This window comes from Numida meleagris, chromosome 11 (genome assembly GCF_002078875.1).
Source record: "Numida meleagris isolate 19003 breed g44 Domestic line chromosome 11, NumMel1.0, whole genome shotgun sequence".
NCBI lineage: Eukaryota > Metazoa > Chordata > Aves > Galliformes > Numididae > Numida > Numida meleagris.
In genome coordinates, this window is record NC_034419.1 from 3,942,342 (window position 1) to 4,086,520 (window position 144,179).

The window sequence follows — 144,179 nt, forward strand, 5'->3', positions numbered from 1 at the left end:
ACTTTTTCTTCTACCGTCCTTGGTCTCCTATAGAAAATACCAATTCTCACTGCCTGTCTCCAAGTAGTTGTTAGCCAGCAAATACAATGTTCCCATATTAAAAAGTTTTGTTTTGGAATTATATCATACGTTATATCACACATTATATCATACATCCTCTCTCTGGTGACTAGCAATAGAACCCAAGCAAATGGCATGAAGCTGCAACATTGAAGGTTCAGGCTGGATATCAGGAAAAGGTTGTTCACCAAGAAAGGGGCCAGGTGCCGAAACAGCATCCCGAGGGGAGTATTCATGGCACTGAGCTTGCCGGAGTTCAAGAAGTGTTTAGACAGCGCTCTCAAACATATGATCTGATTTCTGGGTGGTCCTGTGTGAAGCCAGGAGTTGGACTTTATGATCCTTATGGGTCCCTTCCAACTCAGGTTATTCTATGGTTCTATGATTAATGTAAAGTAACATTTAGATTTTAATCTGAGTTAAGTAACAGATTTACATTTTTTTTTTTCTTGAGCCAGGTAGGGAATGAAAAAGAGACACTATTTCCTGAAGCCTTTAATGGTTAACAGCTCTGACCAGCCCCAGATGGAGCCTCCACGTACATCCTTTGCCCATGGGACCAGGAGTCCCATTTAAACTCATTGTAGGGGTGGGAGCTGTAGTTTGCAGTAGTACTAGTCTCTGGTTTAGTCACAGCCATGTCTATGCCAGCCAATAGACTGATTGATCTCTACTTGTAAGCCCACGTGTTTCATCACTTTGAACTCACCTGATGATCTGATCTCTTGATTGAGCTTGGCTGCCATCCATAGGTCTGCCTTCTTGAGTACTGTGGGGGTGGGCTCTGGGTGTTGAGGTCCTGTCATGCTGGCTGTAACATCCCCATGGGCTTCTGGCTCTTAGGTACCAGCTGGACTTCTCCATGCTCTGATGCTTTGAGTGTTGTTTCTCTGTAACAGAAGAAAGAGAAAGGTAAGAGCTATACACAAAACTTTCTAGTAGAGGCTTTACTAAAATGAACAGTCTTTCTAGTCAAACCACGTGGAAACTAGGTAGTTTTAGTTAAGTGCGTATATAATTGAAAGCAACGCAATTTGTTAGTTTTGTCTTCCATCTTTTTTGAGATTTTTTTGTGTTCCACAACAGCAAAGGACAGAAACTCCAGAAATTATTGTGAGTAAAGTTGTAGATGCTCATAATGTAAACATTCCGGCTCCCAAATGCTGAGAATAAGCCTCTGATGATCACACTCTATATGCCTGTGTTGGTAGGCTAGATCTAAACGGGGAACCTCAGAAGGTGAATGGTTTTGATCATATGTAAACACATAGACTTACTGCAAGGAGGAATTAAAAAAAAAGAAAATGCTTCAGCAAAATCAAAGGCTCTGATGGATGTATTCACCTGCATTCAGCCAGTTAAAGCTTACTGTCATAGAATCATAGAATGATAGAATGACCTGGGTTGAAAAGGACCTCAAAGATCATCTAGTCTCAACCCCCCTGCTGAGTGCAGGTTCACCAACCACTAGACCAGGCTGCCCAGAGCCACGTCCAGCCTGGCCTTGAATGCCTCCAGAGATGGGGCATCCACAACCTCCCTGGGCAACCTGTTCCAGTGTGTCACCACCCTCTGAGTGAAAAACTTCCTCCTCATATCTAACCTAAATCTCCCCTGTCTCAGTTTAAAACCATTCCCCCTTGTCCTATCGCTATCCACCCTCGTGAACAATCATTCCCCCTCCTGTTTATACGCTCCCTTCAAGTATTGGAAGGCCACAATGAGGTCTCCCTGGAGCCTTCTCTTCTCCAAGCTAAACAAGCCCAGTTCCCTCAACCTTTCCTCATAGGAGAGGTGCTCCAACCCTCTGATCATCTTGGTCACCCTCCTCTGAACTCGTTCCAAGAGCTCCACGTCCTTCTTGTGCTGGGGCCCCAGCCCTGGATGCACAACTCAAGATGGGGCCTCACAAGAGCCGAGTAGAGGGGGACCACCACCTCCCTCTCCCTGCTGGCCACTCCTCTTTTAATGCAGCCCAGAACATAGTTGGCCTTCCGGGCTGCCAGCGCACACTGCTGGCTCATGTCCAGCTTCCTGTCCATCAGGACCCCCCAAGTCCTTCTCCACAGGGCTGCTGTCAAGGAGATCTTCCCTCAGTTTGCATAAATACCTGGGATTGCCCCAGCCCAAATGCAGCACCTTGCATTTGGCCTTGTTGAACCTCATTAGGTTCTCATGGGCCCACTTCTCCAGCCTGTCCAAGTCCCTCTGAATGGTTTCCCTTCCTTCCTATGTATCGACTGCACTGCTCAGCTTGGTGTCATCTGCAAACTTGCTGAGGGTGCACTTGATTCCATCGTCTATGTCATTGATAAAGATGTTGAAGAGCACCGGTCCGAAGACTGAGCCTTGGGGGACACCACTCGTGACCAGCCTCCACCCTGACATAGAACCATTAATCGCAACCCTTTTGCTGCGACCAGCCAACCAGTTCTTAATCCACCGAACAGTCCATCCTTCAAATCCATACCTCTCCAATTTGGATTGATGAACCACTGATTGAGCACATGGAGGAAAGACTCTGGAAAGACCCGCTGCAGGGACAGCATCAGGTAGGGAGTTTGACTGGGGCGGTACACCTGTCAAAGCGTAATGCAGGTGTCCTAAGGCGAGCTCAGGAAGGCCAGAAACCTCCCGTGGAGCAGAAGAGCAAAAGCTCACTTGATCTTGATTTTCAGTACGAATGCAGACTGTGGAAGCGGGACCTTCTGACTTTTTGGGTTTTAAACAGGAGGTGTCAGAGAAGTTACCACAGGGATAACAGGCTTGTGGCAGCCAAGCGTTCATAGCAACGTCGCTTTTTGATCCTTCGAAGTCGGCTCTTCCAATCATTGTGAAGCAGAATTCACCAAGCGTTGGATTGTTCACCCACTAATAGGGAACGTGAGCTGGGTTTAGACCATTGTGAGATAGGTTAGTTTTACCCTACTGATGATGTGTTGTTGTGCTAGTCAGCCCTGGGAGCACAGGTGAAGGCAATTCACCTGTGTGACTAGAAGCCTCATTTAAGGGCTGACTGCCACTGAGAAAGGATCTCTTTCTGGAGATCCCTCCTTGGTGGAAGATTTTCTCTGCGAACCCAGAATCTTCTGATACGGCTGAACAATCTGCTTCACTTCCTTTGTAGCACCTTGATATCGTGCTGGTCCTTCCACCTCTTCTGTAACGCCTTTTCCATCGTGTTGGTCCTTCCGATCGCTACAGACAGCTTGAGTGAGAATTTTTGTTGTGTTTGATAGATGTGAGCTGGTGTGTATCAGTAGTTCACATGTATCTGTCTATTCCTGGAATGCAGTTTGAAGCCACAAGATAATGCAGAACAGCTATCCAGATTCTGTACTGGCAGCAGGCAGCCTTTCAATGCAAAAAATGAGCTTTAAGTAGTGGTGATTAATTCATCAACCCAACAAACTGGAAAGCTGCTTCTCACAGAATGGCTCATTAACCTAAGCCATATTCAGCTGCTAACACTAGTTAAAGTCACATATAATAATGACTGACACTAAAGGAAACACCAACTGGCACATTCACCTCTTATTCACTCCTTAAATACTTGTGCCTGAACCATCCATTGAGGGGTATATTGGTTAGATTGGAGAGGATGCTCAGGAATGTGAAGATACAAAAGTTCAAGCTTTCATCTCTGTAAAGCAGAGCAACATCTGATATGCTATGAATAGTGGTATCAGTTTGACTATAGATGTGCACGTGACTTCCAGGAGATCAAATAAAAAACATGCTAACCAAGCATGCCTTTACTCTTAGAAAACAACTGTGCCTGAAAGATGGTTTGATCCAGAAACCTGTAAGACTTACTCATGGCATTTCTGTGCTTCCCTTAACTGTGGCAGGAAGAGTTATTTGGCTGTGCTAAATAGTGATTATTCCAGTTGCTATCTATGTCTGTGTTCCAGCAAAGATGTAAGCTATCGCTTAGGGCAGAATGCAAGTTCTTTTGCAATTATTTCTTTACTGTTCTTGTTTGCAGCTGAGTTGACACAAGAGTTGACAAGTCGTACATACTTTTAGTACATAATTGAAATGAAATGCAGTTTAAAATATATGCCTTGGAACACAAACTAGATTTATTTTCAATGCTAGACTTTCCAGAGACCTAACTATTCTGGATAATTAACTTTCTTTATTTAAATCCAGAATAATTCACCTTTGTCTTCCTTCCTTTTGGATAATGGAGGCTTCTGAGTCTTGTGGGAGGCTTAACAATATTCTTTTTCTTCCTTTTTTTTTTTAATTGCTACTGGGAAAACCAGTTGCAAATACTATTTCTTTCTTCAACTGTACTGTCTCGGTGTGTGTCGAATTAGACATGAGAATCTCATTAATGTTAATGGAAAACTTACACCATGGTGTAATTTCCCATCAAGGTGCAATTTGTTCTGTCATTTTGAATCTTTCTGTCCATAAACACTCAGCATTCAAAAACCTAGCTTAGTAGCTTTCTAGCTATAGTTAAATTGAATTTGCAACTACATACGCTTGTAGTCAGCTGAACCTGCAGGCTTGCGCACAGATTTCTGCTATCTTCTTTTGACAGAATATGCTGCTTACATTAGCAAAACTCCTGCTGTCATACTACTGGTTATTTTTTCTGATACCTCATATTCCCCCCTTCCTGACCTGCTTTTATCTCCAATACTTTCTTTTGAAAAAAAAAAGACACTTTTGCACACCAGCAGACATCATTTAAATGTGTAGGATATCAGAATTGTTCACATTTTCAGCTACCATTTAAAATAAATACAAACAGCTAGGTCATTACCTGACTGTAAATAATTGCAATTAGTTCTAGACTGTGTTCTAGCTATCGGTACCTTTCCTCATTGCCTTTTAATGGAGTGCAGCAGGCTTTTTACAGGTAGGCTCTTTGGATAACCACTTGTGAGCAGTATTTACCTAAACTCAACTCCATCTCTCTAATTTGCAGCCACTGTTGGAAGTGGTTCAAGGGTATTGTTCTATTCTACAGATTAAGGACTGATCTAGCACCTTCTGATTTACACAGACTGTGGTATTCTTGAAAGTAATTTCAAGGCAGTATAATTTTTCAGTTATCTTGAGAAATGTTTCTCAAGATAAATCTGTGAAGGTTCTCAGATGTTGTTCTCCAAATTGAATTTATTGGCCTTCGAGAAAATGGAAGTGGACAAAGGAACTTTCTGCACATCACACCTCATATTGGGGGTTATGGGAAAATAAGCTACAGGTTCACTTTGAAACTGATGGTAAATGGCTGATAAAATATGAAAATTCCTATGTCAGCTATCAAAATACTTTGAGCAGGACTAAAAGGCAACTGGATAAACACAAACATCATCTGTATCTAATTACTTATGGATTCAAGAAGAGTTTAAAAAAACACTGCACAGGAACAGCAGAGCTATTGGCAGGATGACGCTTTTCTGTCCCTGTTTGCCAAACAAAGAGACAGTTTCCTGACAATTTAAGTCACTGTGGGAATGCTACTGCTTGACAACAGTGAATGGAAAATGAAAACATCACTTTCACTCAAAATCTGTATTTTTGTTTGTTTGTATGAGTGTCTTAGTGCATTTTCCATTTAATAATGTCCCCTTCACCATGAAGAATTTAAGGGTACTTTTGGCAGGGTTGTCTTACAGCAGTGTTTTGTTCTCTGATAACTCCAGATGTATCTCTGCAAGCTTAGTATAAAATGAGGAGAAACAAACTGTGATTCAAAGGTTTTTTTCTCCTCTTTTCCTTCATTACAGAGGACAATGCAAGATGCTATCCTGCATCACAGAACCCCCACACCCTAAATGTATTCCCTGATTAATATAATTTATGAATTGCACTCTGTGCCAGCACACTGAATGCCAAAGTGACAACCCTGGTTAAGCAACCTGGGCTCCTAACTGTGTGATGGCTGGAAAATCAGCCATAGATTGTAGCAAGGTATGTTCAGGCTTAAGAAGGATGATCACTGTGCAAAGATTTGGGAAGGAAATGTCATCAAGAAACATTCACAGGCAAAATACAAAGTAAATAAAAGGACTACTGAGCGATGCTGATGGCAGATGCTAGTTGAGCACGATGCAAATTGCAATCAGTCCTTTACAAAAATAACTGGAACAGACTTTGTCTTCTATTTGGAGAATTATCTTTTTGCATTTTCTGCTATCATTTTTTCCCTTCCTAGGACTTTCTTTTTTTTCTTTTTTAAATTTTCTTAACAGTACTTTAGAATGTTCCATGTTGTCACATATCAATCAATCAGTAAGTTTATCAGAAATGCAAGCAGAGTGAATGTTTTTTTCATCTTTACATTCTTTCCAGAGTGAAAGAACCAAACCCATTTTCCTTCAGTGCCAAATTACTAGCCCAGTATCAATGTGTAGAAGCATTGACCAAGGGTCAACAAGTACTGAACAGAAGGCCATGAAAAGGCATTTGAAACTAATGTCTTATTAATTAAAAAAGGAAAAGAATAAAAAGAGGAATTCTTGACTTTAGATGTTTTAAACCTGTATTAAAAATGTACAAATGTATGCAGTTTGCTGACTTGCTAATTGTGGCTTGTTTCTTTCTCCCAAAGTATTAAGTCAGAGGATTAACAGTCTAGTTAAACTTCTGATTTCAACCATTTAAAAGGTAATGATCTAGCATCAAAGCATTCTCCAAAGTCACCTTGTCAGTAAACCTCTACAGGTCCTAGGGTGTATTCTTCTTATTATTATTTTTTAGTAGAAGGGGAATTATGACTACTTCAGGGTTCTATAAATAAGGACACAAAACAGGGTCCTTAAGCCACAAGCCATAGCAGAGCACATCAGTTCTCAGGCAGCTGATGACCAGGCATCATCATCTAATCTGTAAATATGAAGGTTTTAGACAAGGTAGAGAACTTTCTCTACAGGCGATAGTCCAAAGTAAGTTTGGGAAAGTGTCATGATGTGGCTGTTGCAAAAGGGACCAACTTCAGGTCAGCAGCTGGGATAACTACTAGCAGAACAGTAGGGGGAAGTGCACCACTGATTTCTCCTGGAACAGATTCTACCTCTAGGCAGATGGTATCGTCTGGAACAGATATACTAGCCTCTGCTTGAGTTCCTCGTTACCTCTAGGAGCAGTTCTGCTTAACTGTGACCTTACCACTTCTGGCACAGTAAAATAGCTGGTTAGGGGAAACACATTTTAAACAGATTATCTATCTGTTGGCATTTTGTTCATTCTAGAGCTACTTGCAAAATCTACCTAAAATTTAGTAAATCAGTTGTAGTGGAAATACTAAGTCACAGCTTGAACCAGTGATTGAGCACCTGGTGGGAAGGCAGGGCCAACCCAGGGGAGCTCAGGTGCATGCAGTGCACCTGAGTGACTGGAAGGGCTGGAGCCAGGATCCACCCCTTCCCAGACCTCATTTAAGGGTTGGCATGGGAAGCAAGGGTATCTTGCAGGAGGTCTCTGCCTACCTGAGGCCTTCCAAAGGTAAGCAGCTTCTTTCCTTTATTTCTGTGTTATCAGCTGCTGTCTTTGAGCAAATCCTTACTGCAGCTTAGAATCTTGCTCCTCTGCTATCATTGCTCTGCTTTCCATTGTGTTTCATCAATATTCCCTCTACTCTCAACATTTGAAGGATTGAATTCTGGAGACCTCATTCTGTTCAATTTTCTTTTCAAATTTTTCAAGTAGAACATTCAGTTGGATCCTGTTTGTTAGGTGTGCTTAAAAAAGCCAACAGAATGAGTTGCATGAATCAAATAAAACTAGTGTGACCCAAACCAAACTTCCTTTTCTGAGCAGTGCAGGTATGTGGCCCTGAAATGCTTTGCGAAGTTGGTAAGCAGGTAAGATACTTCCATATCCACAGTACTTCATATAGCACCGTTTTGGAAGAGACTAACTTCTTTTTACTAAAAGAGCTGGTAATGAAAATAAACAGCTACAAATAAAGTTATGCTAAGTAAGTGAAAGCAATTGTTTAGCATGGTGGGGGAAAGGGGCAAAAAAATACCCTCAAAACAAGTGGAAATATCAACCTCCTGCCCCCCCAGCTCCTGTTGCAGTCTCCCTGTCAACTGAAATCTCACAGTTGCTGTGATCTGGCCTGTTTGTGTTATGTTTCTTCTTGCTCTCTTGCACTATGTTGCTTTAAAGTGAAGTTCCTCATTAGATGTTTTTTGTAACTATCCATGAAGCTAAGAGAACAGTTTGCATTTACTGTAAATAGGAACCATACCCTTAAACTTCTTGGGCATTCTTGGAATGGTACTTCCTAAACTGGAACAGAAATGGAAGAAAACAGAAGAGTTTTGTATCATCTACTAATGATACAATGCAACTTGAATATGAACAGCTGGTTATGAATTCACTACAAGTAATGACAAGTTGATGGTTATATAAGGAGTTCTTTCTGATCTTAGTGTCTTCTGCAACATCTCAGCCCTCAGCGTAATCAGATAGGCAGCTGTGTGGATTACTATCTCCACGTTCTGTACAGCCGACCTAGCAAAAAGTCAAGTGACTTGACTAGCAGATTGTGAAAACTAGAAATAGGATAAGGGGCTCCAAAGATTAAATCCTGCAGACTTTATTTATGTGAGTAACTCTAACTGGTCTGGATCCTAATTTCATGCCTTACTGCCTTAATCACAAAATAAGCCCTTCTCTGGGTAACAATGCAGCTCCAGAGAGAAAAGAGGAACATAAAGCCTATCTCACAGAACTCATAACTTGCTTACTGAGCCTTCTGAGGGAGAGCGCTTTTAGGCTTTCTTTCCTAAGCAGCCATTTTGGGACTGCAGTTGGTATTGCACTCAGACAGTTACTTCTGTTTTCAGTAGGGACTGTTTTATCTTTTGGCTGTTGCTTTTGCTGTGATTGTGAACAGTTTGCTTTCAAATCAAGTTCACAATGTGGAATTAAAATACAGTGTGTTCAGAATGTAGGACAGAATAGTAATTTAAAAGGCAAGAAAAGGTCTGGAAAGCCTGTAAGGGATATCAGTGAGCAGAAGTGGTTTCCATGACAACAAATCCTCCAAAATCTTTGCATTCATATTGATTCTAGTGATGGATGAGCCAATCTGGGGGCAGGGAATAAAAAAAAAAAAAAAAGGGAGAAAAAATGTTTAACCCTGATGAAGAAGTCATTTTCTTTAGGAGGAAAAAAATTACATGAGTCTTTCTTCCTAAAGTCCTTAACTTGTAACCCAGCTACAATAGATTTAATGTGAAGCATGGCTATCCTGGCTTATTTCCCTGTAGTCTGGTTCATTTTATAAGGCATTTTGTTAATTGTGATCCCTAGCTGAACTAGGAAGGGGGAAATGCCCCTACAGAAAAAGGGGCTGAAACTGACCAGATAAAATTATAGGGGGCAATGGGGTTGCACCTCCTCTGAGTGCAAAAGATCATAGCACTGTGTGGCTCCTATGAGCAGTGAGTAGTGGCGCAGGAATGAGCTGTTTGTGCCACGGTGGAGTGGCTTTAAAATTTAAGCTGTGTTCTAATGCTCATAGAGTAGCTTCTGCCTTTTTCATCTGTATATTAGCTATTTTTGAAGCCCATTTTTGAAGTGACACTCTAACCCCTATGCCAGTGTGAGCATCTGTGTAGCTTTCATGGCTTTCTGTTTGACAGGTAGTCAGAAGTGCTTTAGGAGCAGACTCAGCTGCTTTAGCAGCTCTTACGTTCCTGAGTCATGTCACTGACAATTAGCTCCTTGTAAACTGTTACATAATTCAGTCCTCTTGAAAATGTATGCAGTGGAGATTTTTAAGTGTGCTGCTGTTGGTCACAGTTTCATATATGAGAATGAAGCAAAGGAAAATCCACCATTGGGTCTCAAGCTTTCAATAAGAAACTTATGAATGGGCAGAAAAGGTATTTTATTTCCTACTGTATCACCTAATTTGGATGCACGCAGTATCTGAAATGTATATGGCTTCTTGCAGTCATTGACACAAAGCAGCCTGGGATTCATCAATCAGCACTGATGTTCCATGGGCTAAAAGCACGCTATAGCTATGTAGTAAATCTGTAAACAACTTCTAAAAGAGTCCTTCAATTATGATCATTTTAGTCTTCAGCATTATACACTCCTAATAGGTCTCAAATACCACTGCTCTTTGAAGAAATGGCCACATCTTTCTTTAATGTATTAAAGGCTGTTGCAACAGGACTGAAACCTCACAGTAGTGAAACTATAGGGAAAACTACCTGGCCTATCATCTCCACCGTATGCAGAAGAGGCAGGAAGAGAAGGTTTGTTGTGCTGCAGTACTGAAAGCAAAAGCAGGAAAGCAGAAGTTGCATGAGGCGTTCAGCAAAAGCCCAGTGCATTTCATGTAAAAATGTATTTGCTAAAACTTTCCAAAAATCAGTGCTCAGGTTGTAATCTTATTCTGCATGTTAGTATCTGTTTCTTATAATTCTCCTGTAACAAAGGAATGTATAGACTAAGGGAACTAACTATTGTGCTGCTGTGTCAGTAAGAAAATATGAAGAGAGAAACAGCAATGCAGATGTACAAAAATTGGGCTGTAAGAAAGAAGGTTTTCTGAATGGAACTTGAAGTGTAAAACATTCACCAGATTTCCAGACAGTGAGAGCAAGGGAGAAGCGAAAGAGCTTCTGCCCTGAAAGATCAGATTACCAGAAGCTGAGCAGCAGAAGAGATGGCTGAGAGGCATAGGGATAGTTTTGGACTGCATAGAGCCTGAAAGATTGGGTGACCCAGGCATAAAAACCTGTTTTGCTTGCAAGGTGATTAATTCATAAATCCTTTATTGAGATTTTAAATTTCTGGGCTGAATTACTTTTGATTCATAAACGGATAATGAGCTGGGATAACATTATGGCTTATTTTAATGTGATTGCTTCCAAACAATGCTGAAAAAATAAGGGGTCATGGAGGTCAGTCAATGTAGCCTTCATAATTCTTGTTGTCATGTGTACTGTCAAGACTGAAACTGTAGAAAGAACAACTTCAGTCCAATAATGACTGTGGAACAGTCTGTGGAAGTGTGCAGTGGAGCTTCCCTGAGATCGCTGTTAACAGCGCTACATTTGTACTCTAGTTCACTCAAACTTGAGATCCATTTTAGTTGGCTTCTAATGGGAAAATGAGGGACACTGCTAGCAAACAGCTCTTCAAGTTCTTACATTCTTGCTCTCACCCTTCGAGGTACTTGGGTGCTGAGGTTTAGTCTGATTATTGCCACATACATCTCTAGCTTTGAGCTATGGACTTCAAGTGAAGATCTCTTGATCATGTAAGTCATAGTGAAACCCATGCCATTTAACGTAATCAACAACAACTAAAAAGATGTGCAACAAGGGTTATGAAAACTACTAGTTGGCTTCTGGAGCAAGCCTTATGGGCTAGGACTTGGAAGCTCTTGGAAAAGGAGACAACTGGGAAGGAGGATGATACACAAATAAAATCACAGATGGTATGGAAATAAGATGAGAGAACAAATGTATCCTGTTCCCTTTGTCCTCCACCCTATTTCAGGCATAGCTGTTTTTGGTGTTTAAAAAAAAAAAAAAGCATTGTACCCTGTTTAGAATCAATGGATGGAAACATCACCCTTTTATGAAAGGGTTAACTTTCCATCTTTGCTTATATATTTGAGGTCACTTTGGCTTGCAGTGCTTCCACTTAACGTATAAATGAAGTTTCAGTTACATATATAAAGAAGCTAACCATTAAGTCTCTGATTTTAAATTCATATAAACATTATTCTATGGTGGCCTTGCTGGATAAATATGCGATTTAAATGAAAATGTGGCTTAACTTTAAAAAGTCCTTCTGAGACCTACTGAAAGAGATGAACAATGCATTACATAATCAGCTAGCATTACATCTACTCTTCATAGTATAGCAACAGCTAATCAACGTTACTTAAATTTTAGTATACAATGTGTTTTAAGTAGCTGTTAACAATATTGTTCTAGTTAAAGGTCTCTAGACATTCTCTATGGATTAACTGAGTTTCAAACCATCTCCTGTTATACTAATGGAAGGAAAACGAAGCAGGTAGGGAGGACTTGTTGAATATCTCAGTTACAAGTGAGGTCATTGTCCTGCTTGCACCATCCAGATCATTTTATTTTTAAGAAGAGAATAGCCCTTCCCTTCAAACCGAAAGAGATGGACAAGCCATTCAGGTCTAAGCAAAAAAGATTTCAATGCTTAGACACCCAGTGTCTAAGTAAGTTGTACACGGGCTTTTTACTCACTTTCTGCTTACAGAGATGTTCACCTTTATGGAACAATTTCTCAGAAAGTTTCTGATTAAATGGGGCATAGAGCTCATCAGCTGTAACTTGACACAGTTTCCTTGAAGTCAGAGGATTTAACTAGGAGAGACTCTAAATCACAGTAGTTAGGACTGCTTTGATATTCACAAATTAGGCTCTTGAAATAGATACAAAAATCACAGTTATCTCATGAGAATAAACAAGGGCTCTCAAAACTCAGCAGGCATTATGCAGTGTGCTAGAGTGGTTTCAAGCGTGCTGTTGAACATAGCAATGAACAGACTCAGAGTCATTCTTCATAGGAACTCTGGAAAAATTTATGGTGGAGGCTTGTCTCAGAGACAACTGGGACAGGATGTTTAGCAGGTTGTTTTGTAGCAGTGTAGTAACTAAGTGGAGTTTAATCTAGAAAGTGATAATTGTATTAATTCCTATCTACAGTAATTAATATTTTGTAGGGTATCTTATATCTTAAAGAACTTTTGGAAACTGAGGAATTCCCTATAATTCCTTGGGAGGAAGGTGATCAGGTATGAAATCTCTATTTCACAGCTCTGAAAACTGAGTCACAGAATCACAGAATGTCAGGGATTGGAAGGTACCTTGAAAGATCATCTAGTCCAATCCCCCTGCCGGAGCAGGAACACCTAGATTAGATCACATAGGAACGTGTCCAGGCGGGTTTTGAACGTCTCCAGAGGAGACCCCCCACAACCTTTCTGGGCGGCCTGTTCCAGTGTGCTGTTACCCTCACTGTGAAGAAGTTTTCTCTTGTATTTATGTGGAACCTCCTATGTTCCAGCTTGCACCCATTGCCCCTTGTCCTATCACTGGATGTCACTGAGAAGAGTCTGGCTCCATCCTCCTGACACTCTCCCTTTACGTATTTATAAACATTTATGATGTCACCCCTCAGTCTCCTTCAATCTAAAGAGACCCAACTCCCTCAGCCTTTCCTCATAAGTGAGATGCTCCACTCTTTTCATCTTTGTGGCTCTGCGCTGAACTCCCTCAAACAGTTCCTTGTCCTTCTTGAACTGAGGGGCCCAGAACCTGACACAATATTCCAGATGTGGTCATATTGATTGGTTTGTCCAAGCCTCTCCATTGTCTAGCCTTGCATGCAACACATGGCCATAATTCTTCATGTTAGAGAGACCAAACATCTGAGGAATATAATTGCATGAAGAAGTCTTCCATTAGTCCCCAAGTATACCATCTCTATTATCCTAATTTTATTTAATCTTTACTAAGATGTTCTTCCACAGACAGAAACAGTATATTCTGTTTATCTACAAATTAGACATAAAATGGGAAACCTAAAGACAAGTATTTGCCTCAATAGTCGATGTGGGAAAGATTTCTCCCTAGGGGATTCTCTGTTGTCATAAAGACAATACAGCTGTGTTCTACACTTTCTGCTGTGTGGGAAACTGCAGCTGAGGGAGAGGAGTTAAGGGGTGGTGGGAGGAGGAAAGGTAAACTAAGATTAAAAAAAAAAAAATAAACAGAATAATTTGAGTCAGCCTTAACCTAGTAAAAAACAGACATCAGAACCGGGAGTGGAGCATCATTCATTAGTCCTGGTGCTAAGAAAGAGTGTGTGTAAATGCTTGTCTCTCTTCAGTGACAATTGTGTATGAGGTTAGAAGTCTGGTCTCAGACTCACATGTATGTTATCTTTCTTTTGTCTATCTTTGAGTACAGTGAAAATATTGTCATGAGTAATGTCACAGAAGCACTAAGGAGAGACTAGAAGCCACAAACATCTTCAAAAATTTCCAACTATGCTGAAAATGTATGCACAAAATACCAAAATGAAGGTACTGCTGTAACAAAAATCTGACTGTTATTTGCATATCTATATAATGCTGGCTGATAACATGACATTCATGGTAAAATGGTTTTTGAAATGCATTTTAAAAATTGGTTTAATATCTAAAAAAAAAATTGTCCCTGAAAAACTTAGTGAGCTTGTAAGTTAATGTAGATACAATGTTCCAAACAGACACGATGCTTAGTAAACTAATTCAGATTTTTCTGTACAAAGCATGACAACAGAAAAAGTGCAGATATGTACTGTAAATCCAAAATGTGCATACAATGACAAATCCAATCTAATTAAAATAAATTAGGTATTAAATCACATTTTTTTTCTAAATTAAATGCTAGTGGGTTTGGTTTTTTTTTGCTGGTAGGTAACAATAAATGAATTTGGGTCCACTATACTGTTTATTTTTCTTAATAAAAAGAAAAAAAAAGAGAAATCAGGCTAAGCCAAGCACGAGTAAGATGCATCCTGGATATTAGTAATGATAGTAAGAAGTTGTCAGATTAATATATTAAATCACATTATTTACAAATAATTTGCATTTCCTTTAAAGAAGTGAAATCTGTTGCTTTTGCATGTTACCATTGGTATAGCCCAGAATAATTCAGCAGTTGTGTTGACTATGTATTTATGATTTCTGTGAAGCCATTTTGAGTAGAGCATATATGGCAATATACATGTTGATTAGATTTAGGAAGATAATGGATTTATTGGAAGAGTAATCATGATTTGTGTTATTATAAACTGTATCTAAATTGCTCACAGTAAAGGAAGAGGGAGTAGTAAGTCATGAAATTTCAGGGAGAGCTGAAATCAGTATATGATAACAATATCAGTGCTGATAGCTTTCAGGAAATGGCTATTAAGCAGTGTACTGTGCAGCTTTCTGCAATAATACTGTCTAAAGCCCCCAGGCATTGAGCACCCCGTGAGAGTATGTAATTGCTACCTTCTGTGGTCCCTAAGGTTTTGGTATCAGTTGAGCAATCGTGTGTGCCTCAGCCTATTGCTAGGGACTTGAAATTGCATTACAGACTCAGAAATATGCAGCACTTCAAGTAAATCCACACCCAAACCCCAGAAGACTATTTGAGTATAGAGGCATTCCAGATGGGAATTTAAATGCTACATTTCATGTCATAATATTTAGCAGGTTAGTTTATCCCTCATTTGTTTGCCATCTGTCATTATTTCAGCAAAAATACTTGTAACTCATCAGCCCAAAAAAAAACCCAGAAAATCCCTGCATCAAACCAAAGATGATTGCTCTAAGGTGCCATTTCATAATACTTAAAAATGATAATGACATAATCAGGGAAAAATTTGCTTTGCAGTTGTTGCTTTTGTTATTCATGACCCCTGTTCCAGCTTGACGTTCTTTGGCTTTTTTTTTGTTGGTTAGATTTTGTTTCTACACATGCAATTGATTAGATGTGAGAGTAGGTATGTTTGGCAGATACGTAGTGTGAACAGATCAGAACCAAGAGACACAAAAATAGGTCAAGATTACAGTATTTTCTTCACTAGAAAAAAGTATTTTCAACTGAATTTATAGTTTAATTTCTGTCAGTACCAATTTGAGAGTGAAATGCTATACATAAAGCCCTGGTAGATCTGAAAAAGGGGCAGCTATTTATGTACGAAAAGATAACAAAGTGCTCTTTGCTCACCTGCATTTCATTCTGGATTAAAAAGATGATGGCATTTACTCTACAGTAAAAGGAAAATGAAAGAAAGGGGAAAAAAAAGAGACAGGAAGAATAATAATATAGTTTTTATAAGTATTCTTCTACAAAAAAAATGAAATGTGTAAACTCCAAAATGTATTACCTGCTTTGAAAAGTTAGGCAAGATAAGCGTTATTTTACTCTTCCTATTTTCCTATGAAATAAGTATTGAAGAACAGTTTCTCAGACTTAGTGGTCAGTGTGTCTTTTTATATCTTTCTTTACATGGATAAAATGTGAGAATCCTGTTGCATTGAGTTATGTTCTTGTCATTGGTCTGAAAATTCAACTAAATTTATTGGACCAAAAGGGCTATTATGATAATCTCCTACATAATTTTACATTTCATTTGTTGATCATGGTGTATTTGAGAAGAGTTTTCTTTAAAATCTCACAAATGAGGACATAATCAAACTGCCAGCATTGCTGTTGTTACTGCGTGATATCACCTGTGCTTCCTGACACAACATGTGAAAAAGCCTTAGTGTAAATCTTTCTTGCAGCAATTTGTGCATATTCACAGGGAGTAAATATCAAAGCTCTCAAGAGTAATATATGATAGTAGTAGAGGAGAAGATGAATTTACCACACAATAAAGCACCTCTAGGAAACTGTGAGAGATTCTGAAACTACAGGTGCAATTAGAGGAACATATTATGAATTTCTAAAATGAATTCAGAACTGTTCACAAAATGTAGCTGGGAGGAAGAATGCAGAAAAAGAAAGAAACAGTAAGATTTTGAGAGGTTTGTTTTTTTGTGGGAAAATGTATGGGAACTGTATGAATGTATGCTGAGTCATGGCCTGAACCACTGATTGAGCACCTGGAGGAAAGACCCAATCAGCCCTGGGAGCGCAGGTGAAGGCAATTCACCTGTGTGACCAGGAGGGGTGGAGCCAGACTCCACCCCTCTTTGGCCTCATTTAAGGGCTGACTGCCACTAAGGAAGAATCTCTTTCTGGAGATCCCTCCTTGGTGGAAACTTTTCCCTGAGAACCCAGAATCTTCTGATATGGGCGGGTGATCTATTTCCCTTCCTTTGTAGCACCTTGCTATTGTGCTAGTCTTTCCATCTCTTTTGCAACATCTTTTCCATCATGTTGGTCCTTCTGATTGCTACCGGAAACATGCACAGTGGTTTATCCTTTTAAAAGACCTCTGTCTTCAGTGTTACTATCTAGTGATGCTGTGCACATTACTTCAAGGTCTATTTGAACTTTGCTCTCATTTACTCAGGTTTACTCTGGCTGTAATTGTGTCACCATTTCCAGTCTGGGAGCATCATATTGTCTGACCTCTGCATTACTTACTTGAATTTAGATTAAATGTGATTTACCTTGGGCTGTAAAACATGTATTCATCAATCCAACAAAGAAAATGTAAAAACTGCTCTCACTGTTAGAATTGAGGGAAATCAAAATGCTTAATTTGTTATTAAAATCTCATTCTAGCTCTGTCTCCAATGGATGAAGATGCTATGCATCAATTTATGCCAATATAAAGGGCACAGGAACTTACAGCTTCCAAAGGAACTAATGGGTAGGAGTAATTCAGTCACTTCGTACTAATGGCTAGGTCTTTCTGGCCACTACACCACCTCAGGAAAGAGGAAAATAATCCAAATAATATGAGCTACACATCTTCTCAATTAACAGAACTGCTTTACTCATTTTCCTCTTAGAATCATTCTGAGGGTTCAGGAGGAAATTGAGGAAGAGTTCTGATTCATGCATGGAAAGCAGTCCTTTCTGGACCTTTGTATCTCAGATCTGCAGGAGTGCATGGAGTTGCATGTTAGATGAGAGCATATATAAAGCCACAGGATCTCACCCTGCTGGGTCAGGAACTCTCTGGTGTATGGACCCAGGGATCTCTGCAATGTACCCAGCAGCTAGCTGTTGCCATTTCCCTCACAGTTTGGCAGCCAGCATAGGTTAATGAAGAGCTGACCCTGTATAGAATATGACACATCACAGGGTTGTATGCTTGGTGACAGTTCCGGCATCCTGGCCTACATCAGAAATGGTATGGACAGCAGGACTAGGGAAGTGATTGTCTCCTTGTACACGGTATGCTTGGATCAAATCTCAAACACTGTGTTCAGGTTTGGGCCTCACACTACAAGAATGTTATTGAGTTTTTCAAGTGAGTGCAGAGACAAGCAATGAAGCCAGTGGAGGTCTAGAAAATGACATACAAGAAGCAACTGAAGGAACTGGGGTTGTTTCTTCTGGAGAAGAGAAGGCTGAAGAGAGACCCCATCACTCTCTACTCTTACTCTTGTAAGAGTGTTTATTCTGTTATGTCTATCAAGGCAAAACTCAAACGTATCCTGACCTGCCTATGAAAAACAAATGGTCATACAAATAAAAATTTGAACAAGAACTAAGAGACAGGGACTCTGCTGTCTTTAACTCCTTGGTGCCTCAGTTTCCCATCTCTACAATGTATAGTTATAAATTGTGGCTGGACTTAGCCTAAGGAACAGCATCTGACCATTATATCGTACCAAAATAGGAATCTGTTATGAAGTTTTCATCTAGCCAGTCAGCATTTGATCTGGTGGAAAGCGTCCCTGCTCATAATGGAGTTTGGAACTAGATGATCTTTAAAGATTCCTTCCAACGCAAATTCTTCTATAATTCTATATACATTGAAGTAATTTCTAAATCAGTCGTTGAAAATACAGAAACTGACTGATAACAGTAAGACATTATCATGAACATCTTGTCAAAGCATTATGCATATGGCAAAATAAATTAAACGACCAGAAAACTGGATAGGACAGAGTGATTGTAGCTTCATGAGACTAAGCTATTGCACAGACGGATGCAGAATTAGGGTGTTGTTTAAATAAAAAGGCAAAGAAGGGGGTCTAAGCTGTAATGGAAACAGTGCTTCAGGGCCAAGGACTGCTGTGACTCCAGATGCCAGCAGTTTGTTAAACATAATACAAAACAACATAAAATGTAAAAAATGCAATGGGAACAAAAGGTTAGACCTTCTCACTCCATGCCTCAGTAAAAAGAATGAGAACAAAAACAAAGTCATTTGGCAGCTGGGGTTTCTTAAATCTTGCCAGCACTCTGCATTCTCTTCCATTGTCAAAACAGTTATATCAGTATACAAGCAGCACCCTACTATTAAGCAAATAGTCTCTCTGTCGTCTCACCATTACATAAACAGTCCCCTACCATGGCAAAAGCATCCTTTCATTACCATGCAGCATCTCATCGTTTCAAACGCAGCATCCCACTACTGCGTTACAAGTCCGTTACACAATAACATGTCAGCAAACTCTCTCATTAAGCGGTAAGTTTAAGGAAGTGTTGCTGAATTAAACAGCCCTTGTAGTTCTTTTTGGTTTTGAGTTGTTTGTTTTTCTTTAAAGCTCCTCCAACATTCTTCCATCTTCATGCTCTTCTTCAAAGGATCTGACTGCGTTGCACTACTGATAGTGGAACAACTATCAGTAACTATGGTTAAAGTTAGGTCACTATGTTCAAAGGTTTTACTGTCCACTTTGCTTTTCCTAGAACTCCTCCAGGGCTACTCTGATCACCGGGAATAAGAACGTTCCCTCTAGATGAGTGAGGGTCATCCCATCTACAAGATGTTGAAGTCAGCACTTTTAACAGAGCTCATGCTGTTAGCTGCAGGCTGGACCCTTAGGATTCTTTACCAGACCCAGTGCCTGTGAAGATTTATCTAAGATGTTATTAGAGATTCTCTTACTAAAACATCAGGTAGTGAGGTGAAGGGAGAAGGACTTGGATTTGAAGTTCTGAAGGACAATGAGACTTCAATGGCTACATTTGTTAGTAGAAGTAAAACTTCAAACTTTGAATTCGGCATTTGAAAAATGTCTATTGTCTTGTAACTTGACTTAAAAAATAGTAAGGATTCAAAGCAGCAAGTCATTGTAAATTGCAAAATAAAAATCTCGGCAAGGTTTAGAGGAAAAGGGAGTAAATTTTATTATACCAGATGCTGTTACTAGTAAACAAGTCAGGTTTTGGGCCATGCAGCTTCTGCTTCAGGTCTGAATCAGAAGTAATCTTTGACTCCTTTCCAGATGCATCATCTGGTCTAATAAAAGATACTGTCTCCCAGCATGCTTTGCCTTATTCACGTGTTTAGGCCTCTTCTGCTACAACAAACAGTAATAAAAGGATATTTCTGTACAAAAATGACATTTGCACAGTGTTAGTACTTCTTTCATCAAAACATCATTCAAGAAAAGGGTTGGTTTTGTCAAACTATCTTCTTCAGCAGGCACAGCCTTTCATATGCTGTGTAACAATTTAATTTAGCAAAAATTATCAGTGTTCCAGAATAACACATAAACATTGGTGAAATGTGATGATAGCTTTCATTTAGAATAAACTTAAATTCTGGAAATTGATCTGAAAGAGGAGTAGAAACAGATACAGATGAGATTGTATGGCAGTCGTAGACAAAGGACATAGCTAAGACATAGCATTAAGAGTCAACTGGCAATGTTTAATTTGTCAACAGCAGAGCCACCTGTAGCTGGATTAAAGAGCCCTGTATCTTTGAGAATAATCAAGCTACTGTCTGTGATCAGAGAATGATTGTGCTTCAGTATGTCACAGGAAAGTCTTTTCAGCTCTCCTTAGAAATATCCAGCTCAAGTACATGAGTACTTTTATAGTAAAGCCTTTCTACTGGGATATGTTACTATAAACTACAATATGTATGTACATAGGCATTTGCTTTCCTCATCTGTCATTTTTGTGCTACCAAAGGTTAAGAGCACTCTTTTGGGCAGTTCTTGTAATCTTTAGGATTTTGACTATGTACTATATATATAGGTTGCCCTCAAAGTAATGCCTCCTTTTTTTTCTTTTTAATGGAAAGTATGGCAGATCCAAACAGCACAATAACACTTTTTGATAGAACAAATTCTCAGCTACAAAACTCTATTTTTCATCATAGTCACAACCATTGCATTTTTGCCAGCAATGAACAAGAATGTGCATGCTGTGCGCACAAAAATCTGCACAAGTGGAGGTGACAGCTCTGTATGGCTCTAGGGAACATGACTTGTCATTCGGGTTGCTATTGCCACTGCTGAAATGCACCATCCACCACCTCACTGTGCTCATAGCCACTGTTTGGTTACCACAAATATTTAGCAAACTTTGATGAATGTCAGTGGGAGCAATTTTTACCACATGGAGGAATTCGATGACACGCCTTTGCTTCATATGCGCTTCCATGTCAGATGCCAATTTGTCAGACTGCCCCTCTGCTGCCATCTGTCACACAGCAATAAAATATAATGAAATACTGGTGAGAAGGTTCAACCTCTACTGCCATATCATCAATATCCACCTCTGACATCGTGAGCCATCATAAAATAGGAAGCATTACTTTTGGAGCAGCCCTCATATATGTGGCACTTCCTAGTTTCTTATAGTGCTCTCTAAACTTCATGAAAGGTCTACATTCCTTTTTTTCCTGAGCTCCTACAAAGACTTGGCACAGAGCCTCTTTTAATATCAGTTTGTTCTTCCTGGCTTTGTTTTTTGCTCCCGCACTAGCAGCAGACACCTCTCGTCTCTAGACATCAAACCCTTCTGTGCTGCTGCATTCCGCCTGTGCCAGGGACAAATCTCTTTGGTGAAATTGAGTGTCCTGCTTGAAAGAGAGCAGCGTTGGATGAGAGCTTAATATTCACTTAAGTTTTAATGGAAATACGCTGCACTTCAGCTAAACTCCATGGAGTTACTACACTTACTCTATACTAGCTGGAGCCTGCTGTGAGGGCTGTGCTTGCCCAGAAGCATCAAAGACCCCCAGCTAAGTGCGCATACCTGTTGCATGGAATAAATAATTGTATCCCTCCCTCTACTCCATTAACCGTCTGGTCTGAGTGTACAGGGAGAGAGACGATTCAGCTCTCTTCTTGCTATTATCCCGCTCAATTCTCCTTAACAATATGACATGGAAGGAGTGCCGAAGTTTATAGGAGCCCTGTCACTCTCCCAAACAGCCAGCCAGAAATAATAAAGCAGCCTCACCTGCTGATAGGAGGGCCCTCAAAGCCATGTCTGTGCTCTCACTGAAGATTTTGATCACAGGTTTGGGTCTGTTTCCCTCTACTGGCCCTCAGTGAGGGTGTCTTAGATATACCAGAGACATCAGCAGAGGCAAAATTGACTACTCTAGTTCAGTCATTTCCTTCTGCTCACTGCAAATAATTCTGAATTAACTTTATTTTGGCAGGAAGTTACTCATCGTTTGAACACAGACTATGTGAACTGTAATTTAATCAGTTTTGTGTGTTGGTTTTTTTGTGTATAAAAACATAAGCGTAAATTTTTCTGAAGAATCACTGGATGATACTGACAAAATGAGGCTAGGTTTGGAAAGGAGAACAAGCTCTAAGGAGTGCTTATTGGTTCTGTTAAAAAGCATTTACAATCTACTACCAAGAGCAGAGTTTTCTCTTGTATGACGGCCAACAGAAAATTAAAACAAGGTATTTTTCACCTGATAGTACATATCAAAACTGAAAATCAATCCTGTCTGTAAGCCAAATTCTGCCAAACTTCTCTGGCAAAGGACCTTGGCTCTCACCCTGTATGCCATAATCAATAGTATAAAGTGATTCACAAGAACAACATTCAAGTAGCTCTTTCTTCTTGCTCTAGTGAACATCTATCACCCCAAGTCTGATACACTGTGGAAAACTCCACCTTCTTTTCAGAGTGCAGAACTTAAATTGTTTCAGCACTTACATTTTCCTGTAAAAGCCAAATTTGTTGACAAGTTACCTGTTAGCTGGGAGATGGCTTTACTACTGAAGTTTTGTTAGTAAATTTGCGTGATTTTTGTGTTTAATGGCACCTCATTCCCTAGAGTTTAGAACTGTGTTTCCATTCCTAGTAATGTGTCCACAAACAATCCTACTGAGAAGTTAATCATGAAACTGTTCTCTCTTTTAAATATAAATTAAAAAAAAAAGATTGTTACGAACATCCCATTGGGTGTGATTTTGACTAATTCTCTATTTCACTACCTACTATTATTCACTGTGTATCTTTCAGCTTATCTTAAGAGTGTAAGCTAAGAGCAGCCATACAGACACATGCTCAGTACCCTCGATGCCCATGACAAGCATTCTGGGGTCTGAAGGGTTGCTGAGGCTGGCTCCAAGCACTAGGTTGTAAGGACTGTAGGTAGTCTTGATCCCTTCCTGGCATGTAAACAATTCACATTTTGCTTATATGAATTTTGTGTGACTGCAGAAAAACAAAGGCAACTGTGTTTGAGCTGACAGTCTAGATTCTAAGGAATGAGTTCTTCTGAAGGCAAAATGTCTGCAAACTTGCCTTGCTTGAAATAAATCACGGACGGTCTCCTTTTCCAAAGGGGTTCACTAATAGCTCAGTGATTTAAATTTAAAATGGGATTTTGTAATGGATTTTGAATGACAGATTGTCTTTCAGACACCTGATTGTACAAAATGCAATGAGTGAAGCACCACTAGCTTTCTTATCTTTGTGATGTACTCCAGTCAAAACTTACAAGACAGAAAGTTACATAATCTACTCAAAAAAACCCAACTACTAAATAAATCCGTTAATGTGAATAGTAAATAGATGTATATAGTATATATAGATACATATATAGTTATATATTATATATATCTAGTATATAGTATATATAGATGGCTTGTTAGCTTTCTTTGAAAGCTTTGAAAAATTCCAATTTTTATTTCAGCATTTAGATTTTAACGGAAAAGCATTTATTTTAATAAAAAATGATCTCATATCTCTTATCAAGCTAAAATCAGAATATCATCACTGGTTCTGCAAAATACTCAAAAGACACTACATTTAGAAGGTGTACTTCTCTAATCTGTTAGTGTTATCTAATCACATAGCTCTATATTTTTTCCAGGACATGCTAACTAGAGAATGATCTCTCAGGGGAATCCATGTACTGCTGAACCGTCTGAACAAAAATCATCATTTCCATAGTCAGTGTAATTAGAATACCATCTTCATGAAGAGGTAAGTGCTTGCTTACTCTTGGTATTTCTCCTCTGCTTGAGGAATATTGTTAAAGTGCAATTGTCAGGACAGCTTCTTTACAAGTGTGATACAGAATGTACTACAAATACAGACATAACCAGTGCATTTTTAAAATATCATCAGGTATAAAGCTTATGATTGCCATTGTTTCAAATGACAGTGACTGTCAGTACCATATAATATGTTATTATGTCTTGTCTCCTCCTCCATGATATTTTCTTACTACAGTAATTCTAAGTATTTTAATGTTCCCTTGCTTTTACTTACAACCCTCAAATAGGTCACACGGAGTCTACTTTTTCTTTTTCTCCTTTCTGTTTTCTTTTCTTTTTTTCTGGTACTGTTCTTGCAGTCTAATGTTCCAACCATTTACTTTGCTTGAAACATTTCTTACCTGTCAGCTTATTTACTTCATGTCTCCAAGTGCCAAGGCACCTGAGGAGGAATTTCACAAGCTTCTGACATCCAGTAAAAACACTATCAACCTTGATGACGTTTCTTTGAAACTACCATCTTACCACATTTGTTTTCCCACCACACTTGCATGTATGAGTGCATTTGTGTGTGCAGCTGCTGAGGTCAGAGAAGGGGAAATAGAATTATATGTCTCTGAAGGAGAAATAGAATTAAGTATCTCCAGTTCCTAATTTCTTATCTAAAGGATTGATATGATGGCAAAATAAAGGAAGCTAAGCAGAGTGTCAAAATTGAAACTGCACTTCTTAGTGGCAACAGATAGAACAGGATATTTGTGGTGACCTTACCCAAAATGTGACTTCACTAGCTGACCTAGCTGGGGCTTCCATTCCTTGCCACAGATAGGGGTCATGGATGTACCTAGTTGCAGGACAGTTTTCCCTAGGGAGGGGCATTCAGCAGCCTTAGTTAAAAGCCTGTGTTATCTTTCATCAAAGAGTTTCGTTAATGAAACTTAAGGTTTTACTGGTGTCCAAATAATTCCTTAATCTGAGGTGATATCAGGATATTTTCTACCAAAAAAAAAGAAAGAAACAAAGAAACAAAGGAAAAAAACATGAAAATAAATGAAAATTGTGCTGAGATGTTCCCACCATGAATCCCATTTGACGCTTCCAGTAGTCTAGTATACAAGAAACAGTCCAAACCATGAGTAGAAATATTGACTGCCTGTCTCTAATTGATGATATTTGCAAGGGTTTCCAGGACGCTTCCATCTCTCACATTCAGGTCCTCAAGTTAGAAACATAAGAATCACTAAGAATTGAATGTAGATCTCCTTCACTGACACCTCTAATAAATGAAATGATAACTCTTGATGTATTTGTTTAAGAAACTGCCATCACCTGTGTCTTATCAGACATTGTTTTCTACAGAATAATGTTGACAGATAGAAAAGTGTGCCTTTTTGTACAAAAGCTGGTGTGTTGTCTTAAGTGATGCCTTAGTGAGTTTAAGCCAGGAAGTAAAGATAGCTTCTAGCAACAGTTCAGAATGACAAAGGTACTTCAGGACTGTGAATTCCGGCTCTATGCAGAACATGCATTTCCACAGAGCTACAGGAGAGGAAAACTATAACCATTAATGAAGTCTGAGTGACATTCTTTGTCTAATGCTGCAACTCTGATGTCAACGCCAAAAGTCTTATGAACACTAGAGCAGAAATTTAGTTGGTAGTTGTGTCCTATGAAAAATCATTGTCCAAAGCATAAAGGAAAAGTACAATACTTAAAGTTCCCAGGTCAGCCACTAGAAAAGGAGAGACTGTCTCATTTATTTGATTTTAGAGGAGGATGAATAAGATTCATTATTATTATGGTACGGAATTAGGCATCTTGACAGCTAGCATTAGACATCATCCATCAGAAACACACTTAACATTCCTTTTAGAAAGCCGTAATAAACTCCTCCAAACAATAACCAAGAGCAACAGATGCTTAACATTATTTAATCTTATCAGAGAGCACATGCATTTGCCAAGTCTTGCTTATGTTACTTATGAAGAAGAAAAAAAGCAGGAGAGTGGAGGAAAGTTACTAGGAAATTAAGATTGCATCAAACCAAAAATATTTTAAAAGAGCTAAAATTCTTCTGAACTCTTCTGGAGCCAAACACTTTATGTGTAACATAATTCATTCATTTTGAATCTGTTCTATGCTGCCACATGAAGCAAGGAAACATTGGCATAAGCAGCTTTGCTGTCCTCAATCCCTTTACTCATCCTTCCAAAGAAGTAACTGCAGTTACAATTCTTTTGGAGTTACAAGACTTTTGTGTTTTTCCTGCCCACTGTAAAGGGTACACACAGTGAGAGTGTAAGATGTACCAAGTTTATACATCTGAGGATAGGATCAATCCCAAAATGTTTGACTTTCAAAAACAGAAACACATTGTTCATTTTGCCTTAGTTACCAGTCTTCAAACAAATAGGTCTCATATGAGAATTGTAAGCCATCCCATCAAACTTGAAAACAGTCTGAATCTAAAGCATATTTCTATGTTCAAGTTATGATTCTTTTTCTTTGCATGAATAGCTAATTTATGTTATCAGCTTAGGTTTCAATTTATCTCTTACCTACATATTTTTTAATTGTTATCAGAGCAAACTAAAACTGACATTCACATTGGCAAAAGTAGTAAAAGTTCTGTTTTCCTGTTATAAATAACTGAATAAGTTGTAGGCTGACTTCTTCAAGTAATTTCTAACTATCTTGAATCTGAACTTTTGATAGTCATGAAATACATCCTTCTTCAAGAAGGAGGTGAGTGGATACTCTTCAGCCATTCAAAAGAATGTAGAGATTTGAGAGTTCAGCTTGAGAGAAGAAAAAGGTTTTTGGTGCACTGCTGCTCAGCACTTCCTAGAAAGCAGTTCTTTTCTGATTTGCAGCAATAGATAGCTGAGACTTCTCGAAAGTGATATCACCCTCACCTGTGACCTTCTCCTGCAATCTCTTTCTGCATCACCCTTGAGATACCAAGGATGTAATCTGTGGCTGCTGGCCACGTAGGCTGTACTTTGTAGCTCACAGAATCAAAAAACCTGGTTATCCCACCATGTGGCAACTAATAAATATTTGGGCATTTTGATCTATATTTGTAGAAGCGTAGTTTGGAGAGCGTCGAGTGAATATAAGATTGTTACAACAGAGAGGAATGTTAACTTGTATCACTTCAATAAAAATATCCACCATAATTTCTAGGACTAGCTGATGCATGCGTATGTGAAGAAAGATGAAATGAATCTGGGAGGAACTGGCTCCTGTTTCTGAAATCTGTAGTAATAGTAGCACAGAGTTTGAATGCTGTAACACAGTTGGCCTGGCTATTGTGGATAAGGATATAGTTGCATTATGGGCACATAATTGAGGTCAGAGGACGTATTCAAAATACTTATGGATGAACTTGGAATCATTTTAAGACTGCTTAAACAAGATAGCTTTTGCACCCTTTATTCCTTCATAGGAGGCTACTGTATTAAGAGGATGTTGCTGTTGTTTGGTTATTTTATGGCAATGACTAACCTGGCAAGGGCAGAAAACTTTAAAGAGTAGGTCCTCCATGAAGGACTGACTAAGGGAAGCCACTGTTCGGTTGTGAGGAAGCACGTTAGAGGCCTATCCTAGATCATTAAAAAGATTTTTTTAAATTGATTTTCTTAGTACACATAGGAAAAGCAGTGCTGGCTTTCAGTGTGCTTTTAACATTACCTTATTAGGCTGTATATGTGCCTGAGTGTGCACGCATTGGGTGCTTGTTTTGGTTTCTCTTTTTTAAGACATATTAAATCTAGTTTGGATAACTTTATACAGATGTAAGGGAACTAGCAAAATGTGAAACACTGCGCTAGTAAGAATATACAACTGCCATCATCAGTAGAACCCAAGAAAAGCCAGGAATGCATAATGTCTGCTTGTTCTCCTAGAGAAAATCATTTTTTTTTAGCTGCTTAATTGATCTTCCCCTCTCCTGTTCTGCCAGAGAAAATTGACTTTAGAACAGCTTTTGCAAGGGGTCTCCTATTTATCAGGCATTCATAGCCAATTGAAAAGAACATCATTACAGTCAGACTGTTTATAAAATGTTTTTTTCATGGGCTGTAAATATCATATCTGGAGTTAGGCTGCAATATAAATTGCATCTCAAAATTCATTATGGAGGACTTCTATGTCTTTGCAAAGATACAGCTTTAAAAACTTCATAAGAAGACAAAAAATTCTTGAGTACGTTTTTGCAAAATGATAGTGTATTACCCTCTCTCCAGGAAATTAATCAGAATGCAATCAAAATATATTTCCAGCTGCTGAAGTTCTCTTCCTCCCTTGTGGATTTTTCCCACATAAATCAAACCTCAAATTCAAATTCGTGTTAACTGGACAGCTGTTCTAAGCTGCATGAAGTGGCAGTATCTGCTCTTACTTCTGTTGTGCTTTCTGTAGCCGTAGCTGTCGTGACTTTGTATACAGAGATCACACACATGGGAAGAAAAATATCATAGAATCATAGAATGGCTTAGGTTGGAGAGACTTCAAAGATTCTCTAGTTCCAACAATCCTGCTCTGAGTGGAGTTGCCACCCACGCAACAGATCGGGCTGCCCACAGCCTCATCCAACTTGGCTTTGAATGCCTGCAAAGATGAGGCATCCACAACCTCTCTGGGTAACCTGTTCCAGCACCTCACCACCCTCTGAGTATAAAATTTCTTCCTAACATCTAATCTAAATTTCCCCTCTTTTAGTTTAAAGCCATTCCCCCTTGTCCTATCACTATCAGACAGTGTAAAAAATAGGTCTTCCTTCTTTTTATAGGTTCCCCTCAAGTACTGGAAGGCCACAGTGAGGCCTCACCACACCCTTCTCTTCTCCAGGCTGAACAAGCCCAAATCCCTCAGACTGTCATTGTAGGAGAGGTGCTCCAGCCCTCTGAGCATCTTTGTGGACTCCTCTGGACCGAGTCCAAGAGCTCTGTTTTTCTTGTGCTGGGGGCCGCAGGCCTGAGTGCACTACTGTGGGTGAAGCCTCATGAGGGCAGAGTAGAAGAAGACAATCCCCTACCTCATGCTGCTGGACACCCCTCTGTTGATGCAGCCCAGGAGACACTTAGCCTTCTGGGCTGCAAGAGCATACTGCTGACTCGTGTCCAGATTCTCATCCACCAGAACCCCAAAGTCCTTCTTCACAGGGCTGCTCTCAAGGAGTTTTTGTCCCAGTCTGTATACTTATCTGGGATTGCTCTGACCCAAGTGCAACACCTTGCCCTTTTTGAACCTGATGAGGTTTTCATGGGCCCACTTTTGAAGCTTGTCTAGGTCCATTAAAAAAAAATCAAAACTTATAAGTACTATTTACTACAATTTGAACTGAAACTTTGTAAGAGCCAGTGGAATACAGTCCTTACCTATTCAGAATTGTGACTTTTCCACCCTACAAACTGGGATCAAGAGAGCTTACCAATGTTTCCTCTACTGTACTTTTCTCATACGACTTTGCACAGAGAAAAAGAACCAAGCCTTGGATACTTACTAATCTCTCTCTATATGTCTCTGCTGTTCTTCATCTTGCAAGAGCCTGGCATGGTTCTACAACTCAGATTCACAGTAAAGTTGGATTAACTTACTCTCACCACTGCAGCTGCCCACTGTGGGGAATGAAGCAAGGCAATTTTCAACAGCTAGAGCAACAACACACAACTCTTTTTGTGTAGAAATGTTGAGCAATTACAGCTGCGGGGGAAACATAGGGCAGGCAGAATGTAATCGTGCAGGTTGGAATATGGCCAGAACACTGGGGCTTAATGTTCTATCTTAATCTTGTGAAAGGAACAATAAAAAATACTTGAGCCACAACAGCCAAACGCTCAAGTTTTGCTTTATCTGAACTACAGCACCTCCTGTGGCACTGTTCCCAGCACTGTGGTAGCCTCAGGATAATATTGCTCCAAGGGAACTGGTCCCCATTGCCTTTTGATGTGTATTGCACTTGGTATGAAGGCTGAGGAAAGAGCCAGATCAGTTTTGAAGTGAAAGCAGAACGTTCTAGGTAATTTAAAGGGACATGCTTTCAAGCTGTAAAGCACAGCACCACTGAAACAAATGGCTTTTGGGAATTCAAGTTCTTCAAGTGGCTTTAAAAGTTATTTGAATGTCTTACTAGAGGAGAAAGCACGAGAGAAAAAGAAATAAAAAATAACATTACAGTATTGAAACTAGAATTAATTAATTTGCCTAAGTATTCTGAGCTGGCATTACAAAAACACCACTGAGTACAGTGAAAATGCAAAATGTTGGTACACTTCTCAAAATGATGTTAACTCCAGTAAATAGATCTGCATAATAAAATTAAAGATATAATTTTAATATATTTTTTGAACTGATATTATGCGTAACACATAGTTGAGAGTATCCTAGCTCAGGAGATAGTGTACTCATTTACTAGAAGAAGACGTCAGAACTTTCAATATGGAAGATCTTGTCCTAATAATTCAAATTTAAAGCCTGACCTAAATCGCCAACAGCTTTTAATCTCTTTGAAAACATATATACTTGTATTTTTAGCTTTGTAACTGAATATTTTTACTATTCATGTGAATGCCCAGTATTACTTTGGATATTATTCAGTCTTTCACCTTAAAAAGTTCATACAGCATAGCAAATGGGATATTTGCTGACACACACAAAAATAAATTGTCCTTTCAATGATGAAAGCTGTCATTCCTTTTCAAAGTTTCTTTTAAAACTTCCTGATAAGGGTGATTATGTTAAGGTGGAGATAAGGATGGATAGTACTACCTTGAAGCAATCCATCTGTCTTTGCAGAGAAAGATGAATGTTTGGTTTTGGTGAATAACAGAACTCACCACAGACTCCATTTCATGTTCTGCTTTCAGCTCTTTCCTGCACTTTTTAGAATGCTCCTTCAGAACTGGTAACAGAATTTCCCATTTCTCTTTCACACAGCACTAACATCCAGTGCCTTAGTTCCATGAATATACATGGGCCTTCAGAAAGCCCCCATGGCTCAGAAAATCATGCTCTATGTTTAGGCATGTACTGGGTGATGCTCCTGTACTTTCAGCAAACTAGTTTGGAGCAGAAACTTTTTTAATATTTATCATCAAAGAGTACAAGCTGTTGCATCACCTGCCCCATTGTATCTTTAAAACAACAACAGCAGCAGACAGGCATTGAGAGAAGAACTTGACTTATTTTCTGTGGCGACATCTAATTTCTTGAGGTGTGAAATCTGGGAGCATATTCGTCAGGTAATAATGTATTGGAAAAATATTACCTTTATCTTTAAAGAACACTATGAAGAAATGAGGGCTTTGATATGTAGAAGTGTGATGTTTAAGAAATTCTTCTCACTGAGAAGAACATACTTCCTCACAGAGAAGTATAGTGATGCTACTTGCATCTTTCTAAACCTGTTCAAAACCATGTGAAAGATGGATATTGTGCTTATACAGTCAGCTTTTCAGGGTTTGATTCCAGCCTGTATGAGTGAGAAACCAAACTTCTTTGAAACTACAGTATAAACTTAGCTTAAGATTCTACTCAGCAACTCACACGGCCTCAACACAGCAAGATAACAGTTGTGCAAACAGGAGAAACATGCTGATGAGATTCAATCAAGCAGTATGAAAGAACTCATTCGACTTAGTGCATTTCTAAGCACATTTCCCACAAACCAGATCTAGCAGCCCCCAAGAGTGCAATGATCAATGAGTATGAAGCCCTCTGGATTTCCCAAATTCTTAAAATCTGAAGCAATCAATTCTGAAAGATACTTTTAAAAGGAGAAAAAAAAAATACAGTTGCCTAGAATGGTATGCACAAGCCAACTTCCTTGTGTGTACAAGTACTCTGCAATAAGAAAACCATGTATTTCAAGCAATGTGTTTTCACAGAATTGCGGAGTCGTAGGGGTCGAAAATGACCTCTGGAGATCACCTAGTTCAACCCACCTACTAAAGCAGGTTCCCTAGAGAAGGTAGCAGAGGAAAGCATCCAGGTGTTTTTGACTATCTGCAGAGAAGGACACTCTGCAAGCCTGTTCCAGTGCTAAGGTTTCACTAGTTACATTTTGCTCTTCTCTGATAATTTAAGTAGCAAGTTAGAGGTGAAAAAAAACCATGAAGAACTGTTTCTTTTCTTCTCATAGTGTACAGAAGAGAGTTCACTCTGTACTCCACCCATGCAGACTGCGAACTTGCATCTCTCCTAGGGATTTGTGCTACTGCAGCATAGTGGCACAGGAGTAATGTGAAATATCATCATGTAGCTAGGCTATGTGAGACAGCATGGTTTTGTGTGAGAAAATGTCTTGCTAGACAGCAAGGTGCTGTTCTTTCCAGAATAGCATTCAGCATGCTGTTGTGGTATGTAGCAAAAAAATCATGGCTACTCCCAGATTAATCTGACATGGTTTATAGTATGAAAATGAAAATAGCATTTTAAAAATAGCTGATATCAATAAACTCTGAAGATCAGTCTTAATGCTAGGATCTCTGATGGCTTGAAGTGTGCTGTTTTGAAGAAAGACATTTTGAAAACTTTTCTGGATGATAGGAGATGTTGGCACTGCCACCATCTTCCCTGATGCCACCTATTGTCCCTGATGGCTTCTGATACTTCCTCAGCCATACAAAGCTTCCATAGTCTCTTTTTTAACTTTATTTGAATGCTGTGATGAGGGAGTCAAATCTTTTTGTCCGTGCTATACTTAGCATCTGCCCTTATATACAATACTTTTCTTTCCCTTCCAGATGTTATCAAAGTCCAATAACTGTTCTTGAGAGCCAAGACAGATGCAAGCTATTTTTTAAAACACAATTCAAGCCAACTTTCATTCTTTGAGATGTAAAAATATAATGAAACATTATGAATGCATTTTAATGCTATAGAAATGCAAAAAAATAACTGCTATAATAATCATTAGATTATTTATCATCATCCGTCAAGGCCAAATCCTAGCTCTAATAGCAGTCACCATGGCTAAGCTCCAGTGTAATTATTATCAGGGACCTGCTCCAAAGACCATCATCAAAGTCAATGAGAAAGTTTTTCACACTGAGTTCTGGGTACTTTGGATGAGGCCCTAAACTGTCTGAGCTTGCAGAAGCTCTCTTTGGTCCTTCAAAGCCAACACTCACAGCACTCAGGTTGCTGTTGGTATAGATACTTCAGGACAGCAAACTCCATAGCACTACCCGGGGGATTTTTACCAATGAGATTTAAAAAATAGCTAAGTCTTTTCCTTTGTTATATCGGGTTTCTGTACGCCTTTCTTGTTGTCTTAACAGTTGAGGTGATGCTGATCAGTGCCTGTTCTGTGGTTTGTTCTTGAGGATCCTTCAAGCAGTGATCATTGATTTTTAAGTCCAGAATTACATTGCAACTTGGACAGCAACTTTCTGAACAATATTGGAAAGACACTTGTACTTTCATAGCTTCTCGACTACATTCTTGAATAAAGCATAAGGAGCACAAATTAAATTGAAACAGCTAAATATTTCCAAATCAAAGCTAATTTAGTTGAAATGATATAAACTTTTGTCTGCTATTAGACCCCATTTTCATGGGGGTTGGATTTCGGTAGTTTTAGTAGTCATATACATTCTTGCTGGTTTTAATAAGCAGATAATTAATATCAAATTATAATCATAATAGCACATTTTACTCCAAAGACTCTAGGACCTCTTTATAAAACATTGTCCAAGCATTGTACATAATTATACTCATGTAGTTGCGTACAAATGAGGGCGGCCCTTCTTTAACCTCTTCCGTGTGGCCACTTCAATGAGAAAGGGCAAGAAGACTCAAGAAAGAGTCAAATGAAACGCTGGAGCATGCTCGACAATTATTACTCTGATAGCAACTGGATGAGAAAAGTGTGAGTTAATCTCACACTAGCTAGTTCAGACAGGATACTTATAGGATCTTGTGTCAAAAATGCTAGCCAGAACCTTAAGATTCATCTAATCCACTACGAACAATTCACACAATGTAATTCTGCTGAGTAAGCAATGTCACACGGTGCAGCACACGTGATTACATTGCTTATCCTAGTCCTGGCTAGCCATAACCTTTTTGAGCTTTTGAGGGCTGATGACTTTTAACCAGAAAGATAACGTCTTAAGAATTTGTCAAATTATTCACTACAAAGGCTAATTGCTGGTGGACATGGTGCAGTGTATGTTCTAAGTTAGTTCCTATCTGATTTATAACTGTCAAAAGCTGCAATATTGTATATGTTTATATAAACACAGAACAACAACAACAAGAAAACACTCATCATGGGGATGTATTTTCCTGTTTGGAAAGAAAATCAGTCAAACAAAACAAACATATCTCAGTATAAATGCTACACTTTGGAAAGATTATACTCTGGAATTTTTTAAGCAGTTGACAAAAAGAATGATTAGAGCAACAGTCTGTTTATCGTGTCATCTAGAACAGCATTAAAAATACAGCGCTGTGTCTTGTAAGGTTTAGATGTATTAAAACTGGTGCAAACACAGTGATAGCAACAGTTCTTAAACCTGCCAAAACAAGTACTGATTTGCTTTGTACTTATCAATGTAACTATCTTCTTCCTTCAGGCCTGCAGATAACAGCTTAGAGTTTAAACTAATTTTCAGTTTCCTCAATTGAACTGTCATATGTTCAAGATTTCTGCCTTCAAACCCCCTAGTACTGGCTTTCTTAGATTGCTCAGACAGCGCCTGATAAAATTTCCTGCCAAATGCACACTGTTAGATTCTCCATGCCAGCCAGGTTACATCAAATTCCTGGAAGTGACAGTTCAGTCCTACTGGAATGCTTGTCCCACATGTAAATCTTAGGTCTGTTCTCAGAATTGATCAGCCAGTGGGATGCTCCACATTTATGCCCTGCTTTCTCCCAGAGGTGTCTGTGTTAGAATGTGCCTTACCATGCATCCAAGCCTATGCCCAACCAATGCGTCCTTCAATGGAGTCAGCCATCCATCACACCCCTAAGGGGGGCAGGTCTGTGCATCCAGAAACCAGTTATTCAACAGATTTCTCTAGATACTTGCTTGTGAATTACCAGTTTGCCAAAACAGCAGGTGAAGGGAAGCACATTTATAAATAATCTGTAAGAAACTCAGGGGAAACTGCACCATTTCCCTCACTCACAAGGTCTTCTTCAAACACAAGCTCAATTTTCTTAGATATTTGTAAGGAATTGTGCATCATACAGAATCACAGAATCATTAAGGTTGGAAAAGTCTTCCAAGAGCATCTAGACAGCAGCATTATGAATCAGATTGTAAGTTCAGTGAAGAGCTGGACATCTTTACATGTAGTACCAAGAACAGTATAGCTACCAAGCGTCAAGAACACCACAAGCTTGAGCAGTCTGTGCTGAAATCAATGTGTACTCTCTTGGCTGTTTAGATTAAACCTGCCACTTTAATGTTATCTTGGACAACTATGCACGCTTTGTAAATCAGTTCAACTGTAGCTCCCTGTTATGATGGAACAGTAGCAGACTTTTTCAAGTCAATGAACTATAGAATGACCTCCATTTTTAAGCAGAACTTTCCACTGGACCCTGTCACAGCTTTCCTAGCAACTAAATCTTAAATAGTTAGAGATTATGAAGTTGCCTCCAAAACGAATCACAGTCTTCTTTCTTTCAAAGAATACAGTCAGGAAAGCTGCAAGGAAGGCTGAGGTGGGAAGGAAGGAAGCATGGGTTAGCATTTTGTCTCTGTGATACTTCAGTACTGATTACTGAACATAATGGATTAGTTAAAATTACCTTTCCAGAACTCTCATGGATCATAGTCTAAGCAAACTGAACTGAGGAGATCTTGAGATCTCTTGTTTTAATACACCGCTGAAATGCAGATCACACGCAGGGACCAGCAGCTCATGAGCCACAAACTGGAAACTGCTAGGCTAGAGTTTGCTCTGCACAGTGTTGGCTGTAATGGAATTGACCATAGAAATTTCTCCCTACTGTTAAATGGAAATTTCATTTAGAAATGCATCAACGTAAAAACACCTTGTTCAAAGATGTGATGAGAAGTAGTATAAAGTCTTCTACTTGGTAGCTGCAAATGACTAATTCATGTAGCTACTTTTCAGATGGCAGTTTGACCTTACAAAAAAAAAAAAAATTGTTGGAGGCAAAAGAGGGTCAAATCCCAGTGCATTGTAACAAGTGCAGAGGAAGCCTAGTCAGTCACGTGGACACAACATGGCAGGTAACTATGCCAGACAATGCTAGTGGAGTGGGCTGTAGTCTCTTCTGTACTCTTCTGCAGTTAGGGCACATCCATGCCCAGAGAAAGGTAGCTCTCCTCTTTAAGGACCACTCTCAGGTGAACAGAATAATCAGGCAGTATTATTCTGGGTAATGCTCTTTGTCTCAACAACTGAATATATCCTATATTTTTTAAAAACCTAGTGGATTGGAACCAATACTTAGTCTAAACACAAGGACACTGGGACTGTGATGAAAGCAAGCACTAATTAAGTGCTAATTAGTAACAAAATATATAACCCTGAAGTAATAGTAGAAATGCCAGAGCAGTAGTTACTCCTCGCCACTGTATGCATTAGACAGCTAGAATATCCTTAGCTATTACCTTTTCAGGCTGCACAAGCAAAGACGATTTCTGATTATTACGTCGGATTACAGGACAATCCTGTTATTAGTCTCAGCATACATACTTCTTGTAATTAATGAACAATGGTGTTAAACTCTGCTAACATATTTTCTACATTAAAACTCACAAGCAAGTCATTCAAGGTTCTGAGCAATCTCGCAACCTGTGCATAATTAGTTGGATTTCAAAAAGGCAATTAGCCAATTTTATGAGGTAAATCCTCTCTACCTGCAGTTACTGGTAATAAACATGACTTTGTGTCTATTACTATATGATAAACTGTGTTAAACATTAGTTCACGCATATAGTTCATTTAAGGCAATGTAGAAATTAAGAAAATGGACCAAAAATGGGACTAAATTGATACTCCACCTACACTATAAGTGATAACCATTTTTTGGGGGTCTGCTTGGGAAGAAAAGGGGATATAGCGGAAATGCTAAGTTGTGGCCTGAACCAGTGATGGAGCACCTGGTGGGAAGGCAGGGCCAACCCAGGGGAGCTCAGGTGCATGCAATGCAGTGCCTGAGTGACTGGAAGGGCTGGAGCCAGGATCCACCCCTTCCCAGACCTCATTTAAGAGTTGGAAGTGGAGGTAAGGGTATCTCACTGAAGATCCTTGCCTACCTGAGGCCTTCCAAAGGTAAGCAGCTCTTTTCCTTCATTTCTGCATCCATAGCTGCTGTGTTTGGGCTTGTCCTTATTTGCTGCAGCCAAACACTTTGCCACTCTGCTATTATTGCTGTACTTTCTTTCACATTATAGTGTTACAGGGGGCTAGATCTTCCTGATATGACAAGTATATAACAGTACAAGGCATAGTGTCATTTTTGTTACCATGTGTATCATTAACCAACAGATGCTAGCAGAGGTGGTGAATGTTACTTTGCCTTCTGAGCTATAGTGGCTGTGTTTTATTGTGGTCACCTATACAAGACAGGATCCAGGATTGACTGTTCTGTGACAAAGATAGGCACTTCCACCCTGCAGACAGAAAACCCAGCTTACCTTGAAGGACTCTCTGGAAGCCATTCTTTTAGTTCAGTCCTTAGGCTGCTGTCACTGCCACTCATCCACTTCAGGTAGCTACTTGGGACATCAGAGGTGCTAATCTTTTTGATTCTAGTTGCTAACACTAAATGGCTCTCTTGGATGTGGTGAAGCGCCATAATTAGAGAGGGCACCCATTCTGTAGGCTCTGGGATGAGGCAGCGTTGCTCCGCTATGCCACCTGTGCTGTGGTGACATGGAAGAGGGCTGGGGACTTCTGCCTGGACACCCCACGGGGAGGAAACTTCAGGCGGAAAAGGATGCTTTCAGCTTCATTTCCCTTCCTCCAGGGAACAGATTCAGGCTATTTCTTTTCACGCGCTTTGAGGTTTGTGAAGAACTTTGGAAACGATCTGTTTCAGCACTTTCAAAACAGAGGTCTAAGCTCTGTTTAAAACAACCTCCCAGGCAGAAACACGCACCACTGGCACGTGGGTCAGAGAACGGCTCGTTTGTTTAGCAGCTCCCCAGATTGCCGTTCCTAACTTTGAGCTTCAGCTTTCGGTAACTCAGGCCGGGGGAACAGCTCTCCAGGACGGGAACACCTGAGCTCACCGGGCAGCAGCTGCTCAGCGTTGCCGCCCCCCGTTTTGTGAGGGGACGCGGACCCGGGGTCAGGCGCGGCGCGAGCGCGGCCGTTGTCCCCCTCAGCGCTGCGCTCAGGGGCGGGCTGGGGGCGGGAAGGGGCGGCGCGCGGCCGGCCCCGCTGCTGCGCGGGGAGGGCGCGGCGGAGCGGCGGGCGCCGAGCTTTAAATGAACATTACTATCGCTCGGGGTGGGCAGCGCCGGTGGCTCGGGCCGATTGGCGGCGTTAGCGGCGGCGGCAGCAGCAGTTCACTCTCATCTTCTTCCTCCGCCTCCGCGGCAGGTAGGGTGTACGCGCTGCGCGCGAGCTTCCACCCATCCCCACGCCCGGTCCGCGACCGCACGCCGGGTGAGGCGAGGCGGTGGGATGAAACGGGATGCAGCGAAGCCTCGCGCCCTTCCGCGGGCAGGTTGCAAGCAAGAGAGCTGCAGGCAGGTGGGCAGGCTGCTGCTGCTGCCCCGGGGGACGCGGCCGCCCTCACGAGGCGCAGCGCGGGGCGGGAAGCTGTGGGCGCGAGGCGCGGCGGTGATCCCGCGGGCAGCGCTGCGCGCCGCCGCCTGTTGCCGCTGCGCTGGCGGCGTTCGGGCGCTCCGTGCCCTTGCGATCGCGCCGAGACCCTTACGGTTTTATATCCGCCTGTTTGCGTTTGCATGCACGCTGTCTCCACGGTCGGGAAGGCAGAGCAGAGGTCTGTGCCGCACGCGGGGCTCTCTGAGGGGCTTTTACTCACAGAACGCGGAGAACCTCGTTTCACCGGAGATCTTAACCTCACCTTAATAAAAGTTATTTCCAGAAGGTGGAGTGTTTTATTTTCATTCGTTTGATGTTTAATGTTTCCACGCTCTCCGTCTGTAACACAGTCCTGGATTTGCGGACGTGGAGTGCCGGTCTGGCACTGTGTTTCTGGCTTGTTGGAAATGGATTTGAAGACCTAGTTATAATTTCAGTGCACGTATTATCTTTGCTCAGTTGCTTTAGAACTCGTTTCGACTGTATTTTCAACAAAGATGAGTGAACTTTAGAGAAAATCAGGTCAGGCATAGATTGCGGGCATCGAACCCCTTTCAGGTCCCAGAAATAGCCCCAGAAGTAGCATGACCCGTTCCTTTCTGCGCTGCACGGGTCCTTCTGTTTTGTACTTCTCACTGCAATTTCTGGGTTCATCGAGATGGTTTTAGCTTAGTTTACTGAAACTAATATGGTTTCTGAGCCTGCGTTCTTATGCGATGGTATTAGGAACCTGAATACCATCTGGGTATATACCATCATAGGTCTGAATTTCTGGTGGGCACTGCAGTGGGTATTAAAATAATGAACTCTGCTTAGTACAAGCTTTTCTTTTGTGCTCTTATAAGGCTTCAATTTGTGAAAAACACTATGGCTGTAAGGAAGCATCCATACAAGCTATTTAGGGGAAAACAATGTGCTTGCATATTATTTTAATGTTATTATTTAAAAAAAGATTCAGAGAGAATGTTTTCTCATATTCTATGCTGGAAACAATGGGATTCTTAAGGTATTGACCATCATCTAAAGTCTTCAAACAAGAGCTGACAAATATTTATCTTGCAGTAACTGGGTCAGAAGATAACATCTTCCATTGGACCTCTTCTCCTGTATTGGCCAGTTTGGGTAGCTAAGTAGCTATGATTTCTAATCCCAAAGTAAATGATGTCATAATGACATCACCACGTCCTTTCACTTGATTGATTCTTATAAGAGAACAGTAATGAGATTTGATATACATGTCCCATCTCTTTAATATTCTTCCTCTGCTCCAGGGGATTTCCTGACCTGCCTGGCAGATTCCAATGAATCACACTGAGCTCTAGTAAAAAGACATTGCTCTGGAGACCGAGCAGAACATTAAAGGGACAGTAGCTGATTCTGGTCACTTCAAAACCTGAGGAACATGGCAGCTTATGCTTTCAGTTTGGAAATCTAGAAATGAAGGACAACAATAGAAAACTTGGAGTTATTAAGCTCATGTGCAAATACTAAAGGAATTTGAATTTCAGGTGCTCGGCTTGTTCAAATTGGCTTTAATTGGGTATGTGGAGTTTCCACCGTTCTCAGAATCAAGTTACTGAATGTATGTGAAGATAGATGCTTTAGATGGGGTGGGGGAAATGGGAAAGTATAAGTTGATATCTTCCTTCAGTTGCTAAAATAAATTTCACTTATAAGGGTGCAAAGGTGAAATCGGTCAAATTGCCGTGTTTTGAGGCATTATAGCATGAACATTACCATCATAGAAAACTCCTCGTAACGGAATTCTAAATCTCTACAGGATGGAGAATGTGTAAGAACCCGATGTTTTGTGTTTCTTCAGAGGTTAAAGGTACGAATTATGTCATTTGGTGTTGATTGGGGGTTTTTACAGCTTGTCTTTATCATGTACGTGTTCACATGAACCTGGGTCTGCGTAAGTGTTAGGTAGTTGCATTCATAAGTAGCTGTACTGTGATAATTGACTTATTGATACCCAGAGAATTTGAAATATTCTATATAGGGCTAGTGTATATCTCAGTGTTTCATGTATGCGTGGAAAAGGGGAAAAACAAAATAATTGTAACGTCTGTCTTATTGAGCATGTAGTCTTTAGTAAAGTTATACACTGAGTCTGCCTCTTATATTCAGAGGCTGCACTAATCTCATTTGTTTCCTGACTATCAACGTACTGCAGAAGTAAACACTAATTTCTTAGCAAGCGAACTGATGGTTAATGTATTTGCTGAAGGTATTGATTGCTGATGTGGTGCTTCTATTATTGCTGAAGTACTGCAGCACTGATGGCACTACTAAGTATAGAAGAGTACTAATTAAGCAGAGGCTTGTGAACAAGTGAAGCAGGAAGGTGTTGGGGGAAGAGACTTTTGACTATATTTGAATCTATTCATCATATATATGTACAGTCCAAGCTACGGATGCCAAAAGGAAATTTCAAAATAATCTGTAAGAATTCTGCGCTTATCGTCCTATCTGCAATGACAAATTTCCACGAGCTTTAGATGCTTTCTGGGATGACTCAAGTATGAACAAGTGATTTGGAAAAAAATATTATCTCTGAAGAGAATCCATGGTGACAATTTCTTTTCAAGTTATCTTAAGATTTTCTACTTACTGTGATTTCTTTTAACTCAAGCTTGCACTGAATGTTGGAAACGAAAAATGAATTTGGACTTGGGGACATATCTGTGCCTTTCAACTGCATGTTCAGTGGTCATCTGTGACATTTGCATGGTTGTGCTTTTAATACGGTGACATATTTGGTTACATAAAATGCAGAAAACTGTGCACCTCAAAGCCTTTCTGAATGCTTGTAATGGAAGGTTGATGCTGCAGTCCTGACCTCTTTGAACAGGCGATGACAGCACAGAGATGGCCAAATGGAGAAAGGCAGTGTACGCTTTCACTGTCGTGACAGATCTCTTTATAAAAGATGAGGTCGGTCACTGTGGTGGCTCGTGAAGTAGCGGACAAGGCGACAATGTCTTTTATTGTACAGAAAGCAATCGGAAATCCAGTCCTCAGACTTCTGTTGTCTATTCTAAGCTGTGTTCAGATCACAGGTGAATTGTCTGGTATCTGGCTCGATGAAACGACAGTTGATGTGCTTCAGAACTCCTAGTGACTGTAGTGCAGTGTCTTGCTCCTCTGCTTCACGAAGAATGTTCTTTGGTTCTCAGTCTAAGCATAGGCAGTATTTCAGCCCTGATGTCTGCTTTTGTCATAAGCTCTGTGTGAGAATGGGCTGAAATACCAAGTGGATTATTGGCTTTTTTTCTTTGTATTTTACAAAGGGCAATAATACATACATAAGATCTGAGACATCCTCAGGCTACTTGTGAGCCTTATATAAGGGCAAAACCAGCAGTTGGATATTTGAAATGTGTTTTCTTCCACTGAATTAGAAGGCATCCTGATGAGCAAATTCATCGACACCTGGATCTCCTTTCACAGTGAACAGTTTCTGCAAGCTGCACTGAAAGTGCTGTTTCAAGAATGCAAATGGGATTTGCTCCCTAATATGAAAAGAAATAAAAACTGTTTTCAAAAGAGCATCTTTGTGTATATATACTCTCAGTTATGAAGGGATTTGAAGAAGGAAAAACACATAGCATAACATGAAAACAAATTGTTATTTTCCAGGAATAAACCCTTTGGCTTCTCTCCTTGATGTATTTTGCAGTTATTTTAATTGTTCATGATCTGACCAACATGCAAGCTTGCGAATGCAGATGATGACCACATCCACAACAGAGCTGATATCATCTGCAAAGCTAATACTAAATACTGCTGTCAGTTGCACTACTGTAGCTGAAACAATGCTGGCATGGATGGTCAAGCTTTGGCTTTACTCCAGGAACAGACGCAAACCATTTACATTTAAATTCTGGTATTTCCACTTCACTACTCTGATCAGACTTAAACATTCAGAAAATGCTACTTTCTCAACAGCAATTCTGCATTGTATTGCGTTAATTACTGCTTTTCATTACAAACGATGCTACAGGGAGCATGCAAGGCATAGCAGGTGCAAGTCCTTTGACTTAAGCTGTAATTGCTGCACTGCTTTGAGTAATCGCTTTGGTGTCTCAGAAGTCCTGTATTTGTCTTATACTGGAGGAATTCCAATGGGCCACTGTTGCCTGTAAAAATCTAAAGGAAATAAAATAAAAAGCAGATGCCAGCCTTATGTGCCGGTTGCTAACACTATATATTAGAAATGAGCAGGTTTAAATTAAGTGTACTTAGATATCAGTTGTTCTGAAAATACATTGTCCAAAAATAGATGTTACTTAAGAATGACTGGGATTTTTTTTGTGTTGGAAGATCATAATTTATATCTTTGTTCATATTTCTAAAGAGTTATAATGTAAGCAAAATTAACGCTGATTTTAGTCTAAAGTGCTCTCTTATAATCATTTTTGCAAAAATTAAGTCTTTCTGTATTATAACATCACTAATTAAACATTAAAATAATTCTCCCTGCCCAGAGCAGAGGAGTTGGAACTAGGGGATGTCTGAGGTCCCTTCCAACACAAGCTATTCTATAATGAAAGCATACAGTGTAAAATCAGCACTTCTGGTGGCAGCTGTTCTCGTATGCTTTCCAAGCAATGCCCACGCAGGTTGAGGTTCATTCTGTAACTTTACAGAACTGTGCAACAAGATCAAAATCTAGTAAAAAAAAGGTAGTAAAAATCATGTGAATAAATACATCACAAAAACTTCATTTGAAATATGTACCTTTTCAGTTACTGATCAATGTATTCCTTTTAATACAAACTAAAAATTCTTAAGTAGATTGTCTCTCTGATCCTGAATTTTGCTTGTGCCAGAAATTGCTATTTTTTTTTCCACTCTCTCTGAAGATAATTAACAAATAGTTGTATCTCAGGGAAGTTTGCTTAGCGTGTTTATCATGTCAGTGTAGCTGTTGGAGAGGAGGGGGAAAGTTTGTGCAGTTTGTGCCATCACCTTTCTTCTAAAATGTGAATTGCAATTTGCCCTTGGAGATCAAGGACACCTATCAGCCAGCACCTCGTCATCAGGCTGAAGCCTAGGGCCGGTTTATTTGGGGGTTCTGTGGCGGTGGGGAATGCTTTTGCTTCTTGCGGTGATTGTTTCCTGTGGTGGTGGTGTTTGTGTATGTGTGTGGGAGCAGCTGGTTGGTCAGGGCTATTTTTTGCGTGGCTGCAGCGTAGTGGAGATTCGGTCTGACAATTGATACGCTGCTTAGAGAGAAAATATTCTTCTCTGTCTATGTGATATTGCTCTTTAACACATCTCTTAATTTCAGGCTACGACAACTGTTTCCGCACTGCATGACTATTTTCTCAGTGAAGCTGAGATGAAATGAGGCAGCTGTTTTAAAAACAAATATCACAGGAATAAACATGGCCTCCAGTTGTGGTTACAACAAGGGGGCACTGTTTAGTATTCTTCTCTCCTCCTCCACAGTTTTTAAAGGCTGATGAAAGCCTAAGGAGATAAGTTCATAAGCCACACTAGCACAAATCCCTATTATTGCGCTGATGACGAGCCTTGATAGTGGAGACTTTTTTTTGCATGCTGCATCTTTGTTGCCTTCTGTAAATGCTACATGGAGCAGGAAGGGATAGATAGCGACACAGATGTTTTAATTATTATTTGATTACAGAGCAACCAGAGGAATCTATTCTGAGGATTATGCAATTAGTGAAAATCTTAGGGTTAGCAAACCTCTGAAAATAAAATTAATCTGAACTGTGCTTTTACATTCTGAAAGAATATCATTCCTCAAGAATCTCTCTCGTTGCACCTACTAGCTGCAGGAACTATGAGGTGAGGGTGCAAGCTGTGTGTGCAGTTCAGGAGGCTTTCAGGTGGCAAACAGCGCTGTGCTCATATTGTAATAGCAGCTGCAAACATTTATTAACTTTCCTTAGTGTTTAGCATGCCCATTCAACACTGGTGGAAGTTTTACTCTTATTTTCTGTAGAACCTAAAATACCATTTAAATATTCATCACTTATGCTTTAAAATCATTCTTCAAGAGTGACATCAGTTGTTCTTCCTGAACCACTGCTCTCCAGCCCAGAAGAATAGGGCCTGCTGGGCTCCTCCTGCGCTTCTGTTTGGGACCCAGTGTTTGCTTGTAAGCTGGAGTATGGCAGCAAGAGTCTCTAGCAGCAGTGAACTTCGTGAGACCTGCTATTCCCTCTGCTCATAGAGGCTGTGTGAAACTGGGCTTTGTTGATCTTGATGCTTGGATGCTTTCTGAATGGGTGGAGGTTGTAGGAGCAATATCAGCTGGCTTCATTCATCTTACTGATGTGTCCATTCCAAAGAGCTGACCTTGCTTAACAAGGTTGGAACCTTGTGTGCCTTCAAAAGCACTGGATGTCCCAGACCTGTCACTGAAGGTGGCTGGTATAGCTAAGGACAGATTGTGTTCAAGATGCTTAAAACTTCCTTTTTGAAAAGGTTGCGAGCATAATTAAGCCTAAGTATAGCTGTGTGTACTGTGTTCAGTAGCCTGATGGTCTCCTTTGTCAATCATAAGGACACTTACATATGCCTTTAATGTTTCTTAAGAGCTCTGAAACCCTCCAGCTTCAAAGCGTTTCTGTTTGCACTGACCTATGTGTATTTCAGGGGGGATAAGACCTCTAGCTAGCTACTTATGGATGATTTGTCAAGGGTCACTTTAATAAATTAGGTTATTTACTTCTGTCTGGAATTCCCTGGTAGGTGACCAAGAGAAACTTTGTATTAAGCTGTGTAGAGCGTAATGAAGTTGCTGTAATTCTTTGATGTGGAAATGCTTAAATACATTCTCTTGTGCCCCAACAACAGAAAGGTGGAGAGAGGTATTATTGACTGAAAGAGCTTCCTTAAAGTATCTAGGGATGGTTTTATATAAACTAAATATAGATTGTACTGTGAAGACTATACATTTTAATAATAGTTCCTTAGAACTTTAATACTGGACATCATAAACATTGGAAATCAAATTATTTTCTTAAACTTTTCTGCAGGTAGCTACAAATGCAGTCTTTTAAACTATATATGGTATTAAAATAATTAATATTGCAATACATGTACGGTAAGATTACCTATTACAAAGCCATTTTTCATCAGCCAACTTAGTGAGCTGACTTATTTTTCTGGAATTAAAAGGCTATAGTGAATTGGCGCTACGTTTGCCTCGCTTAATGAATACGATTATATAAGAGTTGCTTCCCCTTAGCTGATTGAATTGTATTTCCCATGCCACTTCTTGCTTTCCATGTTGCTTATAGATTAGCAAAACAGGCTTTGCTGTATTTTCTGCTTTTCTTCTTGTATCTGCTCTTCAGGCTTATTAGCACAAAGTAGCTCTGAGCCATGGCTTGGACACCAGAGATTCTGAAAGCTTCAAATAGCCATAATAATGGAGCAGGATGAAGGATGCTGGTCGCCATGGGAACAGTGCATGTGCCACACAAGATAATGTAACTGCTGTGGTGCAGAGATCTGTGCTGCATATTGATTGCAAGATTTCTTGGATTTCTTTTACATTTTTTGCTTTGCACTGTGTTCCACCCAGCGAGTGAGGGAAGCTTAGCAGCTAGACTAAATCCAGAGAGATTTTGCTAATTTGAAAAAAAAAAAAAAAAAAGTTGATTCTTATATGTGAGGAGAGGGTCACAAATACTTAACGCTTTCACGGCCTTTTGTTGTGAAGTTGATTGTGTCCAGACTGTGGTGTTAAACTGGAGTTAACAAAGTCGAACTGAGGCACTCGGTGAGTGTCCTGAGTTAAGAGTGACAACAGAAGGTCCCAGGAAGCTGTGCACACCTTGTGTGCAGTGTTGCCTGCATCACTGTGTGCAGGGCCAAGGAGCCTACCAGCATGCTGAGACTGTCCTGGATTTTGGTAGTTTGCATTTGTGGAAAATAAGGATGATGCTGTTCAACTCTATTAACTAGCTCTGATGGATTTAAGTTTGGTCCAGGTTTCCTGGTGACAGAAGTGCCAGTATCAGCAGGCTGAACACTGCATCCCTAAAAAAGCATTCTTCTGTCTTTATCCTGGCTTCCTTACAGGGGAGCCTCTTTGTCCAATGATCTTGTGCCCCTGTAACTGAACCCTTACTTACACAATGTTTCACAGAATGGCTTGTCACCTGGACACCTGAAAATGTCTTGGTTCACCTATGTATTACATCTTGATTGCTCTTGATGGTGTGCAGCTGAAAAACTTGTTCATGTTTCAGCTTGTTAAGGAGGCAAATTAGAGATGTAGAATGACTAAGAAACAGCAGCTGTTGATAGTCAGGAGAATGAATGCAGTATTGGTCACTGGAGGAGGAAAAGGCATGCAGGCCTTAGTTTGGAGTACTTCTGTGCGAGCAAGACAAGACTTGGTTATGGTTTTGGTTAAAATCTGGGCTTCTTTTTCTTTTGAATGTGTGAAAATCACACCTTTCAGAGTGGCACCATCTACCGGGTTAGCATAGTACTAGTGAGTTGCTGTCATTCTCTGCAATGATGAATAAAGGTGAATTAACTGGAACTGCTTTTTCTGTGCTTCTGCAACCTAGGTTTTCTGGATCCTGGAACAACAACATAAAAACTGTAATAATTGCCCACGTAGGCTCGACCCTCACTGGCATAAAACAGCAAAGGTCTATCTAATTAATAAAGTGCAATATTGCTGCAGATAAACCCTGGCATGTGATCTTAACAGAGGCTCACATTCTTCTTCAGGATCCTTCTCCTTTGCTCAGATGAAATCCTTGTGCTATGTTCATTCCCCATTGAAAGGCAGTTCTGTCCTCTATCGCTCAGGATGATTGCACAGATGAGATAATGCAAATTAAAGTTGTCCTTCTAACATGATCCCCTGGGGAAGGGTGATACCAGAAACGCTTGTTTGCCTTCAGCAGGGTTGCTGGCAATTAGCCGCTTGTCCTCTCTCTAATGGTAAATCTTCATTTCCTTACTGCTGATGTTACTGAAGCAAACCTCCCATACCACTCTTCCCAACCTAAGTGTGGAGATGCATACCCTTTAAATCTCTTCTTAGACCTACTTTCCCAAGTTTTTATGGAATAGGATCATTTGAGTTGGAAGGGACCCTTCTAGGTCATCTAGTCGAACTCCCCTGCATTGAACAGGGACACCTAGAGCTCAGTCAGGTGCTCTGAGCCTGGTCCTGCCTGACTTTGAATGTCTCCAGGGGTGGGGTATCCACCACCTCTCTGGGCAACCTGTGCCAGTGCCTCACCACTCTTATTATAAAACAACTTCTTCCTTATATCCAATCTAAATCTCCCCTCCTTTAGTTTGAAACCTTTCTCCATTGTCCTGTTGCAACACATCCTGCTGAAGAGTCTGTCCATTTCTGTCCTCCTTTGGATATTGAAAGGCTGCTCTCAGGTCTCCCCAGAGTCTTCTCCAAGCTGAACGGTCCCAACTCTCAGCCTGTCCTCACAGGGGTGGAATGCCTCCATTTAGGTAATTTTTGTGGCCCTCCTCTGGATGTGCTCTAACAGATCCACATCTCTCCTGTACTGAGGACTCCACATCTGGACGCAGTACTCCAGGTGTGATCTCACAGTGCAAAGGGACAAGATCGTCTCCCTTGCCCTGTTGACCATGCTACTTTTGAGGCAGCCCAGGGTATGGCTGGCTTCCTGGGCTGTGAGGGCACACTGCTGCCTCAGGTTCAGCTGACCACTCACCAGAAGCCCCAGGTCCTTTTCAGCAGGGCAGTGCTCTATTGTTACATCTCCCAGCTTGTACTGATAGTGGGGGTTGCCACGACCCAGGTGTAGACATTACACTTGGATTTGCTGAACCTCATGAGGTTCACCTGGGCCCACTGCTCAGCCTGCCTAGGTCTCTCTGGATGGCATTCTGCCCCTCGGGCATGTTGACTGCACCACACAGCTTGGTGTCATCTGCAAACTGCTGAGGGTGCACTCGATCCTGCTGTTGATGTCACTGATGAAGATGTTAAAGCACACCGGTCTCTGTATCGACCATTGAGGGACATCACTTGTCACTGATCTCCATCCAGACATTGAACCATTGACTGCCACTTGCTGGGTATGATCTTGCAAGCAGTTCTTCATCCATTGAACAGCCCACCTTTGTATCATTCCAATATGCAGAGAAGAATGTTGTGCGGGACTGTGTCAAAGGCCTTTTCATCATGAAGAGTTTGTCAGAACAGGCATTTCTGGCAGCTATAAAAGCAGCAGAAACAAACAGGAAACAAACAAAAAAGCATTGTTGGCACCTGAGAATTACTGGAAGATGTCTCTTATATATTTATATTTCTTGATCTCTGACAAACTTCTTGTCAAAGAAAATACTGTGTAATGATGGAACTGATGTGGCTTTTGAAGATGATGTACGCTGTATCATGCTTATCTTGTGCTATTTGAATCTCTCACTGTTGTCTGTATTTAACTTAAATGTATCAGAACTAAAGGAACTGAATTGGTGAGATTTTCTGGGTCTGTTATAATATGCTTATCTTGAGGGACAAAGGGGTAACTTGCAATACATGTGAAGGTATTATTTGTCAGAACTGTGGATACAGTTAGAACTACTAGGCTACTGTGCCTTGGGGTCATTTTTTGTAGGGTTGTGTGAATTGACTTCGATCAGTACAAGTCAATTCAAATGCAGTGCTTCAAATATACTTTTTTTCTTTTTTTTCCTTGATTATTCCTTTTTCCTGTTTTTATGTCATGTCCTACCGCTGCATCTCAGTAGTGTCAATTCACAGTTTCTGGTGTTTTTTGCTTGTGCCCAACCAAACAAGAAAAAAAACACACATAATTTTCTGTAAATACATACCGTAGCCTGGCTCTAAGTGCCCATGAAGAATGCTGGTGAATACATTTTCTCTTCTTTGCAGTGTTTTACGGTGTTGGTCTCTGTAAGTCTCTCTCTACGCCAAATGTGAAAGTTGCATGTGATCAATAAGGTCTTGTGTCGCATTTAACGTACAACATTCTGTCAATCCATCCTGTTTACTAAATCTGTAGAAATTGAGGGATATTGAAGTAACAATTAATGCCCTTTAGCTGAATAGATTTTTAGGGGTGCGGGTCTGCTAAGAAATGCAGCTGCCCTTTCCTATCCCACCAAAACCCACAAAAAATCTCTGGCATGCAAGATGGTTGGTGGATTGAAAATGTAAATGTCTCAGTAATCAGCATGATTCTTATCCCCTTCCTTGGATACTTGGAGACTGTCTTGGGTTTATCATCCGGAACTTCCTCTTTAAGGCCTGCTACCAGCCATTAAGCCTTTGAGAGGAGGCAATAATACCTGATCAGGCATAGATACACGTGACAGAATTTCATCTTCGTGCCTGGATGTAAAAGATTGATAATTCGGCTTTGTAGTGGCACTCAGAGGGCTGCTTAAGGAAGATAATTTTCCCACATTTGCATTCAGCTACTCCAAGCGTATCAATTCCTTCTGAGCACAAGGATGATTTTTATTTTACACAAGAAGAGTTTCTAAGGAGGTGCTAGATTTACAAGAGCAGTTGCCAAGGGCCTCCAAGGGACCTGACAGATTTACAGACTGATGACACACTGCCAGTGTAGTCTCAGTGGGAATCTGGTTTGATATAAATAATAAAGAATTGTTCAAGGGCAATGTCAAAAAGCATATTAGGCCAAGAAACATTGTGGTTTGTCTTGATATAGTTTCTCTCACAAAAGGGAATTGAACTGTGACTCGTGGAGTTTATTTATTACAGCTCTATACTTTTTCCTAATCAAAAATGGGCTTCATTGTTGTATTTGAATTCTGTCTGTTGTTGTGGTAAAGCAGATTGCTTAAAAATAAATAGGTGGTTTATGAAGATACACTCCTACCTCCCTCAGTGAGTCTTAAGTGAAAATTACTTAATGGTTACTTTCTTTTTGGAGCACGTAAATCTTAGCCAAAACAGTTTGTTAGTGGGTAACTACAGACTTGGGGATCGCCTAGGTGGGCATCTGAAAAACTCCAGAAAAACAATGACAAAAATTTTTGGTGTTTTTTTTCCCCCTCTAAAACGCTATTGTTTGCAGGTCACGTCTGTGCTAGCACTGGCAGTATTAGAAAGGCAACCCCATTCATTTGTTCTTTTGTCCTTTATATAAGGACTTGCTGCCTTGTCTTTTGAGTAACACAAAAGCTTTTTTCTTTCTGAGGGACAAATGCTGTCTGAGTGAATCCTGTATGATTGGTTTCGTTTCATGAGACCATTCTGTTTTCCTCTTACTGCTATTTCTGAAGCTGCAGAAAATTGCAACAGAAATGTGTTGCAAGGGCAGAGCTGCTTACATGGTGACTTGCTTCAAGTGGTTAAAGAAATGAAGTGAGAGCTGCCTAAAATACGGCAGCTCCGTACGTGAATACTCATATATCTGCTAGTGAAAAGCCACGTGTACTGCAGCTACAAATCTCTTCATTTATGGAGGTACTGAAGTTCCCATTATATCAGAGGTGAGGTGGGGGAATAATATTCGTTCTTTATAGGTAATAAAGATGTTGCCCTGAAGCACATTGTATTAAGGCTCCCTGAAAAGCTATTGCAGCTTATTTTTGACACAGTGTATTATGGGGATTAATCACATTTGTGTATTGCAGTTGAGATTAGCTGCTTGCTCACTGCATGCAAACAGCTTAGAAATTACACTGGTAGTGGGTAACACTGAAAACCATACAGTATAGGAAAAAAAAAAAAAGCATGCAGGAAACTTATGGCAGTTTTCTTCTTATGAGTGACAGAGGTGTGCAAATTGATGTATCAGTTGTACTTCCCTTGGGAGTAGAGAGACATATAAATAATAACACTACAAAGAAATGGCCACAGTGAGTGTAACATTATCCTTTCGTGTCCTCTTTGAAAAACTGATGGAAACAATCAAGGCCCGACTCCATCCTTGCCTTGATGCACATGGGACCTCTGGGTAACACGCAAAGAAACAATGCAGATTGATGCTGGAATGATCGCTGCTTGGTGCTGCAAGAACGATTGCTCTTTTCTTGGACCTTTGGCTTTAAGGAATAGCCAAGGAATATAACTGGGCAATTTTCATCTTTCGTCTACTGTTTTGTTCCACTTGGTCTCCTACTCCTTGACAGTATAGTAAAAAGGCAGTCTGCTGTAAGAAATTGAGCCTTTCCCAGCAGGTGTGGAGCTTGACACTGCTCTCCTTGAAGAGGTTAGCTTTGAGAGAAGAGCTTGAAGCTGAAGATCTTTGAGTAGCAGCAGGTAGCAGCCCCGAAGTGCAGAATGTCAGATTTGTTGCTGTTTTTTGCTTGCTTCTGGATTAGGAGCATAAGCCAGAAAAAAAAAAAAATCCGAGTTGAAGAATGCTGTAGCCATTAAAACAAAAACAAACAACAATAACAAGAAAAAAAAAACAGAAAAACCAGAAAAAAAAACCACAACAACTCATCACATGAAAAACAAACATCAAAAAGAAATGGAGTTGTTGCTTGGTACTGTGGAAGATGAGAGATCATTACGCTCTCATGTGTCAGCCTATCTTGTGTCTGAGAGCCAAATATATTGCTGTCTACAGAAATTTTTTTCATTAATGCTGTATTCATGCACTTCAACAGAGATGGCTAGTGTAAGATTTATGTGGGTGCCATACATTCTTCTGTACTTATGTTATCTCTTGTTATGCAGAGTTGATTTCTATGTGAAGCATTACGTGAGTCTATCTGCAGATTTGCTACATTTCCTTGTTTTTTCTACTGGGCTAGAGTGAATAATTAAGAGGGGAGCAGGAAGGCATTTGCTGGGTTTCTGAGAAGTGTTTGTTTTTCTGAAGTGTTTGGTTTAAGAAGATGTCAGTTGTCCAGCAATATTTCTTCACGACATTCCTTTCTTCAGGATGGAGGATTTACTCATAGCCAGCAGAAACAAGTGCTTTTCCAGCGTGAAGCTAGGGACTGGAACTGTTGTTAATGGGAAAGTGCAGGGACCTTGGCAGAAAGCTGTAACTCCACTGACCTCAGTACACTCAAGAGTAGTTACCAATGGAGTTCTGTGCATTTCAACATGATTACGGGGTGCATAAAATACTGCCTCAGTAACAGCTGTGCTGCTGTGACATTCTAGGGGGAGGTTCCTCATTTCCACCAGGAACATTGCTCTGTCTTGGGGAAGATGGTTATTATGAAAGAATGCTGCTTCCACTTGAAAATTTTTTTTTATAATATTAATTCAGTCTGAGTTACCTAGTACCACTGTTGCTGCCACAAATCATTGTCACTCCTCAAATGGCAAAATAAAAGAATTTGCATTGAGTTTAGAGCAAGGCTTGCTATTTCATTTGAATAATGGTGACAGCTCCTTTAAAATCAGAAGTGAAACTTTATCAGTGGTTGGACGTGCAGAAGAATCTGAAATATGTAACAGCAATACTCTGTTGAACGATTTGTGTTTGAGGATGTCTAAACTGTCTTGCAAATAAATGTCTTCAACCTCACAGTTTATTTCTGGGGAGCTTTATTTAGCAGGAGCATGAGTTATCACTGCCATGTAACAGTCAACATTCACAGTTCTTGTGAAAGATCTACTACTACAGAAATAAAGAGGTTGCTTTGTTTACAGGAGGGGGGTAGGGGGGGAACATCCTTCAGGCAGTTGTTTATAGCTGCTGACATGTAATAGAACACGAACATGCCTTTGCTTGTGGAATCTTAGATTGGCATCTTTACAGGGAATCTTCAAGGGTAGCTTAAAGTTGACACTTTGTCATCTGGCAGTGATAAGCCCTAAAAAGAGCTGTTGTATGCACTGGAGTGTGTTATGCATAATAAAAATCACTGCAAGAGTTAGAAATGGTAGTTTGTATTCAGCAGCTGAATTATGTGAGGTATGGAATGCTGTTTTGTGTGTCGTATTCTCAGTTAAGGGGAATTGCTAATAAAAGGCTGCAAGATTTGGTCCAGTAGATCTTAAAAAGTGGAGTGCTATTTGTGGATATGATTGGCAGACGTAATCCCTTTCCCACTCTCATCTGCATCTTTCTTTTCCTAGTCTGTGCCAGCCATTAGACCAAAACATAATTAAATGTAGCCTTTCAGAACTGAAAGAGACGTAAATCATTCAAGGTGCTGTTTTTCCTTAGAAGTCTAAGGAAGATAGACACTGTAATCCCACTGAGATGTGTACGTTTCTATTTTCTGTTTCTTTAAAAAAAAAAAAAAGTCAACCACATTGTTTAATATAATCCAGTGGTGATCTTTTGCTTAATCCCTTAATGGCATATTCATCTTTGGTATTGCCTTCACAAAAGTCATGAATGAATGGGAGATGTTATTTTTAAAACAATATATGATACTACCATAGTTGTTCCTTTCTTATATATTAAAGATATTAAATAGATGTTTTTATTTCTTCCTTTTAGTTGTATCACTTGATACTTGCAATTTCTTCCATAGCATGAGAAAACAGTTTTCCTCAGTTTCCCTTTATCTTTCATTCAGGCAAGTGATGACATGCTGTTGTACCATCCAGGTGTTTCCTTTTTAAAAAGCAGCCACACAAAAGGCAGTAGTGCTTGGGGATAGGAATGACAGAACTCTAAACTGTAGTCGTATTGATGAAGCTTCTTTGCTACTGATTGGAGTTGCTTGAACAAACATTTGCACCAACTGGAAAACTATATTTAGTTTATTAGCACTGTGAGAAAGTGTGTGAGAGAGAATATATTGCACCTTCCTTAATGAAAAATTTTATCTGGAGCAGCTGTCTTAATGAACACAATTTTGGCAGATTTCCTGTCGCTTCCACCAGTTACTTCCACTGCACAACATGTGAATTCCTTGAAGAATCAGCAAAGCAGCACAAACACGATGAAGGCATCAGGGCAGAGTAGCCTGCTGATGGTGCAAGGTAAATCTTCCTTGGGTAAATCTAAACCTGTTAAACTTACTTAGCAACACTGCAAGGACACCTGAAGGATCATGCAAGAGAAGCTCAAGTCCTTGGGTCTCACGTTTCTTACCTCTTCCCCTAGCATCTCCAAACAGTGTCACCTTCAAAGATAGGGCAGGGAACACGGGATCTCATGAAACACAATCAAATAAAACTTAGATTGGGAAGGACTTGTGGAGGCAATCTGGTCCATGCATGTGCACTGAGGGTACTGGTTATATCTGCATTTAAATGGCTTATAGAAAGATGTGAACAAATCAAGAAATTCTATGCATGTCACATGGGCTGTTCACTCTTTCTGCTTCTTCCAATTTGGTCAGTGAAAGCAAATTTTTGTAACTGTTCAGAGATGAATATTTCTCTCCTTACTGTAATAACTTTGTGGCACTTTGTTTAGGCTTGCTGAAACTGCTCTTTTCCTTCACAGTAACGTGATCTGATCTCAGCATCAGTGGGTGCTGGGAATAGTCACCACTTAATAGAACTAAGCCTTCAGCTAGCACAGTTTGAAAGGTGTATTTGGATCATGTCCATTACAACTGACTTAGATTAGTTTAGAGCTAAATCGAAGAAGGAAAGGATACTGTATCTGTGCTATGCAGATAAGAACTAATATTTGCCTCTGAGGAAATCTGGTTTGTTCTGCTGCTATTATTTTAATTATGTACCCACTTGAGACCATTTGAGTATAACTACTATGCATTATTCTTTGGGAGACCTTGCTTCCTGGTTATCTCCTGGAACATACTGCTTCAGAGGAGTTTGGATATGTTGCTCACATTCAGTACTGTGCAACCTAGAAAGATTTCTATTTTTCTGGAGGGAAGATGCAAGGAATCAGCTATTGTCTAATAGGCAGAAACAGATCTTTATTTTTAATTTGTTTGTATTTGACTTCAGGAAAAAGATGCCTTTTGGAAAGGAAGTGGTTATTAAAGAATAATGGAATAAGTAGGAATGTAAATAAAAACTTTATCATTTAAATCCAGGTTTTATTGTACTGGTTTCTGGGAAAAATAAAGGGAATAACTGTGTGTGTGTGCATTGGTATGAACAGGTGCAGCAATTACTTTTGAAATGAGTCCAAGCAAGTAACATTAAGTCCTCATTTTACAACTCACTGATTGCTTTGCAAAGAGCAGAACTTCCCAGCAGCATAAGCAGATATAATTCCATTGATAGCTTTGGCGCTGAGCCTATTCACTTAAATCAGAACTTAAATTCATGCCTCAGTAAACAAAGGCTTTTATATTATATAGGTCAGTATTGGTTTTGGGACAGTTCTCAGTATTTTTGAATGCTTACCCTTCCGAGGTTAACTCTGCATTCCCCAAAAGGACCATGCTTGGCTTTTTAGCAGCCAGGTCTTGCTCAAATACACAGCTTTTTGTTTGCTCTGTTCAAGCAGACAAGAACAAAAAGGAAATTAGGCTGAGAAACATTGACATCTATAACCTCTGTTAAGTGATGCAGAGCTGAGATGACAATCCAGTCTACACCTCCTGAGCCTCAGTCCTACTGGCCAGAGCAACTTTGCCTTGAAAGACCCTGATTCAGCTACACTAAACTTCTTCAGTATTAATTTAATTTCCAGTATGTGATTAAATCTCACTGGTTTAAAGCAAATATTACACATTTTATGATGTAATGTAAAGATATTGTGTCTTATCTGCCATCACATGGATTTGTCATCTCTACCGTCTATGTTTAATAGAAAGAGAAGTGATGCTCTCTTAGGGCTTCAGAAGGCAGCATTATTTGCTTCACGTTTGGATGGTGACATTTCCAACTAAATGGCCTAGAAAATTGTTTTCTGAAAGTAAGAAAAAATAACTTGGGATGGCTACTGTACATCCAGCACTCAAGTTTGCAGCAAATTGCCAGCGTTTCAGTACCTGACACTATGACAAGTGCTCAGCCTGCGGGGTTGAGCAAGTGATGAACTGTTCAGATCTCAGCTTGCAGAGCTGCTGCTACAAAAGTCATGTTTGGGGCTTTCTTGAAAGTTGATAAGCTGAGCAAGGACATTCTATTGGCATACAATGAAGACAGCACCTCATAATGATGCAGGTTTTTGTTTGTCTTTGTTTAAAGGAGTGCATCTCATAGCATGTTGTACTCCATTCCAAGTTGTTTGAAGTTAGCAGACCTGGAGTCCCAAGGATAGAAAGCTGTTTATGTCATTAGTGGGCTTTTTGTAACAGTTCTCATATGTGTCAGATAATTTTTAATTTTTTTCCTTAATGGAGCTGTTGCATTACTAGCTTTTTCAGATCAATATTTTGTTTTACTTTTGCTCTTCGTTAAGAAATCGTATTTTATGAAAACGCTGCAATGGGAAATGATGCATAATTCATTACAAGTCTTACGTATTTTGGAAAAATTCCATTTAGATTTGATTGTCAGAAGACACAGAAGACAATATTTGTTGCAATTATCTGTGTCACTGCTTGTCTTCCTTTTTATCTACTTTTTGGAAACTTTTTAAAAGGCAGATAACTAAATGCTACCAAGTTTCTGCAATAGGCTGAGGGAAATGAGCTTTAATGTACCAAAGATATTCTTTCCAGGTTCCTAACCAGTACGTCAAAGAGAGAAATGTTCTCAGAGAGATACTCCTGTGATTTCTACTGAGTCCAGCTATTGCTGCGATGGGATTCTAGGAGTTTGACCAGAGTGCAGAAATACCTGTAGAGCAAAGACGTGAGAAGTAAGGGAAGTAAGGCTTGTAATTATTTTTCTCATTCTGAAGCTTGCTCTTTGATTTAACAGCTTCCTGGAGCCTGGAGATGGCACCAATCACAACTAAGGTAGAATTCATCAGCTGTTAGAAAAGAACTACAGATGCACAGAATGCAATTACCAAAGCTGAAACTTTGCCATGATTCTGGATATATTTCTCAAAAAGTGCCAAGGAAGACTTCTTTAACAGTCACAAATTATGATGCTTACCTTTTCGATGGGATGCAATTATAAGCATATTATGAGGAATACTGTTGCAGAAATAATTTGCCTGGCACATAAATTGTTTCTGTGTGCCATACTGCATGTGATAGTGTTCCTCAGGAGAAGAGAGAGAGACAGCTGAGCTGCCAAGCAATTTAGATAAATTGTCTGAAAAGGAGAAGTGTTGCTTACAGGAGGATATAGGTAATTAGTACTGCTTGTTGTTCCAAGCTTATTTCTACAACTGAGTAGCCATGTATTACACTGCAAATAACTGAAGCTACTTTGGACTCATCTGTAAATTAATTTGCATGCCCAATGGTGCCCTATATTTTATAGCTTTGAGTTCTTTGGGACTGTGAAGGATTTCTTCCAAAACTCTTGGTTGTTCACTTTCTCAGGTAGAACCGGTGGCATTGCCTAAGCTGGAGGAAATAATAGACAAATTCCACTTGTGAAGCTATTGAGCATCATGAAGCAAGAAATACTTTGAATCTTGATTTTATTTTTTAAGTCAGCTCTAGAGGAATGTATCTAAGATCTCTGTAAAGAAAAGGGGCTTAAATGAGTTAAGAGACAGAAACAAGAAATGCTAGAAGAAGCAGAGGACAAAGTGTAGTGCGTAACGGATAGACTGTTAGGCTATGTTGCAATGGACAGATCTTTTCCAGAAAGTGTATTGAAGAATAAGGTTTATTTGTATGTTTCTTTCACCAGAAGGTAAGAAATACCCAAATCTTAACATTCATTTAGATTTTTATATGTTACTTTGACCTCTGACTTTCTGAAGGCCAGTGGAACAGAACTTGGTAAATCCTGGAGAGCACACGAGCAAGGAACACCATCCAAATGTTACTTCAGACACTAAATACAGAGACTTGTTCTTTTTGCATATCCTGTCTATCATTGCTCTGGCTGTCTGGATAAATTCCTGGAATCTTATCATATGATAGTATGTTTATCCTCATCACAGACTTATTTCACTTACCTAAGGTTTCTGTTTTGGATGAGCGAAGAAATAATGATGCAGTGTAGTTCTCTGCTCTCTGAGACAGTTCCAAAATGACAATGTGGTTCCCTAGGGTTGCTAGGGCAGTAGCCTGGAACCCCTTCATAAATCCTCTCTTGATCCTGTGACTTATCTTTAAAAGCCAAAGATTGCTTGTCTGCAGGATTTGAGAACTTTCAATCTGTATTACAGTAGAAGAACCGTCTTGCTAACTCTGGCACGCGTATGCTTCTAATGCTTTTAAAATCTTATTTTTCTTTGACTGTTATTGAACATGAACACCTAAATGACTGTTGTTCCCTTTCCACAATCCTCTTTTGGTGGTGGAGTCTCCTCACTGCTTCTTGTAAAATATTCCCTCTTGACATGGCAGCTGAAAGTGAGCATGTTCTCGGGCTTCACAAAGGGTTGAGGTGGTCCTTCCAGTCTGGAGAGAACATTGCCAGCATGTGAGTAGTCTGAAGATGGGTAGTTGTTCCTTATTTGTTATCTACTGCATGCATTCAGACACTGTTCCTCTTCATCTGGAGATTGTCCCAAATCCAGCCCAAAGCAGAGACGAGCTAGTAGCTTTTTGAATAGAACCAATACCAGAATGAGAATATGGAGGAGCTGGAAATTCAGAAACTGAGGGATTTTCTACACCACAAAACCCAAGCTCTTTCCTACTACAGCGTGTAGTGAACGCAGTCTGCTGCCATGGTTGTCCTGTCCAAACATGCAGAGGATGACTGTATGGGTATATGCTTGGCCTCAAAGTATTTCCCTTACTCGCTTTTTCTGTATCAGTTCAGGATTCCCAAAGGACAGCAGGCGTGAAGCACTGCAAACAGCTGTCCCGAGGAGGAGTTCATACGTAAACTCTTATTATTGATGTATGTTTTTCTCCTTTACTCCAGTCCCTTCTCCCAGCATGCAGGCTGGTGGGCCACAACTGCTGGATGGGTCTGTATGGGCTGAGTGTTGGTGCTGCCCCCTGTAGATGCCTTGTGTCATACAATTACATGATTTCATTAGGCCTCCATAACCTCTCAGGTTTATCAGTGGAACCTTTGCACAGGAGTGTGTGTTCAAAGTGTGTCTGGCAGTAGCCTTTCCACCATAAATCATGAATGTTTGCCGTGATAAAGTTTGAAGAAAATGAGTAGTGGTGAGTTTGGGTTGTGTGGAGAGTTGAGGTATTTAGGGGAAAGGAAATGTTTTTTTGTTTCTATCCCCCTTTTGTTGCTTCTTCAGAGAACTGCACTCCCTAGATGGAAGATATAATGGCTGTATGAATTGCTATTTAATCAGGGATGCTAATTAAGTCTTAACTTTTAATGCTTTCATGGGAGAACTGTGAACGACTTGCAGTGGCTGGAATTGCAACTGCAGGAATTAAGTTGCTCTCAGCTCAGTGGGATCTGAAAGTGCTGTTTTATGAGGGATATTTAGGATATCTGGGGCTTAGAGGCATTTTGCCTTCTTCATCACTTCCCTTGGTCTGAACATAATATTGTTGTTGCTTTTAAAAGGAAATAATCTGAAATAGTGAGGCAATGAAGAATAAAAATGAACGCATTCATTTCAGACTTTTAAGTAGTGTTTTGTATGTGTATAATTACAGTAGTACATCTAATTTTATGACATAGAGTTAATATAATTGTTGGATAAATACAAAGCCATTCTTAACAGAATACTTACTTAGCTTCTCAGCATTACTGGTTTAGTTTTCAAATTCAGTAGGGGAACCAAGTTTCTTAGCCTTGGCTCTCTGCTCTCTCATCAGATCAAAGGGTTCCTACTTTTGGGCCTTGGCAAATCTTTACAATCAAGTGGATCGGACTAACTACAATGGATGAGATGGGAGAAATTTTGGAGACAGAGATTTTAGTAAATAAATAAAAGCATGATATAATCATAGCCTTTGAGGCTACATAGGCGTTCTCAACTTTGGTTTTCATAGAATCATAGAATGGCTTAGGTTGGAGAGGACCTTAAAGATCCTCTAGTTCCAACCAATGGGCAGGGTTGCCAACCGCTACATGAGGCTGCCCAGGGCACTATCCTGCCTGGCCTTGAATGCCTCTAGGGATGGGGCATCTATGAGTTCTCTGTGCAGTCTGTTCCTGTTCCTTACCACCCTGTGAGTAAAACATTTCTCCTAACATCTAATCTATATCTCCCCTCTTTTAGTTTTTAAAGCCAATCCCCCTTGTCCTATCACTATCAGACTGTGTAAAAAGTCACTCTCCCTCCTGATTGTAAGCTCCCTTCAAGTACTGGAAGGCTGCAGTGAAGTCTTCCTGGAGCCTTCTCCAAGCTAAACGAGCTCAACTTCATAGGAGCCTGTCTTCGTAGGAGAGGTACTCCAGCCCTTTGATCACCTTTGTAGCCATTTTGCCAGAGAAAACCCTTCTTTTCCTTCCCTCTTTCTCCCTCACTACTTCAGCAGTCATTTCTCTGTAGAGCTGGAGCTAGTGAAAATGGAAATGCAAAAACGAGGGGGTGAACAGAGAGAAGGTGCGTGAAGTGGGCATCATAATGCCATAAGGAACGATGCCAGATCTTGCTGAGTAAAGGTCATATGGTCTCTCTTTACCTGCTTGAAGGGCACAGGTTAGGAAGTTTAATTTTCTTTTGGATGAGTGTATTAATGTAGTGCGCTGTATTCTTGTTCAGCAGTGTGCCACTTGTGCTGCTGAAGTATGCTAAACTGTAACACCATGATGACAAACTGGCAAAGACTAATTGAGGGCAACAGAAGCTGCATACAGCAAATGACATTGAAATTGTCAGTGCCAACATAGTTGAGCAAATAAAGCTAACTCAGCAAATGAGCTCGGGTACTAGACATGCTACAGTGGGTTAGCTGATGAGCTTACTTGAATGGGCTGCATCCAGCAGTGAGATGGCTTTTTCAGAGCCATTTTAACTGTCTTGGTGCTGGACTGCATTGTTTAGTGTAGACAAGTTCTGTAGTTTGTGCTGAATTATGTGATGCATGGAATTACCACCAGCGCCTTGCATTTTTCTTACCTGTGCACAAACAAAACAATCTGGAATGGTGCCATCCTGGCTTCAGTCTACTCTGAAGCAGAAGTGATGATTTTAACAGTTGAAACAGAAGCAGAGTCTTTCCGTTTTGCATTTTAAACCTGTACCCAGAGCTGGGATGAACTAGTTTTGTCATTCAGGATTCTTCCAAGTCTGTTCTGTGCAAAGCTGGTTTGGATTTTGGGTTGCTCCTACCCTGCCCTTCTTGTGATCAAACTCTACATGTGAGGAGGGAAATCCTTTGAGAGAGCATGTTGGGTTTGTGGGGTAAACACCTAGCCAAGGTAAACCTACCCCACGGATGTCAGATATCATACTTTATGAGCTGTGCAAGAATCTGGCTACCCAATTACTACTTGAAGTGTACATTCAAATAATGGAAATCGGTGAGCCAAATATTTTGGGTACTGAAAATTGTATTCTAATTTTGTGAGAGGAAAAAGGTGTTTTATAAGCTTGCTTCTCTGAAGTTCATAGTGAACAGTTAGTGACCTTTGAAAACTTGAGTGTTATTCCTTTACATGCTGGCTGACTTCTATATACAAAGAGGTTGCACTGTGAAATGTTTATAGCCCCCCAAACATCTGATCCTCAAGTTCTAGAAAATGTACCTGTTGACTGATAGAGCCAACTCCAGGTCGATCAGTTCCTGTTGGCCTTGGCCAAGCAGCTCTGGGTGATCCTGCTTGTGCAGAGAGGTTGGACCACATAGCCTCCAGAGATCCCTTTCAACTTCATCTGTTCTATGATTCTGTGACTGCTTGATTCTTTTGGATGATTGTGGCCATCCTATCTTTCTTCATATTGCTGTAAAATAGACAAATGATCATATATTGCTTTTTCATGTTTAAAAGCTGTTACTTTTAAGGTTCTAACAAGGAATTGTTCTTGGTAAGAGAACTCCGAGTTATTGTGCAGGACCAGTATTTCCATAGGTTGATCCAGTGATCAAATATATGCCTTTCTAAGTCTATTGCACATTTTACCTAGAAATCTGCTCCTACTTTGAAAGATTGTCTGGACAGCACCAAAGTTGTAAGTGAAGTGGAATGCATCAATCTTGAGGAGCTGCTACAGGAGGATTAAGTTGAATCTTTGAAAAGAAGTGTGGATTAGAACATATACTGGTGTATGGCAGCAGAGGAATGGATCCAGCCAAAATAACTTCAGGAGTCTGGAAGCCTGCTGATGAATAACATTGCTCATCTATTATCCATAAGCAGCTGAGAGTACTTGGTTGGCAAGAAAATATAACTATCACAATTTTCAGGCTATTTTCCCAAATAAATTAAGAGACAGTATTATTGCATCTGTGGTTGCCTAAGGACACTTCTTTCAGCTCTCCATTTGAGAAATTCTGGCACAATAATCTGATTTGGATGCACTGAAAATAGGGGTCATTCATTAACACATGAATGCCAGAAATGTGCTCCATAGTGTATATATGCACTTCTTCCAGTGAAAGTCTTCTCTGCCAGCTCAGATTGGAGCTGAGTAACAGGCATGCCATATGGGCACTTAAGACTCGGATTTCCAGATGTGCTTAAGGATCACACCTAAAACTGAATTCCTGATGGTTTTAGGGGTCTGTATGCTTAAATATTAATTATAGATTGGACCCAAGGTGGTGTTAGAACACGGAATTGAGTACTCTACAGCTGCTGCTGCTGGTGCCTCACATTGAGCTGTTGGTTTTCTTGTTTGGTTTATTGGTTTTGGAGGTTTTTTTTTTTGCTCGAATGGTTTGGTTCTTGTCAACGGTTTACGGGTGTTTGGCCCGGTTCCGTGACGAAGGGGACGGGGGATCCACGGGCCCACGCCCTGGGAAAAGGGGAAAAGGGTAAGGAGATGGCCCTGAGAGCAAAGAACAGCGGCAACAATATGAGGAGAAACAAACTAATTTACTAAATAAGATATCGGAATGCAAAACAACACACTATAATACAATATAATTACAATTTAAGCTGATAAATCCAATACAGAGAGAGAGAATGTCCCAAAATCAAGGTAGGCCTTACTCTACTACCGACGATAAGACGGCTGGAGAGCGAGGTGCTGCCAAGACGAGAGACGGCGGAAAAAGGGACGAGGTCTTGTGATCTGCAAGTTTTTATACTGCGAGCTTTTATCTTTTCCCTCCAGCTGGAAAATGGTAACAGAGGAGAAAAGTACCGTGGGGAATGTAGTAGTCCTTCTCTTCTGAGAACTAGGTACATCCACTACATGATGTTATGATGTGGAATACCAACAACCGAAAGTCACAAAACCATGACAGTTCTTCTCTGTCTCCCAGTCCCATCCACATATACTCTTTTACCTGGGTTAGAATTCATGTGGCTTAAATAATTTTAGATAAACAGAAGAATATTAATTCTTGAGAGAAGCTGAAATAGATTCCACTGATTGAGGAGGAGGTGATTTACTACTACTCCTGCAGTAAGGAAGTGGGGGGGGAGGGGGAGGGGAGCTAATTGCTGACTTAACCAGTATTTTGGTTATAGCTGGAATTCTTGGAGCAATCCAACTAGGGAGGAAGTCTGAGCTATGTTTGATTTGCTGTTAATTTTATTAATAACAGAGCTATTGTCCAGGAAAGGTCTAAATTCTTGAACCAGAAGTGTGCACAGGTTTTATTTTCTTGAGTTGAAAGGTGATTTTATTTATTCTGAGAAAGTATTCATCAACATAGCTTGTGTTCTGGATATCTTAATGTAGTTTTTATACATGCTTACAGTCATTAGTTTGCAAATGATGATTGAATTAGCAAATTAGATTCATACACCCTTGGCAAGTGCTACAAACCTTGCAATTGTATGGCTGTAAAAGTCTGAGGAGGGAGTGGGAAGAAAGCAATTTCCTAAAAGAAAGAATCATACTGAATTATTTGCTGCAGCAAATAAGATTTTGTCTGGTATAATTAAATACATATAACTGATCTTTTTTTTTTCTAGACAGTCAGATGGGACTAAAGTGGTATCAGTACGAGTGTTCAAACCACCAGGTGTGGGTCTGGAAAGATGTTTCTTGATGTGCTATTGTTCAGGTCATGCAGAAATAAATAAATCTGGCAATCTTGCAGATTGGTGCAGGCTTCCAGACTCATCCATTTTGAGAACCAGGTAAGCCACATGTGCGATTACCTGATATGAAAACATTTTTCTTCCTTTTTAAACCTTTTCCTGGTAGAATGTGTACCATTAGGAAAGGTCAAGCTTAACATAATCTTCAGGTAAAAATAAGCAAAACCATATCTCCCATGAATAATACTTTGTTCAAGTGGCTTCTTATTAAAAGAGCTGGTGAAAATACAACAGATGACCCTCTCCTTTGCTTCCACAAGCAGAGTGTTTGCCTTCTGAGACTCTAGTTTGGGCTTTATACTGAAAAATTTTGTTGTACTCCTCAGTATCAAGAAAAATCATGTATTGTACTTACGCATACTAAATACATTCCTACCTTTGCATGAACAGCTTTCCTTTTACAGCATAAGTGGACAGTGGGTTGAAACTGGAAACTTTAACACTTTCTCTCTGGCAAGGCTTGATTTACTGACAAGGTTTCTCAGTCACCTCCAGTGTCTCATAAAACAGCCCATTTGTGTGGTCTTTGCAAAGAAGAAACTTGTCCCTTAACTTACCCAGATGGCATACTTTTGTCTGGGACATGCAAATTTGTTACTTCTTGTTGGTCTGGACTTCTGATTAGCTTAATTACCCCAGTTAAGTACTGGGCTGGTGTGGCACTGATTGATCTTTCAAGCCAAACTGGCAAGTGCTAGTTCTGGGTTATTGACTTTGAGGGGAAAAATGTCCCAGATATGGACAATAGTTTTCAGGCTGCAGCATTAGTCTCTGGATCCAAACTGTCCTGTTTTCTCCTTGAAAAGTGGGTATTCACCAGATGGTGTTTTGTCTTTCTGTTTGATAGTAGTGGCAGGCTTATTTAATGATAGAAAGTAACAGTTGGCTTTCAGTTATGAGTAATGTAGGTGTTGGTGCATGGATATGCTTTGGTAAATTTAATGTAAATAAATGTGTTTTATGTTTTTTTAAATTTTTTAAAATCCTTTCAGAAGGTAGGAAACAGCTTGTGCTTGTACTGAAGTTAGTAAAGTGAGTATTTGGTTGTATATTTTAGATAAACGACTGTGTGAGAGTTAGCCATTCTCAAGGGTCCCAAATTCTGCTGTAGAAAAAAAAAAGAAGAGATGTAGACATGGGGTGCCCAAGGAGATTGTTAAGTTTATTTCTGAAGACCAAAGCAGCAAAACCTGGATGTTTCTTAGCAACTAGAAAGCTAGAGATGGGTTAAACCTAAGTTACAGTGACTGGGTTATAATGCACATTCCTCCTTACTGGCAATCTTTTCAAATTAACCCTGTTCTAAAGGCTGACTAGAATCATCACTATAATCAGAAGGAAGGAATGCCTGGGTGCACTACTGTGTGTGTAAGTTGCCACACCATACAAGTATGTCTGCCCTAGACCAAGGGATCCCAAGTTGTCTCAACCTAGGGCCTGCAGCTGAAGTGCCAATGAGGTGCATAGGGAATGTGTATGAGTAGAGGCTGCTCTCAGAAACTCAAGCCTGGTACCTTGCCAAGTATAAATATGATTCCCTGTTAGAATACTGTAGAAGAGTTGCTATCATGAATGTATGGAGAATATAAGAAAAGGTTTGCATCTCTCAAGGATATTTAGCTACAGAAAGCTGAGCCTGAGATGCTGCTCTACTGTCATTAAAGGAACTAGGACTTAGGTATGAAGCTGCAAATTACACAATGTATGACTGAGGTATGTAGCTGCAAATTACACAAAATGCATTTGTGTTTTGTTCAGAGTGGTGCAATTTTTTTAGAGTAGAATCTGTCCCACCATTCCATTGTAGACTTAAAATTACTCGGGACAGGAGTGAAACCTTGCCCTGTTGGTATTACAATGCTGTTGAGCCATCAATTAACAACAACAGGTTTTCACTTGCAAAACTGTCAAAAATACCTAAAGCTATTTTCTTTTTCTTTCTTTATGTTATAAGTGAAAAGAAAGCAAAATGTTCTATTTATCTCCTACATTGAGTGAGCTTCCTGATTGTCCTTATCACTTCAACCCAGAAAGTTTTATAGATTTGCTGTGCACCTCAGTATTGCAGCTTCAAATTCATGATTTGGCAGGAGAGAAGGGTGGAGAAATCTTGTTTTGAATTAAATAGCTTTAAGTTCAGAATGAAATCTCATTTAAAATTAAAGGTTTGGATTGAAGTTTGAGGATCAAAGAAAAGAACTGAAAGAAAATGTGACTTTAGCTTGGAGCTGCATCTGGAAAAGCTAACCTCAAATTCAGGGCTTTTCTTTTCTTTCTCTCTTCCCACTCCTTCCTTATCCTCCAAAAAGGATATTTCCTTTAGTTTTTCCTGAAAGAGGCTTAACCGCATTAATATGTGTGTGTGCCTGCAGTCTTTTTTAAATTTTTTTTTATGGTTTGCAGTATAACTGCATCAAATCAAATGTATCAAATGTAAAGCCTTTTATTTAGGCTGAAAATAGGGCTATTTAAAATAAGCTATGATCTAAAATCTAGAGGCAGCACTCAAAATAGAATCATTTGGAATTAGCAGTGTTGGCAGCTGCTATTGTCAGTCAATAGACTTGGAAATTGGAAATACAGCATCTGCCATAGCTGCCTCCTCTTCACCAGGCTTGGGGAAGTTCAGTCCGATGTTGTGTGTGGCTGCTAAAATTGGCTAAGAGTTTTTGTGAGTGTTGTGGGGGAAAAAATATGAATTGCATTAAAGTGATGCAAATTACAGGAAGCTTGGCTTGCATACAGATGGCATCTAGAAATCTAAAAATGTAGACTCTTACCTCTGTTTGTCAGAATGTATTTCTACCCCTGACCCTGATGCATGGAACTTTGTGGATCCTGTTTTCTAGGTGGCTCTCAAAGTTTTAGACAACTTATCTCTCTGGATGTCATCCAAAGTGACTTGCCCACTGACACTGAGAAAATCTGATCTCAGATGTGCCAAGATGTCATCCTGTGAAGAACTTGTCCATGACACTTCTAGGCAGTGTTTTCAGATTTAAGACAAACCCAAATAACCCAAAATCTAGAAACTGGAGGTGGCAGAAGAAGAACACAAACCAGAGGGAAGCATCCAGGACAAAAATATAATGTTTTCATTGCACAAAGCCTGACATCTTATTAAACAACAGCTTTTGTAATTTGTGATTTATTTTCTTTTTGTTCTTTTGGCTTCAGAGTGAAACAGAAAAATGAAACTTGTTCTTATTTTTCAGGCTAATAAAGACTCATAAACACTAAGATCTCTCTTCCCACACCCTCCCCAACTCAGGTCTCTCAGCCTTTCCTCATAAGGGAGATGCTCCAGGCCCCTCATCGTCTTTCTAGCCCTCTGCTGCACTCTCCACAGTAGTTTCTTGTCTTTCTTGAGCTAAGGAGTGCAGAACTGGACACAGTACTCCAGATGCGGCTTTATCAAGGCAGAGTAAAGGGGGAGGATCACCTCCCTTGGCTGGCTGGCCCCACTCTTTTTAATACACCTCAGGCCTTCTTGCCCACAAGGGCACGTTGCTGGCTCATGAATCAATCTGTTGTCCACCAGAACAACCAGGTCCTCTGCAGAGTTCCTCTCTGTCTGCTCAGCCCCTAATCTGTACTGATGCATGCAGTTATTTCTCCCCAGGTGTAGGACTCTGCACTTGCCCTTGTTGAACCTTATGAAGTTCCTTTCTGCCAACTCTCCAGCCTGTCCAGGTCTTGCTGAATGGCAGCACAGCCTTCCGGTGTGATAGCCACTCCTCCCAGCTTCGTATCATCAGCAAACTTGATGAGGGTGCATTCCATCCTTTCATCCAGATCATTGATGGAGATGTTAAATAAGATTGGAACCAGTACTGGGCACCACCAGCTACAGGCCTCCAACTAGGCTCTGTGCCACTGATCACAACCCTACGAGCTCTGCTAGTCAGACAGTTCTCCATCCACCTCACTGTCCACTTGTCTATCTCACACTTCCTAAGCTTGCTTCCTAAGCTTGCCTACAAAGATATTATGGGAGACAATATCAGAAGCCTTGTTGAAGTCAAGGAATAAAAAATCCACTGCTCTCCCCTCATCTACTCTGGTGTTCATGACATCATAGAAGGCTACCAGTTGGTCAAGCATGATTTCCCTTTGGTGAATCAATGTTGACAACTGCTAATAAACTTCTTTTCTTCGATGTGCTTTGTGATGACATCCAGAATAAGCTGTTCCATCACCTTCCCAGGGATGGAGGTGAGGCTGACTGGCCTGTAGTTTTGCAGCTCATTCTGCTTGCTCTTTTTGTAGACTGGAGAGACGCTGGCTTTTCTTCAGACCTCAGACACCTCTTCCATTCTCCGTTTCCTATTAAACATGATAGAAAGCAGCTTGGCAGTCGCTTCTGCCAACTCCCTCAGCACTCATGGGTGCATCCCATCAGAGTCCATGGATTTCCGTGTATTGAGTTTGCCTAGACAGTCTCTGGACAGATCCTCCTCAACCAAAAGGAAGCCTTCCTTTCTCCAGACTCCTCTTATCTCCAGGGTCTGGGATTCCTGGCTGGCAGAGACTCAGAAGTAAAGACCAAAGCAAAGAAGGCATTCAGTATCCGCCTTCTTGATGTCCTCAGTTACCAGGGCACCCATCTCATTCAGCAGTGGATTCACATTTTCCTTAGTCTTCCTTTTGCTACTGACATGCTTAAAGAAGCCTTTCTTGTTGTCCTTAACTTCCCTCACCAGATTTAACTCCAAGTGGGCCTTAGCCTTCCTTGTTGTATCCCTGCAAGCCCTGACAGCATTCTTGTATTCCTCTCAAGTGGCCAAACCCCTTTTCCACATTTTATAGACTTTCTTCTTCCATTTGAGTTTTTCAGTGAGTTCTTTGCTCATCCATGTAGGTCTCCTGCTGCTTTTTCCTGTTTTCTTTCTCTCAGAGATGCACCAATCTTGAAAAAGTGGTGCTTAAATGTCAACCAACACTCTTGGGTCCCTTTACCTTCCAATTCTATAACTTGGGGATACCCCCAACTAGGTCCTTGAAGAGGTCAAAGTGAAGATGTCTCTTTTTCAATCAATAATTATCAATCAATTAATAACAGCATCTTCAGAAAAACTGTCCATTTTAAGATGATTTCTACTCTAAATTTGACCTGACTGCGTACTGGGAACAACATGAAAAACTTTACAGACTGAGGTACTCTGTGTCCTTAGTGAAATTCTGGGTGTTTGGATCAAGTTCTGTGAGTTTCATCTTTGAAAACGTGGTCAGGACATACAGCATGCAGTAGCATTGCCTTTGCTGCAACTCCCCCTTTCAGCAGCAGGCTTCTCATATGGCAGTGCAGCAGTGTGAGTTTTGATGCAAAACAGGAGACGTTCACAGGGTGGTGATCAGCGGTGCCTGTGTTAAATATGGGTAGCTTCTGGCATGAACGATGCTCTTTCTGATGTATTCTGGCATGTAAAGCAATATGTTTCTAGCAAGTCTTGCACAAAACAACAATGCTTAAAAGAAAAAGATATTACACACTGACAGATGGGATATTCTTGCAGACCTCAGACAAACCAAAACCTCCAGAGCCTTGTTCAGCACACGCAGAAGGAAAGCACAGTGTTTTGTATCATGTTTTCACTAAAGGAAATATGTACATCTTTGGGGATGAAGCAGCTGCCAGTGAAAGAGGCAAGCTGCCACTTTTTCTGGGCTTCTAAAAGTATTTGTAACCCTCAGCTACTGGCTGTGGCAATATGCATGGAGAAATAGCACAAACACCTGGCTGGAGTCTGAAATTCCATCCTGTGCCTGAGGTGTAGTCACTTCACACTATTCTTCTGTAGACACCGCTTCAGAATTAAATGTAGTCGTGGTCTTTTTGGCACTTGTCATTTGTGTGAATGAAACTCTTAATTGGTATCACAAATCATAAGGAAAATTTGGAAGTGGAACGCTGTTTGCCAGCAAACGTGTGTGTAGCAGATCAGGATATTCTCTAGTTTGGGATGAGAAATAACCCATAATTTACCATGCTGGTAAAAACTAAGTGATAAATGCTACCTCCAGTTAATTACACTGAAATTTTATTTTATTTTATTTTGCATCGAGGCAGGCTGTGATCTTAAACGGAGCCTTTATGTGTATTTATTTGCCTTTACAAGGTCAGGAGTAATCTCTCTCACCCACTCACTTGTATGTGCTGGAAATATGAAGAGGCTGTTACAAAAGTATAGCTTTAGTGTTACTGAAGGCCGGGGTGGGAAAGGGAAAAGGGGTGGGCAGGAGGAAGAGGCTTGTATGAGTAGCCAGTCCTGTGATGGGCAGCTCCTGTATGCCAGGACTGTGATTGACCTCTCCAGCTCAGAGCAGGACAGCAGGCCCACTGCCCCGCAGTACTTGTGGCCGGCTTGCTTCTGTGAGCCAGGGGAACCTGACAGGTGCCAGGTTTTTCTTGTTTTTTTTTTTTTCTGAGAGCATGTGAGGGAATACTGAAAGCAGTCCTCCCAGCACAAACCAAGGTGCTGTCACCCGTCATGTCACTTTTGAACTGCTCCATGTTTCCCTAACAGCTGTGTTTTCTGCACTGAAATCTACTGTGGAATCAGAGGGAAGGCCTTGTGTTTGCACAATGCAAATGCTTCCCAGTACTATTTACAGCCATGGAATGATACTGATGTGAAGTATAATGAGCAAAACCATTTTTATATGGCAGTGAAGTTATTACTCCGTTTTATAAAACGTCAGATAGATGGAAGTACAATCAGTATATAAGAGTCCAAATAAGGCTGTTCTTAGCTAGGCAGCTTCTCTAGAGTGAATCTTATTGAATGTGTAACTGTGGTTAAGCTTGATGTGGATGTGTGGATTGTTATTTTAATACAGTAATCTGTGTAAAAGCTAATAATAGAGATTGTGTTAAAGGCATTATTGCAAAGAATGCAGCAAAGGAAACAACAGAGAAAATGCCATATTCAGTAAGGCAGAAATCACAAAAAAAAAAAAAAAAAGTCTAAATGAATATGTACCCCAAATTGTAAGGGCTAGTTGGTTCTGTTTTTAAATGCTAGAATTTTATTCAAAGGCCTTTGATAAGTTAATATTGAGTAGCAGGGGCAGATAGTGCTACTGTCAACTGAGCAATAATATGCCCAAATAATATTTAACTACCTACAGCCTTGCTAAAAGCACTGAGATTGACTGGGGAGTAATGTACGTCAGCACAAGAGCCTTGTAAGAAACTGACTGTAACGTTTATATAATTCCACAACGAGTGGGAAAACCTTATGACTCCTTGAACCTCCCTCCAGGATCTGTTGTCTATTTTAAAGGAAAACGGTACAGATTTCTACAAAATCACTACAGGATTTATAAGAAAACATTGCCATTCTTTAAACAGGCTTCAAGCTGTCTCCCAGGATTGCTAAAATACCTTTGTGCTTGTGATATGTGTGGCTTTTTTCTTTTTCTCAGCTTTGATGATAACAACAATAATAGAATTCATTGTTTGTCAAAAAAGAATATATTTTTTTAAAATCCCTCACCTCCCTCTCATCAGAAAGAACTTTGCTATGTGCTATACTTTTCATGATTCTGCATTTTTTGTTGGTTTCTCACTTCAGAAAGAAATATGAAGCATTTTTGTGGAGGATAAAGGGATATATATCTGCTTAAGGATCTGTCCGTTATATGTTCTGATAGCAGTGCTATATGATAGATAAGCTTTCTGAAAATTAGATCTTAGTATCTATTACACTAAGATTGAATTTCACACTGGGAGAGTTCTGTATACTCTGAAGATGAAGCAAGTCTCAGTGCTGAACTGAAGCTGCACTTGGAGAGTAAATACTTGTGGTTTGGGCTCAAAATTACACAGATTGTCTCAGCAGGAATCTCTGTGCCACAGAAACATGAGCAGTTCTGATGATGTTTCTGAAGGACTGAGCTATTCGTGCTTGGGAAGCTCAGAAAATTGAAAACTTGCTGGTTTTACTTCTTGGTGGTGGTGAGGCGGTGTTCAAGTCAAAGATATACGTGCAATGCCTTACCACTGGTTTGCATTCTTGGGTGACCTCGAATGTCCCATGAGAGACAGATAAGTGCTGTAGAAGTGCTTGCACAACCAAAGAGCAGGTGAGACAGTATTTTTAGGAAACTATTTAATTACTTTCCTTCATATGCAGGCTTTGCTGAGTATCTTGGAAGAGAGAAAAAATGTTAAGGAAAGGTAGAAATGGGAGCAAGTAGATGAGTCTTCATGTCATATCTTAGAGCCTGAGGGACTAGATGTCAGCGTGTTTTTCAGTGGGGACAAAATCTTTGTCTGGAAATACATGTGTCAACAAATAGCAGGGCAATGAATCTAGTGCCACTCCATCTTTCCTCTACCAATGTTAGATCCCGCTGCAAGATGCAAGCTTGACCGATCTTTAGTGTTTTAAAAGCATTCCAAATTACTTTATTTGAACATACTGCTTTTGTTATCTTCCTGATGGTTCTTCAGAGCCACATTTTGATTTGAAAATTTTTTTTTTTTGGTCAGACCTACCTCTGGTTACTGGGATGACCATATTTTTTTACATAAAATCAGTGATCAGACAATACTTAGTGTAGTTGTGTTACTGTTGAAAAAACATCACAACCTCAAGGCCATGCAGCACTTTTGGGTAACTGTTTTGAAGTAGAGATGACTGTGGGGGTGGAAGAGGAAGGCTGAAGTGCAGGACATGCTTGTATGCCTTCTAAATACACAGTCAGTACTTCTCTTTGAGGTTTGTTTCTTAATTCTCTCTTCATCCAAATTGTAATACCTTTTTTTTCCCAATCAAAACAGACTGATAGTCATAAAATGTTTGTAGTGTAGTGTATAGTATGGAGTGTACTCCATCTCAGCTGGACCACCTGTGTGCATCAGCTTCCATGGAGATCTATTCCATATTTAAGAGTGTGTAGCTTTCCAAAATGCCTCAGCAAAGCAAATATATACATATATATACTGTATAAAGAGTGAAGAAAAAAAAGAGTAAAGAGATGCATATGATGTCCACATACAACTCATACAGCCAGATCTTCAGAGGATGTGTAAGTTGCTCCAGAAGTAATGCCTCCTATTTATTTCAGTGGACACTAAAACAGATACAAAGAGCACAATAATGCTCCTTGATAGAACAAATTCTTGGCTACAAAACACTGTTTTTCATTGTAGTCACCAACATTAGCTATGCATTTTCGCCAGCAGTGAACAAGAACCTACGTGCTGCGCTCATCAAAACTTGCACCAGTGGAGGTAACAGCTTTGCATGGCCATCCAGAATATGGCTTATCTTTCACATTGCTGTTGCCACAGCAGAAATGCACCACCCACCCTCTCACTGTGCCCATGGCTACTTCTTGATCTCCATAAATGTTCAGCAAGTGTCAGTGAATGTCAGTGGATGCCATTTTTTCCACATGGAGGCATTCAGTTCCACCCCTTTGCTTCATACACACTTCCACGTCAGACGCCATTCTGTCAGGCTGCCCCTCTGCTGCCATCTGTCACATGGCAACAAAATGTAACAGAATATTGGCAGGAAGGTTCCACCTCTACTGCCATACCACCAACATCCATCTCTGATGTTGTGGGCCAGCATATTAAAACAGGAGGCATTACTTTCAGAGCAGCCCTCATAGATTTCTGCAAGAGCTGCTGTTGTCAATGGCTAAAAAAAAAAGTCTCGCTCTACAGTTTCATAGATGCCTTGATCTGCAGCACACTTACTCCTGTATATTTGATTTGTTCTGGTTTTGCTTTGATTTTGTTTGTGGGTTTTTTGTGTTTGTTTGTTTTTTGTTTTTTGTTTTTTGTTTTTTTTTTTACTCTGAGAGAAGGTTATGTTAAAGTTGAAAGGTAGACCTGTGGGGGGAAAAGGAAAGCTTTTAACTTGAAAATAGCAAGCTGCTACGGACCAGTGACAAATCTAATTTAGAAATTGTATACAGCTCTGTGTTTTGGGCCAAATTTAGAAATATTCTGATCCAACTACGTTCCTTCTGTTGTTGACGTATTATCTTCAGAACACCTAATGTGCCTCACTGATTACATGTCAGGACTCAGATGAAATTATGTGACGTTTAGTTTATCCAAGCTAAGCATGAGAAAAGCATTACAGAAGGGCCCGTTACATCTACCTAAAATCTATCAGTACTTTTTCAGATAAGGCCCTGCCGCTACCGAGCTTTTTCTCAAATAGGTATTCCCACCAAGTCTAGCTTCTGTGCACTTACTTTAGATAAAATAAAAATGGACACTTGTAGTTAGTGCATATTTTCATGGTGAAAATCAAATTGCTTTCTGCTTTTCCCACCCACATTTGTCTTGCTTCCAATCATTATTGCTGTCATTGCTATTTCATACTGCAGAAAAGCAAGTTTAGCTTCAGTTTCCATTTGTTCAGTGTGGTTTGCCAGAGCTCTCTGGAGCATTCAGCTGGGAAATCAGATGCTCGTGCTGTTGCAACTGAGGACTTGTTTTGTCACACTGGTGCCAAATTCCACATAACCATCTTAAGAAATGAAATAGGAGAGCAAGCGCAACAAAATACTTCTAGGAATTGTGATAGCTTTTCATGACCAGCAGAGACTATAGGCAAACTCCGAAGAGGCGAACCCAAAGGAACAGAAATTATTGTTCCATTTTGTTTCCTTATTTGTTTGTTTTTATTTATATGTTTACATGTAATTTAACAATTGCCCATAAAGGAAAATTCTCTTCCCCATAAGAAAACTAAGGAAGAATGGTGGCTTGTTATGTCTCTGAGCACTGCGTAAAGTACTGAAACAAAATGAACACAGTGTGGAAGTTTCAGTTCAAGGGGCCAGATTCTTAAGAGAGATCTAAAGTACCAGTGGGACAAGTTAGTAGGAGCATTCTTCAATGCATATGGGTTTTTGCTATGTATATGTGTAACAGCATGTGTGCTCTCACTTGGTGTGCACTGTGTGCTTCCAAGCAGTATCCCTCCTGTAAAAGAATAATAAAACAGAGTTTCCTTTGTGAAATGGAAGACCATTTCACAAGTACTCTTTTAATACTTTCTATATTTCAGTCTCATTTCACGCACTCCAGGACATTGCTGACATGAGCTGTTTTGCTATGAAACTTAGGATGTGTGGTGTTCTCTTGACTTGATTGCCCAACATAAATAGAAATGTAAGTGAAAATAACCCTTGGCGGCAGTGGGCTCAACTGGAGTCCCATTAAGGTCACAGCAATAATACCTTCAAAGTTTTATGACAGTGATGTGGCATTTTATATTACAGCATTTCATCAGAATTTATTGTATGGAGCTGCCATAGTCTTGCCTTGTTTGGAGCCCTGAGAGCTGCTGCACTCCAGGGAAGGAGGAGCACAATGGATTGGAGGGGAGGGGGTGCTGAACTCTGAATGTGGCAGAGGTTACAGGTTCTATAGGAATGGCAGTTTCCTTCTGGCTGTGTGCGCTTCTGCACTGTTCCTTTTTTGCCTTTTGATATCACTTGTGAAAGATGATAGGAGTATTGCTGCAGACTTTGATTTTATGCAACCAGTTCTACACTTTTCAAATCCAATTTTATGCAGGCCAGAAGAGAGAAAAATGCTTTTATTAATGAAGTGGCACTATCTTTGTTCTGGTTTCCCTGGCTGTGCTTATTACCTTGGCTGTTATGTGTGCTTGGCTCTCTCAACTCATTCTTCTCTAATGTGGTGGTGATGCGGGACAACCACATGGTATCTAAATCCCTATTTTAGAGGGCTTTCTCCTCTTGGCTGAGCAACCCTAGTAACTGAAGTCAAGGAAGCTCTATTGTGCATTGAGGAATGTGGTGGGAAGCTACCGTGCCCTTCCTAGTACACTCAGTGTTGGCACAAAGGTGCTGCAGGAGCAAAGGCTGACTTATTTAAAGGATCTCTCCAGCTTCTTCCTGCAAAGTGAAACATTGAATTCCAAGTGTCCTACCTGCTCTGCTGGCTGACAACTGCAATTTGTCTTTCCTTTCGCCCAAGCCAAGCCACAGAGGTTACGTAAGTATCTTGCTGTCCCATTCCACGTTAAACTCATTTTAAATTTCAGTCTCTGTGATGTAAGATAATGCCTAATCAGATCAGAGGGTGTGTACCAAGTATCTTTGCTGCCACATTGCCTACTCTTGTTCTGGATTGTTGTATGCAAGTCATAGTTTGTGAAGAGCTACTGTATATAAAGGTGGGGGTGAGGAGAAATTGGAGGCCAGAGGCTACTTCTGTTGTTGTAATTTATTATTTCTTAAGCTTGGGGAAAATTATTTTCCATAACATGGGAAAAAAAAGTGCTTTCAAGCCTATGGAATTAAAGGATTTTTCCATTGTCCGATACCCAAAGCTCCACAGAATCTCCAAGGGCTGGAACAGCAAGGGCAGGCTCTGTGCCCAGCACTCACCTGCAGAGCCTGTTTGTAGATGGGAGGGGCTGAATCCATGCTCCTGATGGCATGGGTTTTCAGTTCTGAGATCTATCACTGAGCCATCCCAGGAATGCCAGTGTAAGGATGAGTTTCCTCCAACATTTTCTCCCTTATTATCAACCATAGATATGGTTTATATATATATATGTACTGTTCTTTGTTTGTTTGTTTGTTTGTTTTTTTCTGGGGTTTTGTTTGTCTTTGTTGATTTTGTTTTGGAGGGGTATCTTTTTCCACTCATCAACACACAGCTTTTTCCAATATTTGGAATCTCCTCCTGATGCTCAGTCCAAATTAAGTGCCAAATAAATAAATAAAGATCTAGTATGAGGCTTGTTTATGACAGTACTAGAACACCTGATGACTTGGACAGCTTCCTTTGGCCAGAAAGAAACACTTCCAGTTCTCCATCTTCCTCAGTAGGTGGTGCTGGCTAGCCACACATTTGTTAGTGCTCTGGAGGCTGTCTGCACCTTAGACTTACAAACGTGGGTGAGGAGGTCAAAGTTGCAACGTGATCTCAATCCATCCTCAGAATGGAAACTTAGTTTTGTCCATAAAATGATGATCTATATTGCCTTATGCAAAGGCTGTTGGTTTTCTGAAAGGCTATCTGAAAAGCTCAAACTTCTCATGAGCAAAAGTTTGTTTTTTTGTTTTTTTTTTTCCTGTTTGGGGTGTAGCAGAAATCACATACAAAGCCTGTAAGCATGGACTTAAGCTTTGCATTGGAGGCTGCAGTTCAGGATTTGGTGAATTACACATGAGAGAACCATATTCCATGGTACTTTTTGAGGGGATGTAACAGTAACTGCAATTACTGCTCTGAATGCTTCGTCACAGTCTGCTACATGCTGAAGCTGAGATTAAGACTTGGTTAGCAAGGATGGGTTTCAGCTCATGCAGCTGGAAACACTTGCTGTGCAGATGTACATGTCAGCTATGTGCCCTGGCTCTATAATCAGCATGGAGAACTCGTGCTTAGGTCAGATGGACCTTGCTGACATGACGGCCTTCTCTGGGCACAAGGGAAGCCTGCAGCAACTAACTCGGGTAAAGAGCTCTGTGCTGGCAGTTCTGACATTTGTTCAGATTAATTCTGTCCTATTTTTGAGAACCTCAAGAAGCTAAGCTCGGACCGGTCATAGTGCTTTTTTGTGTAGGCGTGATGTCATTCTCTTTAAGAGCATGGGCCAACCTGAGGGTTTTAGGGGATAGGATTGTGTTGGTGTCTTGTGTTCTCCCCCCTCAAGATGGCAGTGCTGAAATAGGAGCCTTTTCAACTTCATCATCTCAGATATGGGTACCTTTTATCTATGATAGAGGTGCAGTGCCAGCCATGTCTCTCAAGAAGAAAGTTTTCCCAAGCCCTAAAATAGAAGTAAATGCCTTCATTAACTGGTGGAGAAAGCTGGAGATTAAAGGTTGGAGGACCCTGCCCTCACTAGAAATCATCGAGGTGAGCATTGTACAGGATGGGGGCAAATCACCATGAAACATTTTGAGAACTCTGTGTTCTCAAATTGCACATGGATTTTGGGAGTCTTGGCTCTGCTTTTAGGTGTTCTAATGATTTGTCCTTAAGAGATCCTATTTCCCGACGAGTAGATGTTAAGAATAATGTAGACTGCAGATAGAAATGGCATTTGGTATGCCAAATTAGATAAGCTAACATAGAAATATGGAAAACTAAGCCCACAATTTCATAAAGGGAAGATGTCTACACACAGAATGACTTGTGAGGACAGGAAAATACTTAGAGTGATTTTCCTCTTTTGCATTCAGTCTTAAAGTAGAACAGAGAGGAAGTTTATAAGCATGATCCTCACCCCAGAAAATCTCACAGGTGATTCTTCCCCAGCTTCCAACTGAAGTCCTTTTTAACTGCCACATATGTCCTTGAGTTCGTGGAGGATAAGAAGCGTTTTAGTACAGCAATCTGAAATGGGAAGTTGAAGAAAAACAATTTTTATAGAAAAAGCTTTGCATGATTTACTTTTCTTTTTGACATAATTTACGACTAGAAGTGAATGATGAATAATCTCGATCTACCTTTCCATAAATCTATGGATTTTGGTCTTTGCAGGAGCTTATGGCCAAAATTGCCAACATTACCATAACATGGAGCTTCACACAGGAAGGTATTTCATTTGTTGAAGTGTCTGGTTTGAGGACTAGTGACTGGCAAATGGTAAAAGGAGCTAAGAAAGGAGAACTGCGTAAATAAATCTCTCACACATGGGCAAACAGTAGACATGCAGCAAACAGCAGCTCACAGTGGTTTTTTCTCATCAAAATGTAGGTGTGGAGGTCTACAGGAGTCACACACATCTCTGAGTTGATCAGACTATCCTCGGTTCTTTTGCATAATGCACATTAATTTCCTTGTTTTTTATTTTCATTTGTTTAAAAATTGAAAATTGTAAAGTAGCAGTAATGGCAGGTGAAAAAATTATTAAACAAATTGAGGCGTGCTTATTGCAGACTGTTGTACTGAAGCACGTACAACTTAAACTCAGTAGAACATTGTATTATATTAACAACTAATTATAACTACATAGGAAACTCAACATCATAACCCAATAATAAGTCCTGTTGCTTAATCTGGTTTATTTTTTAATCCATTTGGGAGGATCTCAGATTAAGGTGTTTTAGATAAATGTGCGCAGTTCATAACTTTTTCAACTCACTGTTACTGGTCGGTACTTCTTGATAACTATAATGATAGTAGCACCTTCCTATGCATAAAGGAACCTTACTCTCATGGGAATTACCCTCTAGCTTTTTAATGTAGAGTGATTAAATGGAATAGTTTCAGTGTAAAAACTCTGGGCTGTTAAAGAGAATACTCATCACTGACTCATCTTTTCCAGACACAGGGATATGTGCTTGACCCCATGGAGTTGAAGAATGTTTGTAAAAATGAAGTAAATTACCCTATTCCTGTCACCAAAGAATCAGGATTAAGCATAGTGGTCTTCACTTATGAGTGCACAGACAGCCTTTTTTCCACCTTTCATCATGGCTGCTGCTTCTCTGCTATGTGTTTTGAGAATAGCGTATAGTAAATATCTGCCGTGTGCAATACAGTGTGGCATATTAGGATCAGTTATCTGTACACTCAGGGACTGTAGTCCCTGCAGACGATAGGGAAATTAAAAATAAGTGACCGTGGCTTGGCGTTTCTTTGGAGAACTGTGTTAGCTCTGATCTCTTCCTCTTCACTCTGTTGGAAGTGGTGCTGAGGGCAGAGCGCGGCTGTGGGTAGGACACCGCAGCAGCAGGGCCCTGCTGAGTGCTCCTCTTGTGCCTTGCAGAGCGCCCCGGAGCTGCCCCCTGCCCGCCGCCCAGGGCTGACACGCGGCCGGGCCACGGCGAGCCGCAAAGCTGCTGTCCACGTGGACCGGAGCTGAAATCCCTCGTCCGGCGGCCACCAGAGCCTCCCCCGCCAAGCCCCGAGACATGGCAACCAACGGAACAAAAGTGGCCGACGGACAGATTTCCACGGAAGTTGACGCTTCAATCACCAATGACAAGCCTAAAACTTTGGTAGTAAAAGTGCAGAAGAAGAAGACGGATCTTCCGGACCGAGATACCTGGAAAGGAAAATTTGACTTTCTTATGTCCTGTGTAGGTTATGCCATTGGTTTAGGGAATGTGTGGCGATTTCCATACCTTTGTGGCAAGAATGGTGGAGGTATGCTTGCTCTTTATTTCTTACAACTTCTGATATATTTGCATGTTAGAATTCACCATAAAAAATATTAGAAATCTGTTTTAATAGTTCTTTTTTTTTCATCTGTGTATGTGTGGTTTTAAGGTTTTTTTTTGCTTTGCTTTTAACTAGCTCATGGGGGTTGGAAGCATCTCAGAGCATGGCGCTCTGCTTTGAAGTCTGCCGTGCCCTCGAGTTTATTCAAATGTCTCATTGGCAAGCGATTTTAAAAGACCATAAGGCATTAGAGAAGAATTGAAGCACGTTCCCCTCCAACCCTTCAGAACCCTCTTTTGGATTGAGTGTTTGAGAGGATTGCATAAGGCTTGTAACTCTTACTCTGAGCTTATCATCAAAGGCTGACTTCAGCTGGAAAGCAGCCAGTTCTGGTTAAAGCCTTTATACCATATGCATGCTCCTCTTATAGATGAAGACAACAAAATGCACGGTCCTTTGTATTTTGGTTTTTACTTAAATAGAAAATATTTACATGATGGGGAGAGACATTTTTCCCTTTGCAAAACCTCTTGAGAAACTGGTTCATAACTGTGGATGCGCTTCTCACTAGCTGTTTTGGAGGGCTACACCTCAGAGGAAAAAATGTGGGATTCTTTCCAGATATAATAGGGACGGGAACACTAGAAACAGTAGTGGCTTTCTCCACTGTAATAGGCTTTTTCTTACTTCTTTTTAGGCGCATTCCTGATTCCCTATTTCCTAACTCTAATTTTTGCTGGAGTGCCACTATTTCTGTTGGAGTGTTCCCTTGGTCAGTACACATCTATAGGAGGCCTTGGAGTGTGGAAGCTTGCTCCAATGTTCAAAGGTACAATATGAATTTCTGTTTCTTTCTGTTGTTTCTTTTTTCCATGTTGAGGAAGTTATAGAAAGTGGCAGGACAAGGACATTTCTTCATCTCACTTTTACTTAAACTGTCATATTTCACAGCAGCTCCTAATTTTATGAGGTGTAACTGGCAATTTTGAAACAAGCTAGGATATTATTCATTTCCCTTCAAAAGTAAGGCATCAACAAACTAATTTTTTGAAATTTAAAAACTCTTTTTTGTTAGGAACATACGAAGACAGTTCAAAATCTGAGCAGGTAGAGAACTTGATTCCTCAGTTCACAGCATTTTGATAAACCAGGTTTCTATTCCAGGTCACAAAGGTTTGTATCTTCTTTTGTTTTGTATTGAAACGCACAAGCCAGGCACTTCAAAGTTAGCAATTCCAATCTGAATTGCTTGAAAGAAAGATGACTCCATGCTTAGATTTTCAGCTAGTTTGGGTTTTGCAGTGCTAGAACCTTAGGATTTTTGCCTAGATTCTGTACAGACCCACAGGCCTTACAAACTGTGCTTCCCATCCTCTAATCCTAAATCATTTGGTACTTAGGAGCTTCTGAGTTGACTTGTGGACCAGCAAAGGAGCAAGTTATAGACTGAGTTATAAATTACTTCACACAGAAGGAGTGAAAATTAGCATAGGGTGAGATAAAAGGTTTTTGTACAGTATATTCTGTGCTAGGGAATTTTTTATTTGGAAAACACAAGCGGATGAAAATGTTTCTCACAGATTAGTATTGTAACTGTGCTTGAGTTACTGCTGTTGGTAGGGAGTACAATGCAAAGTATAGACTTCACTTTGCATTGTACTCATTATTTTGAATACTTCTTCCTGTTTAGTGTCATGTGGCAAGTGTCATCAGCCTGAACTTTTTAAAATACCCAGGAGAAATCTCCATGTGGAGCAGAAGACAAGACATTCTGATTGCAGAATGCCTGTCCTGTTTCTTTAGTCTGAGCTAACAAAATAGCATTATACTAAACATCAAGTACTTTGAACAGCACACTAAAGGGCTAACTGGGCTCTTAACTCTTACTCAATTTGCGTGCATCTGCAAGAACTTGCTGTGGTACTGCTGTATTCAGAGAATGAGTTGATTTTGCTCTCTTCCCTAGAAGTAAGAAACTCCTGTAAAATCTCAGCAGCAGCAGATGTGACTGCTTACCACCACACACAGAGAACTGGGCACTGTAACTGAACTTATGGATGACTGAACTATTGCTCAGATTAGCAATCCTTTTGCAATGGTACTTAGAATTTGAACTTACAGAGTCTGGTAAACGGTATCTGCGTCATTCATCCTACTGAACTGCAGCACTTGAGCTGACACTTGTACAACCATTACGAAAAGTTACCTTTCTTTGTTTCTTCTTTTGCAGGTGTGGGACTAGCTGCTGCAGTCCTTTCCTTTTGGCTAAATATTTACTACATTGTGATTATTTCATGGGCCATTTATTACCTGTATAATTCCTTTACAACTGTAAGTATGGGGTTGAGGCGGAGGAATTTTGTTCAAGGAAAATCAAAATGACATAGCTAGCTGATTAAACTATCTCACTGCAAAGGTGAGAGATTACACAAAATACGTAAAATCAGTAGGATAAAAATTTTTTTATTCAAGACAAACTCTTGAGTTTTTCAAGAAAAATATTCTATTTTTTTCCTTCATAAGAAATGCAGAATAGAAAACTGAATATCAATGGAGAAACACAATAAAAGCTTATTTTGGAGCCCTAGGCTTCCCTTTCTTACTGATTTGTTTAAATTTTCTGATCCTGATCTTCAGAGCCACAGGTCTTTCATCTGTGCCCTTTTAGTTTCGCTTTATTACCTGTCTGCCATTCAATCACAAGCATGCCTGCTTTCTTCTCTACCAGGCAGCTGCAGAGAATCTGTGCTCAGGCTTGTGACTGCTAGTCCTGGGAATGCTAACAAGAGTGCTAGTATCACCTTGTCTTTCAACAAAGAGGCAACCAATCATTCCTCTGAGAAATATTCTAGTGTGTAAAAGGTTGGGGGTTTTGTGTTTGTTTTTTTTTCTTCTTCTTTTTTTTTTTTTTTGTAATGTGAGAATGTTTTCCAAGATCTGCCATCAAAAGAAAATCTATGTGGTATTTGTATCAGATTCACTCTATTACATAATGTGTAAATAGGCTTTGTCTCTCAGAATTTCGGAAAGATAACAGTGTAATGTAAATTTTGTTTTCCACGTGTCCATTTCTCTAACTGTTCCTTGACCAAAGGAGATAATTGAACTCTGATAAGTAATCATCATGTTTTTATTACATGTAGTGCAACAAGAGGTAACTGGACCGCCGGGAGGTCCTTTGTGCTGCCCTTGTTTCTTGTAGTATGCTCAGTGTACTCTAACATGCTGAGAGACATAGCCGACTTCAGAGCATTTGAGCAGGTACAGTAAAGAAAGGAAGAAATATTTTCACATCTGGTTCACATAATTGATATAAAGTTAAATAACTTATGTGGCAGACATTCACCACAGGGAGATCAGTGCACTGCAGAACTCAAAATGTGTTAGTTCTCCATTCATTTTTTGTAAAATGAGATACTTGGGGTAATGCTTACTTAAAAAGTGCTTGACTGTTTAGGTTTTTCTCTCTCTCTTTTGTAAATAGACTCTTCCTTGGAAGCACTGTGAGAACCCATGGAACACTGACCGCTGCTTCTCCAATTATACCTTAGCAAACACCACCAACATGACAAGCGCTGTGGTTGAATTCTGGGAGTAAGCTGAGAATGTTTCTCTGTGCCATTTCTGTGCATATGCAAGGATTAACTTGTTATATTTCATGTACTGTCTTCTGAATTGATTGTCAAATACAACGTTCTGCTTGCTTTTTCTAGACGCAACATGCACCAGATGACTGATGGATTGGAAAAACCAGGGCAAATCAGATGGCCACTAGCGATCACTCTGGCAATTGCCTGGATTCTGGTTTATTTTTGTATCTGGAAGGGGGTGGGCTGGACTGGAAAGGTAAGATAAAAAAATAAAAATACTGTAAAAACATTTGATTAAAAATGCCTATTTTACTCAAATATTCTAAAAATTTGTGAGGTAAGACATACTGGGACAGTTTTCCAGGACAGTTCTGTTAAGTGTTGCATTTCTGTCCTATTTGAATTGATAGAGCACCATTTTTTTTTGAAAGGGCTGCTTCCTCCACAGCTTGCTCTGACCATTTTGGTTAAGATGTTCACTTGCAGACTTCTTGGCTTTGCCAGGTAGAAAAATCCCTAGAAATATGTTTGCTTGCTCCTGGAGGGAATATTCTGTCTAGTCTGGATTGCAGTAGAGTGTGGATGCAGTGTTTTGGCTTCAGTAACAAGCATATATTTATTACGCAGCTCTTGATGGACTTAGATATGTAACTGTTGAAAGTGTATGCCAGAGCTTTCCCCTCCTTATGCTGAATGAGAGCCAGATGTGGTTCTTGCCACAGACATGCTTGCATGCTGTACTTCCTGGAGTCTGACTGGTTTCTAAGTACAGAACAGAATTAAAGGAAGTTATACTATTGTGGGAGACCTTTCTCCAGGAATGAAAGGGTAACAGCATTTGAGAGTTGGACCCTGTCGGACAGTTATCATGTAATGTTCAAGTAGCTGTTTGAGAACAAGAGAAATAAACTGATGATATTCCACAAGTAGAGTAGGAGTAGTGCAGCCATGAGTCTTGTGGTTTGGGGAACTCCCTTGTTGAACACAAGAAAGAGAAGCACGAGCCCCTGGTGCGGAAGCATTCTAGCCCACCCAGGAAAACTGGCAAGAACTGCCTGCACTGTAGACATGATGTTTAGGACATTCAGCATTAGGTTGTACTCTTTGTGCACTAAGCTTGTCCTTGGCCATAAACAGCGTGGGAGGATGTCTGCATGGTGTCTGACGTCAGATGCTATTAATGTGGCACTGAGGGATGTGGTTTAATGGGCATGGTGCTGGTGGGTTGGTGGTTGGACTTGATGATCTTTGTGGTCTTTTCCAACCTTAATGATTCTTTGATTGATAAATGCTTCAATTTTACCTGCTGCTACAGTATTTTTTGGAGCAAATGTTTTCTGAACAAACACAGATGACTCTTCCACACTTACAATGTCTTTTTTCTTCACATCAGGTGGTGTATTTCTCTGCTACATATCCCTATGTTATGCTGCTTATCTTGTTCTTCCGTGGTGTAACACTGCCTGGAGCAAAGGAAGGCATTTTATTCTATATAACTCCCAACTTCAGTAAGCTTTCAGACTCTGAGGTAAATATCTAGTCTTTGTAAACAAAAGTTTCGCTACTAACTCTGCACCTTTCAGACATACGACCTGCTCCTCAAGTGCAGAAACAAATTAAAAGTATTATTTCTTGCCATCAGGTTTGGCTGGATGCTGCCACACAGATTTTCTTCTCCTATGGTTTGGGTCTTGGTTCGCTGATTGCCCTTGGAAGTTACAACCCGTTCCACAATAATGTTTACAGGTAAGCAGATGACCGCACATATTACAGTGGCACTTCTCTCTCTCAGCTGGAGTTGGATTCTGTCTTTCAGGGTCCTATATCTCTGAAATAATGTATAATCTGATATAAATATTAAATGTTATACCTATGTAGGAATGAGGTGTATAACTACATTTACACTAATGAGAGAGACATGACTTGTCCAGGGTGAAATAGAGTCCAAGCTATGAAATCTGAAATCATGAAATTTATCCATAAAACCTTTCCACAGGAAAAGATGGTAATACACTGAGCATTAGCATTACTTTACTTACTGCTTAAAACACCTTATCTTTATTTCAGGGACTCCATCATAGTGTGCTGCATAAACTCATGCACAAGCATGTTTGCAGGCTTTGTCATCTTCTCCATTGTTGGATTCATGGCTAATGTCACAAAGAGGCCCATTGCAGATGTTGCAGCATCAGGTATATAATATATTTTTCTCAAAGTGTTCAGAGACATCAGTTATTTTTTGTTTGTATATTGCATCCAACTGCTTCACGTATTTGCTTAAAATCTCTCCTTCAAAGCATTCCTCAGCTCCCTGTCATTTCAGTAGCACTTAATGCTCTCCCTCTTGCAACCAGTATTTCAAACCTCTTGAGGCAGCACACGCAAAATCATTTCACATTTAAGAGGCTGCCTGCCTTCATGGCTTGCCAAGCTTCAATGTGGAGAGTGGTCAGCCAGAAACGCGTACTGGGTTGATGCAATGAATACTAATGAATATGCTTACAGGGACTCCATTTACAAGAGGTGGCAGCACAGTTAGCTATTTGAGTGCTTAGCTGTGACATCAGATTAATATTCTCTTGCTACTGAAATTCTTAAATACAACCTGAAAGGAGGATTTATGGTCATTATCTTATAGGACCAAATATTCTCAAATTCTGTTAGGTTTTTAAATTACTTTTACTATTTCTTGAGGTCAAACCCTTTGAGGCAGATCAATCTCTCACCTGTTTAGACTACAGCTATAAGCCAACTTTATGGGACCTTTTATTAGAAAAGTCATTTTATGTAGGGCAGAACAACAGATCCATAGATAGATTCTGTATACTTTGCAGTTCTTTGCCTTTCTTCCAGATGAAGAAGCTTACAGAAGCAGAACAGATGGTTACCTTAACCCAGCTGGTGTACCAAATACTCATTTAGCACTTTTGGCCACAGGGAGGGTTCCGATAACAGAAAGCTTGGGCGGAAGTCTGGTGGACAAAATGTGTCTTACTATACTAGCAAACAAATCCCACTGATGAAATATTCTCTTAGAAAATCAGAGAATTTAAGCACCAAAAATAGTCTTCAACAAAAAAATACATAGAAAATAGCAAAAGATGTTATGGCATACATTGTTGTTATTGTTTGTTTAACTGAAAGAGGGGAGATTTCAATTAGATATTAGGAAAGAATTTTTACTCAGAGGGAGGTGAGGCACTGGCACAGGCTGCCCAGAGAGGTTGTGGATGCCCCATCTTTGGAGGCACTCAAGGCCAGATTGGATGGAGCACTGGGCAGCCTGATCTAATGGTGTCAACCCTGCCCATGGCAAGGGGGTTAGAACTGGATGATCTTTAGGGTCCCTTCCAGCCAAAGCCATTCTATGATTCTATGAAAAAATATGTCTGGAACATCATTAGTGTGTAAAATAATCTGTATTCGACATAGTTGTAATTAAATAAAACTACATCTGCAAACAAAACAATATTTTTATATCACATTAAGCTTCTAAATTTATTGTAAACTACCTAAGGTAATAGACTCTAGAAAGATGTATTATGACCTCCAGTGACCACTAATCACAAAGGACATTTGGAAATTTGACATTTTTACTTATGTTTCTATTTTTCCTAGGAAGCTCAGACACTGATGCTTTGTTTTAGCAACATGAGACATGTTATTCTGCAATATTCTTTATAGTTTTACAAAACAATATTTTTTAAAAACTATAGCTGCATTTTGGTGCAATATGTAAGATTAAGGACATAGTCATCTTATGCTAGTATGCTTTTACTCCTGCTACTTAGAGGACATATTCCGATCATATCTGCTGTTGCTTATAAATAATTGTTTCAAAATCTGCATTGCATTTGCTCTGACAATTCAAGTGTCTAATGCGGGTCCTTGCTTCACTGGTTTGAAAGCTAGATATGTCTAACCAATTAACACAGACAGACTAATTTTTATGAAAACTGAAAAATCAGATACCCACCTGAGGTAAAACACACTAATTTTCTTTCTGTGACTATTTAGTTTCTACAAGTTTCACTCTTATCCTGACATCAGCTGGTTTCCAGCTACGCTACGGCAACAAAAAGAAGTTCCTTCTTCTGTAATGAGAGTTTATATTCTCCTTCCAGTACTTTGCCCCCATCAACAATTACTAGGAATGTGGATGAAAATGTTTACCCATTTACAACTACAAAGCTTATTAAAATGTGTTTTATAGGAGAATTCATGGTAAAATAGCAAATGGGAATACTGTAAATGCTGGAAAGTGTCTTCTCCACTTCTGAGCTTTGTTTCTCCTGTGAAATACTCGGTGAAGAGCAGATTACAGCCATCGCTAATTACTTCAGAGGAAGAGAAAGCTGGTCATTAGCTGAAGATACATTCCTAGCCAAGGATAACATTCTTTGTTTTACTATACAAAGGTGTCTCTTCAGTTGGTTGGTTTGGGCTTTTTGTTTGTTTTTTTTTTTTAATTTTGATTGGTTGTTTTTTAATGCAAGACGTGTGCACTGACAGTGAACATCATTTAAGCTGAAATCCCTGGGCAGATGCTGCATCCGTGGCTAAGTCATTTGGAGAAACCTATGTATCAACAGGAGTCGATAATCCCAGAACCCAGTCAAGCACACTGATGTTTTCTGTCCTTTCTCTCTACCAGGTCCTGGACTGGCATTTCTAGCTTATCCAGAAGCAGTGACACAGTTACCAATTTCTCCTTTGTGGGCAATACTCTTCTTCTCCATGTTGCTTATGCTCGGAATTGACAGTCAGGTAAAATGGGTGTAAAAATTATTAACATAGCGAAGATGAGTTTTCCACAACTGTATGGTACAATGTTGGCTTTGCTCTGTGCTTTCTGCGTTGTCAGCTGTTATTGGTGCATTGTTTCTGGTATAATCAGATAAACAGTAGGAGATGCTAAGGAGGGAAAGAGTTGGAGGAGCCTTTCATTTTTCACGAACTGTTGGAATTGTATGCCAAATGTGCAGACAATTTATTCTGCAGACAAAGGAACTTCATGTGGAATCTTAATCACTGAATCACAACATTAAAATACTTTTGAGTTGTTAATGAACTTGGGAATCATTGGGCTATTTTTACAAGATTTAAATAGCAGAAGTGTTTCTGAAAGGTGACTTCATGCCCTATGATTTGTAAGACCTGTAACTATTGGTTAAATTCTGATTGCACTGTTGAAAATTAATAAAACACATTTATTTTGAATATAGAAAAAAAAAATACTTGGAGGACCACATCCTCAGCAAAAATCTTACCATCACATTGAGTTTTCTGGAGCTGCAGAAAGTATTTGATTTATAACATTTTAGAATCAATCTTATGTCTTTAGTCTTCACCCTGAAGCATTAATCTGATCTTTTTTTTTTTTTGAGTCAATTTGCTTTCATATATGTAAGTAAATCATGGAAGAATTCTAAGTTTTTGATGGATCTGTGGACCAAAGCCATCAACTGCAGGCTTCCATCATAAGAAAGAGCACTTTATCTTGTTAAGCACATGCTATAGGTCATACTTTCGAATGTTGAGTGTTTTTCAAGCTGGAAATCTTTTTGCGTAAATCTTTTCAGACAGAAACAAGGATATTCAGAAGCACTGCTTCTTCTGAAGTCAAATGAATTTTCCTTTGTCATTTAATGGATGCAGCCTTAGGCCAGTGATGAGTGGTATTAAAAACTCCTCCCCTAAACCCAATCCTGCAGTTGCAATGCATCACATTGTATTTTATTTCTAAATTTATTTGCAGTTCTGCACTGTCGAAGGATTCATAACCGCTTTGGTGGATGAATTTCCAAAGTTATTGCGCAATCGACGAGAAATCTTCATTGCTGTTGTGTGTATTGTTTCCTATCTGATAGGGCTGTCCAACATTACTCAGGTATGTTCAGCAGAAGAGTGTGATGTTATGTCTGCTGTACCACGTCTGCTTTATTTCCCCCGTCCACCATCCCCGCCCAGAATCACTGCAAACCACTGAAGTAGCCGGGATCTATCACCTACACTCTTTAAAGGCTTGAGGAAGAAGACATCAGCTTACAGGTGTACAATCTCTATATGCCACGGATGTAGTGAGGCCTGCTGAACAGTTCAGGTGACAAGAAAATACATATATCCCCAATCCCTCTTATGGTCCAAGAAGTGGTAACTAGAGATGTTCTCCATTGCTTCCTGTGATCTAGTAGATTGCAGACAGGTTCAGGGAAATGACTGAATTATCGAACAAAAAGGAGTCAAGTGAAATCAAACCAGTTAATTGAATTCTAGCTCAAATCTAATTTTTGTCAGTATTGACCTCATGTGTTAGAAGACTTTAAGCTGTTAACATCAATTAATTCACATCCTAACCTATTCTCCACTGTTGGTTTTTAGCTTGCATTTTAATCCGTCTTGAGATCGGAGTCCTTAATACTTATTCTAACACTTCCTTCTTGTGTGTTTTAGGGTGGAATCTATGTGTTTAAGCTTTTTGACTACTACTCTGCCAGCGGGATGAGTCTCTTGTTCCTTGTATTCTTTGAGTGCATCTCCATATCTTGGTGCTATGGTAAACAAGTTTTTTTTTGTGGTTTGTTTTTTTTTTCCCCACATTTGAGGCTGGAATTGAAACTGGCCTTGTTTCATATGCATGTAACTCTGCTGAGGACTCCAGGGCGGCTGGTGTGAGGTACCCCCACCTCTTTAAAACACCCTGTGGATCAGCCTCAAAGTGATTAGATGCTAGGTGTTTCAGGAACACTAAATGACATCTCTCTCTTTTTCTTTTTTTTTTTTTTCTTTCCCTCTCACAATGTAATGACTGAGGTCTCTTGTACCTTGTAATGTTTCTTTTCCAGAAATGACTCTGTTACTTTAGGATCTTGCAGGGAGAGCTAGGCTCCTCAGTCAATTCTGTCTTGCATAATTGCTCTGAAATATTCAGAAGTCTGGGCTGACAAGCTCTGTGTATAAAGATGAAGAAATATAAATAATATTCTTTCCATAGTATTTCTATGTTAATTTTGGCATTAATAATGTGATAGCTAGTCCAAGGACCGTGGTTACTAAGGAATGTTAGGTTATATTACAAAATTGATTCAGAGCTAGGTAACTGGAGACTTTCTGCTGTCTTTAAGTGGCCTTAGAGGAGGAAACAGCTTTTATAAACAGCCTATAAATTCTACAAATGTGAATGGAAAATGCACCAGCCAAGTAATAAAGGAATCTAATAGGAAGTTATAAATAATGCAGTGGATGTACCTTTTGGAAGAGGATGGAGAGTTAGCAGATAACAGCAGCAACAGAAAGGCTACTCTTTGATTTCGTATGGAGTTCTGCATGTACATGGTGTGCATACACTCTACAGAGCAAAGCCTGAGCTGTTGGCTAAGGGTGGTATGGATTGTTATATTTTAAATTTATTTTGTAAAATATCATTCTAAATATCTCTTTCTTCTAAGACCAGTTTATTCCATTTACGTTTCAGATGTACAGACTTCCTCTGTCTTTGCAGGGGAACAGTTTTGCCGGTAGTAGGTTAATTAATTATGGTGTGGAAAAATGAGGAAAAAAGTGGCTCTGGTTCTTCTGAGTTTGCACATTTATTTCCCATTCAAGTAGGTGAAATGTTATGTTGGTTGGGGTCTGTATAGAGCTTCCAAATATACTTCTTCATTTGTGACAGTCTCTCAAAAGCACTGAGCTTTCGATTGAATCAGTTCCGTGATATGTTTCTATATTGTTTCTTATTTTTATATTTAGGTGTTAATAGATTTTATGACAACATCCAAGAGATGGTGGGATACAGACCCTGCATCTGGTGGAAACTCTGCTGGTCATTTTTTACTCCAATCATTGTGGCAGTAAGAAACAAACTTTTATTAAATGATTTAAGAGAGATAAATAAGGTGGACTATGTGCTACACTATTGTCATTTCCATCCCCATAGTTTCATACTAAACCTGACCTCATCCTCTATTTAAGGATGTGAGCAATTCCACTGAAGGCAATATGCAAAACTCAGTGTCTTTAGAAGAAGCCTGTGCCCTAAGAAAAGAAACGTTGCACCATTTCAAGATATGTATTAGTCCTCTGGAAATGCTTATTAGTCAAAAGCACAGTTCATTGGCACAGATGTAAGGAATAAATTTTGACCATTTCTTGTATTCTTAAGTAAAATTTGCCCATCTTTGTAAATTCTCCATATACACAAAAAAAGCCATATAATGTAATCTGGATTCCTTCTGAAGGGCTATTCAGGTAACAGATTGCATTTATAAACTGATGTTCTTCCTTCATGGGATTCTGTGGAATATATTACCCAATTTATAAGGCATTTCTACTGTTTTTTTCTGTCCAACCTTGCAAGGATTTTGTGCATTGGAAACCACAGAACAGCCTTTTACTGATTCTAAGCTTTGTCCATTTAATCCCATTCAGTGTCTTTTGGAAATAATAAGTATAGAAATGTAAGCTTAATACACAGACTTAGTAAGCCCAAATGCAATTTAAAAATGTTTTCAAGTATACGTGACACAATACTTCTCACTCACTGATATTTCCTTGATATTCTCATGCAGGTAGCTAAAGACCATAGTTAAACAAACAGCACTAAAGAGGCACAACAAGGCTTTTATACTGAGGGTTCTTTGGTTCGTCTCTGCTCGAATGAAGAAGGTTTTCATTTTTCTGAAAACAATAAAGAGTACCTTTTGTTTATTAGTGGATGAGCAATACTTTGCATAAAACCTGTCAAATTTCTCCTGTCCTGTAACGTCTTCAACGTAATTCGTTGTCCTGTGCAAGATCACAGGTGGTGATAATGTGCTAATAAGTTCTGCCAGTCTGTATTCTTCTCTCTGGGAAAATGTTCTGCACAAGGCCTGAACCTGGGATCAGAAAGAGCTTATTTCTTTCCTGATTCAGTTTATCAGGTTTTCCCTGATGTGGGCTACTTTAGACACTTAGTACAGGCCGAGACAGAAATCTGCCTCGGGAACCTGAAGTTAAAAGTATCATGTTTTCAGATCAGTTGTTTGAAAACCATAAAAAAAGCACCCCACGAGTGCTGCAGTTCAGCGGTACCACATACGCATTTATGCAGATATCACTGGCAAAGTAGTTCCCAGAACCCCCATCTTTCCCAGTAGCCCTCTTCTCTCTGATTTTGGGCAGGTTGTCTAAGGACTGTAGTAATACCAGTGGATTCCTATTACCAGCATGCCTGAATAGTCTGAGATGCGGGTTATGTGTGTAAAAATATAGTGTTAACTTGAGGCACTAAGATTAAATTTGATAAGAAGCTGCCTTGTAAACTATTTCCCAATCTCTTGTTATTGAAAAAAATCAAAGTGGTTTTTTTTTTTTATTTCATAAGAGAAATTGTTTATACAGACCAATCTGTGGCCACTTACTGAACCGTAGGTTCTATTCTGTCTGACCTCATTTTCTGGCTTTGCTTGGAGGATCTAAACAATTCCGAAGCCTCTCTCGAGAGGCCAAACACTCTTAAATATTAGAGAGGTCAGATACTAGAGAGCAAGGCTTTAAAAAAACCTTTTTAATACAGGAGTCCATTGCTGACCAGTGCAATAGGGCTGTACTGCAACAATAAGAAACTTAGTAGAAACCAAAAACATAGTAGTTGCAAAATTACAATTCAAATATTTGCAAACTTGAGAATAAGCAAGCAGGGAATCAGTCAGTTGCACCATGCTGACATCTGCCTGTTTTTTGCAATGTCCATCTGGAAGACTGATCTGCAGGCTACAAGTTAGTTGCCCGCTGCCCTATAACCAGGGAGCAAAGGGGCTCTTTTCTCTGTGCCTGGATGTAGAAGCAAGTCGATCCAGAAAAACTTTTGAACATAAAATACTCTGGAAATCTCATACAAATCTTCTCCCTCCCTCCCACTTCCCCACTCTATTTTGCAGGGAGTATTTATCTTCAGTGCTGTCCAAATGACTCCTCTCACAATGGGAAGTTATGTTTTCCCAAAATGGGGCCAAGGGGTTGGCTGGTTCATGGCTTTGTCTTCTATGGTGCTGATACCAGGCTATATGGCATATATGTTTCTTACCCTGAAAGGCTCCTTGAAACAGGTCAGTATCTCTTTCCTGTCTGCATGATTGAGTCTTGTAAAACCTGTGCACACTGACAAAAGGAGATGACATTTCCCATGTGACAGAGGCTTCTTATGGCTTAAACCCATTTTAAGATCCTCAGGGAAATGCTGCTGACAGTGTGAAATGCTAATAGGGTTACTGACCAGTACACTGTTTAACTGTCAATTGTCCTCAATTTTTTGAAGTGTGTGCATCCTTAGTTTTCTCTCTCCAGGCAATAGTCTCATTCTGTGTATAAGAGACACTTCAGCAGTTGAAACACACAACTCTGTCCTCCATGACTATGTGTCAAAATGATTTTGTCAGAATTTCTGGAATATTCTAAAATCAGCTGACAGAGCCATCCTTGCAAAGAGACAGATGATCATAAGCAGAATTGATGGGTAATGGCTCGTGAGTTGCCATTACCTTAGCAATGCTTCAGAGATTTCTGCAAAATTTTTTCTGTTATTATTAACATATGCTTTTTCTTACTCCTACTTTTTCAATATCTTTATCTTGGTCTTACGGAAACATTTGTGTGCAAAGGGAGAATTGTTGCCCTTATTTCAATAATTCCTTCCCTGCCAGAGTTGTAAAAGACCACAGTAAAAGTTCCTTAGTTCAGTCTTCCTGTAGATTAAGGTTCCATTTTTGAAAGCATTTGAATGATTTTCAGATTTTGAAAGCAATGACAAATGTTTTCACCAGCAGAACAAGGCAGGTGATTGTTCCCTTCTATTCTGTCCTTGAGGCCCTATCTGGAGTACTGCATCCACACCTGGGGCCCCCAACACAAAAAGGATTCAAAGCTGTTGGAGCAGGTCCAGAGGAGGGCCGTGAAGATGATCAGAGGGCTGAAGCACCTCCGCTGTGAAGACAGGCTGAGGGAGCTGGGCTTGTTCAGCCTGGGGAAGAGAAGGCTCCAGGGAGACCTCAGTGTGGCCTTCCAGTACCTGAAGGGAGCTTATAAGCAGGAACAGGAGTGAATTTTTACGCAGTCTTATAGTGATAGGACAAGGAGGAATGGCTTTAAACTGAAAGAAGGGTAAATTTAGGTTAGACATTAGGAAGAAATTCTTTACTCAGAGGGTGGTGAGGCACTGGATCAGGTTGCCCAAAGAGATTGTCGATGCCCCATTCCTGGAAGCGTTCAAGGCCAGGCTGGATGGGGCCCTGGGCAGTTTGATCTAGTGGTTGGTAACCTGCCCATGGCAGAAGAATTGGAGTTTGATCTTTATGTTTCCCTTCCAACCTAAGTCATTCTATGAGTCTGTGATTCTATGATCATTAGATAATAGGAGACATGGCACTCACAGGCTTTGACATTCAAAACCGGACTCCTTTTCTTGGTACAGGTATGAGCTAGGCAGATGAGCTTCATGACTGGAGAACACAAAAGGACTAGGAGAGACCAAACAGAAATAAGAAGATCTTAAATACAAGGCTACCTAACCTTTTGTATCCTTAGAGGTAGTAGAAGGTGCAACCAATTCTCTCTCGTCCTTTCTGACCTGTGGAGAGAGTCACCATCACTTCTTTGAGAACCACCTTTGGGTCCATGCTGCCCACTGCAAACTTTTAGTCTTCACTGTTTAACCTGTGCACTTGCAACTGAGTCTTGCCTCTCCTACTCCATACTGCAGTCTCTCTTCTTTCCCCTGGGCATACCCAGTTGAATGTGCATGTGGCATATACCATTTTACATGTGGTCTTTCAACTCCTACTGTCATGTCTCCTACAGAATACAGTTCAAACTGCTCAAAAATAGTTACAGACTGACTAAGCTTTATGCCATTCCTCACCCTGCTCCATGTTTCTCTGCTTTCTGCATAGGAACAAGACTAAGATTATTTGGTTTTGCTCCTATTCCAGTACACTCGTGCAGCAAAGGGCTTTTACAAGTTTGTGTTCGAATCTCAGTACATGAGCCATTTAACAACAACCTTTCCTAACATAAGTACATTTTCTTATTGGACTGGAGTGGGCTATTCTGTGACTCAGTATCAACAGTATTTTCAACAGTGTTTTCAATATATGAGATTTCTTTGTTGGGACCTTGGGAGATGGACAGAATTTTTTCATTTTAGCTCCAATTCATAGGCAGAAGTGTTTAGGATTGTCGAAAAAGAAAAAGCTTAGAAGCAGATTTTTGACTGCCTCACGTTTTTTGTTGTTCTTTAAACAGCGCATCCAAGTAATGATTCAGCCAAGTGAAGACATCAGTCATCCTGAAAATGGGCCAGATCAGGCACAACAGAGCAACTCTGCAAACAAAGAAGCCTACATCTAAACTTCTGTATTACAAAAGTACAAATACTACTCCAGAAAAACAAAAAATATGGTTGAACATGACCACAAATTTAAGTCTGAGAATATAATTACCTACCTCTAGTGGCAAAAAAAAAAAAAGAAAAAAGAAAAAAAAAGAAAAAAAGATAAAAGGTCACCTCCATTATAAGGGAATCGCCATAGGTATGATCCAAGCATTGTGCGAGCTCAGATGTTGACAGTATTTTGTGTTCTCTGGCAATCCACAGACTGTTAATGTTTTTATCCTTTCGGAACAATAGTTGCATATCTTGGAATTTGTAAATTGATGTGCAAGACCTTTTTAATCTACCTTTTAGCACAACTATTTGAAGTTTTGTGCTACTGATTTTTAGTAGTTTATCAATACTTCTTACCACTGAATCCCAAGACTGTTATTTCTGACTTTGCAGGAGTAAAATTAAGTTTGGAATTGTTTTGTACAAAAGAATGAAGTATTTTGTAACCAAGTGATTTCCAGTGAAAAAGCCTGCCCTTAAAATTTGTTCTTGTCAAGGCTGTTTGAGCGGGGAGAGACTTCTTTGAATTAACTGAGAGTCACAGTAGGCATAGCCTTTATAAACATTCCTACTACAAATGAAGTTATTATATGGCTGTTTGTAGTAACACAGCATAGCATGGCTATAAACACTACCTGTACTTAACCTTTCAGGATAATTTTCACATAAGATTGCAAATTTCTTTTAAAAGCATATACTATATCTTATAAAAAGAACTCATCTCTGTGAATCAACACTACATGAATCACAGATGTAGAGGCAAAAATGTGATTTCTAACTTTTTTTCTAGGAAAATGAGAAGTAATATCCAATTCTTAAGAGCTCTTAAATATTCCCAGAAAAGAAAAAAAAAGCAATACAGGGTATTTGCAATTCAAGCTCAGAGTACTTGAGCTTTTGTTATGCTGTTATTATTAAGCTATTATTGCATTGCCACCAAAATAGAAACCAAAACAATGGCTTAAAGATTGAAGCTTATCCTTGTAATTCTAATTTAGGGTTTAATTTCACAACTGTTCTTTTTAATCCATTAAAGGACTTTAACAGTTTCAAATAAGCAAATTATAAAATATGAATCATTAGCACTTTGAAAACAGTTTTATTTTTATTTACATATTGTTCGTGGTGATGAAGGCAGGAGGGAAAGCTATTTCAGTAATATAAAAATTTCCACTCTGGGCTCCATCTGCACTTGCCACGTAGCTAGAAATCCCATTCAGCTAATGGAAGTTTTTCGCTATGTGGAAAATGCAGTAGTTAGTCCTGTATGGCATTTCTTGTTTGGCAGCTATATGACAGACACAAAGGTTTATGGAAAATGCAGTATTTGATGTTTGATTGTAAATGACTGTGACAGAACTGTGCAATGAAACATGCTTTTCAGCAACTTTTTGTGCAACGTACAATGTTAGATAGCACAATTTATGTAGAACTACTACGTGAAAAACGTTAACTGTGAATGTTGGGTTTTTCGTTGTTTTTGTCTGAAGGTGACAAACATGTTCTTGCAATAAGGTATTATTCTCAGAATGTCAAGCACATTATTGTAGAAATAATATATATATAATACACATGTATTTCAAACTACATCATAAAATCTCAGAGTATGTTCGGTAGATTCTAATCTGTTTCATACATAGATCAATTGTAAAATATTATGAGATCTAAGCTACATCCTAAATGGCTATAGCTGAAATGCAAAAGTCCTGTAAGTCTTTGGGATTTAGAGGAAAAGCGTACGTCCTACACACACATCCTACATGATACATACACATTATAATTGTGAATTTCATTAGACTAAGGATAAAAATTCCAACTTTATCGTTTAATGTAATCAAGTCCCATGTTGTTCTAAGAAAAATGCAGTATTTAATGTTTGATTGTAAACAATTATGACAGATGTTTGACAGACCTGCTCTCTAGCAAAAAGCTGTACAAACGTACCACATAGCACAAAATAGTGTTGTAGAACTCCTGTGTGTAAACTGTGAATAGCTGTATCCTTTTTGTAGTACTTGCCCTGAAGAAAAGATTATTGTATGATCATATATGCTTTTTGCAATAAGGAGTTATCTGAACACCAAGCAAATCTATCTCTATATAAAAATATATATGTAATATATACATATTCAAAAATATATACAGAGCCTGTTTAAAAGAGTACAGTATTATTTAGTAAATTGCAACCTGTTCTATGGACCAAATGTAAAATATTTATAAATTAAGATGCATTTTAAATGTCTATAAATGGTGTCATAATTAAAGCACGATTGTTATGTAAGTTTCCAAGAGTTTAGAGGAAAAAGAATAAAGGTTATATTATACATTAAATTCAGAATTATGCAATCTTTCATTGGACAAAATGAACAAGTATTAAATTATTTTCTGTGAGGTAAGTTCTAAATGTTTTGGTTATTATTTTTAAATATCAAAGGGCTGTATCACACTTCTGACGTTTATATTTGATCCATTATGCTATTACTATAATTTAGTTTGTATGTGCATGTATTATACAGTAAGCTGAAAAGGTGACAGTGTTCCTGGTTACAGTAAACATGGTCTGTAGCAGAAGAGCAAGCAACATGATATTTATCTCAGAGTTGTGTCTCTGTTTCTCTCATATTCACTGGGCTCTAACTGAAAAGGGATACTCCATAATTTATTACTGTACAATTTGAAAACAAAACCAAAACAAATGCAGAGGTCCTTTTACCAACTCCTCCAACAAGAAGTTGACTTTGAAACTTAATCAGTTTTGCCTTTTAGTCTGGAAGATCTGAGTCCATGTTGAAATGTGTTAAATTCCCTGTGGTAGGTAGGAATTGCAGCTATTTTTTTACTTCCTGATGAATTAAGACCTAAGGTCTAGGTGTCTAGATCCACACATATTATTCCAACAAGCAACAAGGAAAAAAACCTTGACATTTTCATTTTTCTGAGAAATCTACCATTTGCAAAACTTCTGATAACAGTCTATAAGCATACGCAGTGCAACCTGTCTTGCTGTCATAACAAGACTAAGTTGGATGTTCCACAGGAAAAGCAGAAGACTGAGAAGGGCAGGAAGGAGAGGAACAGGGGCAACTGGCATAGACAAATCTCCAGACTGGAGGCACTGCTAGCCAGAGAAACAAAAGCGGCTGAAATACTAAAAGTAAAAGCTATGTGGTGCAACTAGATAATTAACTCATCAGACTCAAGCTTTAAGAATGATCTGTTTATGATGACAATTCCTACAAGCAGAATGGTAGCTGATGTATTTCAGACTGGTGGAGAACCTGCTCAACCGTGGCACTGGAGGAAATGTAATATTTAGCGGAGCACTCTGCAGTGCTTTGACTTTATTGCACAGCAGGCCAACTGACAGCATGCTGGGCTGGGGGATCTTGCAGAACACCTGCATCTATCTGCTCTTGCCACTGCCTTTCCCACTGAGAGGAGGACTGCTGAGTGCTTAACACCCATGCCCACATCCATTCCTGCCCATGACAGCTGCCACAGTGAAGAACTTCGGAGCTGCACGCTACAGCTTCACCAGGACGACACATGAGGTGGGACCACAAAATAAACATCCCCTCTCCTCACAAAAAGGCTTTTCTTCATCTGCTTTTGTAGAACTCAGATGTTTTTGATTCATAAAGACACAGTCTTCAGTTAATAGTGCTGCCTGGCATCCTGCTTCTTTAACACTCCTGTAGGAAGATGGCAGACCAGGACATCTGAGCAGGCACAGTAAAAAGACCCGATTTTAAATAAACCTTCACCAGGTACCTTTCTGCTGAGACACTGGGGTAAGAGCTGCAGCACCTGAAGTCACTGATTTCTAACCCTCTACTGAAGCAAAGCTGAAACCAACAGGCTGGTGAAACTGTGGTCTTAACAGCTATAAAGCTGTTGCTACAAAAGCCATTTTTCTCTGTATTGGTTGACATCAACAGAGACAATGCCATGTGAGTTCCACAGCAGTTTGTCTTACATCTAGGTCTAACGTGATACCTCTGCTGAGGAGTTGAATGCGCCTGTGCTCTGAATTTAATTATCTAAGTAGAAAATTGGAGCAGGACGTCATGCTGGGAAAGAGTCTAAGCAATTTAGAGAACATGATTAGAATTGAAAATGCTTCTGATAGAAGCATCCAAAATCATAAACTTCAAATTCAAAGTGCTGCCCTTGGAAAGGAGCACTCAAACGTGCAAGTACAAGGGGAGGGCCAATCCTTGTTCTGCTTTTTAAAAAAGGTTGGGGAGGAAGGGCAGGAACATGTACGGCAGACCACAGATTTTTATTTCTGGAAATGGGGGAAGGAGCAACTTCAATGGTTTTGAAATACAAGGAAAAAATTAAACCATCTTTAAATTTATTTCATCAGCATTATGTGTTGTATTCATCATCTGCTGCTGTATTGTAAGAAAAAGGATGAGAGTTGCATTTGAGAGAAGGGGCTGCATTTAGTGCTGGGTGGTTGGCCAGATAGCAATGCAAGGGGCAGAACATAGCTGAGGAAAAGGAACCTAGTTGAAGGATATTGTGTTAGTGCTGTGATATTTCCATGCTCTCCCGGAGGAATTTTTTCTTGCCATGCTCAGAAATCCCAACAGCAATTCAACAAGAAGAATGCAAATAAGGTCACATCTTCCCTACAGGACTGCAGGATGCCCTGAGAGAAAGCCATGTCCTTGTTCGTCAGGAGTATTAGTTCAGCTACGTGTGCTTTTATTCTAAAATAACTCTATGTTGCTCTTGGGTTTTTTGTTTGTTTTAAGCCTGATTATTTCTGTTCTGTTCATCTCAGGCCAAAATAGAATTATTACAATTAACTATTAAAATTACACAACCCCACTGTTGGCTGGTTCTCAAGTGGGGAGGGCTGGGGGAGGCTGGCAGTGGGAGTTACAACCCAGAGGCAAGGCTAAGCATTCAGGTGCACACAGTCTTAGGCTTACCTTAGGCTTGTAAGCCTACCAAAACCACGTCATGGGCATCACTACATTTGGCAGCTGCCATCCAACCTGGCCAGGCACAGAAGAGGGTTGCACACAAACAGCTGGACTGTCACACCTTGGTCCCTTCCACTTTAGGAAAGGGTCACAGCAAAGAGAAGTCTGAAGTCCATTGGACAGCTACCTACAAAGAGACTCGATGAGGAAAGCAACGATGCAGGAGACTTACTCCCTAGGAATCTGAGCAGACCAACGCAGAGCTGTGTGTGTGCTGCAGGAGATGCCAACCAGCTGTAACTGCTACCGCAGTGTCCGTAAGTCTTCCAAACTACCACAAAGTAACCAGTTTTCTGCTCACTTGTCAGAACAAGACAGAAGGTTCCAGGTTTTATATTCTAAATGTTCTTTTTATATTTTTTCCTCTCCTTTCCCAGCTTCTCACACTGCTCAGGCTCATAAAACAGGGAAAAGAAAAAAAAAGAAAGAAAAGTACATACTCTCTATGGGCACTTAATTGTTGTGTCTCTTCTTGGACTTGAATGCCCTGCGTCACTACAGCTCTGGTGCACAGAAAGACCCAGCTAAACAGACCCACTTCTGCCTGATGCAACATGATCTGCTACCAAGAAAGAAATGGTCCAGAATGGACAGCAGTAATTACTGCACTAACTTCTGATCATCACCCCTAGCTCCACTAATTCTTCACATCCTCTCTTGTAGCCGCAGTGACAGTGCAGTGGCTGTGATAGAGGCAGGTGCAATTCAGTTCTCCTCCAGGCAGACTAAGCAGCCCTTCAGGACATGATGACAAGGAAGAAGAGCAGCAGTCAAGATTATCTTCATGACAAGTGGCACTGCCTGAGTATAAAGACATTTGAAATAAGACTGATAAGAAAGGCATTTTTTCTACCTACATGCAACTTTTCCTATTTTTTTTTTAGTTTATATCTACCTCGCTTCATCTCTTCTTGTGAATTAAGAATAAAAGTGAGAGGGAGAGAGAGATCAGAAGGATCAGAAAACAAAGAGGAATTAAAGAGGGTAAAGTGAAACATATTAGTCACTCTATAGAGCTTAGTCTTCTTACCAAGTTGATATAAGTATTGTCACTTCTTATGCCTTCCTCTCCTCACAAACAACTTGAGGCCATTCTTTCCTGCTGATATTTTACAGACATTGAGAAATTTTCTAAGAAATCCGATTTATTTTTAGGGCTGCAGATCTGTATTGTCGCATTTTGTTCCATTTTCTGACCAAACACTTAGGTCATTAGCTCTAGCAGCCTCACAGCTCAATGGCTCACCGTAAAACAGCATTATTCACCAGGTAGGTTACAGCTAAGGGGATGAATAATCCTCAGTTGCCAACGCCACGCTGGATAGACATGGACATAATTTGAACACATACACACACACACACACACACACACACTTAGTGAGGGAGAATTTACACTATTCACTTTTTTTTCTGTCTAATATCTGTTTTTTTTTTCATGTTTGTAAATGGTCTCACATTAAGATTAGTGGCAAATATTTTGTTATCATTTTAAATGTCAAGCAGGCTGAAATAATCTGGTGAGTTATTTGTGAGTCATAAGTACATGATGGTGCTAAATGTGTCCAACACTGCCTAAGAGAAGGACAAGATGGATGAGGCATTGTCACGGGGACAAAAATTAATGTGTTTTGCCAGCAATGGTGCTTTAGTCTTATTAGAATATCTCCCTTACATGACTTCGGAGATAAGTAGCTAAGAGGTGCTGATAAACATTTTAAAGCAACAGCAAGTGGAAAATGGCAAAAGGAATATACAGTTCCTTCTACACCTGACTCTGCCCTGCAGAGCCTAGCTGCAGCCCTGCAAGCCCTGGGGCTGGCAGCATGGTGGAGGCAGCAGCTTCCCCTCCTCAGTTACCAGGCTGGCACTTCCAAATATGACCCTTTGGAAGGCAAATTACGATGACACAAAAAGGTGCATTTTGCTGAGTGCATGAGTACTTCTTCCAGGTGAATGTCTGAGTATTTCAATGGGGCAAACAGGCCGGACAGCAGGCATCCAGGGCCCGGAAAACAAGGAGGGGCAGAAGGGTGTGTTACCAGGCTGGGTAGTTTTGGCTACACATAGGAGTCTGTTTCTTTGTTAACCAGCCTTCCCAAAGAGCAATCCCTTCACAGCACCACAAGAGGTGATCAGCATCAGTGGGACACAGCAGACCATGAGTCAGTCTTGAGGCCCTGGTGTTGCCAGAGCTGATTCCCAAAAAACAGCTGCAGTTCCTTCTGCTGGGACTGTGCCTCCCCAGGCAGCATGCCGTGGGTCTCTGTGGGGGCTTTTCAGCTAAAATGTCTGTCCCAGTGCACACAACTTCCAAAGCAGGGAGTAGCTAAGTATTTGCTTGTGTGTATAAAGCTACCTGCTATGGTAGGAATTGAAGGAGCTGCCCTGAAATGACTGAGGAACATTTTGATGAAGATCTTCTATGAGTAAAATGATAAATTTCTCTCTGGATATGAGCCAGAGCGTCAGGTTCTGTTAGGGAATTATTTCTAGGTCATTTCAGTTCACTGCACCGCACTGCAAATACTGCACTGAATGAATGACCAAAATAATTAATCCAAACACTGGAGAGAAACACCAGCTCACACTGCAGGCAACTAACTTTGCCCTAAAAGTGACAGAGCTCGGCATTTTTAACCTGCTCTTTACCAACTGTCATACATCAGCAACACATGACCTTTACTGCCGATCTTTGCACAGGTTCACCTCTAGTCTAGGGGCGATGGGGCTGACCTTTCCCAGCCTGGTTGCTCCTGCTGTTAGGCTGTATTGGGACAGAACTTGCCTGTCAGCATTCCCCTCAAAATTACTCAGTTAGACTTGGATTTTGGAGAAAAAAAACATCCTACTTCAACCCTCTCAGACAAAATAAATCACTCCTTTTATTCCACTTTTCACTGAAGACATTGAATTTCCAGAAACTGACCCAAGTGATTGATTAAGCCCAGCATCCCATCTGAGGTCAGAAAGTCCAGGCTGGGAACAAGCTCAGAAAGAAAGGTTGTTTTTTACATAGCTGAATCTTCAGTCACAGCTTACCCATGGGAGAGCTCTGCACGGCTATCGCTGGCGATCTGTCTGCACTCACAGTGACAGCTGGTTTTGTGCTCACCACACGTTTACTCCATCACCTCTGCTGAATTGTTTTGTTTCTATTATAAGCTTGCCTCATCACTGCCCAAGGTACAGTTCGGCACTGTTATATTGCACAGCTCACACACTAAGGAAAGACTGCCAGTAACTAAGGTCTGACAGTAGCATGAACTATATTTTATTTCTTCCCATGCCTTGAGTCAGCCAAGCTCACGCTTGCCAGGTGGTTCCTCAGGAGCTTCTGCAACAACTGTAAAGCCACTGACATACCAAAACCAAACTGAAACACACAGACAGTCCTCTACAGTGAAAACCGGGAAAAAAAAATATGCCAACTTGATGCTGTTTCTGATCAAATGGGCTATATGCATTCTTTTTTCTTACAAGAGTAATGGGTTAGAACAGAAAGTTCAGTTTCCAACTCAACCAAATAAATGAGTGAGTAAACAAAGTACTGGCAATCTCAAGCAGTAAGTGGAGTAACAGAAAACATTCGCTTTAAAATGAGAAAATAAAGCAAGCAAGCTATCAGTCAGCTCATAAATGTGTTAACAAAGATTTATTACAAAATCTGTAGTATCTATGTCAATCTATTAGTCTTTTTTTCTTCTTTTTATAGACTCCGTGAGGGAAGGCAAAGCAAACTAGAGTGCACTGTGATAAGTATTGTGGCCCCTAAGCACTGATGTGTGGAACTGCTATGGGCTTTTTTGGCGAAAACAAAAGGCCTAAACTCAAGTGTGTGCAATTAAGTAGTAGAATGCAAGCTTATTAGCAAACAGTATAACAAAAGAAGTCTAGAGAATGCAAAGGTATCAATCTACCTGCTTTCTCTGTCAGAGAATTAATTATAATTAATTACAATCATTTAAGATTATACAACTGTCAGCACGAGACATTGTGTGTGTTGCTTTAAAGTTGTTTGCTTTTTTAGTAAAAAAAAGCACCCACAAATATGCTCAGAAAAGTTTTTTCTTAGTTCTTTACATTCTGTGTATTAGTTAACTTTCAATATTTTATGAGATGGTTTATTTTCTGCTCCTGATTTTCCTTTGTAACTCGCACTGTCTTCTCCAGAGGTTTCTGGCATGCTTATTTTGTATTTCCACATTTTGCTTTGATTTTCTTTATCTCACGAAACTGAATTCCCCAAGATTCTGAAACTAGGACTAGTGGATGGGGGTCATTTTATTTACAGACGGCTTTTCAGGAAATAATTTCGTTTTTTTTCTGAGATAAATGATTGCTGTAGGAATAGCATCATTAGCAGCTTCCATTACCATAAAAATGCAAATCAAAGAGTGCCACTGAACCATCACGCTGCTGTCAGAACATTAGCCCTTCATTAAGCTCCTTTTAGCACCAAGAGGAGAAATGCATGTAGCTTGCCTCATTGGGCTTTTTGATTTCTCTTTTCCCAGCACTGGTACTAGCACAATTCCCTAGCACAGAGGTGCGGGCGGCGAGGCTCACTCCTTGGGCACGTGTGCTGGCTGCCAGCAGCTCCAAAGGCCATGCCATCAGCACAGGGTTGGGAGGCGCGAGGAGCAGAGCGTGGTCCATGCTACATTAACCAGGAAAGTTTGGAAACGTAAAACTCAATGGGCTGTCAGATCAATGTTCCTCCAATGCTCTGCGCAGGCCAGCATTTTGTCAGTGTAAGTACAAATGCCAAAACTGGCTGAGTCTTCAAACGAGCCATGTACATTTTTTTAGTGACTGATGTAAGTAAGAGAAGACAAAAGAAAAAAGTTTTGTTTCCTTAAAATCTGTAACAAGCACATATGCTGGAAAGCAAAGTGGCCCACAGCCTGTAGCTTGTGTCTGAGGGCCAGCTTGTCCCCGCATGGCCTGAGATGGACAGTCCCAGCCCAGATCCGGAGGACAACGTTCACCATTTGATCTGACCTTGTTCAGGCCCACTTGGCAGACGCTGCCCTCACAGGCCCTGATGATGTTCTCATGAATTTTATAGGGGGAAAAAAATTGCACCTTGCGTGATTGTATAAGCTCAGTTGGTCATCCATATTTAACATTCCTGTCATTTCTCATTACTAAAGCTGTTGTCCATATCTGGTCACTGTAGTTTATCATTACTTCCCACTGTTACAGGAGCAGCCCCGAGGGACTCAGCTAGACCAAAACCTCATTATTTTGAGCACTGTACAAACACAAAGCCAAGAACAGTACTTTTTGAATCACCTTAACTTTTAAGATAGGGCAAAGGTTCCTTCATCAATCGCAATTATGTACTTACTGCTGCTGTGAATGATAAATCCAGGTTTGAGGTACAGCAGTGATCAGAGGGTCCCTGGGGCCATGTTCCTGTCCATGGGATGAGAGGCTGAGAGGAGAGGACATCTTAATTTCACAGGCCTGTGCTGCCAGTTGCTGCGCTTTACAAGCAACCCATAACTCCTCTTGTGTCTGTGTGAGGTGCGTTAACCCAGAGCACCTCAACTCAGGCTCAGCTCTGGAAGGCTTTCCTGCCACCTTGGTGTAAGTCAGAGGACCTGGACCCAAAGCTAGAATGCAAAACATGAGAGTTCATCTCTCTGTCTGTGGCCCTTTTATAGCAGTGTGGAGATTTCACCAATCTGCTTGTTATAGCCAAAGCTACCTACTCCAATGGGATGCAGTCATGCTTTCCCAGCCTGAAACACACTGGCAGACTGCCCAAGCTAATCCAAATGACATAGTTTGTCAATGCATTTCAGCCTAATTGAAAACTATCCTTAACATGGGAAGTATTTGTCATCTGTTTAAAATTGGCCCCACCATCCAGCTTCCAATTCTGTTCTAGAAACCTTCCCTGTAATTTTTCTTCTCCCTTCAGTCACTTCTGTACAACCTTGCAGAATATAAGTAAAAAAAAAAACTTATATTCTTCCCTCACCATCCCACAACAAATCTTATAAACCCCACGGGATTGATGCCAGCCATAAGTGGTAAGGGCTTGGAATTACTGCACACCTCCCACATTTAGGGTAACCTGTCCTTTCTAGGAACATCTCTGAAGTACTCCTGTGATGATTCAACTTGAATTAGTGCCTTTTTCCTTCTGACAATCAATCTGGAAGGAATATCAGTTTGTTCTTCAGCTGCTTAGCCTCTGAGACCGCCTGGCAGACTTTGTTAAAAAGCTTCAAATATCTAGACCCTAAATTCAGCAATTAACAGTGATTGACAGTCTAATTTTTATACACACTGCGCAAAATAAATAAATAAATAAAAAGTGTTTAGGAAAGCAATAGGAATTCTGCTAAAGGAAATAGAAAGTAAAGCCTATCTAAATGTTAGCCTCCTTGGGAAAAGATGATCTATCGGTGGACTAATTGATTGTATAACACTTAAAATATGCTCAACACCAAGGCCTAGTGTGACCATCCTATCCACTCACTCTGAAAAATACACCATGAGGAGGTTTGGTAAGACTAGATAAGATCTTATTTTTTAAGACAGACAATGGTTTCTTTCTGGGGAAACTGACAAAGAGAAACAAAGAAGGATTCCACACAAGAAATAGTCAAAAAAACCCTGTTATCAGTAAATTAGGAGCATGCTCTTCTCCCATCAAAGAAGAAAATATATTTGCTAATATTAACGCATTCTGAAAACATTCCTGTGACTTTTAGAGTGTTTTACGCTGTCTCCCATCTGTCACACACCTGATTAGACTGTGGTTTTAACATGTTAAATTCAATTTGCTGCTGAACATTAAGTACAGTTGCCTTGGGACATGAGAGATTATGTTCAAAGAAACATTATGAGGTTATTAAAAAAGTTAACAGGCTAAAGAAAGCCTTTCAAGAGATGAGAGACATCAATCTATGCCCCCTTTTGAGTTCAAGACTTTGATTTTTTTTAGCAGAATTCTACTTAATAATAAGAAATAATTTATTCAGACTATGTTTGTTGGGTTTTTTTTAGAACTATAGTTGCTATGAAGAATTTTTGTATTGAAAAAAATATAAATTAAATAAGAAATGCAGGCTGGACATACTGGATTTGCACTTCAACAGCAGCCAGGAGCCACAGCCATTGCCCTGCACTAGGCTGTGCTGCAGAGCTCTGTAGGTACCCAGGCACCAGGCAGTTGCAGCTGTTTCTGTCCATAGCCCACAGGCTGGCAAGACAAGCACTTACAGATTTGCACTGAAACCAGCGTAACTGCAATTTAGAAGGCACCTGAGGATTTTTTCTTGTGTACAAGAATCTGAGGGCAGTATGTTGCCTGGGTGCTTCACAGCACTGCTGGCACAAACCCTGGCACTGACAGTCTGCAACACACACACACACGATGGGAATGGGAGGGGATGTAGCCACAAGAAACGCCACTGTGCACAAGCAGTTACCCACCTGATACCATTCTGTTTTGACTCAAAGCTCCTTCAGGCCGTGAGACAACCCAGACACAAATGGCATAAAGCTAGAGCTCAGCTCTGTCAAGAGCACTAAATGCACGTCTCTGTGCTACCAGAGGTGTTTTCCCCTTAATACGCCGGCACTGGAGGGGATGAACATGAGCAAACAGTATGTCATTTCTAACCAGTAGAGTCTTCTCTGGAGAGCTGCCATTCATCTCCATAGCACAAAATGTGCTTTGGGAATAAGGGATCCTCCGTTGCATTTCTCTGTCTGTGCCAGACTTGCTGTTACAGCTATTAACCCTTGTTTGTTGTTGTTGTTTTTTGTTTTTTTAATAGGAGTGCTTGGCCATGTTTTTAATCTACGAGCATGGAGAACGAAATTCAGCTGATATAAACTTCCCTATGAGACAAAAAGTGAAGCCACAAGAAGCAAGGACTAATTCTTGCTGCCAAGAAGTGGCTCTGATATTTCTGATGTGCAGAGCTATCATCTCTCACAGCACGTTAACAGCACCTGAACAGCTCACAGGCACTTGTTGGCCTCTGCAGAAATATCAAACATGGGCTGTGAGACCTTCTCTCCCTGTGAACTTGTTGCCTGCAGATCTCTCTCCTCTTCCCTTGCTTTTGTCTCTGCCTCTGATTCTCTCATCAACACCTCTGCTGCCATCAAGCATGCTTAGCTAGTCATCATCACTCTGAAATTTCTTCTCACTGGGATTTTTGGGCATGTGCAGGCCACATGCAGCACCAATCAGCAAAGCACAAAAGCAAGGAATCTCTGATTCACAAATACAGGAGATACATTTGGAAGAAATACAAAGTATGCATCACATTTAGAACAAAAAAATGTTTACAAAATACGAGACCAATATTTGTGTGCCTTGCAGATCATAAACAGATCATGAGCCTGCAAGGTAAAAGAGGAAAGCAATAGCATTGCCTGTTGAATTATTGCACAGAGAGCATAGCTCATTGGATTTCCTTTGCTTTAATTGAATGTTAATTATGCTTATGAGTGAATTATTCATTATCACTGATATTTTATCACAGAACTATCAAAATCTGTAGGAATCCTGGAATGTTTTCTTTAGTTTGTACTGACTGAAAACAATGCACGTATTTATAGGACTAAAATTAGTGCACTAATGAGCAAACAGAGCTAAATTTGCTAAAGAAAACTATTAGGCAGCAAGATCGGATGGCTGATTTTAAATTAGAAGAACACACCCTAAGCTAAATGTTTGCTTTTCTGGTATCTCATTTGATGCAATTCCCATTCTTACAACTGCTCATGAGAGAAACTGCAATATTCTGCTGAAATAACAACATGCTTTTAGGTGAAAGGGTTGCAGAAAGATGGTATCAAATGCAGATATGTTATCACCTGGTTTCACCTCTCCATACCAGGAAGAGTTCACCTTCCAATTAGTATTCCTCTCAGATACACCAGTGTAATTATATTGCCTGTAATAGTGTAAGCATGAAAGGAATTGAATTTTGAGGGCAAGGAATACCTCTAAGGAAGGTAAAATGCCCCCTAATTACACACTGTAAAAGTGGAAGGAACGTCACAGGACTTGGGAACAATGCACTAGCAGCTGCCTGCAGCCCTGGCAAACAAGCAAGAGTGGGCTGAACAGCATGACCTGCACAGCCCGCTGACTGCCCTGGCAGCCTCCCTCCACCATGAAGAACTGTGCCCACTGACGTACTCAGCCAGCCCACCCCAAACATCTGCTGGTGGAACAGCTGGTGGAAAACGCACTTTGCCATCTTCTTAAACCTGGTGTGCTTGGAAAAGGAGTCACAATGGACATCAAAGGAACCCCAGCATCTGAGGTGTGTTCTGACACAGCACTGGAACAAGTGCTGCTTTAGATTTTACAACTGATTACCCTTTATATTAAAAAGAACACTCATAAAAGAAAGTGTGCTAAAAGCCCAGCTGCCCTTCCCAGAAAAAGTGTATGCAATGTTGTCACAATGGGTTTGATTTACAGCTAAAAAATAATTAAGTCAAACTTTGGACACTTGTTTTCTTCCCGTCTTTCCTCCTTTGTGCCTTAGTGCCTTCAGTAAATGCTTACAAACAAAACGGGATGGGTTGGTTTTGATTTTCGTGGATAAGAAACTCAGCTATTAAGCATCACAAGCAGATAAATTTAGACTGGCACACATATTCACTGGTGTGTAACCATTAGCAGAAGTTACCAACCTTTTCTGTGGATCAGCTGTGGTGATTTTTAACCTGCAGGTACCTGCTGGAGGCACATCCAACTAAATGAGCTGCAGAGTCCTTAAGGGTAACAATCTTAGAGAAGCATTTACTATTTGTGTAGCTAACTACACAAACTTACAGCAAATGTTCCTATTCTTCAAGGACTAATGTTCACCTTGAGAACTGAAAACAGCAGGGAATGTTTAAATTTCCTGCATTTTCAAGTACATGGCCTTTCATATATTCTGCAAGAAAAAGAAAAAAATCCGATTGTTACCTATGTTTATCTCTAGTTCTAAAGCCTCATGTCACTCAAACTGATAAGAATTCAATGGCCAAGATCAACTCCTAAGTAAATACTGACTCTGATTCCTTGTTATACTAAACTAAATATCAATGTTTAGCTGTACTGTTATTTCACATGCCTTAAAAATCAAACAGTGTGGATACAGACTAAGTAATTGCACCAAACGTTGTGGAACAGCTTTTTTGCCTTCATTTGCCATATGCCAGAGATGTGGCAAGGAGGCTGGAAACTCCAGTTCGCTTCCATTAGTCAGTGCCCCATCGTGGTTATCAAGAACCCTCATTTGCCATCTTAAGGTTTTGGTGTAGTGATGCCAAGGACATAGGAAGTAGTGCTGCTGCATTTGTGTGACTAGGTTCTCAACACCTTTCCTGCAAGAATTTTGGTCTGCACTCTTAAAAGAGAACAAAAATGATCCATATCTGTTCTCCCAAAGCTCAATGCATCCACCAGGCATCTTGATTTAAATTATAATTATTCAAGAGCTAAGAATGGCAGTATTTATAATTAGAAATGAAAGCCAGTCTGATACAGAAGAACGTGCATTAATTTGTATTTTTTACTAATTCTTACAACATGCATGACTGACTTTATTTTTGAAGTCAAAATTACAAAGATTTTCCTATGCAAATATTTCCTAACACTACAAATTAATTAGCATGAAAATACTGCAATTAAATTACTGCATATGACATGGTTTTTTAGATGAGCTAGTGGTTAAAAAAGAAAGTATTTTCTTATCTATTGCAGAATCAGGGTAACGCATGCTCTCGATCCACATTAACACAATGCTAAGTTAAAAAATGATTTCAGGTGCAAAAGGAACTCTCTGATTGCTAAACCCACTACTGTGAAATGACCTGTGACAGTGCTTTCTTATCCACTTCCCTCCTTTTTTGAGAAGCATGTGTGAAAAAAAGACTGTGCTCGGTGCTTAAATAGTTAAGCCACTCTTCCTTCAACAAAATTAAATTATCAGGGCCTTTTTTTATTACTTTGATGTTGTGGTTTTGTTTTTTTTTAGGGAATGTGCTTAGCTTTGCAGCACTCCCTGCCATGCACAGTGTGAACCATTGATGTTAGATCTGTTCTTTACAGTTTGTAGAAAAATGAAAACCTACCATCAATAAAACAGTCTTGGTTGCTACAACTTCATGGGCACAGCCACCTGCTGGGTGAGCCCAGGCACATGCACGGGGCCAGCAGCTCACGGGAGCCTTCCCCTACTCATGCAGGCAGAGTGTGGTACTCTGGCACTCCAGCAATGAGCTTTGCTAAGGCGCTTTGCTGGCCAGTCACTGCATGAGGTTCTCTAATAGCATTTCCAACTCTTTCAACTTGTAGTCAGCTTATTTAGCTCTTGCTGATGGATACTAGCACTAATAGCATCCTTAATGCTAATTAACGGTTTGTTACAGTAGCACTACCAACAAGGCCTGATCATGCTAAGTGCTACACAGACCTGGAGCAGCAGAATTCATTTTGAACAGCTTAAAATACAAATGGACAACACTGACAATGGCAGGGCAATGGGTATACGCTATGATCTGTGCAAGCCTTAAAAGGCAGCAAAAGGATCAGAAGCAGAGCTAATTTCAGAAGAATTAAGCAAGACATCACAATGAACTAATGCTGTTGCAAGGGAGCCCAAGCTGCCACAAATATCTCTGCGTGGCTGTGCCCACTTTCCTCCTACTCTTCCATTTCTTTCCAAGTGGATTCTCGAGAGACGGTGCTCCACTGTGTTTGTATTTAGCTGTCATCATCTGTCCACAAAGCTGATTATTGCTTCTCACGTCCTTTTCATCTAGCAGAGAAAAAATTCTGACCTCGAATGAGATAATCTTTGGTTGAACTACTTTTCCTTGTTCTACTCTCAGAAGCTCTGCTTACTACATTTGAATTTTTTCAAGTTTCAGCTTTTTCAAGAGAAAAGTTGCCACAAACTTCTAAACATTACCTCCTTCTTTCCCCTCCACAATCGCATTTTTCCTTAAGCTTCCTTTCTTTGAAGAATGCTAAGACGTTTTGTATCCCCAGAGGGACACTGCTCTGTTAGATGGGGTTTGAAAGTGAGAATATACTTTTTCATTCACAATTTCATAATGCTCTTCATTTCTAAGTGGTGAGGGAAGCCACATCTTTCCATCACAACTGATGGATACCAGACAGTTTTGGTTCCCACACATATTCACAGCCTAGTAGAGAAAAAATACTCTCACAGTGAGCACTGTTAAGGTCACTGCATGTGTACATGGCACTCTCCAAATGCCACTGCAACTAGCAAAACAGCTGATTACCTGGAAGAAGCAATTCCTAAGCCACTTTCCCACTGGTGAAGATGACCACAATGTACACTGGCAAAACTGCCAATGTATCTTCACAAGGTCCTTTTGAACTAGGTCTTTTGTACATATGCAATTTGCATATACACATTCCTCACATATACATATTGCATTTTTACATATGTTTTAGGCTTACTCACACTTGAACAAGTTGCTTCAAACAAGGTAGTTTTACTAAGAAGATATTCCCAAAGATAGTTGGAAAGTCATAAGAAACATTTTAGTGTTCCATAATAGGAAAGCTATGCTTCCTTGCCCTGAGACGATTAGCCGTATGTACTGGTACCACATTCCACTTTTTCAAATAGAAAAAGAACATTGATCAAATGAATCATTGCCAACTGTGCTCTTTTAGGACTCAGTTCAAACAAAGCTCTGCAACCAGTCTGAATGCCGTGGTGCACGTGGTCTCATTATTAAGGGGCAAAACTGGAATGTGTCAATTCCAACAAGGAAACTGCCCAGAGTCCTCAAGCAAAGTTTTGGCCTGCATGTTTGAGCAAGCAGTTTTATCTTTCTGTGCCAAAGGCTTCTTCACATGCTTCCATCTCAATCAGTACTTACTTAACAAACTTTTGAGGTCAGGGCCTGTTTTCCTGCAAGCTATTTCCTATGCTCTTAAGAAAATGGCGCTTCACTTTCATTTGTGCCTTCCTATTGCTCCTGTGACACTAGCAATAAAACAGCACTGCTTTCAAGGCCAAGACTTTTAAATGGGTAGCCCTGTGTTAAGGTATTGCCATACATTTTGCACAGGGTTTTCAGGGCCTCAGAGCTGAGACCTGGTAAGGCTGCTCTGTCTGAACTTCTCTTGAGGAACCCTTGAGGGAACTTCTTTTGATAGGACAAGGGGGAATGGTTTTAAACTGAGACAGGGGAGGTTTAGGTTAGATATTAGGAGAAAGTTTTTCACACAGAGGGTGGTGACGCACTGGAACAGGTTGCCCAAGGAGGTTGTGGATGCCCCGTCCCTGGAGGCATTCAAGGCCAGGCTGGACGTGGCTCTGGGCAGCCTGGTCTAGTGGTTGGCAACCCTGCACTCAGCAGGGGAGTTGAAACTCAATGATCTTTGAGGTCCTTTTCAACCCAGGCCATTCTATGATTCTATGACCTGCGCACACCTTTGGTTTCCATGATTTTCCTGTGACAACTTTCCCTAACTGACTAGTTAATGTCTCTTATTTTGTTATCTTTGTATGTTATAGTCATAGTTTTAAAGAGACAACAGTAACAAGCAGCAATCCTACATATAGTAGGATATCTAATAACTAACACAATGACATCATGTAGAGAAATACATGTCTGGTACAACAGCAGAATCCTTGAGAACTGGAGACACAGGACAAGGCATGTAGAAAAACAGACCTGCTGCACGCAAAACGCCCAAGACTGTAAGCTGCTCACCTATGGTGAGTTAAAGAAATGCAGACCTGGAGATGGACAAGGAGAAGAAAGAAATGCTATTTAACTTATTGGAAAAGCACCGTACATAGTAAATTCAGTAGGGGGGAGCTGCAGACCAGTGAAGAAAGAGCGAGCAGAAATCTAAAAGGATGTCAGCAAACATAAAAATCTGCCATAAGTGAATTGCAGAGTGAATCAGAAATCGTCTGGATCCACACCATCTAGACTAATAACAAATCTTGAATTAGATCATTAAGATTTCAGTTATACTTAAAAGTACACTCTGGGCGTTATATACAAGGAATGTTTCCCATGTGCCCATACACAAGATTTACAGTGCAACAGTTACACGGTCTCCCTCTCACTATTGCAAAACTACAAACCAAGACCAGTACTTCACAGGCTTCATCTTCCCTGAGGATCATAGACTATGCTTAGTAAGTACTTTCTCAGTCACCACGACATGCCATCTCCTGAATGACACGGATGAAAAATTCTGCAGTGAGCACACAAATGACCAAGATTTCCTCTACGCACTCATACTAATGAAAAGTGAGAGATGCCTGAATTTTATTATCTTAGAATGTATTATGGGTTCATACAGGATTGAAGTTTGGGAGCAATTTGAGGAATAGAGTTAGGAACATGAAGGAAATATGGATGATTTTAATGCAGAGTCCTCTCCAGATACCAAGTGTATAGTTTCCCACAGACTATGTTAAACTAGCCTCTGCAACATCATAATTTATCACATTACTCTGTCTTAGAGTCATCTTGTTTTGCCTAGCAATCAAGCTAATAATGAAGTCATCTGAGTTTTGCAGCTGGGACAGTTTTGAGGTCTTGGGAACCAGCTGGAGTTTAAAACCAAAACTATAAAAGATTCCTTGGAGTACCTTCCTCCATCAGTTTTGTCTTGAGTTTTAAAAAGTCCACAGTCTGAAGAATTTCCATTTCCTCATAACTTCCCCCAGCCTGCCACAGATGGTTACTGCCTGCAGTTGCATTCAACCTATGCTCTTGAGGGGAAGACAAAATTTTGCTTTGGCCATCAGAATTTTTTCTGGAATTCCAGTCAGTCACATAATATCCCCTCAGACCTTTCTGCCTTGGATCAAAAGCAGGAGGCAGGAGTTAAAATACCTGCCCTGTAATCAGATCCAGCAGCACATCTGGACTTGAGATTTTGAGATCTGGAGAAATTCTCCACACAAACATTTTGCTGCAACCTTTCTCAGATGTACAAGATTAAAGTGATAATCCATTTAGAGAGCAGAATGGGAATGCTGTTGTAGAGGACATAAGAATTTTTTTCTATATTTTTCTATTTTCCACAGTATTTTTGAATGATAACTGCTTTATAGATTTCTACAACAGAAGCTGGCCTGGTGTTCAAACGATGCTGTAGTACTCTCATACATCAATCTGCAGCCACTTATTAGCTCTATATTTCTCTCCCAAAAGCTGTCACTTGTTTTCATCTAAATTAGGTGGTTTGTTTCCCTAGTGGAGCTGCAGTTATTCAGATAGATTACAGTGCTTTGCTGTGTTTCACTGCTGTATGGGAACTGCTGAGTCATGGCCTCAACCACTGATGGAGCACCTGGAGGAAAGACCCAGTCAGCCCTGGGAGCACAGGTGAAGGCAATTCACTGCATGACTGCAGGCCTCATTTAAGGGCTGACTGCCAGGGAGGAAGGGTCTCTTTCTGGAGATCCTTCCTTGGTGGAAACTTTTCCCTGTGAACCCAGAACCTTCTGATACAGATGAGTGATCTTCCCTTCCTTTATAGCACCTTTCTATTGTGCTGGTCCTTCCACCTCTGTTGTAATGCCTTTTCTATCATGTTGATCTTTCTGATTGTTACATGTTGCATTTCATGTTTATAACCAATGAATGTGCAGTAGAAATGTGATGAAATGCCCTTCTGAGAAAGGTCAAAACTACTGAGTTGCTTAAGGATCAACTTTTAGATTATACAAGATTATACAAGTAAGATTTCTAACTTCATGCAAAGGTGTTTTGCATTTGTTTCTAGGATCCAATATGAAATATGATTGTCAAGACAGCTAAGCAATGGCAATTTAATTTGCTTTCAGAAATATTTTCTTTCTTGCTTCCTTAAAGGACCTTCCTCTTATCATTAAAGCATGATCCCGAGGACCTGGGATCCTGTTTCTCTTCAGAAATTCTTTTTGTTCCTCTCTAGAGGTTTTTACTTGCTGGATTTTACACTGTAAAGTTAAAAATATCGATTTTACATTATTCTTCATTCTGAACAAATAAAACTCCAATAACTTCACATGATTTGGAATAAAACTCAAGTTTGAAAATAAAATTCACATACAGGAAAGCAAAGATTAACTTGAAAAGTTCATTAATCCTATTAACACTTGAGAACTTTGAAGTAACAAAAAATAAAATAAGTCTAACAGTGACTTCCCTAATTTCACTCCTGTTATTTCACATAGCTGTAGTTAATTTTCATGAGAAACACTCAGATTATAATGGCTAGTTGTGAGGATGCATAAAGGCAGCCACTGCAGCTAATGGGAAGGAAGATTAGGATGAGATTGTGCAAGTGCCAAATCTAGTCTTTGTTGAGGCAGCCCTACCTCTGCTTGGTGCTGGTGGAATGGATAAGAAAATGACAGGATGAAAGGAATTCCTTCCACTTCTAAGACATTCCTGTGCTTTCTGGAAGAGCTGTGGTGGAGCACCACAGCAGCATGCTAGCCAGGTGTCAGTAACAAGCTTGTTTTCCTTCCCTATCACTCAGGGTTTTTCCTACAGACTAATCTTGGAAACCCAGTTGAGAGCAGGTGGGAACCCAATTGTCACTGGTGGGAACGACTGAATTTGGGAATTGCGGCAGAGAAGATACAAAGACAATGGCATTTAGTTCTCCACTGGCGTTTTTCTACAGTTAAGGACTTAAAAGGAGGCTACTGCATTTGTTTCTTTTTTTTTTTTGCGTGTGCAAAATGGCAGAAGTGCAAGAGGTGGAAAAGGACGTGGTAACCAATCATTTGATTTGTATGATTCACTGTCTGCTTTGGAACTCAAAGCTGAGGCTCTGGTTGAGTTTTGAAAAGTGGTCAGGAGTTTAAATATTGAGAGGACGAAAGTTGTTTGTACCTGACTGTCATTCTCAGAAAGCTTTACCTGAATGTTTTGCTTTGTCTGTTGTGAGGTTATTTTAAATTCTTTTGCCTCAACATCTCAATAAGCAGTCTGTATATACAGACAGAGTGGCAAACTCTGGGCTGTCTGAAAGCTGTGATGTGATATCAAATGTCATGAGCAATTAAGATTGCATGCATGTGTTGTTAAGATAATTTTCCAGATTTACATGTAAACAATTTTTAGATATAAATTAACTAGTACATTTCAGAAACAATTTCAGTATATCAGCTTAATACCCAATATGTTCCATTTTAAAAGATAGTTTTTTCTAAGTTGAAGCAGATATTATTAAAAGGTTTAGAAGAGTGGTGTCATGTTGTGCTTTATCTAAACTGCCTTTTTCATTTAAAATAATAAAATCATTATCATTTAAAATAAGCATAGAACAATTTTCTCAGGGGTATACTGCCTCTGATATTATTCAGATATATTTTATTTTACCCAAATTTTTGAAATATTTGCCTACGGTTACATCTTTTTACGGAGAGACTTGTACTGCTCTTTTTTTTGCCCTTGCTGTGTCCTTAAGCTTTACTGACAATGTTGTTGACTTGCTTGAAAGCTAGTCGCAGCGAAGAACCCCATGTACACACAGTGTCAGCTCCGTGCCAGAAGGCTTGTAAGGTGAAGAAAAATTGTTCTATTTTGCTCAGAAAGATTTTCTGAAAACTGTTCATTTAGGATAAGAACAAAAATTTCTTGTTGAGTTCTGGATTTTGTTGAGTTTTTTTTTTTTTTTTTACAGTGAAAAGTGGATATTGGGGCGAAATGGGAACAGTGAAGGTTCGGTAAGGAAGGATTTGAAATTACACTCCAATATATCTAGGATTTGCTGTATGGGGTATAAAACACAAAAGCCTTGTGATCTAAAGAAAAAAAGCAGTAAGAAGCTGCCAGTGTTATTTCAGATTAAATTGACTGATCAAATAATGAGAACTAAAATGTGTAACCTATTCTGTTCATAAACCTCTCTCGGATTAATTAAATCTGTAATTTATCTAAATTTGTCATACTAAGGTTTCTACCTAAAACAAAAAAGTTGTCAGGAAAACAAGAATAACTTAGTTTAAAATCAAAGGCATGAATATAAGCCATAAGTCAGTAGAATTTACGAATTGTCTGTGGTCTGTGATCACATGAAATCTGTTGTCCCTTACAAATCAGTTACATGGGCAGTATCCTTCTTGTCCTTAAGCTTTCTAGGAAATTACATTCTAGCTTAGATGAAGGCTTTGCTTATTAATGTTGGACTCTGTGGTGTCACTTCTGCTTAGCTTCTAAAAAATAAACAAATTATTTTCCTTTGAACACCCAGGCAAATATTGATAATGTGAAAACCTTGATTTGTGATTAAATTTGTGGAGTAACCTCTCTTCATAAGTAAAACTGCAAATGACAGTGAAAGAATTCTTATGCCTGAATTTTGCAGAGTTGGCAACAGCAGCAAACTCAGAGACCAAGTTGTTTTTTTTTTTGCTGCCCTGGATATGAGTATAAACAAACGTAGTCTGTTTAATTGGTGAAGTTCTGGGGTCATCCCAAGAGAGTGGATACTCAGGGCACAGTGTACTTTTTTTTGCAGAGAAACTCAGTGCATATATAAAGTTACCTGTATTGCATATTGCTTGGACGTGCTGTCTGCGTGCAGAGCAAAGATATGACATAGATACAGACACTTCAATGTATTTGAAGCCAGACTGGGAATGGAAGTAAGGCTGCACAGGTGACTGACTACTGGAACGGGTTGTCCAGAGTGGCTGTGGAGTCTCCGTCCTTGGAGACATTCAAAAATTGTCTGTCTGGACATGGTTCTGGACAAGCTACCCAAGGTGGCCCTGCTTGAGCAGGGCAGTAGGACCAGGTGACACTGAGGGGTCCCTTCCAGCTTTGATCATTTTTAATTCTGTGGAATGGGACATGACGGGATGGGAAGGGACAGGAAATTTCCTTCCAAACTAAAAGGGTGAACCACAACTGTCCCTGAATGGCAGACTGCAATCATTTGCATTACATGATACAGATAATGAGTATACCTCTATGGGGCATTTAAATTGGTGATTCCCCCCAGTTCCAAGTGACAAAGCAAAGATTTCCAGTTTCCCTTTGCGGAGCTTCCAGTGGAAGGTTCTTTGGCCCTAATCAACAGAATTATGTATGAGCCCAGCCTCTAGTGGAATCAACTGGCGTTGTGAATCCACCAGTTTTTGTGGATCTAAACTTTACGAATCCAGTGGTAGCAAAACTCATCTGCCTGCTTACTTGGCAGTGATGCATATATAAAATAAAATACGCAATGCTTGTATATTGCAGCTTTGCTCTGTATGCCATGCATTGTTTTGGTGTGAGTTCATATCAGCTTTGATCTACAAGACCACCGTGACAATCTGCTTTAGGAACCATCTTCTTCCCGGTTCCCACCCAAACAGTAGAGTTCAGCAAGAAGTTTGGGGAACAAAGGCTGCAGTAACAGTTTAGGAGCATGAACTCCTGACATCTGACATTGCACATACTGGTTACATAATCCAGGCTCACTAGAAAAAAAAGTATTATTCAAGAGGAAATATAAGAAGTTTTCTAGGAGGCAAGAAAGTAACAGGGCTAATTCTGTGAGCTGGTTAAGTATTTTTATCTCAGCATTAGGTCATTTTGTATTACATCCACTATATATATCCAGATCTAATTGTTAATCTGCTCAGAACTCTATCGCTAGCTCTGAGTGCACCAAATGTTTTGCATACAAATATCACTTGGCAGCCTCTTACTCTATCTCCTATTTCTGTGTAACAAGGTTGAAGACCTTGTATTTCAGCAGATGTATTTAAACACAGATGTGAATTCCAAACAGCTGTTTCTTCAAAGGCTTTCTTAAAGTCAGTGGCCTTCTGTGAAATCAGATCAGCTTACATTTAGCATGAGTAGATTGCGTTTGGTGCCTCAAGCCTGTTTTTAATGTTCTCAGATGCAGTTCTGAAGTTAACTTTATCCAGTGATTATGAGCCTGGAACACATACCTTCCCTGGCTTTTCTCTTTAACTAATTTGTAAGAGGCGAGCTGAACTTTTTCCTCTGCCCAGAGAATCTGGCAGTGATGCACCATCCTTCTTAACGCAGAAGAGATTAATGAAGGTAATTTCCTGAGTCCAGAATCATAATGGGGGACTTTGTTAACAAGCTCTGTCTCCTGTAATGCCTGCAGCCATTCAAATGACTTGTTCCAAAACTACATCATTCCACATTTTCATGGGAGGGATCTCCTTTCCTCATTACCCTAATTCATTCCAGGCTTTGTAGAGTTCAGTACAAGCAACTTAACTTTCCGTATTCCAGCAACCAAAATTTATTCCAGTGCATTTTTGTATTTTATTAACTCTGGGGATCCTAGATTTTGATTTCCAGATCACCAAACTCCTTTACCACAATTATACATCAGTTGAGTGCACTCCTCTCCAGGAGAAAGGCTTCCCCTGGGAGAAGAAATGTAGAATAAAAGAGCCTCAGCAAAAGATTTCCTGTCTTATTTCTAAAATGAGCAACTGAAACAAGGGCCGTATGCACTCCTGTTCTCTCCTGTTCCCCTGCTGTTAGGTCTCTCCATAGGTTGTTCACCTCCAGTTGCTAAGCAACATGCTTGACTCACAAGCTTCAAATCCTACTGCACAGCAAATAAAACACAAAAACAAGCAAAAAAAAAAAAAAGATTCTGCAGGGGGGAAATTATGCTGACAAGTAGAAGTATAAACTTTTTCCTCTCCTCCTTCCCTTTTCTCCTGAGCTCAATGTCTTTCACACTACATTAAATCTCATCTCACCGTTCTGTGCTAAGGCGAGCAGCACAATCCTTGTTTAACCAGAGCACACTCCCAAGATGACATTTAAAGAAAAAAAACAGAAAGCAAAAAAAGGAGATCAGTTCATGAACCGTATTCTTTACTGCTGATAAATATTGAGACTTCCTCCGAACAAATAACTCTCAAAGGATAATTGCTGTTATGAATGTTTAAATCCTGCACATGCCACAGTAATCTAGGACAGGTTATAGACCCAGAATGTAATGTATTCTGCAGCAATGTAGAATCCACTTTCTTTAATTTTCTTCTAATCAAAGCTTTAAAATTTGACCATAACGCATTATTTCTCCAGGCTGCCATCTATTTCTAATGCAAAGTATCAATGCTGCCAGAACTCCTTTTTCTCTCCTGTTACCCACCTACGCAGATGATGAACTTTTTAAGAAAATAATAAAAATAAAATTCACTTAAGCCATTCAGCAAGTTTGAAAAGTTAACATTTTTACATTCTACATTGTTCTTATACAAGAAATCGAAAGCAAGATTGAGAAGAGTCAGAACTTTCCATTTCAGATTGAAACCGCTTGAACATACTTCTCACAGGAGGCATCAGAGATACATTTAGCTAATTCAAGTCATAATTTTCTAATTGAGCTGAAAGATTGTCTAATATTCTGAGGATTCAAGGCTAAGCCATTCACAACGGAATGAAACATTCTGTTTAGTAACTTCTTTCTGAAGAAAGTCTAGAAGAAGCACAGGACAGCAGTCAATATACCAATAGCCAGTGGTATCACAGTCTGTGTGCATGTGATGCTACAATGATCAGATGCAATTGCTACAACAGAATTCAAAACAAGAGATGTTTCCTGTGCTCTGAGCCCCTTCCTATAGCCTAGTGTGATCACAGAATCATAGAGTCCTTAGGTTTGGAAGGGACCTTTAAAGGTCATCTAGTCCAACTCCCCTGCAATGATCAGGGACATGTACAGCTAGATCAGGTTGCTCAGGGCCTTATCCAGCCTCACTTCAAAAGTCTCCAGGGACAAGGCATCCACTACATCTCTGAGGAACCTGTTCCAGTGCCTCATCACCCACGCTGTAGAAGACTTTTTCCTTACATCTGACCTTACCCTCTTTAAGCTTGAAACCATTTCCCCTTGTTCTATCACAACAGACCCTGCTAAAGAGTCTGTCTCCATCATTCCTGCAGCTCCCCTTTAGATACTGAAAGGCTGCTATCAGGTCACCTTGCAGCCTTCTCTTCTCCAGGCTGAACAGATGATGGTACACCTTTGACTCTTCCAACAAATCACTGTAAAATCCCTCCATTCCTGAAGAAAGAAAAAGAAAAAAAGAAAAGAAAAAGAAAAAGAAAAAGAAAAAGAAAAAGAAAAAAAGGAGGTGGGACTTCTGTCCAGTGGGCATCAACACGCACATTCTCCTCAATAGAATGCCAAAAAGCAGCAGAGTCCTGCACCTAGGTAGAGATCCTGTAACCCATGTGGACAGAACATCTCAGGAGTTCACTTCTCCCAGTTTTACTTAGCCTCGCAGGGTCGTTTTCAGTGTGAAGTTCCTCAAAAACAAACCCTAAGTCCAAGAATTTAAGCCCACTCTGGATGTGCAGTATCTGCCATGCAAATCTTAAGCAGATTTACAGTTCATAATTTTTTTAGCCATAACTGTATGTGTTCCAAGAGACTTCAGTAAATCTATGCATAATCACTCTTCTGTGACAGGAGAGGTTTGTATCCTGTACCATGGTGACATTATCACATCAAAACAGAGTAATTATAACCTTCTATGAATTCACAGTATTAATAAACAACAATAACCATGAAACAGGAAACCATGCAAAAGAGTCACATAATATGCAATAATCATGACTGAATCGTAGCAGATAACATGATTTTCTGTGCAATATGAACAAGGAAAATAGGAATGGAAAAAGATTTAGAGTACTTTGCGCAGAGCCATAAAAACAATTATATTTTCACTTCTAGAAAGTGGTCTCTGTTTGCAGAACCAGAGAAACATTTAGCTATATAGTGGTCATTGTTCTTCACTGCAATACTAATGTTTCACCTGAACGTTCAATAAAAGTGTAACACAAATCTTGCCTGAGACAGTGGAAATAAGCATTCAGTTTTGACAGTCTAGTGGTTGAAAATGATGTGTTTGCAGGAAAAAAACCATTTTCACAGCCAGACCTTCAAAATAACCATGCTATCCATTGTGTATTCCTGGTAGAATGCTCTTTAAAAGTGCTCAAAGAGCTCAGTGAAGAAGCAAGACCTTTAGAGGTCGTTTGAGGTGATTAGAGGATTAATGGGTTTAGGCTGAGAGAACTGTGAAATGCAAGAGGAAGATTTTGAGAGAGTGAAAATGTCTCAAAACTATCACCCATATTAAGAAAAATCTTTCTGAATTATTCTGTACATACTTCAAGAGAACTTTTCCCCCTACAGATCTATCTGTACCAATGAAAACAACGTAGCAGACAAAACAACTGCTTGCTGCTGAATTTCTTATGTAAAGCCATCACTTTAGCATCTGACCTGACTTTTCTGTAAGGGTATATCCTTCGCAGAAACTGTGTCAGAAATAAATTATCCAAACAGAGACAGGCAGGTCTGCTGGCATCATCTGCATCACAAGACAGTAATTTCACTGATCAAAATATTGACCCAGAAAGTGTCTTCTATCTCATATTTCATAGCAAAAAAAAAAAAAAAAAAAAAAAAGAAAGAAGGCATCTTTACTTTCACAGGAAATTGTCTTCTCTGTTTATTTCTGTGGTAAAGTCCATTCTAACCATGTCATGCTTGGCAGAGCATCTAATATGTTCAGAATTTGCAGTATCTGAATAGATTCAAGTGTCCTAACAATCAGTAGTACCTGGGTACAAGCCAAAAAGAAATAGAAGAAAATTAGCACCAACAAATCCTTTCAAACATCACACTTGTGTTTTCACTTCTGGAAACAGCAGCAGAGAACACAGCAGAAAGTATGAAATGTTGCTAGCTGATGAATGCCCAGGTATCTGAGGAATAACAAAGCAGATGAAAATGCTCTAAAAATAATTAAGGCTTGTAAGGCTGGACAAGGCAATTAGCAGCCACAGTACTCACTGGCTGTTGAGATACTAGCCTGCAGTTTCTAAGACTCTGTAGAAGCTTGGGCTGGCCGCATGTCTAAGGCAGCAGGCTCAGCTCCGCAGACTGAGCAGGAAGATGGAGAATTGTTATGGTTCCACCAAACTGTGGGATTCCACCACAGGCAGCATTAGCACCCATCCTTTTTACCTTCCTCATGCTGTCATTCCACTGTAAGGAAAAGTATATATGGCTGCGAAGTAACTCCTCAGCACATGCGTATCTCCCTTGACCCATAACTGGGTAATACTGACAGATGCACAATGACACTGAAGAAAAAAACTTTGGAATTAAATTTGGTAACAACTGACACAAGTTCCAAGCATTAATCTGTTTTCGTCTGAAAAAAAAACTTCTCTCATTTAGAGATTTCAGAGTTCCAAAAGAACACGTCAGAGCCCAGTCAAGGCTCAGCAACGACAGTGTAATATCGAACGGGCAAGAGTTGCTCTTTCATTCACTGATGACAATTTGGTTAATTACAACTATTAATAAATGATGGCATTTTCTATCAAGGGTGTCATAAAAAGGTCATATTTCCACCACTGCAACTTGTACATATGAGGACAGGCTGAACCCCTAAGCAATTAAAATCCTGCCACTTCTAGATAGCTTACACCAAAGGAAGCTTCATTCTGCCAAGCACTGTGCACAGATTGATGCTCCCACCCTCACAGATCTGAAATCAGCAGCAAAGATGGAGGCATTAGGAGCACGCAGCCACAAGGAGTCAGTCACAAATCAGGTTATTTTGACAGCATTTTCTTCTTCCTTTAATCACTTTTTCAGTAAATAAGCATTTGCAACTACAGCACGTCTTATTTTCAGGGTAGGTCCAGATGATCCATGTATGAAGATCACACAAAATGTTCCTTAAGACTGCTAGTTGTAACTGTCTCTTCTTACATAAAGTATTGTTTAATTCCTCCTCATTTCTCTTTGTTAAACAGATCTGAAAATCATCTGGATGACTAATTCCCATCCTAAATTTGGAAGGCTGGCTATTTATTTCATCTCCTCACTTACTACGAGTTGTTCAGTCGGTCATTTAAAATCCCTGTGTATTAGTCTTGTTCTCTTGGTGGAATCCTGCTTTTCAAATGACTGGAAAGACTCCAGAGCAGCTGAAGTTGGTAGCACTTTAGGACTATTATTCATTTTAAGTATAAACTAATGTAACTTATCATGAGTAGCAACATGTTAATGCGCAGATCAGGGAACTGTAGAACAGAAATTGAACTCAACCTCATCATGCACATAATTACCCAAGTTTTTATATTTTTCATTAATTAATTTGTCAAATATCTGTTCTGACACTTTCTATATTCTTTTTTGAATTCCACATTAGTTCTTTTCTCAGCTTGTCTTCAGTCATTGATCAACTGGTAATTTCAATTTCTTGCTTTGTATCTCTGATGAGGTTCTGCTGAGAAACAATGATTTTGTACCCAAACTGGGTCAAATATGAAAGTCAATAAGTTTTATATATACATATTTAGAGAGCGACTGGAAAATCAAGAGCTTGCTAAAATAAAATAAAATGCTCAAGTATGGATATGCACTGATTCACAGTTTGCTTCATGTGTTTCTGCTGGTGAATGCATTGGTACTGCAGGGCTGCTGATGCTCATAATTTATGACGAAACTATTCAGCTAGCAGAGCTAGCCATAACTATTTTCCATGAGCATTAGTATAAGTTTTGCTTTTCCCTTTTGACCCAGCTCTCAGATATCCAAAAATGGCATGTAGGAAGCAGCAAGAGTATGACAGTAGTAGCTTTCCCTCCTCAGGGGCAGTGATAGTTTGGGACAGGCTTAAACCATCTCTGACATTTCAGAGCTAAACCCAGGGTCCAGAAACCACTGTTCCCACTATGCTTGAGGGCAACACCTGGGAAAATTCTCTTCTCCATCCCACATGAGAAACAGGGCAGTCCTTACTCATCTCTTCTAGAAGCATTTTTCTCACTGCTGAACACCTTACAGAAATAAATGAGGATAACTACATTTTAGAAAACTAAAACAAGGGGATAACAAGCAAACATTAAGCTAAGTAATTGCTTAGAAAGTTTGGCTAACAAGACTGTTGTACACATTGTCAAGTTCATCAAGGAGCTAAGACAGAGTTGAAGAAGCAACCCTTTATAATGGGTTGCTTCTTTAGAGGCTGGCATTATGAAGTACAAGCTGTGCTGAGGCTAGGTATTCTCTAGGAAACTAAAATTTCTAGGCAAAACTTTTTTTTTTTGTCTGATATGTCCTGGTTTGAACTCTTCAAGACAGAAGGAGAAGGGCTCCGCAGTTTCACACCAGCTCAGCTAGACATAAAGAAAGTGGCATGTGCCACTTCGAAGGGAGACTCTGAGAGAAGGACTAGGAATTCAGCAAAAACTAAGAAGCAGTGAGGCAGCTTCAGGAAAGGGACACTTGACAGCACTTCATTTCTTCTGGCCTATTTGTTCTGCCCTCCTCTGTCAGTGACACTTATCCAGGCACTGAAAGGGAAAAAATACAAGCAAACAAACTGCCTTTTCTATTCCAAAAAGACATCACATCGGTAAGATGGCAGCTGCACCAAGAGATGAAAATTAACTCTATTTGCTGCATTAAAGCTCTAATTTAATTTGTCAGAAAATCACTTCCAAATCAAGAAAATGTGACATAGGCATTTTCCCTTGTGTTTGGCCACAACCAGAAAATTCTGCCACAACTGTTTTGTTTGCCACCTACTACACTAATACAGTGTCGGTGAAAAATAAAACATACTATCCATTGCTACAGAACACTAGCTTTCCCTTCAAGGACTTGCTTGAATTTTTCTGCCATTCAGGCTCGGTTCTCCCCAGTAATAATAATTATCCTGATCAGTATTTTCACTACTAAATCTGCAATTGCTGCCTGGCCTTCCCATACAACACAAACTCTAAATGTTCTGAATGCTCCTTACAATCTCATTTCAAGCAGTGCTCAGCTGATAAGGCTTGATTTTTGCATGACCTATGAGTATAGATAGTATACTGTGAAAGGCTGCCGCTAGCACTGTCCTCAACTCATGTTTAAGAAATCATTTCTGAAGTGTGGGCAAGAAAAGGATTCTCACAGCTTCTCAGGTTTTAGCAAAATCTCTGACACCTGACGAAGTCTGACACTGATACGCATACATGACATTCAAACTGACTGATGTCCCAGAACAACATACCAGATGTAAGCTGTAGTGAGATTTTAAAGGCTAGGATAAATTTGTTCGTAAGTATTGATTTTATACCCGTTTATATTTTAAATAAATATATTTTACATATCGAGCATCATCAGGATTCTTCTGAGATGTGTGTCACCTTGTGTTTGAACTCTCTTCAGTACTGCGCTTGCTTAACTCAGTGCTGGAAGCTGACCTTTCACTGCAATGAGAAACAAGGCCTTGGGCAAGGGAAGTACAAAATAAATGGACCAAAGTAAAATCCAGTGGATTGCTTGAGTTATAACATCAAACTGCTAATGCAAAAATTATTCCTCATAAATCATTTCACTTCCCTAAACTTCCTCTATGCAAAATAGACTTTACGTGTCATAGCATTTTATCTACTGATAATTTGCAGGTTCTAAAATTAAAATTCCAATGTGACTTTCTAAAGGACAGTTTAATCCTTCCAGAGAAACTGTGAAAGTGCTAAATTCTTCTCTTGAAATGTCCTCCTTTCACAACCCCAGAAAGGCAACCCGGAGCTACATGTGACTAATGTGAATCCATGATGAAACAGAGGCTTCCAAGTAGGCACTGTTGAATGCTGCTAGTTGAGCAGTTCCTCTCAAAAAAATCAAGTGGGTTTGTTTATGAATCAGTGAATAAAAGTTCTCCTGGTCATAAATTACTATCCAATGTTAGTTCAATTAAGCAATTCAGCAAGCTCTAAGAAGCATTCAAGGGGAGCATCCCCCAGGTTAGATCCTGGGAAAGCAATTTTAAACATGCTAAAAATGGAGCATCAAAGGAGTTCAATAAACAGGAATCTCCAGAAACTGCTCCAGATGACTCTTCCTCCATTTCCCTTTGCAGGATTTCCCAGAAATGAATTTTGAGTCTCCTTACAGCATCACAACAGCTGCCTTTGTAGCCAGCAGAATTTCTCAGCTAGGAACCTTCATGTTCAAGAAGCAGCTCTGTAATAGATCCAGTGTTGCAAGACTGGAACTTCTTGACCTGAGGCGAGATGCTTTAATAATGAGATCCATTCCACGCTTGAAAGAATATAATCAATAGTACAACTAATTGCTCAGTGCTGTGCACACTGATCAGACTTCTGCCTCAAAGATTTCTGTTTTCTGGGAGTGAAACAGCAGTTTTCTTCTAATGACAAATGGGATTTTGCTTTTCCAGAACAGACTTTCCTTCTGAACAACAAAGCTTTCATTGATTTGTCTTCCTTTAAATTTATCCTAAACAACAAGGACACTAATGATCTCATTAACCTAATTTTCACCTAATACCTATATTACATTTTTGCCAGACCTTGCTTACTTTGTTCACTCAAATGACCCCTCTATCAGACACAGACATCATCTTGCTTGCCACCTTGGTATGAATACTACCAAGAAGGGAAATCACTGTTGAACCTCTGGGAACAGAACTTCTAATTATGTGGTTAAAACATCTAATCAGAACTGGACCAAACTGGCTCATTTTTTTTTCTGGGTTACTAGGGAAACAAATATATCTAATAATATTTTGATTAGCATCTCTCCTTCTCACTCTCCATACAAAGAAGTACACATGTAAAAGCATGCTCACATGTAGACACAGATTGGAACATCAGCTTCAAAGTTTTAGGGAGTTTAACTGACTGATAGTGCAGTCAAGAAAAAGATAAAAAGTGAGCAGGCAATCAGCTGTGAGAAATAACCAACTGACTGCTACCTTACAGGAACATATGAGTAAAGTGTGAAATAACATAGTTACAGCAACCTTGAATTATGAGCTGGTGCCAGAGTAGTTTAAGTAAGAAAAAACTGAAAAGCACACTCATTCTCAGATGATACCCAGACTGCAAATTTTCCTTAATGCTGGATAGCCAAAATGCAAAGTTTACCAGTACCTATATAAGTAGGTGTGTTCTATATACAGTAACTATTCAAAATCTGATTGATAATATGTGACATCATGGGCTGCAGAAAGCTCAAAATGCTGATATAATAAAGTTGTTAAATCCATTAAGACTTATGGGTTTAAGAAAAGAAAGAATTTTGGGATAGGAAATAGAGATACTCTGATATTATTAATATTATTTTACATCAGGATGGATCCCTGGGGGATGCCATTCATTGCAGGCCTCCATCTGGACATAGAGCTGCTGGCCACAACTGTATGGCTGTGAACATCCAGACAAGCTCCTTGCTTCCAGTGGGAGAGATTTTGCTCCCTCAGCCCTCTCCTAGAGGTTCAGAGATGTGAGAAATGTGGAAAACCTGACTGCCAGTGGAGGCTGAGACAAAGATCTTGTTGAGTACTTCAGCCTTCTCCATGTCCATTGCTGCCATTTTTCACCCTTCTCGTTTATCAGAGACGTACAGTCTCCTTGGTCTTTCTTTTCTGATCAGCGTACCTGTAAAAACTCTTCTTGTTATTTTTCACATCCCTCATCAAGTTCAGTAGAAAGAGCAATTTTCCAAGCTAAATGTAAATTTGGAATGCTTGCTGAACTTTACAACAATCAAAACAATTAACTCCTTTCTTATGAGATAAAACCTTGTTTTCCTGCTAAAAAGAAGGTAAGACCTATGACAGCACGACTAAACTAGGGCTGAGTTTATTCACTGATCTCTGCTAGGTCTCTGTACAAAAGATAATCAACTTCCTGAGGAGCCAAAGTCTTTTTCTTCCAGGCTTCTAAAGCCACAGGAAAAAAATCTTATTTGTGTTAGTTCTCTAAAAGAAATAGAGCAGGAAGCCTGAAGGGCTGAATTCTCCTTCTCTTTGTGCTCTTCAATTGAGAGAATCTTTCAGTCAACTACTTTCATGTGCTCTTGCAATTTCCACATCATTCTAAACATGTCTAAGTCTATATCTGTCTTTTTTCTGGATAGATTTGGACTCAGACAGGACTTGACATATGTTATAAATTAATTCATGTAATACTGGAAATTTTCCTGAAGCATTTGATTCCAAAGACATTCTGATGTCTGCCTTTATCTTTGGGGAATTCTTAGCTTGTTAAGGTGAACACATGAACTGCTGTAAGGGAACAGTAACGTTGAACCTGCCCTTAAATTGTAGATTTTTCATAACCAGAGCCTACTAGCTGCTGAATTGTCTTGCCAATTGCATACATTGTTTCTGAGATTCTGCTTCTGCCAAGATGCATCAACTGGTTATCTCCTGGTGTTGCTTTACTCTATAAAGTACTTCTACACTGGAGACTGGAGTCCTGAATAGTTTTTTCTTTCCTTCCAAGTGATTATAATTCTTACAATTTTTCAAGCAGTATTTAACCTTCTTGCACACGTACATTGTTTAAACTGTATGTTTCGTAAGCTGTAACACTAAGAGCTACCTTGTCCTAAAAGTCTGTCTTCTAGCATTCCTCAGCTGAGGCATGCAGAGCATGGATTGAATATACCTACACTTTTCGTAACATGAAGTCAGCATCAGTGACAAGATAGGAGAGGTGACAGAATACATCTGGTGTTTCACACCAAAAATACAGATTGAAGAGTGCTTTATCTATAAAAATTGCCCCTTTATACACAACTCTGATGAAAACCAAATCTGTTGGCATTCTCTAAGTTATCAAAACATCCCAGAACTAATTACAGCAGCTGCTGTAAAAACTTCCTAACATCTAAGTTTGCAACAAGAGTCTTCTTGTCATTCAGAAAGCTTTTGGGTATGCTTCTCAAAGGAAAACAAACAAACAAAAAAGTCAACAGATATCCTGTACTTCACCCAGTCTGTTTTTTCCCTTACTTTCACCTTACTGCTTCTTCTCATGGCATGTACCTCACTGCATTTAATTCCCCTTCTCCAAAACACATTAATTTATCTTCAGCTGGAAATGTATCAACTTCCCTTCCTATATGGATAATTATTCCAGAAGTAGGTTTGCTTATAACCAATTTTCATATTTACTATTTCCAAAGTAACATAAGCTGAATTCAGGAATTACCTTTTTTTGCAGGAAAAAAAGCAAAGAAAAGCTTTCACTTTAGAGGTTATGTGAGTACTTACAGTTCATCATCTTTGACAAACAAATTCTTGAATACAGGATAAGAAAGTAGAAGAGACATATGATTTCTTGATTAAAGGACAAAGAAGAGTTTAGAAAACCAGATGTCTGTTCTTACTCCTGCCGCAGATTTCTTCCTATATGACCTATAGCTAATAGGTCTCTTAGCTCCATTAACTTCTACACACTCATGTCTGTACAGTTATCACAGTACCAATAGCAAAAGTACACCTACTTATAACTATTCCACTAAGAAATTTAATATAGTCTCACTATAAAAACAAAAGCATATCATAATCTATTAAAGAAAAAAGAAACAAAAGGAAGAAAAACACAGCCATTGCTGAAGCACCTTAATAAAACAAAAAATTATATTTTGCTTTGATATGCTTCTCTATCTGTTTCTACAATAAATAAATTAACAAATTACCTATAGACACAGTATTAATTTTCTCTAGCTAAATGAGTTATGGAGAGATGCATATCTCTCTCTGTGACTGGGGGCTCTGGCTGTGACCAGGAAGTTGGTCGTGCTGGTGCTGGTTGGCAGGTGTTGCTCTGCAGAGGTTGATGTTATGTGACACTGGTCAGGCAGACAGCAGCCACTGTGGGCAGCAGGTCTCAAACATACCAGAGGTAGTTCCAAACAAAACAAAACAAAAGGCTAGGACAATTGTAATCTATTTATTGGTCTCCCATCTACACAGGCCATACTAATCCATTTGCACTTTGTTTTCCCTGTCACAGAATAATAATTCCTACCCACTGGTTAATAGTAGAATTGAACTAACATTTGTAAACTTCTGCCTAGTAATCACATGGAATTAAACAGAGAAAGAGCTAATACTGAAGAGCACCTACAATTCAAAACAAAGCTGAATGTAAAATGTAGGGCGTATAGGCATGAATCTCATTTTCCGCTTATGCACAGTAACTTTCAAAGAATATTTTTAGTCTGCCATTTGTGTAGGGAGGAACAAACACCAGGCAGCTTTAAATAAATACGAGGTTTTGAAATAGGTGTCTGTGAGACTAAATGGCACATTATCAAAGAGAAAATACAGTGGTCCTCTTGACTCTTTTGTACCTCTTTATTTCTGTGTCTTCTTCTTCATACTACTGGATTTTCTTTTTCTCCAGACTGTACTGGTAAGTCAGCCTGAGCAGCTCAAAGCCTTTGCTCAAGGCCATTCCATTCCAGAGAGGGCTCAGGCTGTGAGAATTGGGATCGACTGTTCCTACTGGCCTCATGTGAGAAACGCACAGAGACAAATCAGTGTTCTCACGTTGTCAGCACAAGCACGTCAGGACAGATGCAAAACACAAAGTCGGGGGACTGAGGTATTAGACGTATGTTGCTAACTGTTGCTTAGCAACACTGCACTGATGTCACACAAATCATGACCTTAGCATCAGCGTCAACACTGCTGACACAGACATCTGCAAACAGATCATCTGATAAGACGGGAAACAAAAAATAACCATTGTATGCCAGCCTGAACAGGCACTGCAGATGCTGTAATGCCACTTACAGGCAAAGAGTACTTTCGCCTCCTGATAAGCTCTAAGAATACATATGTTAATTAAAGGAATAATCTTCTTAAATTAATAAATTCTGACCTCAAAGAAACAGCGGCTAGAGTGAAATAATTAGGCCATGACTCAATGAGATTTGCACGGCAGAATTCTATAGAGAAGTGAACTTGGACAAGATAAACTGTTTACCTCCTCATGCATCAAGTCTACTTTTTTCTATTTTGCACGCAACATTTATTTCTCATATTCTGTAATTTTAAACTTCAATCAGTTTATAAACAAATTATGGTATGCAAAAGTATTTTTTCTTCTAGGAGAATCTCATAGTCTGTTTTTCCATTAAATAGCAATACTAAAAAAACTGTTCTGTTCTTAGTAAGACAAAAAAAAGCTTAAATATTTCATATCATATGTTCTACAGAGATGTAAAATGCATATTTCATCCTTATGGATTTGGTAGATTTGAGGATCAAAAGAAGAGTTATTCCACAGGTCACTTTAGATTGTTGAGTTTGAATTCATACCAGTATTAAATAAAACATGGAAAAATGCTGCATAACTAAGATTTGCAGAGTTATCTCAACATTTATGGTGCTCAGCCTATTTTCTCTATCTAGGAATTGTAGCTTTAAAGAAATCCCATTTGAAAAAGTGCTAAACACATCCATCTGTAAGATTGAAGGTTTTTAAGGTTACTATCAGCTGTTTTCAAAATTGATCTGCAATTCTGTGTGAAGTTTTGCTTTATTCATTGAGGCCTTGGAGTGTGTCCAGAGAAGGGCACTCATGCTAATGCTGGTGAGGGGTCTGGAGCACAAATCTTATGAGGAACAGCTGAGGGAACTGGGATTATTTAGTCTGGAGAAGAGGAGGCTCAGGGGAGCCCTTATCGTTCTCTACAACTGCCTGAAGGGAGGTTGTGGCGAGGTGGGGGTCAACCTCTTCTCCCATGTAACCAGAAATAGGACTAGAGTGAATGGCCTCAAGTTGTGCCAGGGGAGATTCAGGTTGGATGTTTGGAAAAATTTCTTCGTGGTCAGACACTGGAATGGGCTGCCCAGGATGGTGGTTGAGTCCCTCCGTCCATGGAGGTAGTCAAGAAACATTCAGACATTCTACTAAGGGACGTGGTTCAGTGAGGAAATATCGGTGGTAGGTGGATGGTTGGTCTGGATGGTCTTGGAGGCCTTTTCTGACCTTGGTGATTCCATAATTCTATAATTATGCTAAAAATTACAAGAGAAAACATATTTCTAACAAAAATACAGTTTGAGTTAAATGAAAAAATTTCTGTAATCTTCAGATGATGTTCACAATTAAAAGCATTAAGATTCTGACTTAACAGCACAAATGGTAGAAATGTCTTTGTTTTTTATAATAAAATATATTTATATTTTGTCCTTTTTGGATTTAGCTGAAATAAATATTTTATTCAATGTGAACTTCTTATTTAATGTGAAAAAATAAAAGAGAGGTCCAGATTACATTCTTTATTCCAGGCCTTCAAGCATGGAAAACGCTCAATAAACAAGTAAAAATTCTGCTGAAGGAATCCACCCAGCAAGTGTTCTTGTTCCGAAGCTAAGGCAATTCCAGGATGCAGCTCAACAGATCTTAACACATCAAGCTATAGAATATTTTTTAATATAAAATGTTCCCAACTCCTGAGTTCTCTAAGCCAAAACCTTAACGTAGTCCTTCAGAAATGTACAGCAAAATCTGTACACCAAAAAACTGAAAATGTGTCATATTCCCACCAAACTACTCAGGCAAGAAATAAAGTTCGCGGTTTCCTGTACACTAAAAAATTAAGCAAAGGCCAAAGGCTCAATCTAATCCTAAACTTCAGTCTAGCCACCTGCAGCCAAAAACTTTCAGCCAAAACTATGGAAACACAGTCTTCCATCCTTCTTTTTACAAGTCCTAATGCTTAGACATTAGCATACCTGGCTGCGGAGTACATACATGGAGACTAAACGATCCCCTTTGATTTTGGAACTTTTCCTGGTCTTCCAGGCTACATAGAATCTAACAATAAAGTCATATGATAAGCGTCTCTTTAAATACTTATTTTCAAAACCTTAACTCTTACCCAGGAAAATTCTTACCTTATATACAATTCCGTTACGCAAAAGCAGCAAAATTAGTCTCCAAACAAGCACATAGTGCAGTCAGCTATTTAGTTGCTCTAAGAGATAAGAAAAGAAAAACTGGGGCAACTGCTCCCTAGCTGGAACACAGACCTCAGAAGATATTAATGAAAAAATGGCAGTCTTTATGTAGTGCTATCTTGAATCTGCCAAATTTACAAGGCTATGCTAAGGATGGCAGCTAAGGGAAAAAGCAGCTATTCATGACAGTCTTGCAACAAGGAAAATATTATAAACTTATTGGCTATTTCCAGTAGAGTAATTGTTCAAGCATAATGGTTTTACTGGATTTTCATAGAGCCTACTGCTGAAAAGGCACGCTAAGGTTCACTAGTATATCCTTCAAAATGATACAAGCCACTAAATGATACAAAAATAACTTATGTTAAATGACATAATTCTAGTTAGATCGAGGTATATTAGTCCTCAAGACCATTAGCAGTCATGTGCCATGGTAGAGAGACAGAGATCAAAACTCCCTTATTGTCTAAGGTCTTTGAAAGGTAAGAAACTGATTTTTTGGAATCACATTCAAGTGGGCTCAGAGGCAAATTACATCTTGTTTTGGAAGACAAAGTAAGTCCTAACTATTTCAATTGAGGAAGTACAAAATTCTCTCTTTTCTTTTTTTTTTCTGAAATACAACGTCTGCTGCAAATTTAAGTCAAAACATTTCCCTAGAGTGGTATATCCATAACTGTCCCATACCTTCCCAATTTATTATCATCATTTCACCAGTTCTGCTGTTTCCTTTGCATACATAACTCATATTATCTTAATATGTCACATTACACAGCCATGGTTTTGTACACTTAGTATCTGCACAGATGAGAAATGTACCAAAAAGGCACTGAATCAGGACACTGCTGAAAGGGCAACATAGATGAGTTTCAAATCCAGCGTTCTGTCAGAGATTGAAGGAACATCAAGGAGAAGGCTTGTGTTAACAACAATGGACAAGCCATTTTCTAGGGGCTATGTAAGCCATCCATCATTTGGATGTTGTGTCGTAACTAAATCAAAACTGATCCTACTAACATTTTGAGCCCTCTAAATTATTATAAACTGAAATGTGTGCAAATTTTGATACCAAGTGTTGGAGCTGTTTTTTGTTTTTTAAAGGTGAGAGTGAGCAAACATAACCTCAGAGCATGTTTGTAATAGGAGGCCTCTAAGCACAGGCAAATGTGAATTTGTCCTTCGGCTACACCTACCTTTATATTTTCCAGAAACTGCTTGATTTGATGAGTCATCCCCAAAAGCTTAGCCCCAAGAAAAAAGTCTTCCAAGAAATCCAGAAGTCTGACATGCACTTCTAGAAGTTATATCTTCAGGAAGTCTCCTTCTGGGAGTACTGGTGTGGGGATCATATTTGCATTAACTCTGGCCCACAGGCAAAAGCAAAAGAGAAATAGTGAGGAACTGCTTTCTTCCTTTAGACTTGCAAACATGGTGCTCCACCAATTTAAAAGACTAAAGGCTACTTTGTTTACTTCATGCCTTTGTACCTCACTCCATGTTAAGTCTAAGGCCCATGCTAAAAATTCAAGTCATCATTTGTGCGATGCTTACATCTGTGTAAATATTTTGTCCATTACTGAAGTTATTAGGGTCTAAACAGAGTCCGTTCATTCTGTAGCAGCCTGTCAGTGTTGTGTCAGGCACTGAGAAAACACACTTCAGGAGAGGTAAATTATCAGAGAAGACATACTAGGGGTTGAAAACTGACACGGACTGTTTTCTTGAACTCCCCCCCTACCACCACCTATAACCCCTTCTGGATAGCTCATAATTTTTTGTACCATTCAAGTCACCACAGGACATTAAAAAAATATATATATATGATATGGATGTTCTGAATCATCTGAATCACTTTTCCAGTGTCTGACAATTATAATACTTCACCAAATAATGAAACAGTGTTTCCTGTATGACCTTAAGGGCCTAGTTTTTGTATGTGCACAATCTACTGGAATGGATTCGTGTTAGGATCAAATCTTCAGATGATTGAAACAGGAATGTGTTGACCAAAGGAAGCATTGGACTCTAATAATATAAGACATATAAAGAGAGCATATACAGCAACCAGCAAGATTCACCCAAGCAACAGAAGCATGGATCTCCATCAGATTCAAAAAACAAACAAACAACAACAAAAAAGACACTAAGAAGACACCAAGCAAACAAAAAAAACCTAACTTTTATCCAGATAAAGGCTTAATAGAATATGCAAGAATTAGAACTCTGCCTTTATTCCTAACTATCAATTGAAAATGAAGAAAAATGCATCTGAAAGATAAACAGAGTTGCAAGATTAATCCTTTCCAGAAAAGACTTTTGCCTAATGCTTTAGCTGTCATTTTCTGGGTCATATTTGCTCCCCTCTACTGAATCTCTCCCTCAAAAGCAACATTTTTGGAGAGGATATTTGATTTTAAAATGTTATTTTTGACTTACAGAAGATCAAAGGGAGTTACATATCCTTGAAAGTCTGACTCCCATTTGGATACAGGGGTTTGTTTTCATGCTGCTATTCTGAATGCATACCTAAGTGCCCTGTGATCAAAAGCGGTCAATCTCAGCCCCGAGGGGCTCCAGCACTTACCTGGAAAAAGGCCAAGCAGCATTCTTTACCTGCCTAGGTGAAAGAGTCAGTAGTCTAAATCCATTTAGAAAATGCGCCCCATGAAAAACACTTTCCAGAAACAGAATGTATTCTCACTAGAAAACTAAATAAATGTGTGTCTGACAAAATGAGTCTAGGGAAGGAACCTTTCCTGCTTAAAGACCCTGACAGATATGGACTTGGCCACACAGCACAGCTCCTTAAAAACACTGGTGCATCTACCCTATTAATAAAAATTAGTAATAGCCTAGCAGGCATGTCCAACACACGGCCCACTGGCCAGATGTGGCCCAGCAAAACCCATCCTGCGGCTGCTCCCTGCCCTGTGCCATCATAGTGGTGTCTCTCCCCTGCCAAGTGGCCTGGGCTGGCTCTGGGTGCACACCCATTGCTCAGCAAAAATCAAACATCAGTGTGTGATCAGCATGGTCTGGGCTGAAACCAGGACACAGGAGAGCACAGTACAGTACTAACTCCACAGTTACACAGTTATGGCAAATAACAGGATGCATTTTGATACACTGGATAAACAATGGATGCAAGCACAGTGAGGGGGTAGGTGGCACGTTTCAGCAGTGGCAATGGCAACAGTGGGTCGCCTCCATTTATGAGCACAGCATGCAAGGTCTTGTTCATTGCTCGTGAAAATCCATTGCTTATGGTGGTGTCTACATTGAAAAATAGTATTTTGTAGCTGAGAATTTGCTCCATCAAATAGTGTCATTGCGCTCTTTGTATCTGTTGTTGTTTCAATGGAAATAAATAGGAGGCATTACTGCTGGTGCAATCTACACATTTTATATGGGGCCCAAGACAATTCCTCCTCACCTGACACCGTGCAGGCAAGCCAAAAGGATGGTGTATGGTAACTGCTGAGTCGTGGCCTGAACCACTGAGCACCTGGAGGAAAGACCCAGTCAGCCCTGGGAGCACAGGTGAAGCCAAGCTCCACCCCTCTTAGGCCTCATTTAAGGGCTAACTGCCACTGAGGCAGTCACTGTTCCCTGTGAGCCCAAAATCTTCTGATCTGGGTGAGCACTCTATTTCCCTTCCCTTGTTGTGTTTTGCTATTGTGCCGGTCTTTCCACCTCCTTATGACATCTTTTCTGTTGCGTTGGTCCTTCTGATTGCTACAGATGGACACCCATGCTCAACAGTCAATTTCCATGGTTGCTGCAATCATTGCTAAGCGCGTGTTATGGGTTTCCTTGTCCTCTTGTTCTGGGGAAGGGCACAGAACTCAAAATTCATCAGTGATTGCTCACAACTACTGCCTCTCAAATTCTGGGGAGCCAAGTAATATGGAAGCCAGAAAAGAACAACAGAGATGTAAATTACATACTTGGGCACTTGCAATGTAACACACTTGGGTGCAGTTTAAGAAATACTGAGAAACTACTCTCAGATTGCAGTTTTTATGTCTGCAAGTTGTACAGTAATATACCATCAAGTCTTCAGAAATTGAAAAGTGATAAAAGAGAAGAGTGAAAGTCAAAATCAGTTCTCTCAGAACTTTCTCCAGTGCAAATTTTGCACTGATTTTCAGAGGTGTTTGGTTGATCTTTTGTTTTTGAAGTGGATTCATCCTAGCAACAGCAGTGAAAGAAAGTACAGGTGCACTGGAGAAGATGATCAAGCCCAGAAGCTGCTGCTGGCACTCATTGTTGAAGCGTTTAGATCTGCAGCTGGGAGAAGTAGCAAACAACAGTAAAGGTGGCAGTAGTAGTAGAGACTGGAGAAAAGTAGTACCAAAACAAATTTGAAGTACCAAAACAAATTGGCAAGATGCTACTGAGCGCTTAGGACTTAGGAACTTAGGAAGTTCCTAAGCACTTAGGAACCTCTGTCCACTCAGTCAGATGTCTGAGTATGAGCTGATGTCTCTGCAAAATAAGGTCCTTTTAACTTGGGATCCATCTTCTGTGGAGCAAGGACTTTTTATTCTGTCATTGTACACCAGCTGGCTGATGATTCAAATATGCATACTCTTCAATTACTGCTGACAAATCAGACTCAGATGCTTGCACACTGTCCTGCAGAGACATTTCAAAATGATCATTGCAATAGCATTTGCTCTTTGGACTGTTTTTGTTTGCATGCCCCAGTTCTATTTGCATCAGTAGTCCCCAAAGAATTGCACTGTAAACAGTGAATAAATTTACAAAAGCCCTGTTTTTCAGGAAGTAAGCCAAGCAGACACCACCCAAAAAGGTAATATTTCATAATTATTACTTAATTGATACTTTCAGTTCCAGTCCCCTCCAGACTGTAAAAGTAATGCTTATCCAACCAAGACACAGCTTCCCCAGCCAATTACTGTTCACCAATAGACGTGATTATCAAGTACAGATCATCAAATGCTCTTTGTGAAGCATCCATCTCCAGAGAAAAAGAAGAACAAGCCCATGGCAGCTGAAACACAAGCAAAATTCAACCAAGCAGTTCACTGCTTGTATTGCTGCCCTATAATAATCCACTCCAATCCAGCACTCACCTTTGACTACTTTTGCAGTCGTAACTCCAGTAACACTTACTGGTATAGATTCATAAAAGGCACACTCAAACACCAAAGTGATAATAATAATAAAAAAAAAAATCTCAATACCATAGCCTGTCAAAAGAGCGTCCCAGCTACAAAGCTCTCTGTGATCAATAGTTGTTTCTATGAAGCAGAATATCATTAACAAGAGAGAAGAAAAGAAGAGCGTTGGCTAAGGCACTTCAGGACAGAAGTTAAATCCAGGTCTCCCACATTTTGGAAACACAAGCTAAGAATTAGATTAAAAAATAGGTGAAATTTTACTGGTTTCACTGCAAGTGAAAACAAAAGCTGAGTGAAGCAAAATTTCTTAAAATAGACAAAAGCCCTTCCATTTAGCCAAACAAATTAAAACTTCATATCTTATGTAAATATTAAGGTGCAGATTCTCAGGTAATATATTTTATCAGAGCTTCACTGAGTCCAAATGTATGCCACTTGATCCAAGCGAACACTTTCCTCAAATACTTTGCAATATCAATGCATTGGAAAAGAGATCAGAGGTGGGCAGGAATTGTTAATGGAATCCAGTTTTGATATGAGTCTAACCTATAGAAAAAAAGAGAAGTTTCAGAAAGATCAGTTAATTAAGTTTTAATGCCAAAAAAATGTAGCTATTGGAATATAATTTCCTGCAGATTTATTCATCTACTAAAGATCAATAATTGGAAATGTAAATTTAATTTGTCTTAATAATATTGTTGTGAAATTAGCATAAATGACACTTTAAAGAAGAACATCAACTATGTAAAATTAAAATCCTTCTCAGAGACGTGATTTAGTGGTGAGTTGTTAGAGCTGGAGTAGTATGGTTAGGTTGCGGTTGGACTTGATGATCTTGAAGGTCTTTTCCAACCTGAGCAATTCTGTGATTCTATGATAAACAGAAAGATATGCCAGGTACTTTAACATACTGGTTTACAAAACAGAGCATGGTTGTTGAAAGAAACATTTCTAAACATCTTCTGGCTGACAGATAGACACAATGTATTCATGTATTCTATGAAACACACATACAACTTAGGACCAATCTGGTCTTCAGTGTACAGCAGAGACTATGTACACAAACCAGTTACATCCACGGAGAACCCAACAGTTTACATACTTGAGTTCTCATTTCTGTTTTTCTAGATTCATTTTGTATCTGCTGATTTCCATTTCTTTCATGGAGAGTCTCAACATTTTCTTTCCTTGACATCATTGAAAATTCCTTGGTGTACAGCACCGTAAATCAGAGTAAATTATGACATTAGCACTTGCAGTGAAAATGCTAATTCACAGCCTGAACAAGTGATGGAGCACCTGGTAGGAAGGCAGGGCCAGCCCAGGGGAGCTCAGGTGCATGTAATGCACTGAGTGACCGGAAGAGGTGGAGCCAGGATCCACCCCTTCCCAGACCTCATTTAAGGGTTGGCAGTGGAAGTGAGAGTATCTTACTGGAGATTCCTGTGTACACGTGGTCTTCCTAAGGTAAGCAGTTTTTTTTTTTCCCCTTTGTTTCTCTGTCCACAGCTGCTATATTTGGGCTTGTTCTCATTTGCTGTAGCCTAGGATTGTGTTGCTCTACTATTATTGCTGTACTTTCCATCCGATTATAGCATTACAGCACTGAAATCCATTGTTTTTCGTTGTTGTTTTTTGTTTTTTTTTTTTAAATTGGGTGTGCATGTTAATGTAATTCAGGTAATCCTGTCTGCTTCAATAGGCAAAGTTGAGTTTGCAAATATGGTATGCAAACACACGTTGAAAGAGCCAGAGCTGTAGAAGTCTTTAGTGGTAGAAGCAGAACACATATTTTCAATGTTCTTGCATGAAATGTAAATATGTCTATTTCTGGGTCCTGAACAATAGAACAATCTCTATTGTTTAAAGATAAAAGAGAGAGAATGTGACCATGCTGAAAGATGTGGAAATTTGGATACCATCATCAAGCTACCACAGGAAAAATTGCTGTGAGGCAATTTTGGACTTCGAAATAATCAGCTGTAATGTTAGTTCTTGAACTGCCAAAGTCTTCCTGATCAGTGTTAAATGAGATATATTCTAATCAAGGAGAAATAAGTGACCAAGAAAGAAAACTTAAAATTAAGCTATGGAAGTGGACTTGAAAGTAAAATTATCTCACGAGGGAAAACTCATATTTTGAGGTGTTGTGTGGGAAGAACTTGTGGATTTTAGATGTTTTTGATTAAGTATAAGGCTTCACAGCAGGTAAAGATGCTTGGAGTGGATATTTTTACAATTCTACTTCTGGTCACTGAATTTAAAAACTAATAATGTGCATTCATATTTATTATTCTCATATTCAAGGGGAAAGCCCGTTCACAAATTAAACTGAAATCTTGATCATAGAATTATGGAATTGCTCAGGTTGGAAAGGACCTTCAAGATCATCAAGTCCAA

General features: G+C 39.8%; 1 protein-coding gene across 1 annotated transcript; it reads left to right on the forward strand.

Annotated features, from left to right (window-relative positions):
* Positions 38,331 to 99,170, forward strand: SLC6A1 (solute carrier family 6 member 1). Its single transcript, XM_021409847.1, has 15 exons — positions 38,331 to 38,463; positions 80,434 to 80,813; positions 81,526 to 81,657; positions 83,059 to 83,159; positions 84,313 to 84,422; positions 84,542 to 84,674; positions 85,812 to 85,946; positions 86,061 to 86,164; positions 86,486 to 86,610; positions 89,073 to 89,185; positions 90,177 to 90,308; positions 90,872 to 90,974; positions 92,168 to 92,268; positions 94,339 to 94,506; positions 96,698 to 99,170. The coding sequence occupies exons 2-15, from the start codon at positions 80,579 to 80,581 to the stop codon at positions 96,800 to 96,802; spliced, it is 1,797 nt and encodes a 598-aa protein (XP_021265522.1). The 5' UTR covers positions 38,331 to 38,463; positions 80,434 to 80,578; the 3' UTR covers positions 96,803 to 99,170.

Coding starts and splice junctions, on each gene's coding strand:
- SLC6A1 (XM_021409847.1), top strand. CDS start 80,579: ATGGCAACCAACGGAACAAAAGTGGCCGACGGACAGATTTCCACGGAA. Junction 85,947..86,060: donor GTAAGCTTTCAGACTCTGAG/GTAAATATCTAG, acceptor TCTTGCCATCAG/GTTTGGCTGGATGCTGCCAC. Junction 90,975..92,167: donor CTCCATATCTTGGTGCTATG/GTAAACAAGTTT, acceptor TTTTATATTTAG/GTGTTAATAGATTTTATGAC.